This window comes from Arvicola amphibius, chromosome 2 (assembly GCF_903992535.2).
Source record: "Arvicola amphibius chromosome 2, mArvAmp1.2, whole genome shotgun sequence".
Taxonomy (NCBI): Eukaryota; Metazoa; Chordata; class Mammalia; order Rodentia; family Cricetidae; genus Arvicola; species Arvicola amphibius.
In genome coordinates, this window is record NC_052048.2 from 92,912,308 (window position 1) to 93,056,486 (window position 144,179).

The 144,179-nt window shown below is 43.5% G+C and overlaps 1 protein-coding gene across 2 annotated transcripts; it reads right to left on the reverse strand.

Annotated features, from left to right (window-relative positions):
- Nucleotides 1-3,380: 3,380 nt before the first annotated feature.
- Nucleotides 3,381-69,948, reverse strand: Vsnl1 (visinin like 1). Of its 2 annotated transcripts, XM_038320227.1 has the most exons (3): nt 69,787-69,948; nt 14,249-14,464; nt 3,381-3,578 (listed from the first exon to the last, which is right to left on the reverse strand). In XM_038320227.1, exons 1-3 carry the CDS (start codon nt 69,946-69,948, stop codon nt 3,381-3,383), a joined length of 576 nt encoding a protein of 191 aa, XP_038176155.1. The 2 variants fall into 2 exon arrangements, with proteins under 2 accessions (XP_038176155.1, XP_038176156.1); XM_038320228.1 differs by lacking the exon at nt 14,249-14,464.
- Between the last annotated feature and the right edge of the window lie 74,231 nt (nt 69,949-144,179).

The following is a 144,179-nucleotide window of genomic DNA, read 5'->3' on the forward strand; positions in this document are numbered from 1 at the left end:
GGCAGCCAAAATACCAATGCACATAAGTTAAAAAAAAAAAAAAAGATGTAGAATTCTCAGCTCCTTCAGCACCATGTTTGTCTGCATGCCACCATATTCCTAGCCTCCATGCTCTCCACCATGATAATGGACTAAACCTCTGAACTGTAAGCCACCCCAATTGTTTTCCTTTATAAGAATTGCTGTGGTCATGGTGTCTTCATAGCAATAGAAACCCTAAGAGGGTACTCAGTATGCTGCATCCAAAGAGCCTTTAAGTCATGACCCATCAGGCCTCAAGCTGATCCCAAAGTCATTATGACATGCATTTCTTACAGCATCTTGGGAGACATATTTCCCATGGGATGTGAGATGTGAGCTGTGGCCATAGGTTAGACTGGAATATCCTGTTCTGAAGATGATGACAAAATCCCTTGTGCTGTATGTTCTCCAAGATCTTCGCTTCACCTAACAGGAGATAGGATATGGCTCTCTTGGAACCAGGAACTCCAGTAGAAGTGGACAGAGAAAAAGGATCAGTTGTGCTGGAGCCGAGATCATCTTATAAGAAGTGTTTGCTGCTACCAGGCTACCTTGTAAAGAAACCCAAGCTAGCCTGTGAAGAGAAGTCTTTAGGTCCAACCATCCCTGGCCCTGAGGCCCATTTCCAACCCAGCCACAAGTGCAAGTATACCATAGACTCCAAACCAGTGCCAGCCAGCTGAACACTCAACACATGAGGTGATAAAATGCTTCTGTTTCAAGTTACTAGATATGGGGGTTGAGTTATTGTGGAGTAGTAGTAATGAAACCACCTCCGCTACCACCCACCGTTCACCTAATGTGACTCTAGTCCTTTTGTGGGTTGCCTTCCACTTGTATATCTACTATACTGTGTAGCAGACTTTATTCTTCTTCTCCCACTCAGCATTTAGAACATTTTCCATGTTGTGCATGCCGGGTCTCCTCTCCAGTGGCTACATTGGATGCCAACCTGAGATAACTTTCGTATTCTGCTTACCTGATCCTCTACTGATGAGTCGGTAGATTGACTCCACTGCCTATACTCCAAACAGCCATCACAGATGTTCTGGGGCATGTCCTCATAGGTCCTTCTGTGAGTGGTTTCTTTTTTTGGGGGGTGGGGGGGTAGGTAGGATGGGGAGGGCAATATAATCAGGAATAGCGATGCTAACCCGAAGGGCACACATGACTTTTGCTTCAGGGTCAACTGTGCCAGTCAGTCTACACTAATCACACCAAGGAGGACTAAACAAGCGAACAGGATTTAAAAGAACTAGTGGGCTTGCTGAAGGATTTAATTTCCATCAGTTACAGAACTCTTTCCCTTATTTCCCTCTATGGTGGTCCTTCTGGGTGGTCTTCTAATGTTACCTCACCACCCTTGTGGAAAGAGCTACCACCCTATCCCATCGCTCCCCCTTGCTCTAACCTTACTGTGTTTTTCTCCTGTATCTTGGTGTTTGACCTTCATGAGCATTGCATGGGCTGCCTCCAAACACACATGCATAAGAATGGTGTTGGGTGATAATAGGCAGTCAGCAAAGCTTGGTTAGGAATGGTTCACCGGAGCCTAGTTTAACTAGGTGGCACCCCCAGCTTACCCATGCTATCCTCACTAAGTGAGAGGGAACAGTAGTGGTAGGTGCAACATCTCACAGACCTCTCTGTCCATGCATCTTCTCCACCTCACCATGCACAAGGGCTTCTATTCATGCATGGAAGTGTCATCTCTGGGGGCAGAATTTAGGTACCTTGGTATCCGATGAGTAAATAAGCTTTGCTTGGTCACAGCTACTTGAAAAATGAATTGGATGGAATCATCATATCCCGGTGTCATTTAGTGGTACTAAGACAAAGGGAAGTGGTTAGGGGGAAAAGAGGCACTTGGTAAAAAGTGCTTTGAATAAAGAAAAGAGGCTGCGGTGTTTGATATAAGTAGGCGCTGGCTCTACAGAAGTTATGTCAATTAAAATAAAATTGATAGGCTTTTCTTTTTTTTTTTTTTTTTTTTTTTTTGGTTTGGTTCTGTGGCTCATGTGCAATGCAAATCTAGCAGTCCCCATCCTAGGAAACACAGTGGACTGCCCTGTGTGAAGAAGCCCAATTCCAGGCCTGCTCCGAAAATGCCAACCCAATTTAGAGTCCTAGATGAGATTTCTCCTCCCCAGGGTCAGAAGGATCAGTTATGTTCCATCGTGAAACATAAAAAAGTCGCATGCTTTCTCCTTCCGACTAACCCTGGAGGGCACCCCTCGGCCGCCCACCAACTGTGCCTCCAGAGTTGTATAGGACATAATACGCTGTTGGCGCCAAAGTCACACTGAGATAAAGTTTATTGTTACATAGTGAGCATTTGTTTTCCAGAATGAACAAATCTTCTGTTTTCTTTCAATGTTACATGCCATATTCATTGCCCTTCTTGGGGGAGGGGCTGATGAGGAGTTGGAAAGTGACTCCTCCCCCCTTTCAAATCCAAAAAACATCTGCTCAAGGGTATTCTTCATAAGCCATGGCAAGCTGACCCCTGACGATTATGAACATCAAGCTGAAAATTATAAATGAAGAATTAGGGAAATAAATCAAATGTTAGAAATTTATTTGGGACATCTATTGCCACCTTTCTGGAAGCCTTTGAAATGTCAAGCAGAAATCAATACATTCTCGTCATTGTATTTTGCTTTCAATAAATAATACCTTTGTGTCTGTAGATATATAGATAGATATACTTAATTTATCATTTAGCAGGATTTTTAAGTTTTATGCTGCATTCATCCAAAAACAGCTCTTTCCAGGTTGAGAGGATACAAATGAGGTAAGAATTAAGGCAAACCCAAAAGGCATGCAAATGTAGTACATTTATAGTCACTGATAATACAAGCTGTGTGGGGGCCAGAGAGGGAGCCAAGGGCCCCTCCTGTGGGTCTGTCCAGTATAGTTTCACAGGAGAACGGTGACACAGCTGATAATTAAGTTACATTACCATGGGGGTCTCAGTGCTACTAACATTATATAATTAAGGAGACACAAGCATTAGCAAAACATGTACAAGAAATCATAGAACTCTTTGTGGCACGCTTCTGCCCAGGCTTTGGAGGAAGATTGAATGAAATGGTGTTACACGAATCACACTGTGGCCGGTTGCCGGGTTTGTTTTATAATATATGCTCTTAAAATTCATTAGCAAATGACATTCTCATGCACACAAGTGTTTCAAACACAAGAAGCAAGTCCATTGATAGGTAGTCCAAGCAATTGTGTGTGTGTGTGTGTGCGTGTGTGCGTGTGTGTGTGTGTCTGTGTCTGTATGTGTGTGTGTGAATAGCTGCAGACCGAATGGAACATCAAGACTTCTGTGCAGTCCAAGCATTGACATCAGCTCATTTCTGAATGTCGCACTGCAGGAGTAGTACAATGGAAGGGTCGCTTTTTGCAGCTTCTTTGAATTCATCCAGTGTAATCTGGTCGTCTTTGTTCTTATCCATCTTGCTGAAGATCTTGTCCACTCGCTGTTCGGGCGTGAGGCCATCCTCATTCATTTTCATCATGATCACGGTGCCCACCATTTTGTAGATAGCCTTGGGGGAAAGAACATGGTGGGTGATATTACAGGAAACCCAGAAAGCCAGAGAGCTTTTTCTCCCTGTCTCCCGACACCTAATCAGATCCTGTTTATCCCTCCAAACTTAGTTTCCCTTTCACTTCCCATGCTGTACGTTCCCATGGTAACCCATACCTCTTTCCCCAGTGGAGTATAATACACACTTTATTGATTGTGCTAGCTAGTTTCCTGTCAACTTGACATAAGCTAGAGTTACTTGGAAAGAAGAGCATCATTTGAGGAAGTACCTCCATCAGATTGCCTGGATGTCATTTTCTTGATTAGTGATTGATGGGAAGGATCTAGCACACAGGAGGCGGTACCAAGCCTGGGCAGGTGGTTCTTGGGCAGTATAAGAAAGCCGGCTGAGTCAGCCGTGTGGAACAAGTCAGTAAACAGTGCTCCCCTGGCTTCTGGTCCGTTTATATCTCCACGTTCCTGCTCTGCTTGAGTTCCCACTCTAACTTTCCTCAATAGGGGACTATGATTTGGATGTGTAAGATGAAATAAACTCCTCCCCAGGTGATTTTGGTCATGGCGTTTTATCACAGCAATAGAAACCCTAATTAAGACAATGTCTATAGTTGCTTTGTCTTCCTCAACAGAGTACATTCCATGAAACTAGAAATCCCATGTTTTTCTCACTTCTTCAGGACTTGGCACTATATTTGTCACATAATAAGGATTCTATAAGTATTAGTTGAGTAAAATAAATCATTTTAATTTAGGGACATGGAGTGAGAAGGCAGTAGGGGGAAGAGCCAAGAAGGGTGTTGGTAAAGAATGACGCTCCAGAGAGGCTGCAGAAGGAAGTCTGGAAAATTCTCTTTCAGAGGAGATAAGGAATTTAAATTTATGCCAGTGGAATTCTTAAATGGTTTTCAATGAGAATAATATAAGCAGATATGTGTAAATCTCAAGAAAATTAGATGGAGATGATTTGGGGGTGATTATCAGGCTTTGGAGCCGAAGAAGCATATAGGTCAGTGGTAAAATGGAGAGTCATGAATTAGGAAGAGAATCGGGAAAGAAAATGACGTATCTCATTTCAGATATTCAGAGTTTTGGATGGGGATGACAGTCACACACACACACTCGGTCTGGGAATTTAGAGAAAAAAAAAAAAACCGACATGATCCCAGCTGACAAGAGGCTCACAGTTTGTTTCGGCAGGGAGAGCATTAAAACTCAGCTTGCAAAGAAGTTAGTTCCGAAAGACCTGTAGATTAGCATGAGCGAAAGAGCAGAGTGAGGAGAGTCCCCCAGGTCAGCTAATTATCCACAGTTAATTCTCGATGCGGGTGTTTCCTAGAGAGGCACAGTTTTCTCTCGTGAAAACGGCCTTAGAGAGGTAAGTGCTCGTGGCTGCAAAGACTTTTCACGACAATGTGCGTACAAATACGTATAGCCTCCAAGTGGTAAAAACACACGTGCTCTACAATTAGTAAATGAGGACAAATCTGTATGGAGGGACAGTGTGTTAGCGATGGCAAAGAATGGGCTACAGTGAGAGCTTAAACTGAGTAAATCTCGAGAAGCAGGAACGTGAACCAGCACGGCCAGACACAAGAGACCCCCGCCAGAGTCATGGGATTCCGTTTATGGGCGGCGTCAGATCCGTAGAGGCAAACAGTGGCAGTTGCCTGAGTCAACTGAGGCAGTTGGTTGACAGGAGGTACAGGGGTATGAGGGGTCTAATTAAGGAATAAAAATACTTTGGAATTACATTATAGTGAGTGCTACAGTCCTCTGTAAATTTACCCTCCCCACCCCAAACAGCATAGAATTGTACAGTTACAATGGGTAAATTTATAGCCTGCAAGGTGCAACTCAATGCAGAGGTTTTAAATGTGCCTATTAGGGAGGGCACCCTCTAGGGAGTGTGTTCTATTCTAATTTATCGAGTTATCTCAAGTCCATTTCAATACAATATTTCATCATGTTCAGTTTTGTAGCTAGATCCTCTTGATCTATGATGGAAAAAAAAGCAAAAAAAAAAAAAATCTAAGAATTTTAGGTTTTAAGAGCGACAGAAGTTCCATTACATTTGTAGACAGGGTCCAGGTTAGCCCAGTAGCCTGAGTGTGCGCAAGGAAAAGACAGAGTCTGTTTCTTGTGCCTGCAAGTTTAAAAAGAGACAAGGACCATTCGCTTGTAGCTGTGATGTCCCCCTGTCCTTTAAAAGAGAAAATCAAAAGGTTTCTCATGAGGCAAAAGACATGAAGAGAAGTGTTATATTAATAAAGTCAGGATTCTGACAATTATAAACACAAGAGACACCTCTGGGGACCTCAGCAGCAAGTCTGATATCTCAGTAATGGTATCTGAGAATATGGCACCAGAGAAAGGAAAGTCCCAATAAGTCCTACACCCTAGGTTAGTACAGATCAGAGAAGGCATGCCTGACCTCAGATTAACCCCTAACATGCCACAGGATAGCCTACAGAATCCTTCTACATCGTGTGTCCCTGGGGCGTTCCCAGCACGCATCAGCAAGTTTCCCATGAACTTCCCTGTGGACAAAGTATCTTCTAGCGTGAAGAAATAAGTAAGCGTTTAGTCTGTCTCCCTGTGTGGACCTGCCAGTCACACCCCTATCTCTCTGCTGGGTCCAGCTGTTTCCTCTGCACCTACCTCTGTCCTCCTACAGATCTGTCTCCCGTCGAATCAGCACCCACCTCACTCACTTGTCCTTCTCCTCTGGGGTCAGTGAGCTGCTCAAGGTTAGCCACTTGTTTTTTGTTCGTTTGTTTGTTTGTTTTGCCTATCAGCCTCGCTGCTGCTACCTTGCAGGGAAGCTGGCTGTGGTGGTTTGAATGGGAATGACCCCCCATAGGCTCATATTTCTGAATGTTTGGTCCCCAGTGGTCAGACTGCTTGAAAAGGATTAGGATGTGTGAAAGAGGTGTGCCGCTGGGGACTTTCTCTGAAGTTTCAAACCAGCTCCCCACCCACGCCTATGGATTTGATGTAAACTCTCAGCTACAGCTTAAGCACCATGCCTACCTGCTTACTGCCTTGCTTCCAGTCTTGACGGTCATGGATCCACCCCCTGAAACTGTAATCAAGCTCCCAATTAAATACTTCTTCTGTAAGTTGCCTTGGTAACGGCATCTCTTCATAACAGTATTAGCCCTAACTAAGACATCATTCCTTGCTAAATTGTCAGCTGCAGGCTACCTCAGCTCAATGCAAGGTGGGAAGTCAGAAGGAGAGCAAGAGGTAAAACTGACCAAGGTGAGAAAATTTAGACCAAAGTGTGAGAGGTGTGGTTGGGCTAGACCTGAGTGTGAGAGGGTGTGGTTGGGCTAGACCTGAGTGTGGAAGGGTGTGGTTGGGCTAGACCTGAGTGTGAGAGGGTGTGGTTGGGCTAGACCTGAGTGTAGGAGGGTGTGGTTGGGCTGGACCTGAGTATGAGAGAGTGTGATTGGATACACAGCCTTGAGACACATTCCAGGCAGAAGGAACACAACTGAGGCAGGATATAAAGGCAGAAACTTAAGGGATCACAGGAGGAGGAAGAAACAGCTAACCTACGGATCTGGGTCACATTTCTTTTCTTTTTTTTTTTTTCCTTAGTTTTGAATGCCTGGCCTTAATTTGCCTTGCTTTTTGCCAGCTTTTCTTTTTTTTAAATTTTTATTTATTTTTACTTATTTATTAAAAATTTCCACCTCTTCCCCTCCTCCCATTTACCTCCCATGCCCCTCCCTTTCCCTCCCTCTCCAGTCCTAAGAGAAGTCAGGGTGCCCTGCCCTGTGGGAAGTCCAAGGCCCTCCCCCCTCCATCCAGGTCTAGGAAAGTGCATCCAAACAGACTAGGCTCCCAAAAAGGCAGGACATGCAGTAGAATCAAAACCCAGTGCCATTATCATTGGCTTCTCAGCCAGCCCTCTTTGTCAGCCACATTCAGAGAGTCCGGTATGATAATATGCTCGTTCAGTCCCAGTCCAGCTGGCTTTGGTGAGCGCCCATTAGATCAATCACACTGTCTCAGTGGGTGGACGCACCCCTCACAGTCCTGACTTCCTTGCTCATGTTCTCCCTCCTTCTGCTTTTCATCTGGACCTTGGGAACTCAGTCCAGTGCTCCAATGTGGGTCTCTGTCTCTGTCTCCATCTATCACCGGATGAAGGTTCTATGGTGATATGCAAAATATTCATCAGTGTGGCTATGGGATAAGGCCAGTTCAGGCACCCTCTCCTCTGCTGCCCAAGGACCTAGCTGGGGACATCTCCTTGGACACCTGGGACAACCCTCTAGGGTTGGCAAGAGACTTGGGTCACATTTCTTATATACTGAAAGTCTAAAATGTTGACCTAATTGAGAAAAAAAAAAAAGAGTATCTCTAAAACAAAACCACACCAACACACACATACAAAGCACTGGGAATATTGTCTAAAGTTATAATTACATGCCCTTTTCACTTTTTTCTTGAGACAGGGCCTCACTAATGTGTCCCATGGTTGTCTTGAGCTCTTTTTGTATCCCAGACTTCCCATGAACTTATAATCCTCCTGCCTTAGCCTCTTGAATATGGGGGCTATAGGTAGGCACTGCCCCATGTCCTTTCTGAGAGGCTTCAAATGAATATTAAAACATCTAATGAACCATGCTCAAGTCCAAAGTATACACAACCCCTGAGTTTAACCTTGTCACCAACCTCTCTCATCTGTAAACCCGAACAATTATTTCATAAACTACCGCACCTTCCTCTTAGAAGGAAATGCTTTAAGGGAAATCACTATACCAACTCCTGTATTTACCTTTCGCTTATATGCTCATGTATTTTTCTTTTGCTTTTTTTTTTTGAAAAAATTACTTACTTGTTTTATATGTGCAGGCCGTTCACCTACATGTGTGCCCCACATGTGTTCCTGGTATCCCAGGTGCCAGAAGAGGGCATCAGATCCCCTGGGACCGGAGTGACAGTCAGTTGTGATTTGCCATATGGCTGCTGGGAATTGAACCTGGGTTCTCTGCAAGAGCAGTCAGTGCTCTTAGCAACTGAACAATCTCTCCAGTCCCCTTGTTTAATTCTCAAATTTTACTTGCATTTTCAACTTTGCTATCCTTGAATCTGATTATAAATTACACCCATTGCCATTGTATGTTGGAAGTATGTAATTTGATTACATACTTTTGATTTGACAGGGGTTACAATTTAAGAGACTGCCTTGAGTCTTAGACTTTGGGGTTTAATCTGTGCTGAGACTGTGATAAACTATGAGGACATCTGAAATTTGCTTCAACGCATTTTGCATTATGATATTGCTCCAAGCCTTTGGGGGCCAGGGAATTGAATATGGTATTTTGAATGAGAATGGCCTCCCCTAGGCTCATGTTTGAATATTTGGTTCCTAGTTGGTGGAACCATTTAGGAAGGATTAAGAGGTATGGCCTCATGGGAGGAGGTGTGTCACTGGGGGCGGGCTTTGATGTTTCCAAGCCTACCACATTCCCAGTTGCTCTCTCTGCCTGGTGCTTCCCAATCTAGATGCAAACTTTCACCTGCTGCTTCACCACCATCCCTAGCAGCTGCCATGCTCTCTGCCATGATGGTTACAGATTCTAGAACCATGAGCCTCAAGTTAAACTGTTCCTTCTATAAGTTCTCTTGGTCTTAGAGTCTCATCATTGCAATAGAAATGTAACTAAGACAGGAAGACACTAGGCCACAAGGGCAGTACCTTAATGAATGGGATCAAGGTCCTTATGAAAAAGGACCAGTCAGATACTTGTCACTTCCGTCATTTAATCACCAGTAAGAAGGCTTTGTATAGATCAGGAAATGACCCCTCACCATGTAGCAAAAGTTCTAATAGGTCTTAATAATAAAAGCCCGGAATCAGATATTGGTGAAAATGCTGAGAGATCAGAGAGACAAAGGAACAAAACCACAGTCACCTTATCTCTCAACTTCCCACCTGAAAAAAAGAGACTGAGTTCGTGTTTCTTCCCGCCTTATCACTTCCTCTTGTCTGTCTGTAGAGACCTCCAGACCTCTATGGTGGCTAGTGACTAGCTCTACCCTCTGATCTTCAGGCAAGCTTTATTTGTACAAACAAGATATCACCACATAACAGGACACAGAATCTGCCAGGGACTCAATCTCAGATGTTCAGCTTCTAGGCCTATGATGGTTATATTTCTGCTGTTCATAAACCACCGGGTCTAAGGTATTTTGTTACAGCACCCTCTCCTGTCAATCATCCCCAGCCATCATGTATAATATATTCTGAGTTTGCCTTCTACCATAAACTGGGCAGTGTTTTTAGACTTTACAATGGCAATGTAGGACTGGGGTTCTTGAGATGAGAGGACCAGGGATCCTCCAGGTGGCAGCTGAGGGATAAGGCCTCAAGCAACATAGCCCTCTTCCCTTGTCAGTAACTTGAGGAGGCAAAGTCTTAGGGGGGAGCAGAATTAGCCAAAGAAGACCAAGAGGAGGGAGATGTGCAGAGAACTCCAGAAGTCTGCTTAGGGCTCTGCTAGGCTGCACACAGAAAGTGGAATTAAAGAAGCTCCTGAACAATTGTGCTGACAGGGCTGGTGACCATCTCCTGGCCAGCCAAAGTAGAGGGAGTTTGCAGAGTACCCGGAATGTTCAGGGGCGGGGCTATTCCTTTCTTCCTTGGAGAACAAATCTTGTAAGACTCTTCTACACTATCTCTGAATCTCCCATCCAACCCTGCAGCCAAGTCACTAACAGCTTCTAGCTTTCCAGATCCCATCAGTCCTCAAAGATGTGTCCATGTTTTTGGTGGTCTTTGGCTGAAGAACACTGATAGATTTTTTTTTCTAAATTTTTTTTCTGGACCGCATATTCCTTCTCCCTTGAAAATGTCTGCACTTTCTATTCTTTTTTTAACTTTGATTCATTTCTTTTTCTTCTTTGTCTTCTTCTTCTTCTTCTTCTTCTTATTATTATTATTATTATTATTATTATTATTATTATTATTACTATTATTATTATTAATGTGCTTGTATATGTACAAGTGCACATGCATGTGTATGTTTTGAAGAAAACTTTTGGTGCCATCCCCAGGAATGCTGTTCATTCATTATCTTTGAGACAAAAATTTGAGCTCATCAATCAGGCAAGACTGACTGGCCAGCAAGCCCAGAAATCCTCCTATTTCCATCTCCACAGCACTGGGATGCTTGTGTAACACGCTGCTTGGCACGTTTATATGGATGCTGGGGATAGAACTCAGACCCTCATGCTTGACAGGCTCTGACTCTGGACTCCCCAGCCCTGTCAATCATTCTCAATCTGCCTTACCGATTGCTCTTCATGTTCTTGTCTAAACATTTTCGTGCCTCTGGGCTCAGTCTTCTGAAACCCCCTTTTCTACTTGCATTCATATCGATTATATGCCTTTTTTATTTGCATGCATGAATAAAGTCCCATCTTACTCAGGGAAGGTCCTACCCACTCAGAGTGGAAAGACCTCAGTGAATACATGACGTCATTCATAGAGACCTTAGAACAGGCTCAGGGGCTATAGGAAAACTAACTCTGAAGAAAGCTCCTCCTTGGACTACCCTAAACAAGGCTTAGAGAGACCATCTAACCCACCTGCAACTGATCCATTTTTCCAAACAGCCCTCAACACTCTGAATAAAAACAGTACCATATAGGTAATAAGATGTGATATTCATCATAGCAAAGGAGAAAAAAAAATCACACACACTCCACCCAAAACAGATGAGAAATCCACCCACAAACCCTTGTGTGAGAATGCACGGGGTCAGGCTGGAACAATGGCTCAGCTGCTAAAGGCTAGGATCACAACCCAAAAGATGAAAATGCACAGGGTTGGAAGGAGGAAAAAAGAACTAGAAAGGAAAAGAAAGAGAAATAGCCCATGTCTGAGAAAACAAAGCTGCTGCCAGCGTCCAGGGAGCTACCTGGTGTGATCCGGGGACCCTGAGTGCTAACGTGGCTCATCTGGTTCTCACAGACACACCTGACACTCTCCAGTCACATATGATTGGTTTCATAGAACACCAATGGCCATGGCAAATCATGTAAAAGACACTCTGTAGACCATGTCTGAACAAGTCCAAATCACAGAAAGTCATGCATCTAAGACGAACAACCACTGCTTCTTTAGCAACCAAAGCTTTAGCCTTAATACTCTTAATTTTTTTTAAAGATGGGATTTGTTGAGGTAGTGTGCCATGGAGGCTTCTCCCTTCTCCATTATGTGACAGTACCCAGTGCAGAGTGAGCCCTGCTTCCTCGGACCCCACCCTAGCAAAATTCCCATCCTATAAGTCCTGATGACCTCTGCGATGATTAGGATTCATTGCCAGATTGATGGGATCTAGAATCATCTACAAGACAAATCTCTGGAGTATCCATAAAGGAATTTCTAGATGAGATTAACTGAGGTACAAAGATGTACCTTAACTGTGGGCGGTGTCTTTCCATAGGATGGGGTTCTACACCAAATCAAAAGAGGAAGCAAGCTGAGCGTCAGCACCCATCTCTTTGCTTGACAACCGGACACAATATGATCAGCTGCTTTGAGCTCCAGGCTTCAGCCTTCCCTCCTATGAAAGACTGGATGTAACCTTAAACCTTGCACGAGAATAAACCTCTCCTCCTCAGCATTTAGTCACAGTTGTGAGTACAGTGGCTGTGCTGGCTGGGCTTACGTCAACTTGACTGACACAAGCTAGAGACATCTGAGAGGAGGGAGCCTCAATTGAGAAAATGCCTCCATAAGATGCAACTGTGGGCAAAACTGGAGAGCGTTTTCTGAACTAGCGATGGATGGGGGAGGGCACCACCAACTGTGGGTGGTACCATCCCTGAACTGGTGGTCCTGCAGGGCTATGAGAAAGCAGACTGAGAAAGACATCTTGAGCAAGCCAGTAAGCAGTATCCTTCCATAGCCAGCCAGTTCCTGCCCTGCTTGAGTTCCTGCCCTGCTTGGGTTCGTGGTCCTTTGAAGATGAACCACGATGTGAAACGTAAGACAAATAAACCATTCTCTCTCTGAGTTGCTTTGGTCATGGTGTTTCATCACAGCAGTGGTAACCCTACCTGGGACAGTAGCCAGTGGCCCTCCTTTCTGAATTTGCCTTGGTTAATAATAAGTGCTACTTGTGTGACAGCAGGAATGTTTTTGGTGGTCTTTGGCTAAAGGGCATTAACAAAGATTTGAGAACAAGTTCAGGGGATAACGGGATTGGTCATGAGCAGGAGAAATGCGGCCAGAGGTCAAGAAGAAGAAACTTGGAAAAACCCATTGAGAAGGAAGATCACAGGGAGCTTGGAGAGAGAGCCAGGTTGCATATGAACATGAACAAAGGACTGAAGATTGAATGGTGAGGGAGATTAAAACAAAACAAAACAAAAAACAAGGCTACATGCTTAGAAAATTTAAGCTATAGCTAGTCTCATGAATAAGTGACCATTAAATAGAGAAGTGACATACTATTTGTTAAGCATCTTGGAGGGGTCCTAGACACACTGATGATAGAGCAGAAAAAGCCAGAGGAGGACAAGGCTCCTCCTTGTATACAGGGCGAGGATTAGAAGAGCCTGAGCCCAACTTCAGGGCTGGGCAGGCTAGAGGCAGGACTCCAGCAAGGGGGCTGTAGGAGAGTGGCAGAATGGGAAAGGGTTCTTGGGTTTGGGCTGCTGTCTACTATGCTCATCTCAGCTCTGTCTTGTCCATGATCTGTAGAGTATCTCTCTCCCCGACCATAGGGGCTGGGGCAGGGATGTACCGGCACACCAAGACCTTTTAATTTAATGAACGACGCCAATGCGTCCATCAACTCTGAGTGCCTGCGGGTTCTGGGATATAGCAGTGGGTGTGTAGAGCCCTTCTCTGTCCAGGATCTGTGTTTTGTTATATCGTCGATAGGAAGGGTCACCTGGGTTGATGACCCCTTCGCGGTAGGGTTAGATTGCTCTGGGATACAGTAGGCATGCTTGAGGAGGATTACGGGAAAGAAGGCTCGCTGGGAAGTATGACATAAATGGAGTCAGGTGATGTAAGGAGGAGCCTAAGGGAAAGGTTGCATCCTCCGCCCAAAGTGGAGAGAAGAAAGAGAGACTGAGCACTATGGGACAGCCAAGTGGGCTGGTACATCCAAGAAGCAGCACCCAAGGAGAAATGGTGATGGTGGAACCAGAACAGTGGGCAGAGGAATCATGGGTTCCTGCTAACACAACTGGAAAAGCTCTCTGGATTCCATGGAATCTGGAGGGAACCCCCTACAGCTTCACTGGACTTCTGTCCCTTTCAAACTGGTCTAAGGAAGGGGTTGCCATGTTCAACAGAGCCCAGCTAGATTAGAAACTGAAGACACTAACCCTGGCAATAAATACCCTTTGCTCTCAGAAAGTCCATTTTGTTGTTGTTGTTGTTGGTTGAAGACCTTGTACTGAGTGAGTGGCCACCTAAAGCTCCAGTTTTAGGTGTCAGGAAGGGCCTGGCTCTTGTTCTGTGACTGACATCCCTTGCACTGCAGTGGGAACCATGCAGAAGAAACCAAAGCCTGGATGTAACTAGCAGGCTCCCAGAGAGTGAGAAAAATAGCTCTAGGGGCACCTGCCCAATCTGGTTCTGGGGGCGGGGTCTTCCCTACCCACACTACCTTCTGTCCCTTCTCAAAGACTCACCTCAATGATCTCCAGCATCTCCACCCGGGTGATCTTGCCGTCACCGTCCAGGTCGTACATGTTGAAAGCCCAGTTCAGTTTCTGCTCAAAGCTGCCCCGGGAGGTGATGGACAGGGCGCAGATGAACTCTCGGAAGTCGATGGTGCCGTCACCATTCTTGTCAAAGGTGCGGAAGGCGTGCTGTGCGAACTTGGAGGCATCTCCGTAAGGGAAGAACTGCAAAGAAGACACAAGGCAGGGGTCAGAAACAGAAGGACGGACGGGCGCAGAGAGGTACCCCGACATAGAGGCAGGGGTGAGGAGCGGCAGAGAGGCTCACAGCACTGTAGTGTAGCCTGGCTGCTCAGCACGGCTGGAGGCTGTGCTGACCTTCCGTCAGCAGAAGGCACTGGCACCATGACGATCAAGGGAAGGGAGGCAGACGGAGAGGCCTTCTCGCCACTTATCCTTATGCACAGGTACAGAGCGTTTCCTGTGGTGGCATGTGGCTTCCACACAGGTGAGGTCTAGTCAGGACCTTCCTTTTTTGTAGCTTCTTTCGTCACTCTCCTTCAGGGACAGGGCGGAGGCAGGCAGTAGGCCACCTAGGTGGTTCAACATAAGCTTCGAGTTCCACTAGGTTCACCACACCACAGGAGGCAGGGACCTGCAGGGACCAGTTTTCTGCCTCTTTCTCTGGTGCCAGGACACACTGTGTCACCTCCCTGGGTGAGATTCCAGCCTTTTTTTTTTTTTTCCAGGGACTTTTCCTTTGCAGAACAGACATTTAAAATCCATTAAAAATAGAACATGACCAGGGCCTATTGTGAGAGACATAAAGGGCTCTCTTCACAGAACCTGCAGGCAACAGGCTGTGTGGGTGACAGAGACTGGATGGGAGGGGGGATGTCTACAGGAGGCCAGGACCTCTAGTGTCAATTCACAGTGGTCCTGCTGCCCCCAAGACAGGGTCCTAGTCCTGTCACAAACAGCAGGCAGCTCTGAGCACTGACCACCACATGTATCTCAAGACCCCCAAAAGAAACAAAACAAACTGCTCTGTCCAAAGCCCGCATGGAAGGTGTGCTTGCTTTTCTGGATGAATTTGTCCTAGGTAGGAATCAGTGGCAGAGGACCATGGTTGCTCTCTCTTGTTCCTGCCCTAAGTTTTGCTTGAGCAGAGGGACCATATGGTCAACTAATACTCATCTCTCCTTGGAGTCATTGTTACTGGGGCTGTGGGTAAAGCTTGTCTGCTGCGTTCTCCTCCTCCCTGCCCAGCCACATCTCCCTGCACTCAGAAGCACATTGGAAAGCAGGCGAGTTCCCTCCAGGTCCCTCGAGATGGCTCAGCACGCAAAGTTACCTGAGTTTGATTGTCACTGGGGGGTGGGGAACAGAACTGACTCCCCCAAATTGTCCCGACCTCCACCTGCATGCTATGGCATCTGTGACATTCATACACACATCATACATCACACACAGCACATGTTGACCAATAATAAAATGATTCATTTTAAAACAGTAAAAAGAAAATTTGCCAAAGAAATAAAACAGGCCTTTCCATATCAGGACTCAACATGTGTGACCTAGAAAAGACATCGAATAACAGGGGCAGCGGAGGCCACTGCAGGCTGTGGCTAGTACAGCGGCTGTCAATCTGGATCATGACCCCTTTGGGAGTCGCCTGACTTATTAATAGGGGTTGTCTAAGACCACTGGAAACATCAGGTATTTACATTACATTGGTATATAACTGTAGCAAAATTGCAGTTATGATGTAGCAGCAAAGATAATTTTATGGTTGGGGGTCACCACCACAGGAGGATCTGTATTACAGGGCTGCAGCCTTAGGAAGGCTGAGAACCACTCTTCTCAGTAGATGTTACTTTTCCACACTGGTTCCCACATCTGTCATTGTGCAGCCCAAATCACTCCAGCATGCAGAGACTTAAAACAAGGGCAAATGTTTCTATTTTTTTTTTATTATCTCAGACTAAAAACTTCATAACTACTTAATTTTTTCACCAGTCCCCATCATCCCTTCCCTTTTTTGGAAACAGTATCACTCTGCAAACCTGGCTGGCCTGGTACTCACTCAAAACAGGTGCCCATCTGCTCCTACCTCTCAAGTGCTGGGTTTACGAACAGAGAACAGCATTCCTGGCCATCAACCTTATCTTGTTTCCTGTCTCCTAGATCCCCGAGCACATCCTATCATCTCTCCCAACTTCCCCTATCTCTCCCAACTTCCCCTTTTCAGTACAAAATTTCAAGGATTTCTTTGAGAGCCATTCTAGGGGCTGGGGAGGCAGAAACCAACAGCTTGAAGCCCGTGTGCTTCTGGACTATATAGTCATTGCAGGAGTCATTCGGTGTCTGCAATGGACTTTTTAACTGCTAAGAGTCAGCAGAGCCCAGGGAACCTTGGGAGGGGGCGTGGTCTGCAGGGAAGTGCTTTCTTCCTCTTGGCCTGCTCAGCAGGATTCTCTTTCTCATTCATCCCTGCCCCTCTAGCTACTGAGGGGCTGGAATGTGAGGACTGGAAGCCAGGTTTTGAATGCAGGAAGGACCAAATTCATACCTGACACATCTCAACTTGCATGTTTGCTCTTTGGGCATCATGGGCGCCAGTGGAGGATGTCCCTTTTTAGGTGGGTGTTGTTGATGTGCCCATCTACCTGTAGGTAGGGCTGGTGCATGAGATTGGACCCTGGATGAGGGCAGAGCCAATCCTTCGAAGATCCCCTTAGGTGGTTTGTCACCAGAGAGCACTGGGCACATTTCTTCTTTCCAGGCATCTTTTGGAAGTGTGATATCCCCACCTTCTATGACTCTCAGCATACTTTAAGTTAAAGGGTAGCAGACAGCTTTGTCTAAAAATAGCTGGGCACTGTAGGTCAGTATATTAAAAATTAATTTAGAACTGGAAATTCTTGAGAGAGAAATCGATCACAGATTTTGGACTATGAAAGTTACACATGCCCGGCGCAAGGTCTATTTACTGATGCTATTGTGTTTACTGGGGAAGAAGCCGGTGATTACTTGAGAGCCGTCACGTATCTGGAGTTATGATTTCCTCTGAAAACTCCTTCTGCTGTGTTCTGAGGTTTTATGATTGGAGAACATCTCTCCTTTTGATGGCCTGATCTAACCTTGGATGGGTCATCACAGAAAAATGGAGCCACGCTCTCTTTAGTTTCTTCAAGAAGGAAATCAGGGTCACGAACTCAAAACTTATTTTTCTTGAGAAGAACGGAGCCTGAGAATGCTGCCATTTCCCCTCCCCCCCCTTAGTCTTCTTGGCTTTTCTCCAGCTCCATCCATTTTGCCTCAACTCCTGTAATAAATATTGATATGGAAGTAATTTTTGTTGGCCATGAATTTTTTAATTACTATTTTAAGGTAGGGTTCCCCTGTAACCTAGGCTGGCCTTGAACACTGAATCCGTCTGTTCCCATCTCCAAAGTGCTGGAAATACAGGCATGCAACACCACACTGGCTTTAAAAATGAACATTGAGACTACACCTATGTCTGTATAAGATACTAGTTTTACCTCATATATTTAATCCTTATAATAAAACCTGCTCTTATCCATTTCATTTTAAAGTTGGGCAGTGGTGGTACACACCTTTAATCCCAGCTTTTGGGAGGCAAAGACAAGTAGATATCCATGAGTTTGAGGCCAGCCTGGTCTACAGAGCATGTCCTAGAACTGCCAGGGCTACACAGAGAAACCCTGTCTTAAACCCCCACCCCCATTTTTTTTTTAATGTGGAGCTTGTTTAAGAACTAGGCTGTAAAGTTTACAGGGATATGAATTTATATCCATCCAGCCATGCCTGCCACACCTTGTGATTCTCTTAGTCGGGAACTGGTTGAGGAAATAAACAGAAATCCAGATTTGCTGAACGGTTATGTAATTCCTAGCTTCCATCGTCCCCAAAGCCTGAAATTCTCTCCTGTGCTCATTGCCACCTGCTGGTGGCATCTATGTGCTTCTGAGAAACGCTGAAAATGCAAGCAAGGGCTATGTTAAAGACTGGTTCATTCTTTAATTAAAAAAAAAATCACGCCGGGTGTGGGGGTACACTCTTTTAATCCCAGCCCTCGGGAGGCAGAGGCAGGTGGATCTCTGTGTGTTTGAGGCCAGCCTGGTCTACAGAGTGAGTTTCAGCGCAGCCAAAGATACACAGAGAAGTCATGTCTCAAAAACAAACAAATAAAATACAAACAAAAAACAAATAAACAAACAAAAAACCTGTCAGGAGAGTGACTATGTGTCAATCTTATGTTACATGTTGGTAACACAAACAGAAAAAAAACACAGAAGGCATTAATGACAGTGGAAGGGCTTTGTGGTGGTTTGAATGCGAATGGTCCCAATAGGCTAATATATCGGAATCCTTGGTCCCTAGTTGGTGGAACTATTTTGGGGAAGGATTAGGAGGTGTGGCCTTGTTGGTAGATGTATGTCACTTGAGATTTCTAAAGCCCACACTATGTCCAGTTGCTCTCTCGGCCTGGTGCTTGTGGATCTAGATATAAGCTCTCAAATACTGCTCCAGCGCCATGCCTACCTGCCTGCTGCCATGGCCCCCACCACAATAGTCATGGACTCAGCCTCTGAAACTCGAAACCTCCCTAAACTCTTCCATAAATTGCTTTGGTCATGGTGTTGCATCTCAGTAACAGAAAAGTAACAAGACAGGACATTAATTAAACCACTTCATAAATAAGCCTAAAAACCATGTATAACAAATTGTACATAAATTCCCAGACGAGAGTAATAAACGTTATGAGGTTGAACTTTAGGAAGCTGTGCGGGCACTTCCTCCCATCTTATCACCAGGCTGCTGATGACATTTTGCTCTTCTGCATTGCCTAGAGTTTAAGTACCACCCGAGTCTCCCAAGTCCCTGCCTGAACTCCACACTCCTACCCTGAGAAGACTCAGACTCAAGAGAAGCTAAAGACCCTGTGACGAGCCTGTGCTCTTTGCGTCTCTCCCTCTGGTAGAAACAGGATCAGTTCACAGAGGAAGCTTTTCCTGAGACAGGGGGCTGTCCCTGTGTTTCTTTGCAGGGTCTATCGAGTGAGAGGATTGAGATGTCCATTTCCTCTAAGAGGTGGTGAGGCCCACCCAGCCTTTCTGTGCCTGCCAGAAGTCATGCCATCGGCCCCTCTTCCTCCAGACCACCCGGCGTGGGTACAGACGTGATCTCAGAGCATCAAGCCATCCATATGGGCTACTGTCCTTCACTGTCCCTCACTCAGCGCTCCTCTGCTCCTAGTTGCTGGTGGAATATAGCTCACCAACCCAGAAGTCACATGACACTTAAAGAGCAGATGCGTGGGGGTAGGCGGCTGAGGGTTGGGGCCGGAGGCGGGAGAACAGGGGTTCTCGTCTCAGGAGGGTTTCCCCTTTTGGCAAGATGTCCTCTTGCTTCTCTGTAATGAGAGATATCAATTCCCCTTGAATCCCTCAGTTGACCTGAAAATGGGAGGCGCTGCACAAGTTGGACCTTTAGCTAGGCCTTGTCCCAACCTACTGATGTGCGATGTGTGCTGTGTGCTATGTGCTGCGGCAGGAGGGTGTGACACCAAGGGCCCGGTGGAGAATGGGCTCTCAGCACTCTGCCGGTGGCCTGCCTCCAGTCCTCAGATCACAGAATGGGATTCTGTAAGTTAATTAGCCTAAAGGAGAAGTCTAGATGGACCCAAAGTGAGGCGGACCTCTGGGTGGTTGTGCTGTACACGGCCTTGGAGAGAGTGCATTGTTCACAGGCCATAGCTGTTATTAAGATGACCTCCCACTGTCCCTTCTGGTCTGTTTTTGTTTAGCAGTGCTGGGGTTTAAAGGGTTTAAACTCAGCTTCTTAGGTAGAAGCGGCTAAGCAGTCTGCCCCTGGGCTAATCTCAGTCTCTTTTTGTTTTGGAACATCTACACACCTAGGACCACAGGCACAGTAACTGCTTGTGCTGGCTAGTTTTGTGTCAGCTTGATGCAAGCTAAAGTCACCTGAAAGGAGGGAACCTCAATGAAAAACAAACAAACAAACCTCGATTAGATAGGGCTGTAGGCAAGCCTGTAGGCGTTTTCTTAATTAGTGATTGATGGGGGGGAAGGGTCCAGCCCATTATGGGTGGTGCCATCCCTGGGCTGGTGGTCCTGGGTTCTGTAAGAAAGCAGGCTGAGCAAGCCTGGAGGAGCAAGTACCTCTCCATGGACTCAGCATCAGCTCCCGACTTTGGGTTTCTGCCCTGTTTGAGTTCTTGCCCTGACTTCCTCGGGTGATGCATTGTGGTTGTGGAAGCATAAACCAAATCAACCCTTTCCTCCCCAAGTTGCTTTGGTCATGGTGTTTCATCACAGCAACAGTAACCCTGACTAAAATGAACCGATACCGGGATAGTGGAGTGTTGCTGTCACAGCCTTGACTGACCCTGTTGTTTTGGGGAGGACTGTGGAAGGACTTTGGAACTTTGGGCTAGAAAGGCCATTTAGTGCTGTGATCTCAGTGGGCTATTCTGTAAGAGTTTGGAAGATAAGAATGTTGAGGGCAGTGCAGAAGACAGAGGCCTGGTTTGGGAAGTCTCAAAGGGAAGTTTAAACACTATTGAGGCCATTTGTTATTTTTTTAATATTTGTTTATTTTGTTATGTAAACAATATTCTGTCTGTGTGTATGCCTGCAGGCCAGAAGAGGGCACCAGACCTCATTACAGATGGTTGTGAGCCACCATGTGGTTGCTGGGAATTGAACTCAGGGCCTTTGGAAGAGCAGGCAATGCTCTTAACCTCTGAGCCATCTCTCTAGCCCACCCCCCCCCCCCCCAATTTGTTATTTTGAATTAAGATTCTGTGGCTCTGGTTAGCTGGGGCTAAAGAATCCATTGTGATCAACAACATATCGGAACTACTAAAGTGAAACCTAAACTTTGCTGGGAGACTCAGTGCTGGTCTGCTGGAGCTGAGAAATCAGCTTGGATTAAGAAGAGACCAGCATCATTGAAGTGAAATCTTCAGGAAAGTGTTTCCTTGGGGTCGGCACACAGAAGCTGTATTCTAGACTTGGTCAAGACAGTAGTACCTCCTGCTGGTAGCTGAGCTTGATAGAGTAATAGTCATCCCAGTGGTGCTGGTTTTGAAGGCATGAAGGGGTCATGGAGAACAGCTGAGGCTTGGCACTTTGTGACAGCGTTGCAGTCCCTGAAGAGAACCCAGGAGAGGTTATGCGTGATAGTGCAGCCCGGGCACAGCAAGAGACTCCAGAAGTTGGAGATGCCAGTACCATGGGAGGATGACCAAGAACAGTAGTAGCTATGGAGTAGAGCCAACTGGAGCCTAGAAGACAAGCTGTGTGTGCTGCAGAGGGCGGAACCAGAGAAGTGACCCAACTAGTCTTTGGAGGAGTCCAAAAGATGGTGAATGAATCCCAGGTATTGGACACTGAGTTCTTTCTACTCCAATTTGTTTTGTTTTGTAACTGTGCCTGTGCCCTGGTTCTTCCCTCCTAAAGTTAAGAAAGTGTTTAATTTTGTTATTTACAGGAGCCCACAGTTGAGATGCTGTGGGACAATGGTCTTCTACCCTGTAAAGATTTGTCGCTTATATTGCTTTAATAAAATGTTAATAAAATGCTAATTGGCCAGTAGCCAGGCAGGAAGTATAGGTGGGGTGACCAAGCAGGAAGTATAGGTAGAGTAACCAGACCAGGAGAATTCCGGGAAGAGGAAAGACTCAGTCTGCAGTCATCATCCAGATGCAGAGGAAGCAAGATGAGAATGCTTCGCTGACAAAAAGTATCAAACAACTTGGCTGACACAGGCAAGAATTTGGGGTTAATGTAAGATGTAAGAGTTAATAAGAAGCCTGAGCTAATAGGCCAACCAGTTTATGATTAATGTAGACCTTTGTGTGTTTCTTTGGGACTGAATGGCCGCAGGACCAGGCAGGACAGAAACCTCTGTCAATATTGAGAGATTTTGAATGTTTAAAAGAGATTTTGATTTTTAAAGAGACTAGATACTTGGAAGGAACTGAACTTTGAATGCGTTTGAACTTTTAAAGACTGTGGTACTTTTAAAGCTTTTTTTTTCTTTTTAGCTTTTATTTATTTATTCATTGTATCTTTTACATCATGCATCTGGATTGCATTCATTTCCCTGTCCCTCTATATTAGCCTTCTGCCCTGGCCACGTCCCCCAACTCAAAAGAATAAAATTTAAGCAGTTGAGTGATTAGCATAAGATAACACCACTAAGGTATATGAGAAGGTGTGGCTGGACCTAGCACAGTCTTCATCAAAGTTCTGGTCCCTCATAGTTTCAAAATTTGCCACTGGGTGAACATGCGATCTGTGCTGGGGTGTGTTGCATTAACATTTCCTGAGGAGATGTGAACACACACACATATACATAATGCACACACACATACATGTAAGTATATGTATATATGTATGTATATACCCGAGATAGGAAACCCATAACAAACCAAAATTGGACTTGCCAAATCTATGTGTTTATCCAGCTTACTTACAAAGCAGGGGGAAAGGGTCACTCCCAGAATATGGATGACCCCTAATCAACCACACAACAGCAAAGTCTCATCCTGTTGTGGACGATGACCTCAGAGAAGCTCAGTGTGGAGTCTCACTTGCAGTCAGCTTTCTACTTCCTTTATACATCCTAATATGTTGCAGCTTAGGGATAGAGGAGAGGAATGAGTGACAGCTGGAATCCCAGCTGAGGGTCATGTGACCCATTCTCCTTCTGTGGGGTATATACAACTTCATCACCACTATTGTAGACCCAGCCATCATGTGCTAGTCTGGTTACTTCCATCACTGCCAGGCCCAGGGCATCTTTACTCCAAGATGACAACAGGATGGTCATGTTATGCCTGGAAGGGGAAATGATGTCATAACAGACTAAAGTGTACCTGTGCTAGGTTTCTGGCTGACAAGTGTCCTTAAGGTCAACCTGGTACTTGGTTTTGGCCACCAGCTTTTCAGTCCCATGAGGTCTTAACCTGGAAGTGACCCCAATGCTTTGGCTGCCCTGTTAATTCCACTCACATGGTACCTTGTTAGCTCTTGACTCCTCCTGCCCATCCATTCCCTGGTCTCCAGTCCAATCTCCCCATAACTCCAGAGGAAGCAAGGATTCTCCCAGGACTCCAACTGCTGTTGGCACAATTCTGTCCAGTTTCAAGGTCTCTGTTCCTGAGCTTTCTGTTAACCCCTCCAGGCTCTTGCTGTGCCCTCTGGCTGTAGCCCCATGGTGTGTGGAGCATTATCCTGCTGCTGCCATTGTTGGAAATGCTCCTCTTTTAGCCCTCTGTCTATCCTAGCCCTCGGCATCCATCTTTGGAAGCCCCCTCCCCTGAGAGTTGCCTCAGTCCAAACTCCACCTCCCCAGGGAGGGTCATGAAAACCTGCCAAGCGGTGACCCCTCCGCAGGGGGGTCAGGGTCACTCCCACAGGCGGTTTAGGCTGTCCCCCAGATAATGAACACGTGGTCTCCGGGTTTTGCCTGGTCTCCCCTTCTCTCTCCTCCCCTTGCCATGCTTTCCCTGTGCTATCCAGGAGTACTGCATTAAACATGGGCATCTTTTATTTGGTCTGATTTGGTCTGTTTGGAATTATTTGCATGGGCGGAGAGGCTCGTCTTAAGAAATAGTCCTAACATTGTCCACCCACCTCATGCTCGCTTTTCAGTTCTTGGGTCAGATCAACCTGCTGCATTCACATCTTTGACGACAGTTATTACAGTCGTGAAGTTGCCCACAGGACTGCTGACTTAGGTCGTCGGTGACCTGAATAGAGCAGGAAATGCCACCACTTTAATCTCTGGTGCCTGGTACTAGGCCGGGTACACAGTAGGTGTTGAATAAACATCTGCTGAATGTGTAAACAATAGCATAGCAAACCTGCTCCAACAGGTGGCGCTCCTTGCAGCCCCACCCAATGGTCAGTCCAAGGGGAGAAGTGTGTTCTGAAGGGTCCTGAAGTCAACTGTGAGGAGGGAGGCTTACCATTTGGCTGCAAGTCTCGTTGTCATTACTACTTTAGTGGATGACTCATGGATGAATCATTTCAGCTCAGCATGAACACTCTTATCACATGGATGAGAAGAGGAGAGGGAGGGAGGGAGGAAAGGAGAGAGAGAGAGAGAGAGAGAGAGAGAGAGAGAGAGAGAGAGAGAGAGAGAGAGAGAGAGAGAGAGAGAGAGAGAGAGAGAGAGAGAGAGAGGTCCCCCTAATTAGAGATGGTGAATCCAAAACCTGTTCATGTGTCCATTCAATAGATACTCATGGGAGCTCTGCCTGGGTAGAGGGAGGTTGAAGAGAGAAAATGCTGGAGGATATGAAGGAGTGCCAACGTCTGCCCTCCTGCTGAGGAAACTCAGTAGGGGTAGATGCAGTCACAGGCTGTGTCCCAAGCACCTGAGCTTTCAGGAAGGTGACTGGGGGAAACACTCACTCTTTCCCTCCTTCCCAACAGGTCACTCGGGACTCAGAGCTGCCCCATCTCCTTCCTGTCTACAACAGCACCCATGTCTCATAGTTGTGCCTCTCCAGCATTGTGACATATTCGCAAATCATGCTTATTTATGGTTCTTGCAAATGACATTGAGCTTTGAAATGAAAACCAATGCTGAATTAAGTTTCTAGAGAGGTGGAATTTGGTGCTTGGGTCAGAATACATATTTCATGGCCTAAGCAGGATGGTTGATTGGCTAGACACCCAGACATGTTCACTTCCAGGTCCTCCTCACCCCTCCCCCCCCCCCCCCCCCCCCCACAGCAGCCTTTAGAATTCTCACATTGGTAACTGCCAAAATCACCTTAACAGTAAAGAAAGTCTGGTATTTTGATCTTTACTGTTTCTTCACTTTTTCTCAGAGTAGAATCTGGTGCATTGTGTCGGTGCCATATAGGGTGTCTGTTGTACTAGGAGAGGTAAAGAATGTGTCCTGTAGAAGAAAAGATAGAGGACTGAAGTGACAGAGACTCAGGGTGTGGATGACCTCTAAGGCTTCTGTTACCATGGATGTAAAGTGAAGGCTAAATCAAAGAAGCTCCAGGACACCCTTTAGTTAGGATGTTTTATTTATTTTTCTGATTCTGAGTAAAATATAAAGTAAATAGGTAGGTAGAGAAGCATGCAGATGGACAGGTAGTGCATGTACTGGTGTGTGCCTGCAACTGCAGAACTCTAGAAACTGAGGCAGGGCGATTGAAAACTCAAGGCCAATCTGAGCTGTGAGATAGTGTCTTAAACAGACAACAGTCCCTTCTAAACAAGCCCCCAAATAAATAAATAGCACTTATTACCCCATGATCAAACTTTGAAAGTGAATATGTATCTATGTAAGTATGTATGTATCTATCTGTCTATCCATTTATCATATCTATCATCTATCTATCTGTCTATCATCTATCTGTCTATCTATCTATCATCTATCTATCATCTACCTATCTATCTATCTATCTATCTATCTATCTATCTATCTATCTATCATCTGTCTGTCTGTCTGTCTGTCTGTCTGTCTATCATCTATCCCAGTGCTCATATCTAAGTCTATGTATCCATAAATGTATATCGTATTCCTGTATTCCAAAGTAAATCTCTGTTTTTGTATCTCCCTATCTTTGTCTCTCTGTTGCTATCTTATCTCTGTATTTGTATCTCTGTCTTTCTCTGTTGTCTTATCTCTGTCTCTGTCCTTTTGGAAGTATTAGGGATCCTGAACTGTACTCTTGGTTATATGGACCAATCAATTCTCTTTCCTCCTATTCAATGCACAATTTTCTGTGTAAATTGGGTCAATGACATCTTGATTAGGGACAGGGGATTCCTCTAACTTTACTTGATGATAATCATGACCCACCGACTTGTTCTCATTTGATACCAATAGAGGAGGTCAATAATAAATCACAGCCTGGAAAGTGTCATGCATTTCCACTTAGAGCCAATCTGGTGTATTAGAAAGGAGGTTGTTTTGTTGCTCTTAAAGCTAACTGATTTTTGGAACTAAGCAGTCCGTGAGCATCCTTGATGGTGCTGGTGGAAAAGTGGCCGTCACAGGGAAAGGTGAGATGAGACTACTCGTCTGACTCTCTCTTCCATTGTTCTCAAGTGGGTGCCATGGTAGATTTCTCTTGATTATTTGTTTTCTCCCTGACCTCTCCATAACAAAGTGTTTTATTTATTCTCATTGTATCCCATACCTAACTCATTGCACAGCACCACAGGGATGCTGAGCAGACTGCCCAGCCTGCCTACCTCTCAGAACCCAACACATCAGGTCACCAACTTTGTGATCTGGGGTGGGGGGACAGAACTCTTCTACAGGATTGGTGGTAGCAAAGACAGTCCATGGTATGGAAGTTCCAGTCATAAAATTTGAATGATCGTGATAAATGAATATGTTCAGTCATGTTGCAAGAATATACATATGCCCTCTGTTTTCTCAGGGGAAGGAATCACCCTGCTCTAGCATGCTCCTCTAAAGCCTACCCACCATTGTTGCCCTGTCTTCAGTTTTCAGATTATATATATTCTATATAGTGTCATCTCTACTAGTGAGGTGTAGAATGAGGTTTGATAGCAGAAAGAGAGATCAAGAGACCCCATCGCATATAGAAGTGAAGATGGGGGACTGGAGAGACAGCTCAGTTGGTCAAGCGATGGTCGTGTAAGCATGAGGACCTGAATTTGAACTTGAGGACCTATGTAAGAAAAACAGCCAGGCTTCATGTCATGTGTTAATCTAAGGCCAGGGAAAATGAAGGCAGGTGAATCCCTGGGGCTCACTGGCTAGCTAGCTTAGACTGGTTGATGAGTTTCAGGCTACGTAAGAGAATTTGTTTCAAACATCCTACAGCTCCCCATCCAAACAAATAAACAACAACAACAACAACAAAATCAAGGTGAAAAGACCAGGGGGTGGCACTGAGGCTGACCTCTAATCTCAGTTCGTGTATACCCACAGGCACGCTTCTTATACATGCATTTCCACACAAGAACATATGTAAATGCACACACACATACATGCACACAGGCACACACGCATGCATGCACACATGCACACAGTGAAGGTAGGAAGCCACAGTAGTAGGTACAAGCTTTTGGGGACCAGGGATTAGGGATTGGATCTCACTTGTGCACTTTACTAGATGTAGGACTTTGATCCAAAGGTTTGTAATTCCTTTCAAAGTCTTAGTCTCTTCCTAAGAATGAGGAGGTGGGTTGAGGGTGAACTAGCCTGAAGGCTAGGCTGATGCAAGGATACACTGAGTCAGAATGCCTGGGATGGGTACCAGCCCTTCCATTTGTGAAGAGCTAGTGGATTGAACAGATGATGTGCTGAGTTCTTCATAGCATTTGCTTGGTGATAAGTCAGCAGATGAAAGACACTATTATTATTACTACTACTAGTACTTTATGTCTGAGGAAGCATTTACTCCATATATGTGCCAAGAATATGAAGAAGGGAGTGATGTTTCGTTCATTCATCTTTCTTTCCTTCTTTCTTTCTTTCTTTCTTTCTTTCTTTCTTTCTTTCTTTCTTTCTTTCTTTCTTTCTTTCTTTCTTTCTTTCTTCCTGTCTGTCTGTCTGTCTGTCTGTCTGTCTGTCTGTCTGTCTTCCTTCCTTCCTTCCTTCCTTCCTTCCTTCCTCTCTCTTTCCCCCTTTCCTCTCTCTTCTTTCATTCCTTCCTCTTCCTTTTCTATTTCTTTTTTTTTTTCTGGTTTTTTCAAGACAAGTTTCTCTGTATAGTCCAGGCTGTCCTGGAATTCACTCTGTAGACCAGGCTGGCCTTGAACTCACAGAGATCCACCTGCCTTTGTCTTCCAAGTGCTGGGATAAAGGCATGTACCACTACCACCCTGCTGTCTTTCTTTTCAAAGACTGAATATTGTGTGTCTCATGATAACTTCCAATTTGACATGGAGCTGATGATGACCTTGAACTGTCAATCTTTTTACCTTTAGTTCCCCAGTCCTAAGACTTTAAGTATGGGCTTGCAAGTCCTATTTGTGTGGCACTGGACACTGAACTTACCTACATCCCAGCCCTGTTTCATTCATTTTTTTAGATTTATTTATTTATTATGTATACAACATTCTGTCTTGATGTATGCCCGCACGCCAGAGGAGGGTGTCAGATCTCAGTACAGATAGATGGTTGTGAGCCACCATGTGGTTGCTGGGAATTGAACTCAGGACCTCTGGAAGAGCAGCCAGTGCTCTTAACCTCTGAGCCATCTCTCCAGCCCCCCCCCCCGTTTCATTCTTTTATGAAGAAAATATAGGAGTGAAGAACAAATAGTTATCATCCCACGGATGCCCTGATGGAGGAGGGTCTTCTATCAGTCTGTTGATTTCATTGGTTAATTAATAAAGAAAACTGCTTGGCCTGATAGGTCAGAACATAGGTGGGTGGAGTAGACAGAACAGAATGCTGGGAAGAAGGGAAGTGAGTCAGACGTGATGAAGCCCCGACCCAAGATGGACATAGGCTAGAATGTTCCCAGTAAGCCACCACCTAGTGGTGCTACACACATTAATAGGAATGGATTAATCAAGATGTGATAGTTAGCCAGTAAGGGGCTGGAGATAATGGGCCAAGCAGTGTTTAAAAGAATACAATTTGTGTGTTGTTATTGTGGGGCATAAGCTAGCCATGCGGCCAGGAGCCGGGCAGCAGGAATGCAGCCCGCTGCTCCTCACTACAGATGCCCACTATATGCTAGGTCAGTGGTTCTCAACCTGTGGGTCGTGACTCCTTTGGGGTCAGATAACCCTTTCACAGGGGTCACCTAAGATTATCTGCATACCAGGTATTTACATTACAATACATAACAGTAGCAAGATTGCTGTTATGAAGAAGCAATGAAAATAATTTTATGGTTGTGGGGGTCACTACGACATGAGGAACTGTATTGAAGGATTGCACTATTGGGTAGGTAGAGAACCACTGTACTAGGTTTTGGCTAGGTGCTACATATATGCAGAACAACATTAAGAAAAGAAGTCCAGGTCCAGATCTCACGTGGCTGGGAAGGCACACGTGGAACCGTAAACTTACTTAGTATCACAAGGAAAGGAAAGGTGAACTCCGCTGGCCAATACTAGGGCTATGGGGATTCCCTGGCAGCACACGCAGGGTTTATGCTGACTCATCTATTTCTAAATCTAGTACAGTCAAATCCAGGCAGATCCAGGTTAGCCAGATCTGGTCAGTATCAGTGGTCCAGGTGAGGCAAGGGGTGTGGCAAGAGGAAAAATTCCGAGGAGTTCAAGTTCTTGCCTTTAGGGTAGCTTGAGCCACATACTTCTCCCTACCAGTGGTCTTGAGGAGACCAGCGAGTCCAGATACTCCCAGGGGGGTCACTGGGGAACCTCCTGGCTTTCTTTTTATACGGTGCTAGCCCCAGAGGCTAGGTTTAGGAGGAAGTCAGTTTAAAATAACCAGATTTTTGAGAGGGGTTAACGGAAGGTTAGGCAGGGACAAGGACTTCTTCGGGAAAAGCTGAAAGTCAACCCATGCGGCCTTTACGGTTCATGAGCACAAACACAAGGGACTTAATAGGGTGGCTACAGCAGGACTTTGGAGATCTTGCTTCCTATCTGCTTGTCATTCATAGACAAATCCAAGAGAGAGACGTAGGTACCCCCAGGATATGTTACAGGAAGGACCTTCCTTGTGTAGCACTGTCCTCCTTGATCTTTGCCAGATCTCTTCTGGGGAATAATGCTAGAAAAATTGCATCAATTCTCAACTCAGTGGTACAGAGGTATCAAGCCAGGATTAGCTATTGGTGCCTGGGGAGACCCTGGAGTGTGTGCCAGGGGCAACATGGCAAGTCTCCTCTTATACCTCTGGACAAAGGGCAAGTGGGCACTCTGGTGGGCATGTGTATTCCAGTGCCGTATCTGGGACTTTGTCTGCTGTCAAACATCCTGCAGAGTGTGGTGATGAGAAGCAGGGCCCAGTGGACAGGAGGCAGGCTGTGCTTCTTAAACAGAAAAGGAAGTTTATTCTCTGAGCCTTAGCACCCCTGCCAACCCCTGGAATGATAAACCTGTATCATTAGGATAAATGTAAATGATCAATTTTGATATTGTATCTGACAAAAAGCACTGATTTAATTATCCTTCATAGCATCGCAAGCCAGGCATTGTTTAAGCACATTTCCAGTATTCACTTATGCATATGATCCTCTGTCCATCTTGGGATGTGAGCTAGGAGCCACCACGATGCCATTACACAGGTAAGTAGAGGCACTAAGTTATTATGTGCCTTGCCGATGGTCACATACCTAGTTAGTGCAGGATCTGAACCCAGGCAGTATAGACCAAGGGTTAGACATTCCACAATTCTCATCAAGCTAAAACGGAAACACGGATGTGAACAAGTGAGGATTCTCCTTTCTGTCATTATGGGCCATCTGCATCCATTGTAGTGAGACCTAGACAGCCAGGGGCTCAGTAGTGCTGACCGTTCTCAGATCAGTCAAAATGCTCAGACATTGCTTAGTGCCTCTGGCAAAAACCCAGGGCTATTGGCTTACTTGTTCAAGAAGAACCAGGTGTGTACGTGCACATGCTTATGTATGTTCGTATGCATGTGTGTATACATGCATGTGCATGTGCCTGTGAGTGTGCGTATTTGTGTATGTGCATACATATATGCCTGTATGTGTGTTTGTATGTGAGTGCTTGTATTATGTACTTATTGTGAATGTGTGTGCCTGTGTGTATGTGTGTGCCTATATGGATGCATTTATTGTTTGACAATGCATGTGTGCACATGTGTGTGCATAAGTATGTGTGTGTGTGTTTATAGGGTGTGTTATGTGGGCCACGCCTAGGGAAGTATTGCATCAATGTAAGGAAACAATAAAGGTCTCTGCCTGTGGTTAGAATTTGGACCCCACACTATGCCAGACACCTGTTGCAGTGAATACAGGATAAACCCTACACCATGACTGGCTCTAACTGGCCTGAGTAGAGCTGGGCTTCTTAAACTCCCCTGGACAGGTTCATCTCTTGGAGCCTTGGGAAAATGCAAACTCTCAAGGGTCAGGGTTCTTCATGTTGAAGGCATCACAGCACCTGCCGCCTCTGATCCCACTGGAGTTCTGAGGACTTCTCGGGCTCTTCAGGGTCTGAATCAGGAAACTTAGACACAATGGACAGTCAGAGAGGCACCCTGGAAGGGGCAGGTGGTGGAGGAGGCTGAGGCTGGCAGGTGCCTTACTGGGGATACAAAGCAGGCAGTGTTAGAACAGAAGCCCAGCCTCTAGCTGCCCAGCGACACAACCTGCTTGAAGAACAGGCTGGGGAGGGAGGCTGGGGGCTGGCCTAGGCCAGAGGAGTCTCCCTGCTACCAATCCTTGTTTATTGTTGGCTGTCCTGACTCCCAGCAGGGAAACTCTCCTCACAGTTCCATATTTATCTCTGAGTCTGCAGGGCAAGCAGAGAGCAGCCTCCCACAGCCTCCCAGGGCTCCCTCCAGCAGGTTCATGAATAAAGATGCCTCTCCTAGGAGAGCTCTCCAGGCCTTCCCTCAGGGGAGGGCAGGCCCTGTGGTGCTTGAGAGCAAGACGCCACTGCCACGGGAGGCAAGCCCAAGGGTGGTGAAGGGATGAGCTTGGTGTTAGCGTCAGAGTGGGGATGACACCCAAGCACCAGAATCATTTCTTCACTCAGTGCCTCAGTTTCTCTGCCTCCAAACCGGAAACTGGAACAGAGGGCCCGAGGGGCGCCCTGTCAGGTGTAGCTTCTCAGTGACTCATTCAGAACGGAAGGGAAATACTTCCTAACTTCTAAAGCGCTCTCCAGATACAAGGCGGTCTGTGACTATCTCTGGAAAAGTACAAGAGAATAAATTTTTTTTTTTAAAAAATGCATTTGATTTAACCCTTTCTATTCCAAAGCCATCGTACCAGTGTCATTCCAACACTGAATCAACATGAAAACTATTAATGAGATTTTATGGGGTCGGGGAGGGTGTCTTTGAATACTCCCTGTGCTCAATAGCCTCGCGAGACACACAGCTCTCAGCTACTGTTTAATCTTTCTTAGAGGACTAACATTCCAAGGAATGTGTCCTAGAAACACAGACTATGAAAGCATACACGAACAGGAACGTGTGCCCGCCGTGACACAGGCATTTGGGGTTTTCATGTGAAGCAGGAAGGCTGAAGCACCCTGCCCTCCATGTCGGGAGTGCCCAGAGCTCCTAGGTAGGTCAGTCAGTGAGAAGGAGGCAGTCAGGACCTCTGCTTATGTGTTGGGCTTGGTGGGATCCATGGTCCCGTCATCACCCATGGGATACCTCTGTGTATGCCTGAGTAATACCTTCCATTTCCCTAATTTATTTATTTATTTATTTATTTATTTATTTATTTATTTATTTATTTATTTATTTATTATGTTTCCTCATCCCTGGTTGCTGTGTATCAGGGTGAGTGCAGAAATGACTCTGGCTTTATGTAACTTTCCTGAGACGTTACTCCAGTAAATCCCAACTCCTGCTCCTCTGAGAGAGACACAGTAATGCTTTTTCCTGCTCTAAGACAGGACCGATTGTTTTAGAGCAACGAGTGAGCTATGGGGTGGTGTCAAACTCTGGGTGCATTTATCTGAACAGAGCTCTGTGCTTCTGAGCCTCCGTTTTGAGTGTGTGAAGAAGTCTATTCTCGAGGGTGGCTGGGAGAGTTGATGCAATAGCTTATGTAAAGCATTTGTAAGATGCCAAACACAAAGATGCTAAAAAAAGCCACCCATTCCCAGTTCTCCTGCCTTTTGCATGTGGATACTGGTTGTAAAGTCTACTTCCTAATTCGTGATGTCTCTGAAGACTAGAAGTGCTTAGCCTAGAAAAGGTCTTTCTTAAGATCACACAGTAAACAGCAGAGCTTAGATACAAGTGCCGGAAGACCAGCCGGAGAGTTCCCGATGGTGCAGACGTCTGACCCCAGTCTCTGAGATTTTGCACTGAAAACCCGAATAAGTTAGAGGGTCACTGGACAGTGACCCTGACCCTGACCCAGATCTTGACAAGCAGAATCCCATCATGGGTATTTACAGTTTTCCGTTTCTCCCACAACCTGTTATCAGGTCTGCTGTTGGCTGCCTTGTTGCCCCCGGGCTTTCTTCTGGTGAAGCGCTTTACTCAGGTGCGTCATTCCCAGCATGCCTCTGACATTTCTGGCACCGTACCAGAGCTCAGACTCTACCATCTTTGAACATTTCTCTTGAGGGCTGTCCATTCTTTTCCTGCAGTTCAAGTGCCTCCTGGGACCAGAGCCAAGTGTGTGTGTTGTGTGTGTGTATGTGTGTAGGTGTGTGTGTGGTTGTGTGTCTGATGTGTGTGTTGTGTGTGTAGGTATGTGTGTGGTTGTGTGTGTGTAGGTGTGTGTGGTGTATGACTGTGTTTGCTGTGAATGTAGGTGTGTGTCTGTGTATATGTTGCATGTGTGTGGTTGTGCGTGTGTATGGTGTGTGTGGTGTGTTGTATGGGGTTGTATGTGTCTGCCTTGTGTGTGTTCTATATATGGTATGTGTGTGTGTGGTGTGGGGTATATATGGTGTGTTGTGTTTGTGTATGTGTATGTTTGGTTGTATATGTCTGGTGTGTGTGTGTTGTGTGTGTGTTTGTGTGTGTGGTGTGTGTGGAGTTGGGCTGGATTCTGAGCTTCTTCCTACTCAGGCCTAGCTGTCAGTCAGAGCCAACCAAGCAGAAGCAGTAAGAAATTCTTGAAGTTGAGGCAGGACTCTTAGGGAGAGGGCAGGAGGCTATGCAGGTGGGAGGGCGTCTATGAGAAAAGGTGATGAATGACACTGGGTACATAGAGGGTATGAGTTGAGCTGTAGGCCATGCCTCTGAGGTAGCTGGTCTCTTCTACACAGTATTCAGACTCCTGGCTGCCAATACCCATCCTGCCCCTTTCTCTGCTCCTACCTGACGATCTTCTTACTTTGTTGACCCAGAGAACTGGCGGTATCAGTTGGTGTACACAGTGAGTCTTTGCCTTGGCTCCATTTATACCTATGACACATGACATGGTGATCTCACTGACCTGACCCATTTGCATGCATGTTTGCCTTGTGGCCTTTCTGCTGGAGGATGTATTGAAAGAGCCTCTAAATGAACACATTGGAGAGGGAGGGAACACATACCTGTTTTTCTCTCTGAGGACTGCTGGGGTAGTCTGCCTCTGCTCTGGCCAAGACCCCACACCAGATTTGTGGGATCCTGTACAAAATGAAAATGGAAGGCCTCTTTCATTCAGACATTCTGAAGAGTTTCAAGATAGGGACAGCAGAATTCTAGTCCAAATGGAAGTTGCTTTGGAGCTCCGAGTCCTGGGTGGCTGCCTCGACTCCTGGTCTCTTGCAAAGGCCTGGGAAGCCAGCATAGAGGCTTGCCTGCTTCAGGTCTGTGCCCTCAGGATGAACTAGAGTATATGCAAATTTGAACTTATTTCCTGTGAGCTCTTGGGTGCCCTCATCACTCATACCATAGAAGGAAAGCCACTCTGCTGTTCAGGTTCCACAAGGCCTCCTGAGCTTGGGCCTTGAGAACCTTCCCAGTTTCAGCATGTAACCCGTCTCAGGCCTATGCTCCAGTCCTATGCTCTTCACAATTACAAGGAGTCCTTCTGGGTTCTGCCCACCTTGATCCTGCTGGGCATCTCGCTACCGCCACTCCTTGATAGCTCCTCCTGGTCCTTCACATCTCTCCTTGATGGGAACTTCTGAGCTCCACCCCCCTACAGGCTTTTTCCTTTTAGTCTCACCCTTTGCTGTACCAGTGGTGTCCCCTCTCAGTGAGGACAGCACCCAGTGTCCCCCTCCCCCGCAGCCCTGCTGTGATGCCCTTCAGAGAATGCTCAGACCTGATTTCCTTATGTGTCATCAATGCCTTAGAGCACAGAGCCCTGAATTAACATTTCCTGAGGGATTCAATAGGTGAAGGTGGCCTTTCCCCAGCTCCAGCACACACAGTCCTTTTCTTAGTCTCACTATTAAATTAAACCAAGAGGTGTTTCTAAGGCCAGCTTCAGCGTTTCCTTCTCTCATAGCTCTTTCCGAAAGATGGATGGCTCCTGTGGGGTGTTGCTAAAGGACATGCGTGGCACATGCTTTTAAAAACACAGCTTCCTTCAGTGCAGCTAGCATTTCCCCCCGTGACTATAAAGACAAAGCACATTTATGAAAACAAAATTGGAAACACAGCAACTGAGGAACAATTATCCAAAAGCCTACCGCTCACAGAGTTCCATTGGCAATGAACATTTTCTAGATGCCTGTCCATTGATTTGATAAGTTTCAGGCCGTTTCAGGCCTCAGGGATTGAGCAGTGAATCATACCAAGAGGAAAAGAAAAAAGCCATAAACTCGTTCTAGTCATTTGTGTGTGGATGTGTGTGTCTCTGCCAGCTCAAAGAAACCTGCCTACATATGTATTTACAATTTATAATTACATCTTCTCATTTCCTGATATGTCGTTGAAGTCTTCATGTCCCTGGTTTTAAATACGTGACTTTCTTTCTAGTGTTTAATATTGCTGTGCATACGTGTTATGTAATGAACTTAATAGACTTTATCTTCATTTATTTACTTGCAGTGTAGAACCCAGGCCTCATGCATACTTGGCAAACCCACTGAGCTACACTTGCGCTCTCAAGTAAGGGTTGAAAATATCATTGTCGCCAAACCTTGGTAAACTATTTCCATTTATAAAATCGATCTAGTTACCTTCTAAGCACACATTACTGGCAAAGGAAAGAGCACACTTGACTTTTGAACCATATTGTCAGGGGAGCATCTGATGGCTAATCAAGTTGCTCCTTCATCCTGCATCATGCACAGTCCGGAGGTTAGCAATCTCCCTCACCTTGCCTTTGATCGGAGAACAACGCTGCTACTCTATGCTATAAGCGCTGCCGCATCTCTCTGACTTCTAGTAAGGTCGAATAGCATTTGTACACCCTTTGCAAAACCATAAAGAACTTCCTTTGTTTTGCTGTACAAAAGTTTAGATTTGGGTGTGTCAACTGGTGGCCCCTGGAACATATGGGACCTAGGACATTTATAAACACAGAAGCCCAACAAATACACCTGTAGACAATGTCATACCACGGTGTCAAAAAGTTGGGCTCATCTGGTTATACAGGCAAATGCATCAATGTGTTTCTAAATGACTCATGGTTTTAGTGTCACATTTTGTTGTTTGTAAGTTATCTTTTTAAGTTCATGTGTATGCCTGTGTGTCTGTGTCTGCGGATATGGATGTGACCCTTGCAGGCTAGATAGTGTGGGATTCCCTGGAGACAGAGTCACAGGGGACTGTGAGCTGCCCAGCGTAGATGCATAGAAGTAGTTCTCAAGTCCTCTGGAAGAGCAGCCCATGATCTTAGCTCCTCAGCCATCTGCTTGTCCCTGAGATTCAGCACATTGCTCTATATTTTCTTCTAGTTTCTGCTTCCCCCTCTCTCCATTAGCCTTTGGACAGTCACATTCGTCCATGCACTGAACGAGCAGACCACTGCTATGGGATTTCATAGTCAGTTTCTTCTGTCTCAAAGCATTACTTTCTCTTCTGCACTGAAACCTATGCTTGAACTGGTTGTCCTCCCTCTCACAGCCAGTCTGCTTTCCTGTCAATACTATAGGATCTTCATCTTCACAAACTTTAATTTTATTACACAGGAGATACTCCCATCCCTCTTCTTTTGATTATTACTAAAATACATTCTCTTAGAGGAACTTGAAAATAATAATTCCATGGGCAAATCAACCAAACCAAGTAAAAGCCGTGAGTATTGGACCGAGGTTGCTTTGAGCTGCTCCATTCTCCGAGGGCAAGCTAACATTTTTGTAATAGTGTTCTTCCTGTCAAAGGACAAGGAGTGTTGTTGGTTGATTTATGTCTGCCCAATTGACTCGGCTCTGGGGCATCCATAGCATTCCTCCTTCTAGTGGAGTCACAAATCTCTAGTTCTACAAAGGAGACACTGAGTCTTCAGAGGGGCTCAAGAGGACACTAGGGTCGAACCCACCGCAGTGGCGAGCCACTCCCAGCTGAGCCACGCCTGCTGGATGCAGAAGGGGGGTGTAGGAAATGAAGGATGCTAGCCTTCTTCTGCTGCACTAAAGGGCAGAACCATCTCTCAAGCCTCAGGCTGGATGGTCTGCAGTGGGACCAGGTGAGAGAAGGCCGTGGGAAGATGTGGAGATGTGGTTTGGGCTAATGCTGGTCTTCCAGAATTTCACCTCGCTCTAACCCATGCATTAAAGCCTGACATTCTTTCAGTTTGGCTGAAGTAAGGACTTATGAGATTGGGAATGGAAAAGAGCTGAGCCACAGTGACTGTGGGCACCAGATCAGGGCAGGCAGAGCAGGTAGAGGATGGGGATGCAGTGCTCATGTGAATGCGGACTGCAGAGAGGGCTGGTCTCTGAGCCCTGCGGAGACCCTGGAAGAGCATCGTATTAGCAAGGAGACTAACTTCCCCACTGCTGCCAGGATTCTGCCTGCTGGAACCCCGTGCCTGTCAGTTCTTTCCTCTAAATGGTAGATGAACAGTTAGATTTCCCCAGGTGGTAGCCAGAGGGCTGGGGACTTTAAACTTTTCTACTGCCATTTTAAATGGGGGTAGACATGCTAACACACTGCAACTTATGTATGAGCACCCAGACTACCAAGTCCTCATGGAGATCCTTTCTTCCTAGGATAGATCTACATACACACCCTCAGTCCTGCCTTATTTAATGTCACTCAGGACCCAGGCCTCCCTGAAACACAGATCTCCCCATGCTGCTCTTTGTCCTTTATAGCTAACTCCCTTGCCCTTTCTCCCCTAGAGGAAACAACATAGATAGCTAGACAGTGCTTTAGTTACATTGATGGACTTTCAACATAGGGTACCCCATCTATTGCGCGTCCTCTTCCAAGTGCTATACCCAGACTTACTAATTATTTACTTTCATATAGTTCTCCACATTTTTGTGTCTTTCATACTGGATCAAACTAGGGCATGCTGGTTAGCTGGCATGTGTTAGGCGAATCCAGAGAGGACAGAATGCAACCGCTGCCCTCAGTAACTCGCCGTTATGCTTTGGTTCACACAGGTTGGGACCCCCCCCCCCCCCCCCCTCCAGCACTTGCATTCCTCATGCAGTACTTATTATGTCCTTTCTTAGGACTAAATGTCCGTGTCAGCCTTGCTCCACTGAATGACCAAGGAGAAGAAACTATATCTCGAAACCCAGAACAGGACAGGGGATACACACTTGATTGACAGGTGGACTGAACATCAACTTGAGGCGTGTCTTCATGTCAATGTATCATGAGTGTTTGAGGTGCTCCTGTCCAGTGTCCCATTACTCACAGCGGTGATTTGGAAGCTGGTGGCACTCACTTGAGAGCTGTTGTGACACAATGTTGAAATGAATCTAGGGCTGCTGAGAAAAACAAGAAACAATGGAGTCTTGGATAAAATAGTTTCTTATTGTTCCTAAAATTCTTCCCAGGCCTGACTCTATATGGAGTCTCTGCAGCAGGCCCTGGGTAGCGGTCAGACCAAGTTGGAGGTAAGGCTGACAATGAATGTCATGATTCTTCATCCTGTGGATGAACATAGGAGGCTCGGTGGCTCTTATGGTCCTCCTAGTGAGGGCTCTAGTCAGTGACAGGGAGAGACTTCCTCTGTCCGGAAGCTTTGGCCAATGCTGACAGCTGATGAAATGCTAAGCGCATGCATTTTTAGCTGCACACAGTCACTGGCAATTGAGGTCAACCATGTGCTGAAAGAATCTGTGGAAAAATGCTAGCTCAGCTTGGATGCTCAGTCCTGCATCCAACAATCTTTTCTCTGGTCCATTGGGAGTAGTTTCTACTCTCCAGCAGGCAAGGTGGGGTGAGTGGGGATGGGTGAGTATTCCCTCTGGTGGACCAAGTGCTACTGTGCAAGAATGGCAGCCCATTACACAAAAGGAGAATGGACCTTGTACTTCCTAATTGGAAGTTGCTTAGTGGATGCTGGGTTTCTGATGGGTGAAGAGACACAATGACACGGGACAGTGGAGGGTGCTGAGGAGGTAGCTCCTCATTTTAACCATCCTTTCATGTTTCTAGGCCCTAAAGGTCCAGTTGGTGGTTTTCTGCTTTGACACGCTGGTCTGCAAGGTGGCTGATGCAGTAGTTAAGGGGTGAGGGGGTGAGGGTGTATTAGTGAGACCAGAGCTCTAAAGAAACATCCAGGATTTTGAGTACTGTCCCAGTCCAGTATAAGCCTGCTTCTCATTGGTAGAGCCCATAGGAGATGTAGCTTGCCCATAGGGGCTGATAAAACTGGAAGAAAAGTCACGGAGGAAATCCCTCCTGGCTTGTTTCATTCAGTGATATGCTCTTTGGGTTGCCCCTTTATCTGTTTCATCCCAGTGTGTGAAAGAGCTTGGTAGGAGTCATGGGAGGAGCTGGAAGCAAAGCGGGATCAGTGAGAGGTCTCACGCCCACTCCCTGCCTCCTCTTAGCAGACAGTGCTGGGGAGAGAAGACACACGCCGAATTGTGGGGTAGAGAGATCATTTTTTTTTGGAATGAGCAGGGCTCATAACCAGTAACCAAGAGTAGCTGCATGTGGGGAGTCATGTCAAGCTGCCCTCAGAGTGGTTAAGACACAAGATGGAGGAGTTCATTGTAACGTGGTTGCCACGTGGAGTTAGAAGGAAGAACAATCACTTGGACCCTCCCCACCCCCCAAGCAGGCATGTCACCCAGGTGATTTCATTTAATGCTGATACACCTGGGTGCTGTTTATTGTATTACTCTGACGCAATCTCAAAAGAGTGACATGTTCTCTTGGGTGTGTCAGTCATGGTGTGGCAACGCCATATTCCTGGCGACTCTAGGAGAATCCATTCTGTTACTTTTTTCTTACTTCTGGAGGCTTGCTGCCACTCCTTGGCTTGTGGATCTTCCCCTTCCATCTTGACAGACAGGACAGGTGGGCACAGTTCGTTCTTGACACTTGACTTTCCAAACTAGAACATAGTTGATGTCTTTACATCTACCTTTGCTTTCTAGAAACAAGTCTCCATTTACTCAAGTCCTCTTTCTGTCTTCAGTAGTGTTTTCTCCATGTAACCCCATTCTCATTTCTCAAGGAGGCTTTCGTCCTGACACTTTATTCCTTCTTAGGTATTAAAGTTTCTAGTGTTTTCTGATTATTTATAGTATATAGGAGTGTCAAGGATCTTAGACATAGATCTAGACATGTAAAATGAATCACTGCTAATCTATTTTTCTTGTTATTTCTCGTGAATTTTCTCATGAATGTTCTCTCAATTTTGAAAATGCACTTCTTAATTTCTATTATTATTGTTACTTTCCTATTATGATGCACCAGGAGAATTTTCATGACAAAATGAAAGCAATCAAAGGCCGTGAGTGTGTAGAAGGAAGAGAGGAAGCTGCTTGTTGGTTCCTGGTTGCTCAGCCCCGAAATAATCACACAGAAACTGTATTGTTTAAAACACTGCTTGGCCCTTTAGCTCTAGCTTCTTATTGGCTAGCTCTTACATATTAATTTATCTGATTTCTATTAATAAGTGTATCGCCACATGGCAGTGGCTTATCGGTAATGTTCCCAGCGTCTGTCTCAGGTGGAGGATCCATGGCTTTTCTCTGACTCCACCCTTCTTTTCCCAGCATATAGCCTAGCTTTCCCCATCTAATTCTGTTCTTCCCTGCCATAGGCTCAAAGCAGTTCTTTATTTATTAACCAATAAAAGCAACACAGAGACAGAAGGACCTCACACACCATGAGTGTCTCTTCCTTAGACTGGGTTGAATAAATGTTTAAGAAAAATGGTAGCCATGAGTTTGAAGCAGTAATCCTTCCCAAAATTATAGACTTTCCTTTGGTTATTGATTTTAAAGATGATAACTGCTTTTTATATGAATCTATTCAAATAATTGTTTATTTTAATATACTGATATAATTATATTAGAAAGTATAATTTTTCTAGTGCTAAACTGTCTTTGGATTCCTGACAAAATAGCTCACTTGTTTGTGGTGAGTGATTATTTTAATATGCATGAAACGTGGAAGAGCAGGATTCACTGACTTTTATTCCTACATGTCCGAGTGGAGACTCAGTCAGAAGGCCTGGGGAAGGCTGATTGCTTTGGGATGTCTCTGGAACTGATGTCCATGACAGGAGTAGGGAGCCGAGTAACAGGGTGCAGAAGAAGTCAGGAGGTGTTAAGGGGGTGTTAAAGGGAAAATTCACTATTCAGAAGCATTTCTTGTCATGGTGCTTTAGGGTCTTCTCAGTCCCCAGAAGAAAACAGAATCAGGAGTTTTCCTACTGTTTTCTTTACTGAACTACCTGGAGAGATTCCTGGTTAAATTAGAGGTGCTGGAATGTGTGTGTGTGTGTGTGTGTGTGTGTGTGTGTGTGTGTGTTGATACATTGATACAGCTTTAAGATGTTATCCTTCACCAGATTCTTTCTTGTCCAAAACAGTGACCAAGTGGCTCCTGACCCATCGTTACATAACACAAGTTAATTACAAGTTTCCTACTAGCTTATTCTGTTCATTAGCACTTGATTACACAACTATTCTCTTAAGGTTTTAGTACACTTAAATATGATAGGTTTGAAATTGCTCTCTTTCAAAAACAATGTACCATTTAAGTTATCCTTCTCCAGTGAGTTTAATCCAGAGGTTTCTTTCTATTCTTTCCTTGAACCTGTTAGGGGGTTCTTCTATATTATTTTTTAAAAATACAGATGGAGATTTATTATATACTGATCAAAATATATAGCTATATGTTTCATTTCTGAGACTATGAATCTATTTGTTAGTTGTCCTGGTTAGTTTTCTGTCAACTCAACACAAGCTAGGGTCATTAGAGGAAGGAATCTCAATTGAGAAAAATGCCTCTATAAGATCAGGCTGTAGGTAAGCCTGTTAGGCATTTTCTTAATTAGTGATCAATGCAGGAGTGCCCAGCCCATGGTGGGTGTTGCTATCCCTGAGCTGGTGGTCCTGGATTCTATAAGAAAGGAGACTGAACAAACCATGGAGAGCAAGCCAGTAAGCAGCACCCCTCCACGGCCTCTGCATCAGCTCCTGCCTCTGGGTTCCTGCCCTGCTTGAGTTCCTGCCTTGATTTTCTTAGATGATGAACCGTGTTCTGGAAGTACAAGTCCAATAAACCCTTTGCTTTTCTGTCATGGTGTCTCACTACAACAACAGACACCCCAGCTAAGACATGACTGAAAGACAATAGTGAGTGTGTTTATGATGGATACTTAGGACCACTTGTGTAGATCTGGCTGTGCCCTGTTCTAAGTTACTCCACACTGTACAGAAAAATTCTGTTCATTCAGGCTGTGTCCAGCTCTGGCTGATGCCATGTTTATGGAGCAATCGTTTGCTTCTTTCTGGGTGTGAACGAGGACATAGAATGGCCTTTTATCTTGTATGTGTACATAGAAAGCCGCCATCGACGGTGGCACACCGGCCGATGAGAGTCAACAGGAACACTCAGGGACGATTTGGAAGGCATGGGCCATGAACAAATCAAGACCAGTTCAGAAAAATCAGGCCTGTGATTCACTGAAGACATTAGGCTGACCAGGCATGCCCTCGATCACATAAAAGGCTGAGCACCTAATGCTGGGGCAACACCACACCCACGGACCTGTTCTGATCCAGCACGTGTGTCATGGGATTGACAGCACGGTGGGTCCTGAGCATAGCCCGCTGGACTGCCATCAGTTTGGTCTCATTTCAGCTTGTCTTAAAGTGACTCTGCCTTGAACCAGAGGACTCTGCTTGCCTCCAACAGTTGTCTGGCTGGATTTGCTACTATCTAAACATTTAGGGCAACTCTCTTTGGGTCTCTCTGGATCTGCTCTCTGTCTCTGCTTTCTTGAACTCTGCACCCTCGTTAACTGTTGTTCAGCCGTTCTCACACCCGGGTGAAGGGTACTGTGAGATCTGAGAGCTCATGCTAGCTCCTCAGGTTGGAAAATGAGAATTCGCAGCTGCCAGCAGCCACACTGGGAAGAGAGATCACGACGACTTAGAGAATGTTGCTGCCAGCACAACTGATATAACTTGCAAATCCATTATCCGATAAGCTTTGATGGGCACAAATGAACTCTCTGACGTTTCTGACCTAGTGCGTTCACACCCACCTGTTCTTTTTCCTTCATGGTCAGTCATTGCTTTAAAGCGCTGGGAGCATTTGGGGTGACACAGTTGAAGCCATTCATACATGGACACAGGCACTCCTGCCTCTACCTCCCTTAACTAGGCTCACTGGACCAATTCACTTGCCTTTTCATACTACCTAATAGAGCTTGAGAAAGGATTATGTTAAATTAACAATTGGTCCAGAAAACTTGTAGAGCACTTCTTTCCTATCAGATACTCAATGTGTAGGAAGTACTGTAGTTACTCTTACAATTGCAGGTTGTCAAGGGATCCCATTCACAGAACCTGGGTGTAAGATGCAGAATGAGGTTCTCCCCACAAAGGTGCAAATGTCTTGATCCCTGAGATCAGCAACGCTGCCACCTGACTTGTAACTGTTACAGGGACACCCAAGAGAGTAAACAAGGGAGTCAGAAGTGGGAAAATGATTTCTGAATGGTCCAGGTGGAGCCAGGATTATATCAGGGGTCATTCACTGAGTCCAGGAAGCAAAGGCACAGAGAGCTGATGCAGCGGCACTGCTAGATTTTCAGGGCAGTGAAGTCAGGAGCTGGGGGGAAAGGATGAAAGGCACAGAAATGGACCACAGCTTAGACGATGAGAATGATCACAACTCCACTGCCAGCCTTACTTTAGCTCAGGGCTCCCCAGAATTAGAATAAAATTGTGTCACCACTGGTTACAGCATCAGGAGGACAGTGACTCTCAGGCAGCACTGACCACTAAACTCCTCTGGTCACCAGATGTCACGAGAACCACTGGTCCCCCACTCTTCCGTCATCAGTATCCCCATATTCCTTGTCTGAATCAGAGTTACTCTGTGAATCTGGGAAGGTGTTGCTATGCTGGAAATATGTCGCTGTAAACCTTGCTTATATTTGCTTGGGCAAAGTGATGCTAAAAGTGTGTGTGTGTGTATGTGTGTGTATGCATGTGTATATGTAGATAAAAGTATCTGATGCAAAAAAATATGCTGCACAATGGGGGGCAATAATTCAGCCATGCTCAATTCCAGAATGTCTAACCTGCCAAGCTGAGGATAAATGGTGGTTGCCGTGGCAACAGCATCTTTGATCCTGCCTGCTACCTTCTCTGTGCTGCTCACTGCTTTGCATGCCATGCACTCACAACCCAGCATTTGGCAGCACAGCATGGCAGGGTCCTTCACGCTAAAGCATGAGAAATCTTGCTATTTAAATTCTTTCTAAATTAATTGCACGGATGGCAAAGCCCAGGAAATAATGCTTGGCAAAAGCATAGTAGACCCCCAAGGAACCATGACGGAAACTTGAGCTCAGAATCTCTTGTTGAAGTTTGTCATCTCCCTTTTATGTGGTAGACAGGGTGTGGTCAGAATGGCCTGAAAGCCTATCTTAGGTGTAGGATAAAGTTTAGGGGAAAGTCAGCTTAGACTAAGGGAAGGCAGAGATGAAGAGTGGCCAGGTTAAAAGCAATTTTTCAATATTCTTGGAAACCAGTTCTTTTCACTTTAGATCAAGCCCCAAGGGACAGCTGGTATCAAAGAAGGGCTCTGTTGTGCCAGCACCATTTGTTGAATATGCTTTCTTTTTTCCATTTGATATTTTTTGCTTCTTTGTCAAAAATCAGGTGTTCATAGGTGTGTAGATTAATATCTGGGCCTTTGATTCAGTTCCATTGGCTCTCCTGTCTGTTTTTATGCCAATACCAGGCTATTTTCAGTATTTTAGCTCTGTAGTAGAGTCTGAAGTCAGGGATTGTGATGTCTCCAGAAGTTCCTTTATTGTACAGGATTGTTTTGGTTATCCTGGATATTTTGCTTTTACATATGAAGTTGAATACTGTTATTTTGAGGTCTGTGAAGAATTTTGCTGGGCATTGCATTGAATCTGTAGATTGCTTTTGGTAAGACTGCCATTTTTACTATGTTAATTCTACTTACCCAAGAGCATGGGAGATCTTTCCAATTTCTGATATCTTCTTCAGTTTCTTTCTTCAAAGATTTAGAGTTCTTGTCATACATGTCTTTCACTTGGTTGGTTATGTTACTCTGAGATATTTAGAAGAATGAAAATAGATCCATATCTATCATCATGCACAAAACTCAAGTCCAAATGGATCAAAGACCTCAGCATGAAGCTAGCACTGAATCTCATAGAAGAGAAAGTGGGAAGTACACTTGAATGCATTGTCACAGGAGTCTACTTCCTAAATATAACCCAAGCAGCACAGACTCTGAGAGAAACAATTAATAAATGGGACCTCCTGAAACCGAAAAGCTTCTATAAAGCAAAGGACATGGACAACAAGACAAATGACAGCCTACAGAATAGAAAAAGATCTTCACCAACATTACATCAGACAGAGGGCTGATATTCAAAATATACAAAGAACTCAAGAAATTGCTCATCAAAAGAACAAATAATCCAATAAAAAATGGAGTATAGACCTAAATAGAGAACTCTCAACAGAAGAATCTAAAATGGCTGAAAAACACTTAAGGAAATGCTCAACATCTTTATCCATCAGAGAAATGCAAATCAAAACAACTCTGAGATTCCATATTATACCTGTCAGAATGACCAAGATCAAAAACACTGATGACAACTTATGCTGGAGAGGATGTGGGGTAAAGGGAACACTTCTGCACTGCTGGTGGGAGTGCAAGCTGGTACAGCCCCTTTGGATAACAGTATGGCAATTTCTCAGAAAATTAGGAAACAACCTTCCTTAAGATCCAGCAATACCACTTTTGGGTATATACCCAAAGGATGCTCATTTGTACCACAAGGACATGTGCTCAACTATGTTCACAGCAGCATTGTTTGTTATAGCCAGAACCTGGAAATAACCTAAATGCCCCTGGACTGAAGAATGGATAAGAAAAACGTGGTACATTTACACAATGGAGTACTACACAGCAGAAAAAAATAAGGACATCTTGAAATTTGCAGGCAAATGGATGGATCTAGAAAACATCATATTGAGTGAGGTAAGCCAGACTCAGAAAGACAAATACTATATGTACTCACTCATAAGTGGCTTTTAGACATAAAGGAAAGAAAACCAGCCTACAATTCATAATCCCAGAGAACCCAGACAACAATGAGGACCCTAAGAGAGACACAAATGGATCTAATCTACTTGAGAAGTAGAAAAAGACATGATCACCTGAGTAAATTGGGAGCATGGAGACCATGGAGAGGGAAGAAGGAGAGGGGAGAGGTATGGAGGGGAGCGGAGAAAAATGTAGAGCTCAATAAAACAATAAATTAAAAAAGAAGGGCCCTGCCTTTCACAGAAGCATGTGCACACTAAGGTGAATGAGTTAGAATGAGTGACACTCCAGACACCTGTCCAGTGAAGAGTTTATGCTTGTTCCACTCCCAGAGCCTTCAGGAACCATGCCTTGACTCCAAAATTCTGTCACTGGATAGCAGGGACCCTGGAGCCCTGATAACACAAAGGAGAAGGAACTCCTCAAGCCATCTATGGGCAAGTTAACTTTCCTAAGAAGGTTCAATTAGTACCCTTTCGGGAACTGTGGGAAACAGGGGAGTTGAGCCACATGCACACAAGTCCCTGCAATGCAGGGTCTACATTGCACTGTGTTGACCACGCTTTCCTGTGTAGAAACTGTGCTCACACTCCCTCCACCCATCAGCTCACATCGCTATTCACTGCCAGTCCACAACAGGGCATTTGGAAAAGGACCTCCATAGAGAGAGGACCCGGGAGGTGGCAGAGGTGACGAGGTGAGGCTACAACATGCCCCTTGCAGAGTCATGAGAGCCCAACAGGAGCTGCAGAGGTAGCTGTGGTACCACCCAGGGTCAAGAAGCCACATGACGCTTGTTAGATCTCAGTTCTGTGTGTTGTTCACAGTGCTTGTAGCCATACGTGACCACTGCAGGGAGGATTGCCAATGTTCAAGGCAGAAGTTGCAGCATTGAAGAACATTCGATGAGCCTTGGTTGATCGCAGGGAAGAAGATCCTTACATTCTTTGGCAGACAGATCACATTGCCTCTCTGCCTTTATAATTTTTCCTTACTGAAATAATCATGTTTTTGGGGATTTTACTAAAACTCATCACAAATTGTCCAGTTCTTTGCTTTTACCCATCTCCATGTACATGCCTTAGAGGAAAAAAAAAACCTAGGGGAATTTGAAGGTGTATGGGTAGGAGAAAGTTCCTGGAAAGCTTTTGATCAGTTTCCCGATGGGGGGTGGTGGTCAGGAGGCATCATCACCTTCCATTCTCTAGAAGACCCCTGTGGTGCTGTGATGCCTGCAACCACAGCAATCACATAGCCATTAGACAATCTCAGGTGTTCTGAAGTCAGGATTTGACGCTGGACCAACGCCCATCTCCAAACTTCTTTTATGTTTGGAAAAGGAACGTCCATTTAAACTATTGTCTACTGAGCTTTCCATTACTTATTGCCAAGCAGTGCAGACAGGTGCAGGGTAGGGGGATGGAGGTGACACCTTTCCCAGGAAAGGCAGTGAACCACAGGAAGGTTTTGGCATCCTTTAGCATTCATATAAAATGAAAAGTCATTTGTGCGTATTAAGAAGTATGTAAAGTTGCAGAATGAGGGGCCCCTCACTCTCACCAATGCCATATCTTGGAAGCATCGAGAAGAAAGGGGGAATGGCAAGACTTCAGAGCACATTTGACAAAAGTAAGACTGTGTGGAGATCTTACTTTGGTGACTGTGTTTCGTGATTGGCTCTCTCAACCTAATAAGAAGTCACAGATTCAGAAGGTTTGCGGGTGGTGGTGGGCAGTGGGGGTAAGGTCATATCATGGGAACTGTATTTAGGGATGATCAGGTTGCCATTTATTCACGAATCTATTAGCAGATGATGAGTTAACCAAAACTTCTCTTGGCATTGAAAACTAACAGGGGATATAGAGTTATTGGTGACTTCTTTAGTATATAGGCATGTTGCCATCTCTCTAATTCAATTCCAAACCCTTGATGATATTATTTTCATTTTACCAGGATCGAGCCTCACTCAAAATGAGAGCTACATTTGATCTGATCCAAAAGCCTGGTCAGTTTCACCCAGATGTGGGCATTTTGCATGGCTACTCAGTCATCACCATCTTTTTTTCTTTCTTCCTTTTTTTTTCTTTTTAATTCATGATGTTCCATGCAAACATCTGAATTCCCCTGGGCAAGACACACAGCAAAATGAGAGCCTCCAGCTGCTTCCTGGTGACCTGCTAAGGGGAAATATGCCCTGGCTGTGATTCTAGGGGATAAATGGTCCCTCTGGGGTTGGCCAAAGTGGAGGGCTGAGGCAGGGGGAATTGGCCTGAGTTTGAACGAAGAGAGGGGCACAGGATCAGAGATAATGGCCCATCGTGGTTATGTGGGGCTCCTTGGGCTGGCTTTCCTGCCACCTGCTAGGCCATGGCAGAAGCGCCTCCAAAGCTTTTTGACAAATGATAACTGGCAAGGCTCACATGGAGTAGTAATTATACTGTCATAGGCACTTCCTGGTGCTAAGGGCCAGGAAGATCTGCCAACAGGATTCATCTTAAATATGCAATTTGCGGAACATCGCTAAGCCAATGTTTTCCCCAACCAGGAAGCCTGACAACAGGACAGTGTGACTTCTGTCGATGCCTTGCCTAAGAGGTGCCAGGGCTGCGCTGACACAACTGCAGTGGTGGTGAGAGGTACCAACTCATCTCATGCCCTCGTCGACACTTACAGACGGGTTCTCGATGGAGTTCCACTCCTGGCCGGAACCCAGTGGGGTATGACTGCCCTAGAACACCATTCTAACCAGCTACCTCCCAAGAACCCTCCCAGCCCTCACCTCACTTCCCAACCTTGTAGGACTTCCCTCTGCAAGCAATCTGGATACATTCCTTCACAGAGTTAACTGTCTCTACCTCTTCCCCTGAATCAGGAGTGACTTCTTTTGGGGATTGTGGTGGAGAAGGCTTGAAGATTGATCTCTTCTCTTCTTCTCTTCTCTCTTCTCTTCTCTTCTCTTCTCTCTTCTCTTCTCTTCTCTTCTCTTCTCTTCTCTTCTCTTCTCTTCTCTTCTCTTCTCTTCTCTCCTCTCCTCTCCTCTCCTCTCCTCTCCTCTCTTCTCTCCTCTCCTCTCCTCTCCTCTCCTCTCTTCTCCTCTCCTCTCCCTCCCCCCCCTCCCCTCTCTCCTCCCCCTCCCCTCCCTCCTCTCCCCCCCCTCCCCCTCCTCTCCTCTCCTCATCTCCCTTCTTTTCCCCTTCCATTCCCTTCCTTCCTTTTTCCTCCTCCCCTCCATTCTTCTCTTCCCTCCTACTTTCCCTCCTCCTCCTCCCTTCCTTAATCTTCTTCCCCCATTCCTTCTTTTTGATAGGATTTCACATACTTCAAGCTGTTCTTGAATTTATGTAGGTGGAGCTTACCTGAAAAACCTTATCCTCCTTCCTCCACTTCTCAGGTGCCCCACTACATTCAGCTTTAACGTCTTAATATTCAGTTAACCCACCCATGGCTATTTAAATTGCAGAAGCTATTCATTTTTGTTGGATGAATAAATGAGTAGCCAGGAATGTGGTGGGGGGGTGTACTTGGCTTATGGGCAAGAAGGGGAACAGTGGGATGTCCAGTTGGCTGGCACCAACTGCCATCTGGAGAGGAAATCAGGAAGTTGGGGTGAGTGAAGAGTGTTTAGTGTGAAGGGGACATTGGATTGCTTATCCAAGAACGTCCTTCAAGTTTATGCAGCCCTGCCAACTGCTATAATGAGGATATAGGCCCAAAGAAGAGTGGTGCCCATCCTGGGATCAGATGGGCATCCGTTGTGGTGCTGAGACTAGAGCCCTGATGTCCAGCTCAGAGCCCACTCGGCTACCCAGGCATCTTTTGAACACCACCATCTAAATTTGGCCCTATTGACCTCATGGTTGTAACTTCCCAAGAATATCACCAGCCGTTTAAGCTGATTTATCTGTTTTCTATAGTTTCTAATTTCTACCTCTGTCTGTAATCGAGACCATCACTGTGGGGTAGAGGGTGAATTAATGAGTCCTTGCCCCATCATTCAGGTGAAGTAAACAAGGATTTGAGAGTTTATGCCACTTGCTTAAGGGCATAGAGTAAGTTGGAGCTGGGAAACCTAGTCAGAGCTTGTACCCAGCTTAGACATTCACCTGTGACCTCAAACATGACACTTTCTCTCTCCATGCTTCAGGTGCCTCTTGTGATGATGAACGTAACACTACCCAGAGTCCATAGTGAAACAAATAAAATAAATAACGTAGGAGAATAAGGACGCGGTCACGCTCGGTCACAGTAAGTGCCTCATGGGTGCTGTGTTGTTCCTGTCACTCATTTCTGCCTCCTAGGTGCTGACTGTTATTCTCCTGGCACATAGTAGAGATTCAAGGGATGTTCCCTTCCTCTTTTCTTTGCCTTTCTTTTTATTTTATTTCTTTTTATTTATTTGTGTATGTGCACACATACACGTGTGTGGGGGTGTGTGCGCACACACTTTTACACACTTGCATGCTCACAGCAGTGCACAGATGTTCAAGGAGTCCAGAAGAGGGTGTTCAGATCTCTTGGAACTTGAGCTGCAGGTGGTGGTGAAGTCACTCAGATGTGGGTACTTTTAAGAGCAGGAGTCACTCCTGCTGAGCTACGTCTTCGTCGTTCCTTGTCAGTCTGAGATCATTTTACAGTGCTCTATGAAGCAGAACTTTTAGCAGCCTTGAGAAGAGAAAGCAACTCTGGCACCCCAGGGTCAAAGCAAGCAGAGTTCAGGGCCTCCGAGCGCGGCTTCTGCCTGGCTGGGGTCCAGAGGCGGCTCCTTGGAGACACACAGTGGGATGCGACACCACATGCTTCCAGCCCCATGTCACTCACACGTCCCCATCCCACACCACCTTCTCTGTCCTCAACAGGGCTGTTATGATAAAGAGCTGACTAATGGGCAGGAAGGGGACGTCTTGCCAATGGGCTTGTTTCCATTAGATTACAGTTGTATTTTTAGAGGGCCTGAGAAAATATCTAGCATCTCGCCTTGCAAGATGATTTTGTGTGCTGGGCCTAGGACGAAACAAATTTTATGGAAAACAACAACACACAAGCAAAAAGCAGGAAAGATCTTCTTGCTGCCCAAAATCTTTTTTTTCAATGTTACCTGCTGCAGTGCATTAGGTTGGAGCTAAATACTTTTATTTTTTCTATCTGAGAAGGCTTCCCAGAACCTCGTCTAAGTAGCATCCGTTTCCACAGCATCATGAGTGCTCCTACCACACGGTGTCAACACTGACATCTGCTTTTATTTTTTCTGTGAGTATGCGTATGAGTGTGTGTGTGTGTGTGTGTGTGTGTGGGTGGGTGTGTGCGTGCGCACGTGCACATCCGCGCGGCGTGTGTTCCCATGGGTGCACATGTACACGCTTGAGCAGGAAGAGTCTAGAGGTCGACTTGGATATTATTCTTCAGGAGGTACCCCTTGTTTTTTTTAAGATGAGGTCTTTCATTGACCTGCAGCTCACCAAGTAGAGTAGGCTGGCTGGCCTGTGTATCCCAGGGCTTCTTCCATTTTTGCCTCTATAGCACTGGGATTAAAAGCTTGTGCCACTATGCCCTGCTAAAAGTTTTTTTTATTAATTCTTTAAGAATTTTCTATATGTCTACAACACTTTTTGATCATCTTCTCCTTTATTCTGTCCTATATTTTTCAGAATCCTCCTCTAAAACTTCAGAAATGTATGTCTTCTTTTTAACTACTCAGTGTTGTCTGTATGCACATGGGTGTAGGGTTATCTATTGATGAGTGGGTGATGCACTGGCTGGTTTTGTGTGTCAACTTGACATAAGCTAGAGTCATCAGAGAGGAAGGAGCCTTAATTGAGGAAATGCCTCCATGAAATTCAGAGATCCAGATGTCAGGGATTTCTCAATCACTGATCAATGGGGGAGAACCCAGCTTATTTTGGGTGGTGGCTTCCCTGGGTTGGTGGTCCTGGGTTCTATAAGAAAGCAGGCTGAGCCAGACAGTGGTGGTATGTCTGTACAATCAGTCCTTGGGAGGCAGAGACAGGTGGATCTCTGTGAGTTCAAGGCCAGCTTGGTCTACAGAGCAACTTCCAGGACAAGCTTCAAAGCTACAGAGAAACCCTGTCTTGAAAAACCATTAAAAAGAAGAAGAAAGAAAGCAGACTAAGCAGGTCATGGGTTGCAAGCCCGTAAGCAGCACTCCTCCAAGGCTCTGTTTGAGTTTATGTCCTAACTTTCTTCAGTGATGATCAACAATGTGGAAGTGTAAACCAAACAAACCCTTCCCTTCCCAACTTGCTTTTTGGCCAGGGTTTATTGTCGCTAACTGATAGTGCTGATAGTGCTCAGCTTTCTTCTGTGGATTCTAGGGGTTGAACATAGGTCCTCATGCTTGAGTGCCAAGCACTTTAACAATTGAGCTGTCTTCTCTGTTCTTGGTTTCTTTCAAATTAAATAATCTCCTGAGGGAAAGGGTCATAACTGCTGACTACTTTCAGAATTCCCCAGTTTTTAAATTTGGGGCTTTCCTTGAGCAGATGCTCAACAATGTTTAATGACTGAATGGAGACAAAAGTGGTTGAATGGATGGATGCAAATGGATACAAACACCCAACCGTTACTTTGTATCAGTAGGCATGTTGTATCAATGGTTACTTTGTATCAGTAGGTCTGTTGTATCAATGGTTACTTTGTATCAGTAGGCCTGTTGCATCAATGGTTACTTTGTATCAGTAGTTACTTTGTATCAGTGGTTCTGGTGAAATCAATGGTTACGTTGTATTGGTAGTTACTTTGTATCAGTAGGCCTGTTGCATCAATGGTTACTTTGTATCAGTGGTTCTGGTGAAATCAACGGTTACTTTGTATTGGTAGTTACTTTGTATCAGTAGGCCTGTTGCATCAATGGTTACTTTGTATCAGTAGTTAGTTACTTCGTATCAGTACATCTTACTACTGGCCAGAGTACATGTCCAAGCACCTGTGTCTCAGCACCTATCACCCATAGATTGTCATTTGCTTCTTACCCCATGCTTCATTTGCCCAACGCTATTTCACGCCTCTGTATATGTGATTTTTCAAGTCATACAGATCCGCAAATTCCCTCGATGCCAAATTGAGTAAAGACCGTTCTAGGAAGTACACCACGTAGGATTCCCAAAGAGGGATTGAGGTTAGGAACAGGTGACAGGGAAAAGCACAGGTGACAGGACATCATCCGAGTCGAACCAGAGAACAATAGTTTCTCATATTTGTAGAGTAGACTGCACTTCCTGCAGCATAGTGAGTAGATGGTAAGTGGGAGCATTTTGGCTGTGTGTTAATATGCACGTCTTTCCTATCAGTCCCCAGCAAAGCCAAAGAAGATAGGTCCTGCCTGAGCAACAGAGCAAGGCACACACAGAGAGTCTATTCCTGTCTATCAGAACCTCTAACCCACCTGCCATGGAACTCAAACAACCTAATAGCTTCCTTCTCTTACCGTTTCAATTGTTTTCCTTCTTCCTATTCACGTTGCGACACCAGTAAGGCACGGCGGTCCCGTGACTCAGAGCAAGCTGGAGTGTGTGTATGTGTGGGAGTGGAAGAGTGGGGAAGAGGAGCCAGAGACTCCAACATCTAGACACCAGAGCTTCCCGACCAGTTTAGATTTCTCCATGAGAGAAAAAACAAATCCCTAGTTATGTCAAAGCCACGGGAATCTCTTCTGGTGCTAAGTTAGGCACTCACAGAAAGGAACCAAATTTATATGTATGTAAATGTATATATATGTGTGTAACGCATACCTATAAAATCATTTGCATGCTGTTGGCAAAGTTATTTGCCCCTTTTCCATAAACTCAATTGCGATTTGGTCCTTCCTAGGCATCACTAACCCATTTGATAATAAACATAGGTCAATATGTATTCATAATATAGACTAATAGGGAATGTATAACATCTTTGATGTCTCAAAAATAACTGATGAGAGTGGGGCTTGGGAAGATGGTCCTGCCTGCCTTCTACACCATTACAGACCTGCTAACCATAGTCTTGTTAGAGAGAGACTTTGTCAATTTGTCTTTGAGGACTTCTGTATTGAGAAGATGGATATGGGTATCCAATGACATCTCCTTTTAAATGTCACTACTATGTCCTTATCTCGGAAGCTGAACAGACAATAACGCCAATGCACTTCACCCCCAGGACATGACTTAACTCTTCCCAGTTGGTCTGGTCTTATGTAATCTCTCCCAAAGCCAGCTAAAGTTTCATCCAGCCAGTTGCCCTGGCAACCCAGCTGTGTCATCTTGAAAGATGTCTCCGGGCACTGGCTTCTGAATCTGCCAGAGACTTGACTCGGGCTGAGTCGCGAAAGCCACAACATATTAACTACAACACGATGTCATCATTGATTGCGCTCCTGATAGACATGTCACACTGTTGAAAAGAACATGGATAAAAATAAGCCCTGCCCTGACTTTGTGGTGGAATTTACTCAGAAGGCAGGCAAAGCTATTTTGAGAGGCCGTCTACGTCTTTGCCTTTCTTCTACAATAAAAATCCTTTTGGTGTTTTGCATTTTTTTCCCCGGAACATCTCATTACCAACTCAAATATAAGCAGTCTAATTTTCATCAGTCATCCCTTTCATACTGAGGGTCTTTCGTTTTACATTACATCCTTTCATTTCCATCTTGGGAAAATAGTATTTAAGGAAGTTTCTTGGTGTGAAATTGTCTAATGTATTCATAAGAAACTTAGCTAGCCACTTGCCCAAGAGGAAGGGACATTATGTTTTCCTGTCTTCTTGCATTGCATTCTATTTATTTAAGCATTCTGTATGGAGAGGACTACTCTGAGCCTCTGTAGTTTACTGCTTGGAGCCATACACTTTGAGATGTTTTCTTTCCTTTTGTTTTGTCTCTGAACTGAATTTCAGTTAAGTCACAAGCAGTCATTTGCTCATTCATCAACTCATCCTCTCAGCTAATTAACTTTCTTATCAGACACTAGAGAATCAGAGATGAGTAAGATGTGAGCTCTGCCCTCCTGGGTAATTGGACAGGGAAAGAGCCATATCAGCAAGCGATTCATGCTACCGGAAATGTCTGTCTAGCAGAGATCTAGTGACAGGTCTAAGCAATGCTAGAATCTTTACATGGAAGGGAGATGCACAAGGGAAGAAACAAAGGATCAAGTCCTTCTCACCTTCCACCACTGGCCCCATCCTCTCTCCAACCACGCTGAACTTCTCTCTCTGAACTTTCAGTATTGTCTTCATTCACATCTACAGTTCTTAGGAGGTGTATTCCTTTCCATAACCCTGGAACAAAGTAGGAGACGGAAAACTCCTCTCACGTGGCCACAGTTATTCTTTGCAGAAGCTGGGCAGGGATTTCTAATTCTGTTTAACAAACTGAACACCTAGAATCCCAGGAGCCTAGTAACTCTCTGACTCCATGGCTTGTTAGCAGCAGGCACTTGCCCAGGCACCGGGTCTCCTTGGCTCCCACACCACTCTCATGTGCATTTAGTTGGGTGCTTCCTCTTTCAAGGAGTATCAGACCCTGTTAATGTATTCTCCTGGGGGAGGAGGGTTGGGCATCCCAGTCGATGTGACATCGTCCATCAGAGTAGCTCAGAGACAGAGGGATTTCATCTCTATTGGCCCGAAACTGCAACTACTAAACAGATTTCATGACAACTGCGCCAGTGTAGCATCCTGTCTCAGTCCCCTGCTGCTTCCACAGGAGCAGTGGTAGCTGGACCAGACTAGGTGGGGCACTGTGGGAGGCTGCTGTACATGTCCTGAAAGCCAAGAGAGCCTCCCAATATTGGAAAAGGGACAGGTTTCTCACTTGACATGGAAACTTGAGGCTGAACGGAGAGAAAGAGACATGCAATGAGGACAGGGTCTTCTTGTCGTGATCTTGTATGTCCCAGCCACAAGAGAAGGGGGATTGGCATTACCAAACATATGAATGATAGATAGGTACTTGTAAGGTGGACACTGTACTAGTCAATTTTGTTGTTGCTATGAGAACTTCAGAGGAAATGGCTTTAATCTGGACCACATTTTGAGGAGATATTGTTCATAATGGAGATGAATGGCTGCATGGGGTTAGAAAGTCTAAGACTGGCTCTTGGTGTCTAAACAGGAAACAAAGAGACTAATGTGTCTTAAGGACTCCACAGATTCGCTAAATAGTGCCACCAGCAGGGACTAAATGTCTGAACACATGAGCCCGTGGGGGTATATTTCACAGTCAATGGATAACAGATGTGAGGAACTCTTTGGAGCTGTGGGATCTGAAAATGAAGGAAGTGAAAGACCTGTCCAAGCACTTCCTGTTCCTCATGGGCAGCATCTGGGTTGATACAGGGGGCCTCTGTCCAGGACTGCTCTCTTTGTGCCCCTTTGTGATATGGGGAAGGGGGTCCATGATGACTCTCCCGTGTTGAGTTCAGAAACACACATACAAGGTACAGTCAAGTACTCGATGAAAACCTTAGGCATGTTTGCCACAAACCTTTCACTAAAGGGCACAAGAGATCCTGATGATTCCCCTTGTGGCACTAGAAGCATGGGAAAGAGAAAAAGTAACTTCTCATGCCTTGTACTTTTTTTTTTTTTTTTTTTTGTGGTTCTAAAAGAACACCCTGATAGACCACCAGTAGCGGCCCCCCTCTTCATGCACATTCTGGCAAGGGTTGCGTGGCAACCATCTAGTGATTCATCTGGAGGCTGTGAGTACAACATTTAGGATTTAGTCATTTTCTGGGATCAATACCTCTACGATCTGGATCGGCTCATATCTCCCACCCTAACGTTTACCTGAGACCTCTTTGGTTAGCTGATATTTCAGCCAACCATTAAACACCATCTTGTTCTCTTTCTCATTAGCCCCATGTCCTCATGCTTGACATGGGCTTATGTTCCCAAGGACTTCTGTTAAAACCCTGAACTTCCTGGTGACGGCAGTAGGTGGTGGTTAGGTCACAGGAAAGGTTTTTATGAATAGGATTTGTATTGCTACGCAAAATGCCCTAGAGAGGGGCTGGGGGAGGACTCGGTGGGTCATGTGTCACATAAGTGTTTGAGTTTGGATCTGCAGAACCTACACGAAGCTGCAAGTGGTACCATGTATCTATAATCCTGGCCCCTAATGTGAGATGGGAGATGGATACAAGAAATTCCCCAGAAGTTTGTGGACCCAACTAATCTGGTCTATGTCATGGTGAGCAATAGGAAACAGCATCTCAAATATGGTGAAGGGCAAGGACAGATAGGACTGAAGTCGCCCTCTGACCTCCACATATGTGTTGTGGCATGTGCATGGCCTCACCCCCCCCTCTCTCTCTCTCTCACACACACACACACACACACACATATACACACACAAGAGTACATTGGTTCCTTCCACTTTGTGGAGAGGGAAGCACCATTTATGAGTCAGAAAATCCTCAGCCTCTCAATTTTCCAGCCTCAAGAACTATGAAAAGTAAACTTTTATTGTTCATAGGCTACCCAGTTAGTGGTGTTCTGTCATCTCAGTTCCCCAGGACTAAGACTCTGCCCTTGTGCATTTTGTAGGTTATACCTTCCTGGGAGGGATGAAGCAACAGATTCTACTTAGATTTCAACGTCTAATCAAATTGGTCAAACTTTTATCTAGAAACTTTTTTACACCAGACGATTGGTATTGACTTGTGTAGATATATTTTCTATCTCCATTTTTATCTAGGCTCGGAAGCTTAGAGGATTTGGAATGCTGGACTCAGTGTTTTTCCTGTCCCCACGTTCTTCAGGAGTTATCAGATTGCTGTTGCTGTCACTGGGATTGTTTTCTGAAGACGAATGGCACTGACGCATCTCCGTGTTACTGACCTTAAGAGGATTTTCCCCTAAGTTAGAGCCAATGAGGTTCTTGGAAAATTTAGGCTTATTTTTACAACCGACTTCTCCCCGTCTGTCCCCATTGATAAAAGGCCCGAGTCTGAGTTGTGCACCTCCAGGGCAGGGTCCAAGTCATAGTAACGTCAACACGGTCAAAAGATGACTGCCACAAATTCCGCAGTGACCCTCAGAGAAAAACGAGAGGAAAGGTCAAAGACCAAAAACCATTCAAGTAGAATGGAAGAGAAAATGAGGAGAGAGAGAATCATCAGTGAGATCAAGGGCTTTCTCTCTCAGGAGCTCAATGGACAAGTCACAAGGGTGGGTATGGGTTCTCATGTGGGTGAATCCACTGAAGCAAAGACCTGCGGGGTCTCTCATGCCCACGGGTACCAAGAGCATAACCCAATACCATAACTTGAAAATGTCAGAAAATCTAGAAAAGCAAAGCTGCCTTACACCGAGAGATTGATATATGAGTTTGCATGCTCAAATACAACCCCCTAAGAGAAACAGGCTATTTCTCTTTCTCGGTCTATTTCCAACTAAAAACAAGCTGCCCTTGGCCAGTGGATGGCAGGTAACTAAACAGAGAGCAGCTCTGTCTGGCTGCACACTTTTCCTGTCTGATATGTTCTGTGGTGTATTAACTGGTGTTGTGATCTGCCCCAGATACCCCTGTTCCATTCCACATGCATCTCGCCTCCTATCTGCAAAAAAAAAAAAAAAAAAAAAGGGGGTGGACTAGGGGGACTTGCAGGGGCTCTTTCCAACCTTATGCTGAAGACAGAGAAGTTGAGGTATTGTGTAAAAGCATTCCTTTAGGATGTGCTGGTGGGAGGCCTATCGATGGCCTTCTAAATACACCAACCTTATCGTGGGAAAGCCAAGTCCCAAGGTGGGAAAGCCATCGAAAGTGATTTCACACCCCAGACACAGGAGAAGGTTATCACTCGGACCTCTCTGGGGGCAAAAGCCATCTCTAACTCAAGCCACACTGGCAGCTCATTGCTCTCTGAATTTCACTGTGACCAAATGTGACTGGGACTTCACCACTCTCCTTGTTTCCCTAGACTCTCTCCTTATTGTCTTTTCTTTTGAGATTGAAGACCCCAGTTCTTGTTTTCCACATTAATTCATGTTGAAGTGCACCTCAGTCCTGTTGGCAAACATTCCACATGTAAATGAATCCCAAGCCTCTCACCAAGATTTCCAGCATCGTGGCCAGCCCAGTCGAGATGACATTATGTCTTATGTAACAGCTGTTTCCCTAAGGGATTAAAATGCATCTCTGTAGAGGTCTGCCCAATAATTCTTTAAATGAGCCCTATTCTCAGTTACCTCTGACTGACAAGCAGAATCTCACTCCTTGAAGATTTTTCATCCCCCTAATTCTCTTTGAGCCCACAATTCTATTTTCCAAATTATTTTGAGAGACTATGGTTGAGAGTGGAAAGTTGGATCAGTTGGACACAGGAAAGTGTCTGTTGGGCAAGCATGAGGATCTGGGTTCGAATCCTCAGCACATACATAAAAGCTAGACATGGCAGTGTACGTTGGTAACTCCAACGCTGGTAGAGGTGGAGACAGGGGGACCCCTGGAGTTGATTTTCCAGTTAGCCTAGCTGAAGTGATAAACTTCAGGGCTGGCAGGGGTGGAGACAGGGGGACCCCTAGAGCTGATTTTCCAGTTAGCCTAGCTGAGTGATAAACTCCAGTTTCAGTGAGAGACCCTGTCTCTACAAAATAAGGTGGAGCGTGTCAGAGGAAGAGATCTGACATTGACTTTTAGCATCCACATGAATGTGTGTGACCACACACACACACACACACACACACACACACACACACACCTCCCATACATGAGACAATAGTCACCTTTTACATCTTTCAATAAAATGTCTTCTGGAGAAACAAGGTCTTGATGTTTCCCCACTTGTACCAGCTCAGAGATAAGGCTCAAGGAAACAGCTCAATCTTTGTCTTGGATGAATCGAAGACAGTTTGTTTGCTCACACACGTGAGCACATGCATGCATGCGCGCACACACACAGTAAACAAAATGCAGATTAGAAATCACACTTTCTCTTTCTGTGAGGGTGTGTATGAGTGTGTGTATGGCATATGTGTGTGCAGAGCACAAGGAGACTAAAAGAGAATAATAAATGTATCCTGCTTTATGACTCTCTGTTTTATTCCCTTGGGACAGAGACTCTCATTGACCCTGGAATTAGGCTTGTGGACAACAAGCCATAGGGAGGATCCTTATGTCTTTGCTCCCCCTGTCTCTGTTCTGGGGTTACAGGCACATGTACAATTGTAACTGGCTTTTAAACACAGGGTTTGGAGATTTGAATTGAAGTCTTCAAGCTTTCTCACAAGTGCTCTCTCTTGCTGAGCCATGTCCCCGGTCCAGAAACTTCTATTCTTGTTTGTATACTATTGAAGTTAATTTGAAGGTCTAGTTTAGAAAAGGTTTTTTTTCTTTTCTGTCTTAGTGATTGTTAATAGTCAGTAACTAGTGTCAAGGGACCTAGAATGTTCTGTCAGTCAATGGCTAGAAGCATCTTTTGGAGCTCTTGGCATTTCTTAGGGCTACTCAAATTTGTGTAAATCCAGTGAACGCTATGCTGAGAGAGACACATACACTGTTCTTTCGTGGTAATTGAATTCCTGAAGTCTACTGAAGGAGAGCCCTTGGTTAATATCTAGATATGTTCTCCATATCTTACCCATGCATTTTCTCCTCTGTAAGTACTCGGCAGGTAGCAGCCCTGAGGAATATGCCCACGTCTCTGTCAGCAGAGCGGTCAGCCCAAGTGACCAGTGCTGACATTTAAGAGCTATGAACACAGATCAACTTTTAGGCTTGTATGGATGCTGTGACACTTGTCCAAAAATGAAGGCACTTGTTCAAAGTTATGCAGCAGCTAGACAGGACCAGTTTTATAAAACAAAGCTTTCTACCTACAATCCTACAGCTATTATATATTATGTTCAACTTTCAGAAAGAATGCCTTGAGTTTCAAATGGTTGACTTTAAAAACATAAGAGCAAAAATGGAAAGAATTCTGTATATGTTAACTAGAATTTGCTATTTTATTAAATACATTTGTTACCAAATTTTCAGCTACTCTGAATTTAGTAATTTTATTTATTAATTATATACATATATGTGGATGTAGTATGTGGATGGGTAGTGTATGTATAGGGGTGGGTGGGTGTGTCTTTTCCTAAAGGGGTGCATACTTGGAGGCCAGGGAAGGCGGTTAGTTGTCCTGCTTTATCAATCTCCACCTTATTCCCTTGAGACAGGGTCTTTTGCTGAATCTGGATCCCGGCGACAGCCAGAAAGCTCTGCAATGCTAGGGCCTCAGGCACATGTCCGCATGTACCCTGGTTTTAATGTGGTTTTGTGGTTTTAGTATCAGCCCTCTCATACTTGTACAACACCTGCTTACACCCACTGAAGCATCTTCCCAGGTCCTGTAACGTTTACTTTTTTTTTCATATATGACACCGGGTAATTCTGCCAATAGATTTTTCAGAAGACTCATTTTCCAACACTTTTAGCCCAGAGGGTTGTCCAAACTTTTGACACTGGAAATTGACATCATCATCTGCAAACAGACGTAATGAGCCGAATTCCTGCATAGCTATCTCAGGATGCATATAGCCCATAGGCTATAGGTTGGATATGCCTGGCCTAGATAAGTTTTGCTGAACCCCACTGGTATATTTTGCTACAAATTAAGATGGTTTTACAAAGTGAAAATAAGCCAACTTTCCAGCTCTTCCAGGCTTGGGGCTTCCTGTAGACAATGTATACCGACACAGTATTTATGCCACAGAAAATGCAGAGGAAACAGTCTGTGAACGAGTGAATGAGCCAGGCAGTGAAACTGCTCACAGACGGAGGCGCCGGCAGGACGTTTTCTAACACCGGATTACGGAAGCTTTCAGGAAATGACCACTCGAGGGGGAACGGAATGTTTTGGCAGGAACTCTTCCGTTATTTGTGAATAATTTTTAAAATTCAATCTGTAGAATCAGTGATGGTCAGATTGGACTCCAGGCACTGCTATCCTTTGCCTCACCAACATCTAGCGCTCTCTTGAGATGAAAACTTGGTACAGTGAGCTAAGCTGGGGCTCAGGACACTTGGGCTGGAGCCTAACCAAATGACATCTAGCTCTTTAGTTGTCTCTGGGACATGACAAGCCATAGAAAATGAGCAGGTGAGTCTCCTTTCTTAGGGGAGGGGGTATAAAAATCAGAATACTGAGTGCTTAGTGGGTGACAGGTTTAAAAAAATGTCCCGTGGCCTCTGTCTGAGATGGCTTAGAGAGGTAAAGGTGTTTGCCATGGAAACCCAAGACGAGTTTGATCCCATGGATCCACATAAAAGTATGAAGAAATGACTCCATACATGAACATCACACACACACACACACACACACACACATATACACAGACATGTACACACACACACACATGCACACACACACACTAAAAATGCCTTAAAGGCCAATTCCCCATTCCCTTCAGCGTCTGGCATCTGGGAAAGGCTTTGTTCTTGAGAGGATACAGTGCTCAGTGTGTGAGAATCCATGATAGAAACAGAGAGGGCACAGTCTTAGGCTGTGTCCTGAGAGCCGGCTACCCAGTTCTGGACTGCATGGTGGATATTACTGACTAAAGCTTGGTTTTCTGTAGAACCTTCATAGAGTCTGTATATCTTCCCGTACTGCCATCACACTTACATGAAATAAAACCCACTTCAGGCTTGGTTCTCTGAGAATAAAGGAGTGGATAATTCATGATGCAAACATAGCTTATGATGGGCTGTAAATCAATTTCATTTCCTTTCTCTTTGGGACTCCACCAAGTGAGGTGACGAGATAAGACTTATTATTTTCACCTACAAATAAGGAAACAGACCCGGAGAGGGAGAGGATTGGCAAATGTAGCCCAACTAAGATTGAGCTGCACATCTGTTAGTCTCTAAATGCCAAGAATATTTTAGCTAACCCTGTGACAACTTGTGTAACTCACCCCGAGACAACCAAAACAACTCCCAAGGATAATAATATTGAAAGTCAATTTCAAATGAGTATTAACGTTTATTTAGGGCTCTTTGCAGGACTCTGCTGCTACGGCCTTCATGGCTTTGGGATTGACCTGACTGGGGAGATGGGCAATTGAAGAAATGACACATACATATACCAGAAAGCTGGAGTCACATGGGCCATGTGCTCTGATGGACATGCAACAGCAGCGGCGTAGACACTTGGAACATTTACTTATTATATACAGCTGAAGGAGGAGGCTGGTTGGATAATCTTAGTAGTGAGTCTCTGCAGGGGAGCACTCTCAGGCTACAATTGTCCAGGAAGGGGAGTACTTTCAGGCTACAATTGTCCAGGAAGGGGAGCACTCTCAGGCTACAATCATCCAGGAAGGGGAGCACTATCAGGCTACAATCATCCAGGAAGGGAGCACTCTCAGGCTATAATCATTCAGGAACAGGAACACTCTCAGGCTACAATCATCCAGGATGGGGAGAACTCTCAGGCTAAAATCATCCATGCTTGGGAGCACTCTCAGGCTACAATCATCCAGGATGGGGAACACTCTCAGGCTACAATCTTTTAGGAAGAAGAGCACTCTCAGGCTACAATCTTTCAGAAAGGGGAGCACTCTCAGGCTACAATCTTTCAGGAAGGGGAAGCTGTCATTGATACTCTCAGTGCACACTATCAATATCTACATTCAGACCAGCGTAAGGCCTTGCCATTCCCATAGCTGAGTCAGTAGGGTCCTTGCCATGGTTGCTGATGCCAACAACACACACTCAAGACTTCATCCACTCCCCATACTCAGCTAGGTTTGTCCTTGGTTTTGATATCACAGTGGCAAAGCAAGCTGGGAATAAGAAATAGCCTTAATCCATCCAGGAAGAAGACCCCTGGAGAGGGGGCTTCCTCCCTCGGAGGTAGGGCTGCTTGTTCATCTCCAGAGTTTGCTTATTTTTGAAAATGGCAGTGGCTTCTCTGAACATGGATTAAAATGGCAAGCCTTCTTAATTTTGTGATCTTGGCTTGGCAATCCAAATGATTGCTGGAAAGCGAAAGTTCTATGGGCAGAAAATCAGGTGCTTGATTCTTGTTGACAAAATACAGTTCCTGTCAGCCTAGCTGCTGCAGTGCTGGGGCCGGGAGGAGAACACAGCATCTGCCATGACATCTGTGACCAGAGACAGGCAGGGAGCCAGGCATTCCTGACAGGGTGTCCATCAGCCAGGGAAGGCTCAGGGTTTATGTGTGTCGATGGCAAAGGAGCCTGGACTCTGCAGATTTTCTAGGGCCACCAACATGAAGCACCAGATACTGGATGGATTAAATTCAAGAGATATGCTATGGTATAGGATTCTGGAGGCTGCAAGTCCGACACAAGGCTTTGACAGGGTTGCTTCCTTCTGAGGTCTCTCTGACTTCTAGATGCTCTTCCCCTGGTCTTCTCTTCATATGTCCTGTGTCCAGACATTTCTTATTTCTATAAGGATACAATTCACAGTGGGTGTGGGGTCTACTCTATTTACTTGGCTTTAAGATAATCAGCTCATTAAGGACCCTATACTTAGACACAGCCACATTCATATACATGAGGGGATAAGGTGACAAGGACCAGTTTATAGGGGATACAGAGTAGCAGAGAAGAGGTCCTGAGTTTGGAAAAACAAAACAAAACAAAACAAGACAAAATAATAACCTATTACCCTAGTAATATTTTGTCTTCTAAGGTCAAGAGCAAAGTATCCATCCCACCTGTACTGCATTAGTTACCTTCTTGTGTTAATCTTCTACTTTGAAATTAACTTCTCTGCTGCCCACTCTCGTCCCATCACCCGGCATGAATGCCAATCTTTCTGGGACTGTGGTTGTCTGTGCCTTCTGTCTTAGCTCGGGAGATCCTTCTGGGCAGGAAGGACTGTCCTGAAGTTGTTCAGGGATATCGTCACCACAAGGCTTCCCAAGAAGGAGTTATGTAGCCAGCAGCAAGCTCTCCTGAAGCTTCTCTGTGGGAAGCTCCCTGCTCTTCACTGGGTTTATGAGAATTGAAATGTCGTGATTACGGTCTACCTTTCTAATGACTAAGTGTAGTGCTTGTAGGTACCATATCTAGATAGGTGCCACAATCTTACAAAGCTCACTCCAGCAGAGGAATGGGGTGGGTGGCTTGGGATAGATGGTCAATGCAGAGCACAGCAACACATACACACATGCAAAAATGCAAATTACCACATCAAGATAGTGAGGCTCCCTCATGCGCAACTCTGTTCATTTGTGTATATACGTGTATAGTGTGTATGGTATGTATGTGTTCATGCATAGTGCATACATATGAGTGTGTGCGCGTGTGTCGGCCAACAGTCAAGATCAGGTGTCTTCTTCAGTCTCAGTTGCTCTTCTCGTTATTCTTTGAGGCACTGTTTCTCACCGAACCTGAAGCTTGCAGGTCTGGCTATGCTGGTGGCCAATGAGCTCCAGGGAGTCGCCTCTGTCTGCTTCCCACAGCACGGAGCATCCCCAGTCTTTAACATCTATGCAGCCTTTGCCTTTTGTGATGCTGTGAAGTTTGACTTACTCTTCTAAACCTCTGCTCTCACACTGTTAAGGGCCTACTTAATGAAGTTCCTTTGGGTTTGGAACGCAAAGGCGTCTGCTGTGATGGGGAGGACTAGGGTGGTGGCACCTGGCTTGGCAGGTGAGTGCTCCCCATTATTTCATTCCTATCTCGGTCATCACTGCAGTTGGTTCTAGAGAAACCGAGAGGATGTCTGAACCAATAAATGGCCAAGGCAGCAATAGAGGCTGCACAGAGACAAGAGGCTGCAGTGGGCTTTGTCCCATCAGTGACTGAAGTCCCTGCTAGAGGCTCTAGACAGTTATTCTCCATCAGTGGGCTCCAGGGGTCTCTCCTCCTAACCACAGAGAAGAACTGCTGGAGAGACCCATTCCCCAGAATGCTGAGTCCTGATTTGCTGAACACGGGCACCCTTTAAAGTACTTAAAGGGAATTATTTCTCATCAAGTGGCTCCAGGCCTCCTCGATAGCCCTCAGCTTTCCCCTTCTGACCCATCAGAGCTGCTTCCCTTTTTTTCCCACGGGCATGGCATATGCCTTCTGTAATTCTCCCTTGATCTCGGTCTGTCCTCGGATGACTTGGAGAGGACTTTGTCTGTTTTCTGCCTGACACAAGAGCAGAGGCCATGTTCAAGTCTCATCATTAAGGGACTGAAATCAAAGACTGCCTAGAATATCCACCAAGCTCAAAAAGTCTTGAAACATTTTCTTGAAGCAAAACCACTGGGGTATGATTTGGGACGAGGATGGGAGGGGGGGTTGGCAGGCGATCTAGGTCCACAGATGTCTGTGTGTCATAATAACACACAGGTATGTGTGATTTTGCACAGCTGAGCTTGAGGCAGAGGCTTCTGCAGTGTATGAATGACACAGCTCATTTCCTACTCCTTCAAAGAGAAAAACCCCTTGATTTTAGACAAGTAATGGGGAATACAGCACCCCGAGTTCTCTTAATCATGACTTCAGTGACATGAAGGTGACTTTGACATGGCTCATTTGTCTCTGCTTTCCTTGATCAGAAGAATGGAAAACTTCTAAGCACAGGCTGACTCTAGAGGAGGAAATGGTGGGATATGAGACCAGTTGTGGAGGGGAGTCACCTGGTGATCTAGGAAGCACATCTCTTCTACTCTGCTCAGAATTAATGTATAGCAAACAAATAATAGGCGTGTCTCCCAGAATTCCTACACAAAATGCTAATGATTAGTTACTTAGATTTTTTTACAAGTGCCATAGAAATCTTAAATTTGTATGTATATATATACATACAATGTATGCATTTTATATGTAATGTATGCACTCATATACACACACTCACATATATATATATATACAGACATATACATATGCATGTGTATTTATGTCCTGGTTTTTATTGTCAGCTTGACACAAACAAGAGTAACCTGGGAGAGGGAGTCTTAACGGAGGAATTGCTCCAGTCAGATTGGCCTGTGGCACTATCTGTGGGGACTTGTATTGACTGTTGATTGGTATAGGAGTTCTGTAGTGATGTGCTGCGAGCTGGGCTGCATTCCTGCCGTCTGTAGTGTGGAGCTGCAGGCAGGCTTGCTTTTCGACCCACCGGCTCCCAACTGCCTGACTAGCTTATGCCCCGAAATAACAACACACAGATTGTATTCTTTTAAATACTGCCTGGCCCATTATTTTCTGCCTCTTACTCACATCTTGACTAACCCATATCTAATAATCTGTGTAACACCATGAATGGTGTCTTACCGGGAAAGATTCAGCATGTCTGACCTGATGGCTGGCTTCATCGCGTCTGGCATCTCTCTGAGGAGAGGCACGGCGGTCTGACTAACTTAGGAGAGGCGTGGCATCTGACTGAGCCATCTACCTCACTTCCTTCTTCCTGTTCTGTCTACTCCATTCACCTAAGGGCTGGCCAAGGCAGTTTCTTTATTAAAACAGAAGACCCTCCCACATCGTAGGAGAGCCCATTTCACTGTGGATGGTCCCACTCCTGACCAGTATAGTTCTAGGTTCTATAAGAAAGTTGGTTGAGCATGAGCCAGAAGGAGCAAGCCTGTAGCAGTGTTCAACCATGGCTTCTGCTTCAGTTCCTGCCCTGGCTTCCCTCAATGATACACAGTGACTTGTGAGTGCAAGCCAAATAAACTCTTTAGTCGGAGTGTTTATCATCAAAATGGAAAGAGTAACCATGACTCTGTGCACATGTGTGTGTGCATGTGTGTGTGTGTGTGTGTAGGCCACAGCACATGTGTGGAGGTAAGAGGATAGCTTATGGGACTAACTTCTCTTTCCAGTATTCTGCCATGTGGTGTCGGGGGATCAAACTCAGGTAGTTGAGCTTGGTGGCAAGCGCCTTCAATTGCTGAGGCACCTCATTGACCTCCCATTGTGATCTTATACCACGTACATTGCATAATGTATATTTCTTTCTACATGCACTTGAGGATATATTTGATATATCCTTGGGGCTTTTACATGAACAGAACTGATCAGCCATCAATTGGGGTGCCCGTCAATCATCTGATGATTAGTTTAGTTAGCTAGCTTGTAAGCTTTTAATTCAATACGCAACCACAACCCACCATCGTGAAACACAGCTGAGATTTTAACACAATCTGGACCCCGCCACACAGCCATCTCCCCACCTCTTCCCTTGCTTCTTCCTCTCTTCATTCCTTTCTTTTCCTTTCCCCCTTCACCTCACGTCACTTTACCTGTAGCCTTACAAAGCTCATCTTAATTTTATTCCTGTCTAATTTAGAGTCTCCCTTCTGTACTTGTGTTTTAGCATTGCTGAAGTTCAACCATCTCAATGGTAAGTGTGTTCCAGTTCATTTTCCATGTTCCCATGGAAGGGCATTTGGGGGTGCTTCCCAGTCTCATCATTGTGCACAGAGCAGCGATGAGCATGCCCCTTCTCGAACGCATGTAAGTGTGGAAGTGCTGGATCAGAGGCTACGGGAAATGTTCAGCCCCAGAGATAAAGGCGCTCCCCCAAAGCTCTCTGCACAAACCTCCCACACACGGATAAGCACCTGGATAGTTCACATAGCTCGCATTGACATTTGTTATAATAAAATAATAAAAAGCAGCATTTTCTACTTGGTATTTCAGGCAGAAAAGGTTAAAGCAAAAAAAAAAAAAATGCCTCTCTTCCGCCAGTGTAACATTATGTAAGTGTCTGCCCACAAGATGGAACGCCCTAGATTATGCCAGAACCACTGAAATTCACAAACTCAGGCAAACCAAAACAGAAATTGTACTTTGATAATCGTCAATATCCATGCAAAGATTAGCTTCTAAACAGTATAAAGTATTGAGTCCGTGGGTAGACAGTGATCATGATTCAATCTATGTAACACCTTCTTCTAAATGAGCTGTGTTGGGATTTTGAATCCTTACCTGCAGATAGGAGAAGCTTCTTTTGGTGAAAAGTTGCTCACAGGTACGCTCTCTTTTACAGAGGAAAAAATATGTGCACATCTATATATCTATCTATACATGTATGACCATCAGCAGACAACATCTTGGAGCTTTTTATGGCTTTTTTAGTGCTATCACCATCTAAAACCACATGCCGTATTTTAACAACTATGTTTTTCTTGTTCAGAAATTGCTTCACTTATCTGTAGAAACACGCACGCACGCACACACACACACACACACACACACACCCCTCTGCGTCCAAACGGTGTTTTAAAGGTTAGAATGGAAAAAGCCACCGGAGTCGAAGGTAGCCGGCTGGATCTCATTTGGCATGAGAAGCCGTGGGAATCGCGTACCTTCACGTACAGCTGCTGGAACTCCTCCAGATTCAGCCTCCCGCTCGGACAGTCCTTGAGGAACCCCTTGTACCACTGCTTTAGCTCATGCTCGTTGAACTCGGTGCTCTTCACCAGGTCCTCCATGACTTCGGGGGCCAGTTTGCTGTTCTGTTTCCCCATTGTGCCTGCAGAAAACCACAAACCACATTAATGTAGTCAGCAGGGCGGCCAAAACTCAACGCCTGCCTGTCTCACCACAGACTCCGTGAGTCTGCATCCTTCCACTTCGTATTGAGAACAGACGGGAACAGGAAAACCCCTTTGGACGAGCCTGAGGTCTGTGCAGCCCGTCCTCCCTGTCTGTCATCATGTCACCCGTCACAAGGCATTGACTCTCACATGGAAAGCAGACAACCACTGTACTTGATGTTCATGTCAGGCATGTGGAAGCTCGGTGTCTCCTCCTGTGAGCTACAGTTCACGAGCACTCGGTACCTAGGCATCTAGTTTTACATGTAGCTTGCAGGAGTATTGGGAGAAATGTTATAACCAAAAGTTTAGAAATTGATTGGGAAAACTTGATCATCTATCATGATGTCACGGTTGGTCTTGTCCCCAAATCCCGGGCTTCTTTTCTTTTTTTAATTGAATAAAAACAGCCCGTTTTGATTAGCCACAATAGTTCTCTCTCTTTTCATCTCTAGACATTCTCTACAAAACTCCCTTCTATGTTGACTTTTTCTAAAGATTAGTGAGTGAATTTTTATCAGCTAAATTTCATCCTGTCAGTTTTAATCATTCCAAGTTAAAATGCCAGTGCATGAAGTCATGTCTCCTATGTGAACTGTAAGCTTGCATGGTCGAGAGCAGAACATGAAGCAGGAGGGCAGGTCACGTTCAGAATCTCCAGATTGTCACCTTGATCTGTAGTTAACTATGTGTGTTAGACATAGAAACATTAATTATCATCCTCCTTCAATTTCTTCATACAATAAATTGGCAGATGTCACATTTTCCAGCTTTAGTGTGCTGGCCAACTAAGAATTAAATAGGCCAAGATGAAAAAGAATAACTTGAAATTAAAATACTTGCATTTTTGCAAGATAGTTAATATTTAAAAATCCTTTTAATGCTGTTTAATTATAATAAAGTAATAACTGTGCCCAATAAGCCTCAGAGTGACTGGAAAAAATTCATGTTCATCTGAGGATACATCAGAGAGAAGAGTCCCAGAAGATGTTTAAGGTCCAGCTAGCAGGGTAAGCTAGGTTTTAAAGAACATACTCAGATGAACCAGTTATTCCATGCACTTTAAGCAAGTCTATACTTGCAACAACCTTGAGGGGAAAAACGTGAGCTCATACTTTGCTGTTATAATTATTTAAATCTTTTCCTAAAGCAGATCCTGCACCCTTCATCAGTAACCTGCCCCAACATTGAACGGGTGTCTTTCACTGTGATGAAACCAAGTCACGCTCCCTACTTCCAGGAAAGCGTCTACCTTGGCATCATCCCAGAGGCATGGAGCCGCTCTGAGGGTACTTTAGGATGGCCCAGTTATTTTCCAAACTCCTCTGTTTGATAAAGGGGGCTCCAAGACCAGCACCTCTGCCCCTTCTCAAGGAGCCTGTCTACTTACCTTTGCTGTGATTTTCACTTCAAAGTCTTTTATTAGCAAGTCTCTTAATTATAAGTTACTGTGGCATTCCACAGCTGGATGTAACTGAAGTGGGTACTCAGGTATGAGATTTAATTAATCTGGGCAAGAAAACTGCAATTCATTGTTAGCCTCAGAATCAAAAGATGGGGCCGCCAAAACATCCAGGCTGTCACTTGGTTCTTTCAGGAGAGAGGTTCAGCCTTTGTTATTGGTTAGAATCTCACCTGACAATAACAACTACTGAACATCTAATGCTGGCTTGGAGAAGGCCCTCGATTAGTGGTTCTCAACCTGTGAGTCACGGTCCACTTGGGGATCAAACTACTCATTAACAGGGGTCTCTAAGATCATCAGAAAACACAGATATTTACATTATGATTCATAGCAGTAGCAAAAATACAGTTATGAAGTAGCAACAAAAATAATTTTATGGTGGGGGGAGTAACTACAACATGAGGAACTGCATCAAAAAGTCACAGCATTTGGGAGGTTGAGAACCACGGTTCAGGATGGAGCCCTTCACATACTTCAACAGGGACCAGGACATCTTCCTGACACTCAGAAGGCTGTGGTAACTCCTACAAGATCACACAACCAAAAAATGCAGAGCTGGGGTTTGAAACGGGGTTTATAAGACCAGGCAGCCTTAGCAGAGATGCGCAAGGGGATGGAAGTGTCTCCAAATGGAAGAAGATGAGCAAAAGTAGGAGGCTCAGAGAAACCAGAATCAGATTGAAGAAGAGAAAAAAAAAAAAGAGATGAATCATGTGCTGGACTGACTGACTTGTTAAAGATTTAACCCAAATCACACTTGGTAGAGATGTCTTAATTAATCAGGAGAAACAGTTAAAAGTTAGGAGAAACCACACCCCAAATACCTGTAGAAATTCAGCTGCGTTATCAGTTTAAGAGGAAGTGGCTTCTCCGTGGATCACTTGCAATGCCTTAAGCTGTTCTCACTGGCTGGAAGAAGATGAATGTCTCCCTTCCATACAAGGGGCATTGTCAGGGCTGTGAGTCATAATTCTGGAGAACTAAGTGCATAACTTCATGCTTTCTGGTTACAGTCACGGTCCATGCCATTGCTCAGGTGTGCCCAGAGTGGGCAGATCATGTTTACTGTCCTGTTATGGCCTGCTCCAGGGACTGTGCCACCGTTTCCTGCCCCACCAGCTCAGGCCTCACCAGGCTCTCCACCTTCTTCACTCCCCAGGTTCTATCCCGCATAAGTTATCAAGGACATAGCTGCATAAGTTAAGTTTTGAGCCACCAGCCCTACCACTGGATCTGCCCCCTCAAACTTCAACACTGCTCCCTTGTCCCCAGGACACAGCCCCATCTCCAGAACATGGCCCACGCTTGGCTGCTTGCTAAGTAGCCTCACTGTCTTCCGGTCTGCATATGGCAACAATGAGTTGTTACAGGTTTCAGAGTGTGCATGTTGCGCAGACTTCCAAGTTCCCTAGAACGATGTCCTCTTTTGTTGTCTCAGACAATTCCTTCCTTTTCCTTTAAGTAACCTCAGCTCACACAGCACCTCTTCTCTGAGACTTTCATGGTGGAGTGATCCTCCATTCTATGTCTGTCCCTTCTCTTGGTAAAACTTCGATGAATATTATTTTGTTACTGGATTTCCTTCCTTCTTTTTTTCTTTCTTTCTTCTTTCTGTCTGTCTTTCTTTCCTTTATTTTGAGAGTGATGGAGGGAGAAGGAGAGAGAGAGAGAGAGAGAGAGAGGGAGATGAGGGATGGCTGTCTTTGCATCGTTGGCAATTCCTATTAGGTGTTCTATAAACACATTTTGAGTGAATGAGCAGTAAGGCAGACTCACATATTTGATACAATTTTTTTCCCAGAGAAATCAGTCTCATTATCTCGATATGAAGAGAGTTGATGGACTCACAAGTCTGAGATACAAGCCCACAGGTGGCAGAAATGTTTTGCTTAACTATGTGGAAAACAGTCTGCCCTGCTAAAAATGGGTTTCCTGTCTGTTCTCTTCCATTGCTTCTGAATACCTTAATGGCAGAGGTATACGTAGAGGCTGATGGAAAGATGGTGTGTGGCTGGGGTTTTAAATGAATGGGTATGCATGGCTTGATGCGTCCAGCTCCCAGACCTTTCATTCTGGGCTACAGAGGTGTGAGCCAAGTAGTCTTTCTTATTACAGAGCCAGAAAGGGAAAAAATGACGAGACTTATAGTATTCTCCAGCAGAGTTCCCATGACGTACAGTGAGGGGAGGAATGTTCCCTCTGTCTCCAACTTACTCTGTGATCTTGGGAGAACTCGGTTTCTCCACTTTAAAAGAGAACAAGATGGGCTCCACCATCGTCTGATTGGCTGCACACAGTTTTCGAACTATGAAAGCATGAGTCACAGACTTCAGACTGGCTTGTGTCAGCGCACGTCCGCTCTGTATTTTTACCTGAGAATCTGTCAGCACTTGAGCATTTTTGTTACCCAAGAAGGGAGGGGACAGAAACTGTGCTTTATTTTTAAGCTGGTGTTCTGGGCAAGAAGGGAAAAGCCAGCCCTCACCCACGACCGAATGAACTCCTTGATGCCCAAGATGCGGAAGAGAAGCTCAGGACCAAGTGAAAAAGGATCAGGTTGAGGTCCTCTGCGGGCACAAGATCTCAGAGAGGATGGAGCCCTTGGAACAGAAAGCCCAGATCACTTCATGGCAAATAGTACTCTGACAGATGGGGAACTTGTATAGTATCTTAGTGTACAAGAGGCTTTTGTGTAACAGCCTTCACCCCTGTAACAATGCTGTCAGAAGGCAATCATCATAATTCCCTTTTTATTACTAGTGCTTTGCAGGGCAGAGAGAGTAAGCAACTCGCCCTAGTCCCATTAGCAAGGAAAGGTTTGGTAAGGCCTGACCATAGACCTCTCATAACCCTTAGCTCATAGATACAGGCCACCATCTTCTCCCGCCTGGAGGCTGCAACTGTGGTGAGCCTGTCATAATGTTTGTTTATTTCCTATCCACATCCTGCCTTGTCCAGAGTAGAATGAACAGAATAGGTCATTGGGGGAGAACTGGGGACAGCCAGGACACTCTTGTAGGAAAGGAAGTCTTTTTCCCACACCTGCGAGCACCTATGAATATCTTTTCTCAATAGCCCCAGTGTGTGTGTGTATGTGTGTGTTTTTTGCGGCTTCCCTGTACATCTCAGCCCCCCAACCCTGAGTTCTAATAGGCGTACAGAGCCTCGCAAGCAGCCCCTCCCAGGCAATCTGGCTATTGGCCTGCTTGAATCTAAGTTTCATTTGTAGCCCGGGTGGCTGAGATGGAGCAGTCAAGTCACATGTGCAGACACACAGCAGCATAAGTTCAGTGGGAAACAAGCTTGGACACCAGCCCAGCCCAGCAGAAGAAAGGACTTTGGGGCACAGGTTTCAAACCTCTGGAATGCATGCAACACTCACTAGGGTGGAAGATGGCTTGGCTGGGAGCCAGACTGATTCTAGTGTCGAATTACCAGGTCAGCCTCTGACAAATTAGCTCTTAGCTCCAGCTCTTGGCTTCTTGTCTGTACAGAGATAACTGGAAGGAGCTGGCCTTGTTCATGCATCAGTTGCTGGCTGGCATTGCCTTTTGTTCTTGCCACCTGCCTAAACCTTGCTGATCCTGCAAGGTTCTGTTCATTCCTGCCTTATTCTGCGTGTGGTTTTCAGCCCTCCCACTCTTGTATTTAACATCAGTTTCCTGCCTATGATGTTGAGAGGCATTATAAACAGGGGCAGACGGAGATCCCAGGGCAACTCAGTGTGACAGGAATTGCTAAGCAAATTCTGGGGGAAAGGGTCTGCCTTGGATATGGTGAATATAAATGAACAGCAGTTCCAGCCTTGAAGGGCTCACAAGACATTCATTCATCTTAAATACAAAGAACGATGAAATGATGTTCAGAGCAGAAACCTAGTGCCGGGAGACAGACAAGGAGATAAAATCCCATAAGTCTGTCAACTTTATCTGTGACTAATTCCCAGGTAGGAACTCCTCTAAACCTGCTGGAACACATGAATCACCCTGGCTACCTTGGTGGGACCCTTTCTCTTTAGAGGGAAGGCTGCAACTTGCAAGCCAGATGAGAACAATGGTTAGTGAACTGTGGGGTACCAGCGCATGCCGTGAAGGGGTGAGAGTTCCCAGGCAGCATACAGGTGACCCAAGTTTCCTCTGAACCCCCACTCTCCCTCCTGGTATCTCTGATATAGCTTCTTGATTCTTGTACTGGGGACTAGCACGGAGAATTCAGAAACCATAAACTTCAGAAAGCCCGGAGCCTGGGAGAGCCACTTTCAGACACTTCTAGTCCAAGCCTTCTGGGTTTAGGGCTAGAGGATTTGACCCTCAGGAAAGTGACAGATTCTCTTAGATCACAGAGGCAGCTGCTGACTGAACTGTGGTGAGAAGCCTGGGATACTGAGCCAGCTGGTGTCCCACCCCTGACCCTTTCAGTATCTTGTCCCTAAGCCAAAGGCTCAAAGGCTATAGTAGCCAAGCATGTTTATCTCTGTATAACATACAAAGAGGTTCAAATGTACTCCCTACCCACATCGCCATTCCCCCAGAGTCCTGTGAACAAATGCTTCTGGGTTACTGGGATCTAGAACCTGTTAACCTTGAAAACTCAGAATCATAGCTGCCCAGAACATTGAAGAGTGGTTTCCTTTTGACTATAGACAATTACTTGAAATCTAGAGAATTTCTACTCCATTTTTTTCCTTGCTCCAAGAGCCAAGTACTCGCAAGGCCCCAGCAGTATGTCTCAGGGGACAGCCAGGGTGCTGATGGCAGGCTGGCATTTCAGCGCTGTCTTCAGGGGAGAGAAGTCCTTTCTCTTAGTATTCTCTGATGCCACTGCCGCCTTCAACCTGAACCTTGTGGGATTATGGCTGAGGTTCTGGCCCACGAGCTTGAAATAGGCGTCAGGGCTCAGGCTCCATCCTCAGGGATTCAAGATAAAAAGCAAAAGTACATGATTTGATCTATAATAAATGAGAAAAACATCATTTGACGGCAGTGGCAGTGGTGCTGTTAGGGCAAGGGACAAGAGGAAAGCGTAATGAACACAAGAAGGTGAAAGCCCCAGGGATCAATCATAGAGCTGCTTTGTTTTCTAGCTGGAGACCTGGGGAGGTCAGGGCACGTAGGCCAGAGAACACAGGGAGCTAGTCACAGAGCCCAGCAGTGCCCTCAGCAAGGAGCTTATTTGTACACTGCTGCTGTGGCCATGCCTATGATCCTGGGGCCTTGAGGTGGACTGCAGGCCCCTACAGAACTGGACAGAGTCTGCGCAAGAGCTCAGGGCATGAAGAGAAGCCCTTCGGACTAGGACTGCCTTACCCACTCTCTACCAGCTTCCTGTCTGAGCTGTCCTTGTATAGGATACAGGCTGAGAACCTGAAGGGGCTCTAGGACTTTGGAAGGACGGCCTACCCCTGACTTCAGGCTGGGAGCTCCCAGTAGGCTTCCTGGATTTCCCAAGAGTACTCATGAGGTCTCTTCAAAGAACCCCGATTACAGACCAGCCACTACTGTGTCATCTTCCAATGTTCTTAAGACATGGTGAACATTTCTTAATGATCTGAGAAGTGTAACTCAGAGAAAAACCACACGTGGTACCTCAGTGTTTGTCCATAACCTTGGAAACGTTTCCTCTTCATTTTTGCCACTTATTTTGTTGGTTTCTCTTCCTTTCTACCAGGACTCAACATCTCCCTCATCATCAGTTGGATTGAGCAGGAGCGGGGCAGGAAGAATGTGCTATATTCAGGTGTGGGCTAGAATCAAACTTGTGATATATATATATATATATATATATATATATATGTGTGTGTGTGTGTGTGTGTGTGTGTGTGTGTGTGTGTGTGTATTTTGAAGACTTACTTCAGTCAGTGGGGCCTGGGAACCCTTTTATCTCAAATGGAAATGATGGTATTTTTTTCATGAGGCCATTACGGGGTAAATGAGACAGGATGTTCAGCATTTTCCAATAGCATCTTCCAAGAAGCAGGTATTTAGCCATAATACCTGTTATCAACCCCAGCACAGTCCCAGCACCCAGGCTTGTCTAGAATATGGAGACTTGGATGCTTTGAGGAAGAGAAGAGACATCCAGGAATCACTCTAGATGGCCTCTCTTGGTTCACATTGCAAAGAAGTACTCAAATCTCGGGGAAGGGGGATTCAAAGATGCTCTGTTGACTCTGCATCATGGTTGGAATACAAAATATTCCCCATAGGCTAATGCATTTGAACATGTACTCTCCTGCGGGTGGTGTTATTTTGTGAGGTGGTGGAATCTTAAGAACTACGGTCTAGTTAGCAGAAACGGGTGTTGAAGGTGTTATGGTTCTGGCCTGAACTGCTTTCTGATTGGCTCAAATAGAACAAGTCACTCCACAGACTCCTGCCATCATGCCTTCCTTACCATGATGGATGAGTCACACTCTCTGAGTTGTGAGCCAGAATATAACCTTCCTCCCTTAACTTGCTTATGACAGGCTTTCTGTCACAGTGACAGTTTTGGTTAGCTTTAATTACCATCTTGTCACAACCTAAAATCACCCGGAAAGAAATCTCCACAAGGAGTTTTCTAGATCAGGGTGGCCTGTGGGGATGTGTGCATGTGTGCATGCATGTATGTGCGTGTGTGTGTGTTGTTTTGATTGTTAAGTGATGTGGGAAGACCCAGCCTATTGTGGGTGGCACCATTCCCTAGGCTTCTGAACAGTATGAGAGGGGAAAACTAGCTGAGAGCAATCAAGTAAGGAAGAATATACGTGTTTATTCTCAACCTGCTCTTGACTTTGGGTGTGAGACTTTACGTGCTGCCTTGACTTCCCTAAAATAATGACCTGCAACCTGGAATTTCAAGTCAAACAAACCTTATTCTCCCTAAGTTGCTTTTTATTAGGGTGTTTCTAACAATAGAAAAGAAACCAAGGCAATGATATAGATGGAAATCATGCATCCTGCTTCCTTCAAATAAAAAGTGTTTTATATATGACTGGGCAGAGCAATGTCATGTGAGGATCCAACAGCCCAGGTGAAGCATCAACTGTGAAGGAGTGAAGGAGATTTCCATCCAGACTTTGGCTCAGCCACTGAACAGACGTGTGAGTTGATTAATAGCGGTGACCTTTTTTTCTGGAACTGATTCAAGCAGTCACCCACTTTTCGGCAACCTGCACCTTCTTTTCAGTTCCCTGTGCATCTAACCATTCTGTGTGTTTCTGAGGCCCGGCTTCTGTGAAAGGAAGTGGGCCTTCGTTGGCATCATCAGAGCCTCGCTTGGTTCTGTGAGGTAACAGAGGACACGGGATTCATTAACAAACCCAGCCTTCTGCCCAACAGATTGTGTTCTGGGCTGTGCTGCCAAGACCCAGTGGGAAGGGACCATGGCCCTTATCTCAGAGCATCAGGGAGCTGCTGAGAGGGGTGTAGACCAGCAGACTGTCCCTTGACACCAGCACATTCTTGTCATGGTGCTGGGAAGTTGCTATTCTCATTGCTCTCCGAATGAGCCTTGGTCCTATGGGAGGGGCCAGTGACACGTTCACATGACTTGATAGTAGCTTCATCTCAACCCCCCTCATATTTCAAATCTCAAGCCACGGTAAATCCCCTTTTGGGAGATGTTTGGACTCACCGTGCTTTTGAGATGTTGTCTCTACAGCAGTCCTAAACGTGTGCATTAAACCATGTAGCCAGTCATTTATTTTAGTTTTCTATTACATTTGTTAGTGTGCCTGTGCGTGCATGCGTGCGTGCGTGTGTGTGTGTGTGTGTGTGTGTGTGTGTGTGTGTACTCTCAAGGAAGTTGGGTCTTTATTTCCATTATGTGGGTTCTTGGGATCAAACTTAGGCTATCCAGCTTGGTGACAAGCTCCTCTACCTCTGAGCCATCTGGCTATGAAACATTGCCTTCTGTACGTTAGATTGCCCTTGAATTTCTGGGTGATCCTTGTGCCTCTAGTTCCTAAGTGCTGGCATTAGAGGTGTAAGTCAGCATGTCTGGTTGTCTGGATCTTAAATACAGATAATTTTCAAATTCTCATATAAATAAGGATTTTTGTAAGTAACATGTCATACTGGGAAGAAATGGGATGTTGAAATCAATCGATCTTTCTTTCTCTTTCTTTCTTTCTTTCTTTCTTTCTTTCTTTCTTTCTTTCTTTCTTTCTTTCTTTCTCTCTTTTTCATTTCTTCATTTATTTTTGAGACAGGGTGTTAGGTAGGCCAGACTGGCATTGAACCTGCTAGGTAACTGAGGATAACCTTGAACTACTTGCGTCCTCATGCATCTGTCTCCTAAGTCCCAGGATTTCAAGCACGTGACACCGTGTCTCGTGTATCACAGAGCTGAGGATGGAACCCAGGCTGGTGAGAGTACATCACAGCCATACGATCGACAGTCACATACGTTGTGTCTGATGTCCCCCAAAGAAGGATCAAAGGAGAGAAGACATCACAATAACCCAACAAGCTGGGAAAGCACTTGACATGGCAGCAGGTGTGGTGTCACCTTGCTTTACTTTCTATCCACACTTGCATAGCTTGCACACACAGGGAGTTCGGACACTCTCTAATTTACATGAAAATCTTAACAGTGGTTGTGACTGTGGACCATGCAAATGCTGGTATTTCACTCTCTCCTGTTTCTCTTTGGGTGCATTTAACACTGGTATTCAGAAAAGAAAAATACATAACTCCTATTTCACCAAACGAAGAGAAATTTGGGCAATCTTGAGGTGAGAGCCACTCCACTGCTCTTCCTCGGCCCTTGCCATTTTTAAACAATTCACGACATTGCTTCAGGTTTCACCGGCAGCCACAGACCTTCAGCTCTGACAGCCTCGGTTAGCTGAGTGAAATGAATGTGTACACGGACATGCAGGAGAACCCAAGCAAACTCCTCAACCGCCCGGATAAGTTGTAATACAGAGAAACCATGCTGGAGTCAGGGTCTACCTGACTAGGTCAGGGACTGCCAGGTTAGTCACCTCTCTGAAGCTTTGCTTTGTCATCTCTGACCAATGATGCTATCAGACTGGTGAATTAGCACCAGGTTTAAAGCTTTACATGTTGGCAAGAAATAAGCGAGGCAAGAAAGAGATGGCAAATGCCATAGTAAAGACCGAAGTACCACCGGATTCTGTTCATAGCAATTGGAATTCTAAGAGAAAATTCAAAGGCGGGGACAGACTACATCTTGGTGTCAAAGGCTAGGCCTAGGGTTGCCTGTTTCGGTACTGCAAAACATCTGTTTGCTGGACAAATGGAAGAACCAAGGCAGCCCTGGAAACTACTCAGGGGCAGCATCATCTGCTCTTGTTCCAGGGAACTAGGAATGACGATTTGTCTGAAAGTAAAGGCCAGCCTTTGGGGAACCCCACTGAACTTTGTTCTTGGACCTTCCGTGATTTGACAGCTTTGTGGGGCTCATCTTCCTCTGAAGCCTCAGGGCCAAGTTTTAGTCTCTCGGTTTGCTTCTGTGCTGTCGTTTGCAACAGTGACTGAAACCTACCATGGGAGGAAAGGGCTGACGATTTGCTCGCTCACAATCCCATGTTACAGTCTATCATGAAGGGAAGCCAGGGCAGGGAATTCAAGAAGAAACAGGAGGCAGAAACTGAAGGAGAGACCGTGAAGGGGTGCTGCTTTTGCTCCCTATGGCTTGCTCCGCCTGCTTTCTTATAGAACCCAGGACCCCCTGTCCAGCTGTGGACTGGGTCCTCTTACATCAAACATTAATAAAGAGAATTACCCCACAGACTTCTCCACAAGCCAGTCTGGTAGAGGCCTTGCCCCACTTGAGGTTCCTTCTTCCCAGATGACACTAGCTTATGTCAAATTGCCAAAACCCTCGCCAGCACATAGTTCTAACCTCGCCAGTTTGTTTGTTTGAGCACCTTTTACAAAAGCCCGAGTCTTCCGGGTCCTCATGTACACAGTCCTATAAAAAAAAATAAAGTGCTGCCTTTCCTAATGAGCTAGGTCATTGTAAGAAACCATCTGTGGATGCCGTTTATAAACGGGACAACTGTTCCTAGCTCCTAACTTGGTATATTTGCCATGAAATGTGAGCTGTAAAGAAAGCTATGGACATTTTTAGGCAGGGACAAAGAAAGGGAGTGAGTTTCAGATCCCTAGCATGATGGAGTAGGCTATCTCTTGCTGAGCAGCTAATAGAGGGTTCAGTAAAGGAAACTAAAGGATGGGATGCCACATGGTAGGAGCGACATCCCCAAGGGCCCCCTCTTAGAGCCTCAGGAGATGGAAACACAGGCATATCCCCAAGGCTGTTAGAGAGTTGCTGATCCTCTTTAATGTGTAGCCAGCTCGGAATCAGGCTCACCTTGTCCTTGATGGGTCTTTGTGAAGTACCTAGCAAGGCTGGGTTAAAGCACTACATTATGGCACATCAAAAATATTTTGGCTGAAAAGAGATAATGCCAAGGCTAAGAGGGCTAAAATTAGACCTTCCGGTTGTGTTTGATTTGGCAGTCTTGTGTGCAGGCTGCTAATATGGCACCCTCCCTCCCAGCCTTGGGCCTTCTGAGAGCACAGGTAACAGGTGTTGAAGGGGTGCTGTTTCCTTTGGTACCCTGTGGGGATGACAAATGCTTCTGGGCATGTCACTGTCAGTTGGAGCAGAATGCTGAGAAATACGTAGTTTGGGTTTTTTTTTGTTTTTGTTTTTGTTTTTTGGGTTTTTTTGAGACAGGGTTTCTCTGTAGCTTTGGAGCCTGTTCTAGAACTAGTTCTTGTAGACCAGGCTGGCCTTGAAGTTTTTTTTTTTTTTTTTTTTACAAAGGTAGTTTACAAATTAAGATAAACGTTATGTCGTTTTGTCTCGTTAATCTAATGTCCTTCCATGCTGAAACCACAAGGGAGCCTCCAGACAACCACAGAGTGTATTTGAGCTTAGCAGGTGTTTATCTGAGAGTGTGGGGTTTCGCCTGTGTAACCTCTGCAGAATCCAGGGGCTTGGTGATCCCTGCCTTGTATTGTACTGTGGAGTGGTGTGTTTTTTCACAGAGGAGCCAGGCCTCACATCACGTGGAGAAGGCATGATTGTTAGCTTGGGCTTCAGGGAAAGTTACCAAGTCTTTCTCGTCATATTCACTCAGCAGGAAGTTGTCCATATGAATATATATATATATATATATATATATATACATACACACACACACACACACATATGAATAACCACCCTGAACTGCAGAATGAAGCGGTAAATCAGTATGCCTGATGCGTTAGCAGTAATGAAAGCAGTTTATAATGCTGACTTCTAACAGTGTGGTCATGGATTGTTTGTCAACAACATGTGTATGTGGTTTAAGTATATTTGCATGCTTCTGTAAACACATATGTGTGGGCAGGTATCCTGGATAGTTTTATGTCAAGTTGAGACAAGCTAGAATCATTTGAGAGAAGGGAACCCCAAATAAAATGCCTCCATAAGATGATATTATAGGTAGGCCTGTAGAGTAGAGCATTTTCTTAATTAGTGATTGATAAGGGAAGGCCCATCCCATAGTGGGTGGTGCCATCTCTGGGCTGGGGGTCCTGGGTTCTATAAGAAAACAGGCTGAACAAACCATGGGGAATAATCCAGTAAGCAGCACCCTTCCATGGCCTCTGCATCAGCTCCTGCCTCCAGGTTCCTGCCCTGTTTGAGTTCCTGTCCTGATTTCCTTCAATGATGAACAGAGATATGGACGAGTAAGCCAAATAAACCCTTTCCTCCCAGCTTGATTTGGCATGGTGTTCTAACACAGCTATAGAAATTCTAACTAAGACAGTAGGTATATAGGTATATGTGTATATGCATGTAGTGGCCAGAGGATGAAGTTGATTGTCTTATTGTTGGAGAAAATCTCTCTCACTTAACCTGGAGTTCACCACTGCGGCTAGGCTGGCTGGCCTGTGGGCCCCAAGGATCCTTCTGTTTCTGCTGCTTCAGCTCTGCGACTACAGATAGATGAACCATGCTTTGCTTTTTATGCGGATGCTGGAGATGCTCATGCTTGTCTGCCAAGCACGCTATCTATTGAACTGCCTCTTTGGTCCATCCCCTTCCAATAGTTTGATGACATAGTTGACATAAATTTGGGGGGGTGGGAGTGAGGAAGCTTACTTACCCTAGGTTACACAGCAAGAAAACAGAAGGTCTGAAATCTGAGCCTGACAGGTAACAGCAGACAGGGTTAGATACGTTGCCTATTTAAGGAGGCAGGAAACAATACATTCTAGAATAGAAGCTACAATTTTAGTGTAATAGCTCATAGCGCTTCCCAGCTAGGTGCTGTTCTTTCTATGGACCTGTTTCTCCATATGAAGAGGATTCAAAGGCACCCAGAGACTCAGACGCTTATCTCCCTTTGCCTGATTCCAGTCTTTAATAGATGGGGAATGGGTTTGGATACTAAACATAAAAGCAACAATTCAAAGGGCAAGGAGCGTTCAGCTTACAGAAGCAAAGACTCTGCAGAGGGAATATGAGCTCCCCTCGACTAAATGCGGGACTTACTGGCACAAAAATAGCCGTATAGATCAGCATAACAGGATGGAGAGTCTAGAAATAGATGCAGCTATGCATAATTACTTAATATAAGATCAAGGAAGCTTTTCAGAACGGGGGGTGGGAAGGAAACACATTTTGTAAGTGACCTCATCATCCCTTGAGAGCAAATTTGATGAAAAAAGTAAGTGAACCACACTATATGTTCTATATTTAAAAATCATTAACATTTGTCATAAAAATGCTACAAGTTATAGAATTAAATTTTAATACGAAGTCAAGAGAAACTATTAGAAATTGAAAACAAGAATATATCCACAACTTTGTGTTTATACATTTGTATATAAATCATATGCAAATTATTAAGGAAACCACCAAAATCAGGAAAAACAAGTGACTGAATGCAAACGGGTAAATCAGAAGAGTAAAGGCAAATAGTAAACAATCTGTGAGAAGTGTGTTTGAGTTGTTTCTTAAGGTGGGGATGGTTTTCTCAATGGAAATGCAATGGTGGCACCTCCCACCTGCCAAGGCTGAGCCCAATAGACATACGAACATAAAACTTATAAGTTTCATAAGTCTAAAAAGAGAAGAGGGTGTGGGATGTAAGTAGCAGTGTAGAGAAATATATGTGATATAAACATTTTTTAAGGACCAAAGAAGCTTAAAAAAATGGGCAATCTGGGTGAAATGAACGGGCAGAAGGTAAAAGTAAAAGATGAAATACGAACAACAAAATTTTCTGCTACAGATAAAAAGTATGGTTAAATTATATGTTCTTTGAGCCCCCTAGAAAATGCTAGAAACCATAAAACATCAAGTTCTTTTGATCCCATGTGCATGTGTGTGTGCGTAGAGAGAGTGCTGAATATGCATGTATATGTATGCGCATCTGTGTAGATATGTCTGCTTTGTGTGTGTATATGGAGGCTGGAGGTTGACTCTGGCTGTCTTCCTGTATCACACCCTTCCTTGTTTCTTGAGATGGGGTCTCTCACTGAACCTAGAGCTTCATACTTTGCCTAGGCAGCCACCAGTTTCTGCCCACCTCACCATTTGTACACCGGGCTATAGGCATGTGATGAGTAAGCACTTTACCTATGGGACCATTACTCCAGGCCCTAGAGAAGGTTATTTTAAAGAAATAACCCAGGGAGAAAAAGTTATAGACAGGGCTCTGTTTATCTCAACTTCATCTCATAACAGTAAGAATGCTAGAACTATAACTGCTCCCCATTAGGGAAATGGGCGGTAAATTGTAGAATGTTATCTCCATGGAATAAAAATATGAATGCAATGTTGAAACACAGCAAATTGCTTATGATACGCTAAGTGGAAGAAGATAAATACAAGCTTAAAGTGCTCTGTAATTACCACGTTTACTACAAAGCAAAGTCAATTGTTTTCTTCTTTTTTTTTTTTCTTGGTGGGTAAAAAGTGTGAAGTATGTGCAGAAACCATGCAATGTAGGAGAAGAGAGAATGAGAATAAAGTGTTTATTTCTGGTGCAAGCCAATGATTCAACAAGGGAGAGAGCCATAATAGGCAAGGCAATTAATTGTGAGCTTCGAGAGTGACAGATGCATTCTCATAGCACAGAGGGCTCTGTGCTAACAGAAGAGTGTTACATAGTGTAAAGCCTCCTATAGGCTACCTTATTATCTTATATTTGAACAACAGAACCTGAAAGGGTCTCTGTAAAATATAATGAATGCTCCCTGTTAGGCAACTGAGAAGCTTAGCCTGTAGAAAGAATAAGCAAAATTTCAAATTAGAAACAGACTGCACATAGAACTCAACCATGTGTTTTCTTTCCAAGTTTCAGGTACTTTCCATAAGTTTCTAGAATGCCTATAGTGACTGGACCTTCAGAGGACCCAGATGGAGGTGGTCCCATTTAGTGATTGTTTCCTCATGGTTTCAGGACTGTGAGTTCTTTTTTCCCGCTCTCAGTCTGGGAGGTGACTACTCCTCAGAGTATCGTTTATTCCTTTCGTTGACTAAATCGAGCTGTTTTGCATTTAACCCTTCCTTTCAAGGGGGAGGAGGAGGGGAGGAGATGGAAATTTTTAATAAAAAAAATGAGGAAAAAAAAGGTTACGGCTTCATTGAGTGAAATAGTAGAGTATTAAAAACCTTCTTTCCTACATCCAGCACAAAGATCAGCTGTTGCAACAGGAGAAACAAATGGCTTCAAGGAAAGTAATCAGACGAGGATACACGGACACTCCTCTGGGACTGGTAACAGACAAGAGATCCCAGGAAGTACATCTCCTTGTTCTGCCTAGTGAGTACTTTTAGGGAAAGACAGTTGCATATGATATAATCATACTTTGGACAGCAATGAGGGTCCTATTTGATTATAATGGAGTTGATAATTTCTAATGATATTTGGGTGCATGGCTTGAAACTTCCAAAGAGACAATAAAGAAGTTAAATTTAAAAAAAAGAATTTTCCCAATGATCTAGTGACAGTCATCTAATGATACAATGTAGCTCAAAACACCATGCACAAATCAGGAGTGAGGGGTGCATGCTTGCAGTCCTGGCAACTTGGGAGGTAGATAAAGGAGGATTAGGAGTTCAAAGCCATCTTTTGCTACAATGAAGTTTGAGGCCAGCTTGACTACATGAAATCCTGTCTCAGAAAACCAAAAGAATAAAACCACTTTCACTAAGTGGTCATGCTGTCCAGTTGTCTTCTAAATAGTATACTTATTCTTGTAGATTTGGGAGCTCTTGGCCTTGGACAGAGAAGTTTCTGCAGCCGGTAGCAGTCAATGGAGAGATGCGTGACTGCTCAGAGTCTGAGAATAAGAGACTGACTGCTCAGCCCCAAAGGGGACATCTGTATTAACCTCACCATCACTAAGGATCAGGGGACAGCACTGAAGACAACAGAAGAATGTAAGAGCCCAGGGATATAGAGAATAGAGTGTGATCTGTTGTCTGGATACGACATAGCTATTTCACTCATAAAAGTCACAGCATCTATGGCTACCTGTCAAGATCACACTAGCCACAATTCTAGCATAGATGGGATAGATGATCTCCAGGCCCTAGCTTTATTGAGGAGCTATTGGCAGTTGTTAGGGGCTGGGAGAGGAAACATCATTTTTCTTCAAGGCTATGGCCAATGCTATTGTTTTTTGTTGTTGTTTTTTGTTTTTGTTTTGTCTTTCAGTGGATTCGCAGCTTCACCCCACTCTCCTCCCCAAAAACATATGGGCAGTACTTACTGGACTGAGTGAACACAAAAAATAAAAAAATAGGCATGAAGTTTGGAGGGAGTATGTTGGAAACAGGTAAAAGATCAGTAAGATGGGAGAAAATAATGGTTTGAAAATGAGCCAAATACATCAAATTCTTGCATGACATCGTGGAATGATGACCATGACAATAATGAATGTGTTATATTAAGATGCTACAGCCTCATCTAGCTCATATTTACTGTGTTTCTTAATTGTACCAAGAGGTCAAGTCGAGCATCGACCTGTATCATGTCTGATTGTGTAACTGCACTCCAGGATCCTTGCCCAGTGATGAAACTGCCTAAGGCTGCATTTCTCAGGTTATATCCCTGTCGATAAATGACGGGTGATTATGCTCATAAAATTCTGTGGTCTATATTTGATTGCTCTTTTGGAAAGACTAAAGTTAATGTGTCCAAACAATTTTCAGGTAGAAAATCAGTTTAAATTTGATCAAGGGAAATGAAGACAAAAATAAAATGGGGGGATTCATGTAAGAAAGTGCAGTTTTAAGCATGGGGTGTCAGTCCTTTCTAAAACCCTGGTTTAGGAAGCTGTGCTTCATGGGCGAACATGGTGGTGTCCTCTATCCCTTTGATTCTCCATCATTTCAGACACTATCTTTTGTGACCAACCCTAATTGGTCTTCTTTCCTCCTCAGATTTGGTTTTGACCTTGCTATTATGGAGACCTTTCTAGAATGAGCATCCAACCATTTCGGGCATTTGAGGGCTCCCTTGTGAGATTCACAGGAGCTGCTATGACGTCCATGTATTTTCTTCCAACCTCATCCCGTGGCTGGGAGGACTGAAAGTTATAGGTTTTCTACAGTTATTCATAGGGCAGAGGGAAATTTTATTAACTGAACTTTGCTGACTTTCCACTAAACTCTATTAATCTTATATCTTTCATTTACATCTTTTTTTATCTGTTTTTATTATCTATCTATCTATCATCTATCTATCTATCTATCTATCTATCTATCTATCTATCTATCTATCTATCATCTATCTATCCATCATCTCTCATCTTTCTTTCTTTCTTCCTTTCTTCCTTCCTTCCTTCCTTCCTTCCTTCCTTCCTTCCTTTCTTTCTTTCTGTTTATTTATCTATATATCTATCTACCTATCATCTATCTCGTCCGTCCGTCTGTCCGTCCGTCCACCTACCTATCTATCTATCTATCTATCTATCTATCTATCTATCTATCTATCTATCTATCTATCCATGATTTACCCATTGTCTATTGACCAAGCAAAGGAATAGTACAGGACTGTCTAACACCCTGTGGAGATGGAATATGTGACAGGACGAATTTCAAAAGTCTAAGTCACATAGAACTACCAGGTGCATGAGGAATAGGAGGAAGAAAAAATAGATAAGTCAAACCCGAGTGGGCAGCTTCATTGCTGTTCGTGTTAAGCTGTTTGTTAAGATGGCATGCTTGCCTTTGAGAACTACGTCCAGACCCCAGCAGTTCAAAGCAGAATATTAGGATTCCTTAACTGATAGGAAATCTAAAGAGCCTGCTGTAGGTTAGTGCTTTCCTTTCCCACATGAGAAAACAGGCTAGAAAGGAAGCAAGTGCTTTCTAAGCATTCAGAAAACGTGTGACGAATCTTGATACCCAACCCCAGGATCAGGTCACATGTAACTGCTTTTGAGCCCATCAAGTAAACAAGTAGGCACAGAAGAGGTGAGCTTACTTATTTTGCAAATCATTTCAGGCAAGGAGGGTGTAGGGGGCAGGATACAGTATGCCTTAGAAACAGGGGAGAGACACGAGTTTGTGACTTTACTTAGGAAATCAGGAGCCACTCATCCCTTGTGTCCTAATTAGAAATGAATTCATCCTGTGTCTCTATCCCTTTGACTCTCCGTCATTTCAGATGCTACCTTTTGTGACCACTCCTAATTAGTCTTCTTTCCTCCTCAGACCTTGCTACTATGGAGACCTTTCTAGAATGAGCATCCAACCATTTCGGGCACTTGAGGGCTCCCTTGTGGGATTCACAGGAGCTGCTATGACACCCATGTATTTTCTTCCAACGTTTCTTACTACCCCGGAGTCCTGCTCCCAGACTCATGGAGTCATATGACCACACTATCTTGGCATTTTGAAGATTATATTAATATTTGATTAGGCCTCTAATAGGCACTTGTTGAATAGACAAATAGATAAAAAATAAGGGCAAAGACATTCTTTTTTTAATATGCAGCTTATTTTCTTATTTCCTTTTATTGAATATACATTTTTTCTTCCTATAATATATCCTGATTATGGTTTCCCCTTCTTCTACTCCTCCCAGTTTCTCCCCATCCCCTTCCTATCTGGATCTACCCTTTTCTGTTTCTTATTAGAAAATAAACAGGCTTCTCAGGGATAATATAATACATAATATATGATATGATATAATAAAACAAAACCCAACACAGAAGAGGACAAAACAAACAAACAGAAGAAAAGGCAGAAGAAACAGATATAGATGCAGAAACCCAGTTGTTCGCACACACAGGAATCCCTTAAAAACACCAAACTGGAAGCTGTAATATATATGTAAACGACCCACTGGGTAAAAAGAGAGAGAAGAATGAAACAAAATAAAAAATCCCTGGCATGACATTATGAGACAAGGAACTAAAGATGCCATTGAGTTCTTTTTCTGTTTCTATCTACTGCTATGCATGTGGATACCCTTAAGAGTGGTTTGCTTCCCCAGTGAGACTCCCTTGGAGTCATTTGCAAGTGGTTATCAATTGAAGACTGCTTCCTTTAGGGATGGGAGCATGGGTCTATTTCTCATTTCAACTCCAGGATCCCATCTGGTACAGAACTGAGCAAGCCTGTGCATGCTGCCTCAATCTCTGTGAATTCATATGTGCGTTGGGTCTGTTGTGTTTAGAATGCCTTGCTTCCTTGGTGCTCTCCATCCCCTCTGGCTCTTAGACTCTTTCTGCCTCTTCTACAGGGTTCCCTGAACATTGAGGGGAAGGGTTTCATTGTGACCAACTGAGTTTAGGACTCAGTGTTCCATGGTCTCTCTCTTTCTGCATAATTTCTACCGGTGAGTCTCTATTTGATCCTATCTGCTGCAGGAGGAAGCTTCTCTGATGATGGCTGAGCAAGGCCCAGATCTGCTTCCCTGGCTGGAGCTGACATTTCTTAATTTTATAGATACCTCACTAGTTTATCTTCTCCACCTCTACTTACCCCAAGGATGAGGATTCTGTCTATCTTGTTTAGTACTGGATGTGCAGTATTTAACAGTTGAATAGCTACGTGGATGGGTAAGATGAATGGGTAAGATGGGTAAATAGGGATTTGCATTTGTTACAGCCAGGCAGAGAAGCCAGTCAAACAAATCTGTGGGAATTCACAAAGCTTCACACAAGAAATATCTTTGTGATGGATGAACAGGGGCTATCAGGCAGAGCACAGCTACAATGTGGTACTTCGTGCCATGTTCAGACATGCTCAGAGAGAAAGAAAACACAATCGAAGATCTTCAGGTGGGCGGGATAAACTAACGGAAAGGGTTCGTCAGAGGTGGAGTAGCATTCAGTTCCACTATCTGTGTGTCATCAGTTAAGCTATGGAATGTTTCTTAGCTTTCACCTCCTCCCACCCAAAGGAGCTGTGAAGATGAAACATGTAGTAAGGTGGATGAATACTGAATAATGAATGGCCTAGAGCAAGCACCCTCTCTTCTCTAGAGTATCTTCTCTTCTCTATTCCTCAGGGTACGTTCTTTTATTTACTGCAAGTATCCTGGGCTGTTCCAACAACTAGATAAATGCCTGAGCCCTTCCACTGAATGCTCTCCACAGACTCTAAGCTCTTACGCACATGTCTCATCTCTCCTGTAGCATGTGCCAGGAGCAAGCTGGCTCGAGCTCAGACTAAAATGGGAATTGGTTATGGAGTGAGAGGAACCAATTTGCTACTTACTCTCTGTCTTAGTTAGGGTTTCTATTGCTGTAGCAAAACACCATAACCAAAAACCAAGTTGGGGAAGAAAGGATTTACTTGGCTTACACTTCCATATTGCAGTTCATCATCGAAGGAAGTCAGGACAGGAACTCAAACTGGGTGGGATCCTGGAGGCTGGCGCTGATGTAGAGGCCACGGAAGGGTGTTGCCCACTAGCTTGCTCCTCATGGCTTGTTTAGCCTACTTTCTTATAAAACCCAGGGCCACCAGCCCAGGATGGCACCACTCACAGTGGGCTGGGAAGTCTCCCATTAAGAAAATGCCATGCATGCTTGTCTACAGCCATATCTTATGGAGGCATTTTCTCAACTGGAGTTCCTTGCTCTCAGATGACTCTAGTTTGAGTGTCAAGTTGACCTAAGACTAGACAGCACTCCTGTGATGGCTTTTATCTAATTTATTTGCCATCTAAAGTTTTTACTCATTTGCCATCTATATCTAAATAATCTGGCTACTTACTACATTTCCATAGTTGACATCTTATATAACTGATTACCCCCCAAAGCATATTTTGAGCGTGAAAGAATTAATATCATGTACGCCAGCATAACAGGAATTTCTCAGGACTATGCTAAGAAAATCTGTGCGTATTCATCCCTTGCCTCACCCTATCCCCAAGGGATAGTCATACTTATCCCTTGATGACTATGCCTTCGCCACGCTGACCTTGTGGCAGTCTCTGGCATAGAAAATCATTCTCACATGGGGACCTTAGCTTTTTCTGTCAGCACATGTGGGTGGCTTCTCACTGTTCAGGACTGTGCTCGTATATCACTTCTTAGGTCTCTCTGACCACTTAAATTTGTCCTCTCACACTTGGAAGTACCATTGAATTATGCGTATATTCTTTTCTTGTGTTTTTTTGAGACAGGGGTTCTCTGTGTAGCCCTGGCTGTCCTGGTACTCACTCTGTAGACTAGGCAGGCCTCAAATTCAGAGATCTGCCTGCTTCTGCCTCTTGAATGCTGGCATTATAGGCATGCACCACCACTGCCTGGCTTCTATTATTTAGAGTGTGCAAAACTATCTCAGCTGACCTAATATTTTTGTTAATTTATGTGACCATCTTCACTTTGCTTTTGCTAGAATGTAGACTCTGGGAGGTTGAGGCCCTGGACTGTTTTGTTCACCTCTATTTATATCTCGATGAATTATTGCTACCAAATAGATTAACTGAATGACTTACCTTTCCACAATTTAAACATATGCGCTCCTTATCTTGATAGCAACCTTGGATACTTGCTGTGGAATGCTCTCATTTCACATATCAAAACAAAGAGGTTATCTCAAACTGGTTGACAGAAAGACCAATTTCAAGTTCTCCTAGACACTTTGCTTGCTCATGACTCCAAAGGGGCATGCATTTGATTCTCAGTGACTATCACATTCAAGGAGAACTCAACTAAACTGTCATAAATAAGAGTAGACGCTAACATGGTGTTTAGATAATTATTATTTATTATCTTCAGACTAGAGAAAATACTGGCTCAGATAACCAAACCAAGTGGTTATTTTGACCCAATCCATTGCTAAAACAAAGGTTCTTGGTGCTCTGGATATTTTTAGATTATGAATCAATTCTTTCTCAATTATATCAGAGTGGTTTGGGATAGAATTTTTAATCATCCAATTTTGAATAATGGAAAAATCACTGGCTCATTTTGAGCAAATTAGTTTTACCATTTTGGACAATTAATTAGTCTTTCCAAGACTTAGTTTTTATCATCCACGAAGCTGTGATAATACTGCCTCAAAGGAATTTTGTAAAATTAGAGGTAACATAAGTAACAAACCAACCATAGTGGTTGCTACAGGAGATGCTCATGACCTTTTATGTCTCATCTCACTAGACTGCATAGCTGTGTGTTCCGTTTGCATCTGTAAGATAGCTCTAAGTGTCTATATAGTAATAGGTACTCATTCTCATAAAAATCCTGATGCCAGACACAGTCAATTCGTGGTATAATGATTTTCCCATTAAAAAAATGCAACTAGTCTATTAAGTTTCTGCATTTAAAAACACAGGAATAAAACAATAAAAAAACTGAGGGTTTCAAGAGAATGTGGCATAATGGGTGCCTATAAGGAAAATATATTCAATTAAATCGTGTTTAATATCTGATTGTCCAGAGAAATAAAATTAGGTTTTTACCTCACAACAATCACAAAACACATATGAACACTCAAACAATACGCACCAATTGTACATATAAAAAACTGATACAAATTAAAAACCTTATTCCTAAGACAAAAGCAAGCGTGGATGAGGAGAAATAGATGCAAAGGCAAAGAAAATGTTTCTGCAATGATTTGAACCCAAGGGGTTGTTTTCAGACTATGTTACGTATTACAAATAGTGGATGAGAAATTGCAAAGTGTCCTAATGAGAAAAAACGTAAATGAGCAAAACAAACAAACAAAAATGACAAAGCACATAAGAGTGTATATAATATATATGTTATACACACATATATACATATGTATGTACATATATATATATCCATTTGGGAAACTTTAATCATGTGGACATCAAGTGTTCACAAAGATGCAGAAAAATATTTTATACTGTTGTATCTTTTCTTTTTGATAGAACAGTTTGGTAATAGGACTGTTCCCAGCTCTCAGTAGTGTGGTTTGCCAAGTTTTTACCGCCATAATGGCAAGAAAGTGAAACACAAGCCATACAACTGAAATTTGAAATCTGAGCTTTTTCTGGGCTAGCAAAATAGTCCAGATACTGTCTGGAGAGTCCAGTCAGAGGTGGAGGGCCACAGTTCCCACCAGGACCTATGATCACAGGGATAAAGAATTTCCTTGCAGTTGACTGTGCTACTACAGGTTGTGGATAGAAATGATATTCTTATTTATTATAAAGCAGGTTTCATATAAGTTGACTTTGTCCCACCATACAGGCTCATACAAGCATTCTGAGTACGGATGGTGGGTGAGATGATGTTAGGCTAGGGATATGAAATTCCATTTTGACTTACGATATTTTCATCTTTTGGTATAATTATTGGGATTTAACCCCATCATAAACTGAGGAGCTCCTGTATCTGTCTCAGGAGGAGATACCCATAGGACATGCTCTAGTAATGCCACATCATCATAAATACCTCACATATACACCACGGGATTATGTAAGCAAGACGCATACTGACTCTGAAGAGGAACAACAGAGCCTTAGGAGTTAACATGAACAACTAACGTTATGAGAATAAAATGATGCATCTAAAATTACATTGAGAGAAGCAAGTTGGAGAACGATACCTTTTAATGACCTAATCACTTTAATATAAAAGAAATGTCAGGAGAAATTGCTCAGTGGTTAAGAGCACTTGTTGCTCTTGCAGAGAGGCTGTCTTGGATTTCCAACACCCACAGGGTGGATCACAAGCCTTCTTAGCTCCAATTTCAGGGATCTAGCACCCTTTTCTGATCTCCTTGGGGCTCAAGACACACGTGTCCTACACTTACATACACGTAGGCAAAACACTCACACACATGGAATAAAATGAATAGATATAAAAACAAAAGAATCAAATGATACTATATAGATACACACAAACCAAGTCCAAAGAAATAAGATTGTTTCGTCATGAGGGCTAATGGGTAGGGTGGAGAGGAAGATGAAAACAACCCCTAAGTACGAGATGGCACTAACACCTCCATCTCTGGTGAGCAGGTCAATGCATATATGTTAGTTGTTTTGCAACTGAAGTGTAAGTATTTTTGTCACATTTTGTCATGTATAGGTCTCTAAAATCCAGACTGACTTTTCTGGGTGCTTCCCAGAGTTGAAATTCATCAATCAAATGGCCATCTTTCATTTTGGATAATAGCATTTCCTTTTACCTCTTGCTGTAGAAAGCAACTATTCATTCTACAGTAGTAGATTACTAAAGAAGCACCATGCCCTATACCTAAGGATTATACTAACTTAAAACGTGTTAATTTTAAATTCAGAAGATGTTCCCATCCATATATTCTATTAGGAATTCTCAGGTCATTTTATTCATTTTATTTTATGTCTTTGTGTGTATTGCATGCACGTGTACATCTTAATATGTGTGCATATATACACATCAGTACATGTGCTTGTGGAGGCCAAAGGTCAACACTGAATGCATTCCTCAGTTGGGCTCTACTTAACAAGAGCTCTTAAGAGACCTGGAACTCACTGATTGGCTAGATTGGCTGGCCCACAACCATCAGGAATTCTCCTGTCTTCACTTCTCCTGCACTGGGATTTCAGCAATAGGGTTGCACATTCGGGTGATGGGGATCTGAACTTGGGTCCTGACCCATGTGCCATTTTACTAATCGGTCTCCCTGCTGCTTTTCTGAATTAGCATACAGAGTAATAGATTTCACTGCTGCATTTCATAAACACATTTTATTACTTTGTTCTTACCGACCATCCCTGCTTACTTCCCATCCCTGCGCTTCCCTACTACTCTTGCAGGTCCTTTCCTCCTCATTTCATTCCTGTGATACTTAAATTTGATACAGCAAATCCTGATGGAAATTCAGATGAAATTTTCATATTGTTAGAGATGCTTCCGTGATATCACAATTGCATCTACAGTTAGTATTCTCCAGCTAGTCTCTGTACATTCTGATAATTGCTTACCTGCCTTAGTTCAACAGACTACGGGAGCACTGCGTGACAGGGATTCTTGGCTTCACTGATGCTTATGCTATGTGGACATTCTGATGATATTATTTTTTTTGATGGCTTAAGAAAATAACCGAGTCAGACTTAAGAAACGTGAGTGTCTTGAAACTCTGTGACAGAAGTAAGCAAGTTGGGGAATGAGCACCTCTTTCAGCCTCCTAGTTTCCTGCCTTTGACCTGAATACATAAAATGAGCACGTGATCATCTGGAGTTGTTGTTCTTACAAAGTCCTACCCATAAGTGATGGAATGATTTCTTAGAGGGCGCTCTGTACAATCTCACAGGATGGCGTGATACAGATCTTCTTACTGGCAAATATTCAGTCATTCTATTGACAAAGGGCTAACAAATCTCTGGCCAGTTATCTAGTCACTGCTTTTTTGTGTGCCTTGTAACTTTGAAAATGCCTTTTAGATGGAAAAGACTGAGGGAAGACACACAAAGGAGGTTGCTCGGCCACACAGGAAAACTTTAGATTAGCAATTAGAAATTTGGGCTAGAGTGAAGCAGAAGAAAACCTTGCTCCCCTCTTCTGTTGTTATTGAAAATTTCTTTTCTTTTGTTCTGTTTTGTTTTGAGACAGTGTCTCTTATAGTTCAGGTTGGCCTTGAACTCGCTGTGCAGGTAAGGATGATTTTGAACTCTGGAGCCCCCTGTCTCCACCTCCCAAGTTCTGGATTATACGCATTTGCCACTAGAAAATTAATTTTGTCTTTTTAAATTTTATTTTACATTAACTAATACATTTTCTAAACCTGAGATTCTTTCTGAATTAAGCAGACTCGGTAAATGAAAGTGACCCAGGAAAATACACTATATTTATTTATTTACTGGCAGTGCTAAGGATCAGACTCAAAGTCCTCTGCTAAGGAGTTACATCTCTAGCACTTCCTATTTTGACAGGTTGGTTCTGTGTAGCTCAGGTCGACCTTTGACCTTGAATCATGGCCCTCCTGTCTCAGCCTCCTAAGTGCTGGGATTGCAGGTATTGTTTCGCTCAGCACAAGATATTTGTAACAAGGAATATACATTTTATCTATGACATCACTATGGGTTTTATTTTTTGTTTTTGAGATAGTCTTGCTCGGTAGCCCAGGCTGGCTTAGGGAGATTCTCCAGTCTCAGTCCTCTGAGGACGTGAATTACAGGAGTGAGCCACCATGAACAGCTTTATCACTAATGGACAAGTAAAAAATTAGGTGCTTGGACTAGAAGCCAGACGGGAATAGGTCAAATAACTATAATAAATTTGGAAATTAGGATTATAATATTTATTCTTTCCACTTTTATGTTTTTTTCCACACTCTTTTTTATTCTCTTAGAACGAAACTGCTGCTTCTTAAGATTGTAAACTCTGACCGCAAACAGGCAATTCTCAAGCGTTCAGCAACTGGCTATTTCCTTCAGCTTTTAAGAGCTGTCTTGGCTGCCCTAGTCTTAAGGGTGATTGATTGATTGACCAATAATCTCTACTCCCACCATTCTGCATGCTGTATTGAGTGTTGCTAGGCATAGCTTAATACTCCATTTCTAGGAACTGGCGAAACAGCTCAGGCTCTTTCTCTGTTGCTGGATGACCAAGCACACTGGAAGTTTGCTCACTGGCTTCTTTTGTTAGGACCTCCCAGCGGCTCTCAGCCTGTGGGTCGCAACCCCTTCACTGGGGTTGCGTATCAGATATGCAGCATCTCATATATTTACACTGTGAATCATGATCGTGGCGAAATTACAGTTAGGAAGTAGCAATGGAAGTGATTTTATGGCTGGGGGTCATACCAACATGAGGAACTGAATCAAAGAGTGGCAACATTAGGAAGGCTGAGAATCACCCGCATTAGAAGGAGAAAACAGTGCCAGCCTGCTGGATTTTGCTCTAGGTTTCGCATCACACAACACAAGGCTGTGATGCTTCAACTATCCTTGGCTAGGAAGCAGTTAGTCCTCTTTCCCCTTCATGTCACCTTCCTGATTGTCCCCTTCCCCAAACATTGGGCATATCATTCATTAATATGTTTTATTTCTTCTTTCATGAAAATGGCTCTATCAATATTTCATGTCCAGGGGAAGCAGCGGTAAGTGGTTTTTTACACTGAGATGTCCTTAAATTTGATCAAGGTTGGGTTCCTGACCTGTATGGCCCATCACAGACCAACTGATGGGACTGGGGAGATTAGAGAGTGGGAAGGACTCTCCAAAGAGAGATAAAAATAGATGTGCTCTTTTAAGAATTTGGAACGCACATCAGATGAAATGGAATCATTCATCAACGGTGGATACAAGGGCTCAGTTGGTCAGATGATATAGTAGCCTGCATGAAGCCCCATGTTCAGTCTTCCACACCACACAAATCACACAATGGCATTGGGAGGCTAAAGATAGAAAGATCAGAAGTTCAAGGTCATCCTCACTTACATAATGAACTCGATGCCAACTTCACAAGAGTAAGCCCTTTAAAAAGTAAGTGGATGCGGGGCCCCGTTCTCGAGAGGAAGTTGAAATGGAACGCTCAGATAAAGACCCTTCTTGGACCAAACAAGCAAAACATACCCAGAATTGTATTTGGTTCCAGTGGCTTTGCCAGTCCTCTGTGTAGAACAAGGCCAAAAGGCAGATAAAACCACATGAATGCCATGCACTCACCTGCTTGCTGTGACAGAAGTTGGCTCTAAACCTAAGGCTAAACTTACATAGGAGAGGAAGAAAGAACACTTGCTTATATAAGTTTATTATTTGTCTAAAGGCCATCACCAGAGAGCAAACATTCATGGCTTTGGTTTGTTAGGAATGGTGCACTCTTAATGTTAACACTGTTCTTGTTTCAAACAAAAGTGTTTCCAGACATCTGAAAAATAGAATTTGGTTTTTGGGTTGTTGAGGTGAAGTTTGAGAGAAATCTATTGAATTATTGTCAAGGATTTGTGAATATGTGAAAACACTAGGCCTTGGAAAATAGAATAGTATAGCTCTCATATGGCATAGCTTTTCAAACACATATAAATAACATTGCTATTATTAAATGTGTTTTTTTTTTCTGAGACAAAGTCTCACTCTGTAGTTCAGGTTAACTTTGAATTCATATTATTTTCCTGCCTCAGCTTTCTGAGTTGTTGGAATTACAGGTGCAACCACCATGCCTGGTTGGGAACGAAGCTCAGCAGAATTGAACAGCGATTGGGTAGGCTGGGGTATCACTACCCTGATGGCTGGGTGATAAAGTTCTGCGGAGCCACATCGTGTGTTCTGCAGACAACCATGTAGGATGGTGGATGGGGACCACATTCTGGATTAGCTCCTGGGGTGTACTTTGAGAAGTCACGGGGTGGGCAGGTACCTAACAAGGGCTCAATCTGAAGTCACACCATCACCATGCCCCTGAACACAACCTTCTTCTTTCTTTTTGCTCCTCACAAATACTCCAACACCGACCTCCTAAACAGCTCTGAAACCTGCACAAGGCCAAGCTGCCGTCACCTGCAACCTGAACAGTATCAATTAGCCTTTTCCAATACTATTGATCTTACCATTAAAGCCATCGTTACTACTGTCTCTAAAGCTAAGGCACCAGGTTCTACCTGTGTGCCAATATTTATATTAAAGATAATAATACTGTCGTATAAGGATCATTGTTTGAACTTCATAGCTAAAATGACTCATAAAACTCAGGGCATTTTGCAGCAAAGCTTGATTCGAATCTAGGTTTGATGATGGCGTTCATGTGTCGTTATGTGGCACCGTGCTCATTGTATTGGATCAAGGAGGTATCTATAGTTTTAAAACTTTGTGTAGGAGCACATGGGTCTGAAGGATTTTTCCTACTGCTCGTGTGCATGACTTGCTTCGGCTCCTTCTTTGGATAATGGCATCCCAGCTCTCTTTGCTTGTTGGGAAGCTAATGCCTGGTCTTGACATCTCTAAAAATGGAAAATCATTCTGTCTCTAACCCTCATGCTAGAGTTAGATCTCTCTCTCTCTCTCTCTCTCTCTCTCTCTCTGCGTGTGTGTGTGTGTCTGTGTGTTTATACTTGCATTCTTTGCTCCTCTATCACGCTGTATTTCTTACAGAAAGTTATAGAAATGCTTGACTGTATTTAACATTCCAGAGGGCCACATCAAATGAAAAAGAGGAGGGGCCTATTAGGAGGTAATGCCCCTCACAAAGGTGCTTGTAGTTTCTTATGTGGCAGCCATTCTGGAGGGTCCCTTGGAGATGGACCAACATCAAAGGCTCTGCAGTCCTCTGCCACTGGGGCCTCCTGGGCAAGGAATTAAGTGGGAGATGTTAAATCCTGCAAAGGAGACTCAGAGTCCTTAGAGAGAAATGAGAGACTGCAGCAGCAATCCTCCTCCTAAGGCCCTGAGACTGTAAACAAGCCTTAGAGAATCCCAGGTGGGTGGAGTTGGAAACCCAGCTCCCAGCGGATTTCCCAGGAATCTGGAATCTCTTACTTCAGCTGCCCATAAATAGGTGTCCCTGCTGTATTTTCTTATAACATCACATATTTTCTTCAGTGGCACTTAAATCTTATTTGTAATTGGATGCCTTGTTTGGTTATTTTATACCATTTATTAGATGCTTTCTATGAAGGATAGTCTCACGTAGATGATGAAAGCTCAATAAACATTGAAGGAACCGAACAGAGAGCTAGCTCTTCATCCAAAAGCTACGTGGTGAATATGAGGATAAAAGCAATGGGAAGTGAATTGAAAGAGAGCCGATCTGATTTGAATTTAGAGCTATCATTTGTAAGCTTCAGGACCTTAGGCAAATTGCTTGGTTCCTATTGCAGTTTCTTTGCTTAGAGAAGGCACAGCAGATATTTCATGGGATTGCTGTGGAGCATGAGTGATGTAATCTGTGCTTAACGCACTTGCTGGGGTGGCTGCAGAAAGACAACACATGTAAAGGATGTTTACCGACTTGGCATGCTTCATGACACCATCACTACAGAGTTTTCTTCCTTTGAGGCATTACCTGTGGGTGTTTTGAAATGCTGAACACTCGGAAAGCATTTATGAGAGGCACAAAGATCCTGGATGACAAACACAGCGAGCACATACTTCTCTCTCTCTCTCTCTCTCTCTCTCTCTCTCTCTCTCTCTCTCTCTCTCTCTCTCTCTCTCTCTCTCTCTCTCTTTCTCTCTCTCTCTCTTTCTTTCTGTTTTTCGAGACAGGGTTAACATTCCTAGATGTTCTGGAACTAGTTCTTGTAGACCAGGCTGGCCTCGAACTCACAGGGATTCACCTGCCTCTGCCTCCCGAGTGCTGGGATTAAAGGCGTGCGCCACCACAGCCTGGCGGTGAGCACATACTTCTTTTTTTCCTGAAATATCTTCTGTGTATGGTCAGGAATTCCCACCATCCTATTCTCCCTCTTAGACAAGGGTTTGTAAGCATCTGACATCCTACAATTCATTCATTGTGTATTGATTAAGCATCTATAGTAGGTTAGGCACTGACTAAGGCCCCGAGTGAGCATACTCCTGAATTAAATAAATGTTAAGTCTCAGAACTTTGTTCAAATATATCAGTCCTAGAAGGACCTAGGTGACTTGTTTATCCACACATCACTGTAAACAATCATAATTATAGGTCTATGGTGGGTTCACCACATGCAAAACCTCATTTGATATCTACAGGTATGTTAAAGGATAGACTTAATCTCTTATTATTTTACAGGCAAGGAAGCAGATGCTAAGCAACCAAGGGATGGCGACAGTGGAGTTTGAACTTCAGTCTTTGTCATTCACAGTCAGAATTTGTTTTCTCCTGTGAAGTCTGGAAGTCAACCACTTCTAATGATCTAATTGATTTCTAAAGTGGTAAACTGACATTTTATAATTTGATTTCTTTTATTATATCACACCTATAAATGGTTATTTATTTGATAAACAAGATACTATAATAACTGATGCAAAAATAGGAGATCATAAAAGCTGGATTCTTACTGGTTCGGCCTCCCCACCCTACATAACTGTGGATGGGGTAAGAATATATTTAAAAATACCTGATATGAAGTTCTCAAAATTAATGAAAATTCTGTGAAGCAAAAAGATGATCTGAAACTACAATTGAAAGCTGGTTATGTTGACAAAAACCTATAATTCTAACACTGCGGACTGTTGCCAGGGGTTTCTGTCCCACCAGGTCCCGCAGCAGTTCCGTCCCAAAGAAACGTACAGAGATCTACTACATCAGTTATTAACTGGTTGGCCTATTAGCTCAGGCTTCTTATTAACTCTTATATCTTACATCTTAACCCATAATTCTTGTCTGTGTTAGTCATGTGGCTTGGATTCTTTTATCAGGGAGGCATTCTTATTTTGCTTCTTCTGTGTCTGGGTTATGCCTAAAGACTGAGCTTTCCTCTTCCCAGAATTCTCCTGTTCTCATTGCCCCGCCTCTATTTCCTGTCTGATCGCCCTGCCTATACTCCTGCCTGGCTACTGGCCAATCAACATTTTATTAAAATACAACTGACAAATCTTTACAAAGTACAAGACCATTGTCCCACAGCAGGGGACGTTGAGACACAATTGTGCAATGGAGGCCAACTAAGGCAGTAGAATAGGATCCAGTCTCAAATAAATAAATGGATGTATTAATAAGTAAATAAAACAACTAAAATATTAAAATGGAAACTCTGTCAGTGCCCAGAAGTTGTTCTTTAGAGTAGTAAATTCATTGACCTGGAGCTACTTAAAAGCCAAGATATGTTGTTTATTTGTTTGTTTACTTATTTAAATATAGGCTCTTGCTATGTAACACTGGAGCTCTCAGACTAGCATAGAAGGTCCTGCTAATCAGAGATTGTAGTCTAGCATAGCCTGGCAGCTTTCTCTAAGCTCAGCAACATGGAAGACTCCCTCCCCACAGCAAAAGCTTCTGCTCTCTACCCAGTTTTATCTGAAGGATGTCTCTAGACCCACGATGCCTGACTTATCTCAAGGGGGACCCTTGACACAGTTTCTTACAAACTCTTTTCTCTCGAATTACCACGTGGTAATTAGGCAAATGCTCTAGTTATTTTGATAGGACCCTACTGCCACGTACTAAGCCATGTGATAGGAGCATGCCACTTAATGCAAATTAGAGTTTATCCTCAGGTTCTCCAATTGTGTATGTATGTTCCTTATACTCTGGAATAAAGTTGAGCTGATTCACTGAAGTCTGCCTCCTGGAGGGCTGCTTCTATTAGTGTTTGTCATTTACAATGTGTTCTGCTGCCCCTTCTGCCTCTTTTCCCTCTTGGACTGATGACTGACAGGCAGAGAGGGAAAGAGGACCCCCACAACACTAAAATTCTCTGTGTATCCCAGGCTAGCCTAGAACTCATGGCAGTCCTCCTGCCTCAGCCTTTCCAATTTGGGGATTACAGGCATGTGCTACTATCCCTGGTTGATGTATGTTTTCAAATGGAAAAAAAAAAAACTAGACATGTATTCTGTTCGGTTAGAATAACGCCACTTTAATGCTAATTTAATTTCAGGCCTACTTAATGTTCCTTGAATGTAAACATTCTTTACTTTAGTTATTTTTAAGAAAGGGTTTCATGTCGCCAAGGCTGGCCTTGAACTAGTTATCCGTCTATCCCTATCTCCCAAGTTAATGGTCATGTGGTATCAAGTCAGACTCATTGATTTATCCTGAGTATATATATTTGTATGTCTGGGGCTCAATTCAATTCCTGGAATACAGTAAAAGCACAATATTGTTGTGGGATAATCCTTCTGTGTGCTGTGAATATGTGTTGCTCTTATTGGTTGATAAGAAAAACTGATTTGACCCATAGATAGGCAGAATAAGGCTGGGCAGAAAAGCCAAATGGAGATACAGGGAGAAGAAAGGGGCAGAGTTGTGGATAAATGAGCCAGCTACCCAGAAGCAAGATGCCAGCAGTAAAGCCACAGCCATGTGACAGTGCATAGATTAATAGAAATGAGCTAATTTAAATACAAGAGCTGGTTAGTAATAAGCCTTAACTGTAGGTCAAACAGTCTGTAATTAATACTAAACCTCTAAGTTTATTTATATATTTAGAAGTGGCTGCAGGACAGGGTGGGACAGGGAAACTTTCATTTACACAAGGCATTTGCTGTATGAATGTGAAAAGTTCCCATCCGGAAAGAATCTCTCAGAACTACCAAATCTGGACTGGGGCTGGCCTTCTTTGGGGGTCACCAAGTGCCAGCCCAATGTTGGAATTAATAAAGCACTCTTGTTATTGCATACGTGGCTGTTGGTCTTCTTTGGGGGCTTCTCTCAGACCCTAACAGAAACATGACAGATATTTATCTAAGTTAAACCATAAAAGAGAGGAATCTGTCTTAAATTTTATGGGTGTTTTCCCTGAGGACTATTTATAGATACAAATCTCTGAGGGAGCCAAAGACGAAAGAAAGCAAGCCTGGGTCTGCTCTGTACCTCAAAGGCTGCTCATGGAGCTCCACCCTCATCAGAGGGCTTTCTCCTTGGTGTAGACGGTAATCATCACAGAGCCCCACGACTGGGAAAAGCGCACTGAACAAGAGACTTTTGGAGTGCCTTACTCTAAAAGAGCTGTCTTTATTACATTCTTCTCAAGCCTCAGGAATTGACACGGAAGAGGGAGTGGGAAGATTGTAAGAGACTTCAAGGAAACAGTGTTTTCCAGACCCAACATATCAGACAATGCACAAACTCAGAGACTGAACATGCATAAGACTTGCGCATGGCATAAGTCAGATAAGATTTCAGCATGGAGGAAGAAAAGAGAACACAAAGTCCTGCTCCTAGCCAAGAAGCTATTGGAAAGCTATAGCTGCTAGGAGAGGAAAAGTCCATTTTCTTCAAACAAGCGGCACTATTCTATCAACTGTGCTCATGCAGGCCTCAGAAGTAGTTGGCCAACACAGACTGGTTGGACCCCACGGCTGTTTTGTTTTGGTGTATCTATTGTTGTTATTGTTTTTGTTTGTCACGCTTTGTTTTTTGAGAGAGAAAGGACACAAAGCTGGGCAGATAGTGGGGGAGAAGCTGGGAGAAGTTGTGGAAGGAAAAAGAATATAATCAACATATATTGCACAAAATTCTCAAAGAATAAGTAAGCATGTTTTAAAAATTGCAAATACCCAATGCTAGTTTTACTAAAAACAATTAATAATGTAATAACCATTATTAAGAAGTAATGAAAGATTAGGATTCTGCATATAATGCTTATTATTTCTGTCTTAACAAGAGTCTTGTGAGATAAGTTACATTAAACAAATGTGAAGACTGGTGTTCAGAAAGATGAAATTATTTTGCACAAGGCCACATATAAATTAAATGACAGAGCCAACTTAAACTTGATTTTAATATATACTTATATTTTCTTCCCCAATGTACTGTTATCTAATCATTAAGATTTCCTTACTCAGAACTGCTATCTTATACCTTATTAAACTGAACTATTGAGGAATGAGTGGCTTTGCCCAAACTTGTAAAATAAAAAGCCAGCTCAAGCGTGAATCGGATTGGCTCTTGTTGTTTGAATGAGACGTATTCCCATAGGCTTGGGCCTTTGAACTCTTGGGCCCCCGTTGGTGGTACTGTTTGGAGAGGTTACAGGGAGTGCAGCCTTGGTGCAGGCTCTGAGAGTTTAAGGCCTGGTCCCACTTTCAGTTCACTCTCTGCTTTGTGCTTGGGTTAAAGATGTGACCCCTCTGCTTCCTGCTCCTGCTGCCTGCATATCTCCTCCTTGCTGCTATGGACTATGGACTCCACCTCTGTAGCCGTCAGAGGAAATAAACCCTCTCTTCTTTAGCTTGCCTTTGGTAACAGTACTGTATTACAACAACACAAAAGTAGCTAATTCAGCTCTGTTAGTTTATTTTCCATTCATCTCTCAGACCTAATTGGAGCTTCTGGCCACAATATATAACAGCAAAGCTCATTTTAAATATTTAATTGGCACGAAGGTAAATATTTTAATATTGCAATCTTTCTGAATTTGAGATCATCTTAAAGTCACAGGCTTCCTCTTTGTGTGAGAAACGTTGCAGAGCTTGAAACACGTTGGTGGGGAAGACTGGAAGCCGTTGGTCATTAGCCACTTTGGCACAACTGTGGTCCAGAGACAAACACAGAATGCTCTCCAAGGATCAGTAGCCAAAGCACTCCAAGAAGTTTCTTCAAGCTTCTTGGACTACCTTTACAGTTTTTCTCCTTTTCCTCTTCAGAAGGAAATCAAAATTCAATGAGGACCTTTTACATGCCAGAGATTCTTCTAAGTACTTCCAAATACATGGCAGTAGTCCTTGCTATGAATTTCAGGGTGTAATTTTTTTTATTCCAAAGTGTTTGGAGCTTGTTTAGAGTGACCAGGCATACAGCAGAACTCTCCCATCTATACTGTATTTCTCTGTGTGGAGAAGCAATTCTGCTTTGGATAAAATTGGCTGCTGATTGTTCCCTACCTGGGATGTGGAGGTTTTATTTAAATTCTTATTCAAATAAACAATATGGGTACTTATGAGATTTGTATAAGTCACTCTCTTCATTTCTGTTTTTTTTTTCTTGTGACAATATACGTCATGAAAACACTTGATGAAGGTCCAGGCAGTGCATCATGGCAGGGAAGGCATGGCAGTAGAAATGCAAGGGGGCTGGTCACATTGTGTCACAGCTGGGAAACGGAGAGAAGAATGATGATGCTCGTCAAGATTTCTTGCCCCTGTTGTGTTGAGTGTGGGACCCAGTTTCCCAGGATGCTGCTGTCTATATTCATGGGGGAGAAGAGTTCTCTTCTTAGGTTAATCTTTCTGGAGCACCTTCACAGACATGGCCAGAGGCATGTCTCCTAGATGACTCTATACAGGGTCAACTTGACAATGAAGATTCATCACCATGAGATTCAAGCAGTAAATGGATATTTGGAGATATTAGGCATTTTTTTGGTATTGATAGTGTTGTTGATATGTTTTAAAGAGACCACAAAGATATACATTTAAACAGTCATATATGAAATGATAGCATGTCTTAATGTATTGAAATTAATCCACTGGAGGGGGTGGTTAGTGCTAGAAGATAAACCAAGTGTCTTTGTCAATAGCCCTTAGAGCCAGTTGATAGGCACATGGCAACTGCTGATATCCTCTCTACTATGTATACTTTCCACATAATTAGAATACAGATATCCGGGTAGTGTGGTTGGGGGCTGACAGGGGCCTTGGGTTTGAATAGGACTTCCCACTGAGTAGCTTTGTGTGTTTGGGCATGCACAGTTTCCTCTCTGAGACCCACTTTCTTAGCTATGGAATGACTCACCTTAAGTGATCACCTAGTATACCTGTGATGTGAAATTAAGGAGGCCATGCACAGAAATCCCCAGCACGGTTCCTTGGATGTGCTAAGCTCTTTACAGAATGGATGACTGTTATTATTATGGCCCAGGAAAAGGCTCCAACAGTCACATGAATCCAGTCGTGGCTCACAGGCAAGATGAACGGCAGAAACCTTCTATGCATGCTGGCTTCTAACAATGCCTCTTTGGAAGAGAGTCAATTTTCCCAGTTTCCCCTATGTTCTGGGTGACCTCAGTCCATGTCTCTTTCCTAATGATTCCCCCCTCCCAGTTCACACTAAAGCTTGTCTACTATTCACACAGCAATTCTGGTCATGTCCTCTCACTTTAAGAATCATATCATTTTGTCTTATTCCTCAAAGCCAAAATCAGTTTCCTGAATGGGTTTGCTACATAGTTGTATTCTCCCATTATTGTTTCAAACATACCCCTATCATATTTCCCTTTCCTAACCTGGTGTAGTATCTTGGACTAGTCTATATTTATAGTAAAATGTTTTATTACAATCATTTTTCATGTATGTGTTGGCATGGGGTGCAGTTCCTGGGGTTTGAACCTAGGTTGCCAGGCTAGGTACCGAATGCCCTTATCCACTAGCCTTTGCCGTGGCTTCTGATCTATATATTTTCAGGTTACTTTTGGGTGTCAGAAAAATGATTGTTTTAGAAATTAAAAGCCTTAGCATCCTGGGACTGGAGAGATGGCTCAGCAGTTAAGAGCACTGGCTGTTCTTCCAGAGGTCCTGAGTTCAATTCCCAGCAACCACATGGTGTTTCACAACTATCTATAACAAGATCTTGCACCCTCTTCTGGTGAGCAGGGACACGTGCAGTCCAAACACTGTACACATAATAAACAAATCTTTAAAAAAATAAAAAAAAGCCTTAGTATCCTTTACACATAAATTTGTGCTTTGTATCCAGTTTGGTTTCTTTTTCTTTCTTTTTTTTCCAGCACAATCTTATTTGTTTTTGGTTTTCTGAGTCAGGGTCTCATTCTGTGGTCTCAGGTGGCCTGGGACTCACTGTGTGGATGAGGCTCGTCTTCACCAGAGTCTTCATGGCTCTGACTCCTGACTGCTGACTTTGCAGGCATGCACACCCACGTCCTGCCTCTCAGCCCATTGTGATGTAGTCATGGTGAGGAAATAGTAATGGGTCTTGCTTTCTTCTCTCATCTGCTCTGGACAGGTGGCGAGGGAAGAGGATGGCACAGGAAATAGGCAGATATTATGAGTAGGGTCACAGCATCCTGGACGTCAGTGTCCTGTGAGTCAGATCCAGGCTATTTCTCACTCTTCTGAGATGTGTGAGGGATGACACACACCTCAGTGATGGGCAACGCACAATCAACTTCCTAATTACTCCTACTCTACTGGTCTCTAGTGACATGTCACCTAAATGAGCCAGGTGTTGTCAGCCGTACTTTCTTTTCTCTGGTATTCTCCAATTTTGCAGGAGATCTGCTGTGAATACAGTGATTATAATACATCCCCAGAGCTGCCAAGAGGGGTCAGAGATATTTTCTCTTAGGAAGCCTAGATTTGGGTTCCTAAGAGAAGATCAGAATTTGGTTATCGGTGTTGTAGGTATGTGATATTTATCATCCTACCTTCAGGCCTGCAGTTGTGGGAAGGAACAGAAGGGCAGAAGGATAGATTTTAGCAGACAGAGACTTTCTGTAAAATTTCCCCAAGATCAGTATCTTGATTTTTGAGTTACCTTCTTAGAAACTGAGGTTACCTAAAACTCTAAAGCTAAGTAATAATAAGGATAATAATAATAATAATAATAATAATAATAATAATACTCTCCTTCCCCTCACATACAATGTGTGGCGTGTGTTCACAAATGCTTGACTCTCCTCCTAACTGCTAATTAAACAGACAAGGTCAAAGTTTCACTGAAGGATATAATAACTCAGAGAAGAGAAGTTACTTCTCCAAGGTTGAACCCCACAATGCCAAGAGTATAGCTCTGACATCTGAAACACATATCTAATTAGTCCCATAATTAGTCTTGACCTCCATGCAACCCTCACCCCAGAGTTCACCTTCTGGTCTCCTTAAAGCAGGTTTCCTGACTGAGCTCTCCAGAAACAAAAGAAAGGGCTAATAAGCACATTCTCGCACAAGGTCCCTTTGATGACAGCCTTAGAAGTAGAGTTAACTCAAGCTTAACTAGACCCTGTAGCCTTGACCACAGGACCAAATATAGTCATTACTAGTGTGAAAATTCGAACTGTAGGTGAAGATGCCATACAACAGAAAATTTTCCCTCCAAGAATGTTTCCACAGAAGTCTTTGAGGAAAACTGAGTTTTGGAAAAGTTTCTTCAAGGAATAAGGTCTACCATGTCCTTGCTACCAACTTTCCATCACCCCTTCCAACTATGCCAGACTGGGAAGTCTATGTAGATGCTGTCTTAGTGCCAGCTCCACGAGCTCTTGTTGGTTATGAAGCAATGGTTCTACTGTGGCCTTTAAGATTGATTGGCTTTTTTATGTGTGTAAGTGCTGGCCGAGAATGTATGTATGTGTCCCACATCTATGCCTAGTGCCCATTGGGGTCAGAAGAGGCCATCAGATCCCTTGGAAATGGAGTTGCTATAGACAGTTTTGTGCCACCATGTGAACTAAACCTGAGCATTCTGCAGGGGCAGTAAGTTGTCTTCACAACTGAGACATCTCTACAAACCCCTTCTCTAAAACATTTTGCTTAAAAATTTAGTAAAACATCTATGACAGTGTCCTGAAGAGACTGAGAATGTATCATGTATGTATGTATATGTTGTATGTATGTATGTATGTGTGTGTGTATTTTTTCCTTCACTTCTGTTTGAGGACTACCCTTTGCTCATGACCTATTTACATTAGAACATTCCTCTAAAGCCCACAGCAGCTGAAGGGTTTTGGAGTCTAACCCTGATGTCCATATATTCGGCAATGCAGACTTATGGGCTCCATTTCTGCCATTTTCTAGGCATTTTCTAGACATTCCCTTGATGGGCAAGGCATACGTGAATGACAGTGGCAGAGCTGGCACAAATGAAGGATGGTGCTTCCTGGAATGTGTTACATGTGTGAGAGGACCCTTAGAAGAAGAGAATGTGAAGGAAAGAGAAGACAAAGTTGAAAGGGTGACTGGGTTTGGGTAGATGTCCCCTGACACTGTGACACACACCATCGAGCCACTGGAGTGGGAGGGGACTGGCCATCAGTTGAACGTCAGCTACCTGATGCTTTGGATTCTTTAGTTGGAAATATATCTTAAGTCAATGACGGAAAACTTTCTAAAATAGATGCAGAAATACAACTCGAAGCTAGGGCATCAATTTGGTTAGCATGGCTTTCCTAAGGTTGCGTTTGCAACTCTACCTGGCATACATGTGTATTAACTATAATTCCACCTCAGGCCTGGTTCACTGGGACAAACCTACTTGAAAAACTGCAGCAGAACTCATCTATGCTGGACTGGGAGAAACAATGAGCGCAGCTTGAGAAGGCGGGCAGGAGGGAGAGGGATGGGCAGAGGAAAAGGAGGAGGTCTGTGTGGGAGGGATTGCTTACTCTGTGCCAAACTATTTCAGTTGCTACATGTGCATGTATGGTGGCCCTCAGTACTCCTACTAAGAAAATCAGCACCAAAGATTGGAACCAAAAGTCCTGCTCCATTCTGGGGTTCACCTGGGACTCATCTTTTTATGTATGGAAGCCTCAAAATGTAGGCCCAACATTTGTCAACTTCAAAGGGAGAAAAAGATGTTTATACCTGAAGACTAGAAAGGTATTCAAGTCCCCCAGTAAATGGAGGAAGAGTGAAGAAGGGGAAAACAGCTCTTAAAACAGTACAATCATGGTGTAATGGTGTGCGTGCGTGCCTGTGTGTGTGTGTGTGTGTGTAGAAAAAATGCAAACAAGTTTTTGGTTTAATAGGAAAGAGCTGCTGGAATTTTTTTTAAACTGCAAATCCCTGGGAGAAAAGAATGAAAGAGATTCTAAAAGACTCCGCCCACAGACACAGGCAGGAAGATTAGTCACGGGGTGAGCTGGAGTAGTAGGGGAGCTAGGAGGAGGGTGTGTTTTGGAAGGTTGTGAAGGATAGTAGCTTCGAAGTATAACATTTTCCCATGAACGAGGCAGGGCTCTTGAGCTGTTTTTACTAAATTCGGCGCTCAGCTATAGGGTGGAAATGGAAGACAAGAGCCATATTATTTGCCTACCAAATATTAACCCATAGGTAAGCTTACATGTGTTCAGTTAGAAAACAAACTTGAAGCTGCCTTTGCGGTTCTCAGTTATATGTAGATATCACATGGAGGAGTGATGGAGACAATAAAGAAGGTGCATCCAAAGAAGGAATGAGAGAAACTAGGGGTCTGAGATCTCTATGCAGGCATTTATTTCTTCCCGGCCTTCTTCTTCTATGCATCAAAACCGCCTCTGCATTTATCTATTTCTTTTCAATACAAGAAGTCCTATAACCCACGTAGCCTTGAGTTGCTCAGTCTCTTGCTTCTACCTCCCCTATTTCACTTGACTTACTGTATTGTATCCATGTTCTCTATTAGGCATAATTTCTTGAGGGTTGTCACAATATCTTATTTTAGGTTGTTCTACAGTAACTAAATGATACGACAACTCAGTGACCCAAACAGTAGTGATTCTTGGTAAAAAGGATGACAGCAAGGATATCTGTCATTTATTGCATATTTTCAGTAATGAGGGTTTATTTTCCATACATACCTTTTTTTTTTTATTCAAGAGGACTGTAAATTACTACAAAAACGAGTGTGAGGGATGAACTAATTTATAGAAGGTCATACAACCAATAAAATACTGAGCTGCAGGATTTTATCTGATTTAACTTGGCTTGAAAATTTTCATTTCCCCCCCCAATACTGAGGATTGAACCCGGGATCTTATGCTCTATCTGAACCCCCTTCTTTATTTTATTTTGAGGCAAAGTCTTATTAAGTTGCTTAGGCTGGCTCTGATTGCACTCTGTAGCCATACCAGGTGTGTATGTGTGTGTATTTATGTATTTGAATGTGTTGATGTATGTGTGATGATACATGTATCTTCATGTGCATCTCTGTGAGCCTGTGTGTGTATTTATGTATTTGATTGCCCTGATTTATATGTGCTTATACATGTATCTACATGTGTGTCTCTGTGATCCTGTATGTGTGTATGTGTGTGTACTTACCTATTTGAGTGTGTCGATGTATGTGTACTGATGATACATGGACCTACACGTGTGTCTCTGTGATCCTGTATGTGTGTGTATTTATGTATTTGAGTGTGTTGATGTATGTGTGCTGATACATGGATCTACATGTGTCCCTATGATTGAACTATATTTATGTGCCTGAGTGTGCAGATGTTGTGTGCTAATACATGGATCTACATGTGTGTCTCTGTGATCATGTGTGTGAGTGTGTGTGCATGCATGTGTATAATTTAGAGGTTGATGTTAATATCTTTCTCTGTCTTATTTTTTTTTTCCAGTTCACTGAACTTAGAGGTCACCAGTGCAGCTGGTCCAACTAGCTAGCAAGCAAGCTCCAGGGATCTCCTGTCATCGCGCCCAGCTTTTCACACGGATGCTTGGAATGGAGTCCAGGTCCTCATGCTTATGCAGCAAGCCCCTTCCCGAGACACCTCCGGACCCTGAACTTGCAGCTTTCCTTCCTTATTTCCTCAAGTTGTTGAGAACGCACTCCTGGGCTACCATGACCACCTGAACATTCTTGATTATGTTTCCTGTCATTTTGGTTAAGCTCAGTGAAATCTTCGTGGTGAGTTTCTTCAACACGACCTAAACCAACAGAGGATCGAAAGGATGCTTTCCATCTCGCTTGGAGAAATGAAAACTTTTACGATCATTTAAAGGAAAACTAACAATTTTGTATCTGTAAATTAAATTTCTTTCACATTTTAACTTTGTTTTAGGACTTACTGTGTGAACAAGAAAACATAACATCAAACACTTCATGTAAAAATTATAAGAGCATTCGAATTTCAGAGTGAATATTGTTAAGAATTTTCATGACCTCATAAAACCCAATCCAAGAATTTCGATGAGCAAGAGTTCCTACTGGAGATGCGAACAACACCAGATGACACTTGCAATAATGTAATGGCACTTATATGCCACCGCTATTGATAACGCTTGATGAGTCTCCAGTGGGACGGTTGACTTATAATTTAAATACTGGCTCTCAAGAAATTAGAGAATTTAATTTCAAATTTGCGAATGCAACAAAGGAACACAACCAGTGCAAAATACAAACCAGCTGGGCAGCCTGCGATTCAGAGGCTGCTGTGTAGGAAACCAACAATCGCAGCAATCATTCTAAAGTGCAAACATTACGTTCTTCTTATTCACCGTAATGAAAGTTTACCTATGCTTTGAAATACAGTCAACGTGGTAACAATTTGCCAAAAAAACCTATTTATACACGGCTTGTCAACAGTTTTAGGTCTTTTCGGGCCTCAGAGATAGTAAGTAAACACAAAGATAGAAAAGAAGAATATATTTCTAGTTTCTATTTTTAGAAAGGTACTTATATGAGGAAGAATAGAGAAATAAGATTCTGTTTATGGGTCTATAATAATTGACAATAATTCAACTGATCTGTTAGTACTGTATTTAATGGACAATATTTAAAAATGAAATATTTTTAATTAAAAGAGACCAAATTTCTTTTTAAAAAGAAGAATTATTGTATTATCTGTCTTGAGAGATCGAGAGCTACTTGGTGCATGAGAGTACTCCAGGTCTTAATTGTAATTTGTACAAAAGGATATAAAATGTTCACCCAGGCGTTATTCAACAAGCCATTGGAAAGAATGGCGAGGGTTATATTTTTTTTTATCAAAAGTAAACAACTGGTGGTCATCAGTGTAAGGTCATCACTGTGCCAAGGCAATGGAGACATCCAGAAAAGGAAAACTTACCCGGCTTGGCTTGTATGCATGAAGCAGCTAATGTAGCGTCCGTGTAATGTGTCCACAGGCACCTTAATAGTAAAGCATCAGATCTCCTTGAGGATTTTTCAGGAATTTGCTGTTTCATTTTTGTTTCATTCCTAATGCATCACCAAGATCCTTTGCTCAGTAAAGTTCTCAATGAGTTGGGCCAGGAGCAGCTCAAATTAGTTTGATTCACTTAGGAAAGCCATCATTAGAAGCAAACCATAAATGGGAAATGCAATGTTATGGTCACTTCACAACGGGATCACATTAACACAATTCCATAGCTCCAAAGACCATGATCTAAATCAATATAGTGCTTAGCTGTCATAGTCTAGGTTTATATTATTTGACTTATCAATATCAGTTCTTATAGATAGACAATCTAATTCACCTTTCTACTTATTAATAAATAAATAAGCAGTTTTATTTTCCTATATTTTATTATTATCCCTTAGGAACTTGTTTGTTTTCTAATGAGAGACAGAAAGGGGATGGATCCAGATGGGAAGAGAGGAGGAGAGGAATTAGGAAGGGTAAAGGGAGGAGAAATTGTAATCAGGATATATTGTGTGAGAAAAAATCAAATAGAAGGAAATAGAAATAAAAGAGTCTGCTAAAAATGACATTCTTGTCTTTCAGGTTGTGAGCCTAGCCTTTAACAGCCGAGCGATGGTTCTAGTCCAGCATCCTACGTTTAAAAGAACTGACGTAATGCTTTTATATATTTACTAAAAGTAAATTGTAAAACATTCTTTAGTATATAGCATTTGATTTTAGTAAGAAGATACTAGATTTTTTGAGTATGTATGTGTGTGTGTGATGTCTGTGCCTGTGTGTGTGTCTGTGCCTGTGTGTGTGTGTGCGCGCGCGTGCGCTTGGACGTTGAGTTGACCCTGGATGTCTTCCTCTGTTGCTCTCCATCTTGCTCTTTGAGACAAGATCATTCACTGATGCCAGAGTTCACTGACTATGCTAGTTGGCCCGTCGGCTCCAGAGATCTGCCTGTTTCTGCCCTCATCAGTGCTAGAGTTGCAGATGTGTGCCACTGACCTTGGCTTTTATGTGGGTTCTAGGGACCCAACTGGAGTCTGATGCTTCTTCAGCAGGCATTCGACTAAGTCATTTCCTCAGTTTCCCAAAATATATTTAAAACAAAGTTAATTGTGCATATGGTCATCACAGAAATGATTTACTTGCTATAGCTGAATGTTACATGCAAATATGTAGCAGATAAGTATTAGTTTCTGCTAAGGAATATATGTAGATACTATGAAAATACCAAAGACCATGATTTCATACAGTCCATAAAGCCTTCAGGCTATAATTTTCCTTAAATACTGTCTACATTATTTATGTTGAAGGAAGATGACTATATGGGAGACAGAAATGGCAATCATTCTTCATTGTTACACATTTTTTGTCTTTCAGGAGAATTAATGTTTATATCTATTACATATAACTGAGATGGTATTTATTTCAACCTTAGATTTGTTGAATGTATTCCTTTCTTTGTAGGTATGTATGTGTATGTGTGACTGTATATGTCTATGCTCATGTGTGGAAGTCATAAATCAAGCTTAATCCACCTATCCACCTTGGTTTTCCCTTTAGTTGTTGTTGTTAATTTTGTTTTGTTTCTAGGCAGTCTCTCACTAGGACCTGGAGCTCCCTGATTAGGCCAGGATGGCTAGTCATTGAGTCCTAAGGATTGGCTTGTTTCTGCCACCCTAGTGCTGGGATTTAAAGCATGTACTGCTATAGGCAGCTTCTCATCTGGGTCCTGAGGATTGAATGCAGGTCCCCAAGTTTGCACGCAAGCACTTCAACAACTGAACCGTCTTCTAAGTCCCCACAAACCCTATTCCTTCTATAAAAGTAACTGCTTTACGTTCCTAGATAATCACATATTTGAGGTGCACAGAAACCACTCAGTACAATGAAGAGGACCTTTTGAAGTGACATTAACATACCAGGTTTAGCAATAAGAAGTCACATTTGCTACTGATGTCGATGCTGTGTGCCATCCCGCGGAACTCCTCTGGGGGTCCTTCTGAAATGTCCAGGATACGTATCTGTATGCAACTCAACTAAACACAACCTTCCCGACCGTGCTATTCTATACACAGAAGGTCCTGTACAGAAAGGCCATTGACATTCCCAGGCATGTTTCTCAATTACGAAACATACTTCATATATAGTCAGCCAAAGCAAGACCCTTAGCAGCCGCCATCCTCTGGACCTCCACAAAGGCTACCTGGTATTCAGAACAGCCTGGGACAGAATTCCAACATAACATCTAATTAATCAAGAAGATTTTTAAAAAATGAACAAACATATCCAAGACTAGAGATCATCCCTTTTTAGAAAACATTTACCAGCAAGGGAGGGAATGACATCACACTGTTAATATGCTTAGAACCCTTGCTACCTCAGACCTCAGGTTATCAACATCTAAGGCTGCTTAGCTCCTTTTGTGAATGGAAAAGAACCATCAACAAGGCCTTCCTTTGGCCTGCCTCCACCTGTCAGAATCCTACCCCCACGCTTCATCCTTTGGGGGCTAGGAAAAGCTGGCATTACCTCCTGGGGACATTTGTGCTGGTTGTAGCTGTCTTCCCTAGTGTCTGGGAGATTATATTTTTGGAGAAAGAACAGGAGGGCCAAGATTATCTTTAAAAGGCATGGAACTGTGTGTAGGCACTCTGGAAATTTTTTTTATGGATGAAAAGGAGAAAATGGGAAAATGGGGGAGAAACGGAGAAAGCAAGGGATAAGGAAAGGAAGAGAAGAAGGGGCGAGGGGAGAAGCAATGAAGTGGCCATAAATGTGTTTTGGGGCTCTAGTTCAGCTCCTGAGTGAAGAAAGCCACCCAAGAGGAAGGAAGAAAGTACCATCCGAAAAAAGCTATGTGCGTGCTTGAAGAGCTCCAAAGGGTTAAGCAACCCCTCTACCCTCCTCTCTAAACTCGCTTCAGGTTAAACCCACCAAGCTTTCTCCTAACAGCATTCCCCCCATCCCTCCCCAGGTGACTTCCCCTAGAGGGTTTCCATAGAGCCTGGAGATGCGGATCTGTGATTTGGCTTCTGCCTTCCAGGAGCCAGGGAGTTGGCAGAGTCCATTGTGTGTTTACCCTGCAGTTTCTTTGCTCCACTCCATCTCTATCCCCGCAGCTGCGGCAGTTTGGGAAGAGGCTAGACTGGCAGAGGGGTGGGGAATGGCACCTGCAGTAGCTCTGAAGTCTGGAGTCCCTGAGGATTCTGGGAGCTGAGCCAGGAGAAATGCATCCACCCCAGGCAGGTCTCACCCTTGCGTCTGTTTGCTGATGCTTCCCCCAAATTCTAAAGGTCTTAAATAAATTGACCGAGATGCACAGGGCACGAGAGAGAGCAGGCTAAGCAATAAAATTTTTGAAAAAAGGCAACTCAGTGAGGTGGGTTTATTAGGAGTGAGGGGCAATGGGAAGGATGCTAAGGAGAGAGTCTAAAAGCCCCCCCCCCCCTTACTCTGCAAAACCACCTCGCACCTTCTGAGAATCCCAGGTATATATATCCAAAAACTGCAGCTGTGTAGCTGAAGACGCTGTACACTGCAGAGGCAAAGAGAATATTTACACACAGCATGACTTTTTAATTGTCCCATAGACTGGAAGTTAATTGGCTTTATCTAGTTGCTTGGCCTCATCTGTAAAACCAGAGGTTTGAAATAGACTCTGTATAAAGGATTCTGCCTGATTTGAGCTTCTATACCTGTCAACCTGGGAGCCAGGGATTCTGAGACCCAACATCAATGATCTTTAATATGTGACTCCCCATTTCCTCTGCCACCTATTTATCAATACAGAGCAACGCATGCACAGGGTCATCGAACTGACGCCAACTCTCAACCGATGGCAAGGAGTATGGCACAGATGTGACAGTGATTGGTCTTTCTGCCCTGGAGTAAGGAAGAGAAGTCCTGTGATGTCTACTTTGGATTTCCAAGGAGAGTCTATTCTAGAATTTTCTATCCCAGATTTTATGCATCGAAGTAAATTACATATTCCCTTGAGGGGTTGAAAAATAGCTGGACTGATCAAATCATCAAAAGATGTCTAACATGATCCTCCCTTGCTATTCAGGGAAATTTTATTTCGTCTTTCACCCCAGAGAACGGATGGACTTTTCTGTGGGAATCCAGTACACACCAGCCCCTCTTCTCTTGTCTGCCTCATACCACTCTGCCAACCCGCTTCAATGCAGCATTTTCTGGGGGTTATTTAGCTCTCATGTCTTGGCGAGAGTGCCCTAGCTAGTAAGGTTTACAATGGTGCAGACCCCACCCCCATGCCACACACGAATGGAGACAGTTTAAATGACAATAAGGTAAAATGAGTTTGCACAAGTTTCATTTTAAATTTGCCTCAGCCTAAAATTCCTTTAAATTAAGAAGAAAATACGGAGAAATAAAACTCCCCGACTTCTCATGTCTTCATGTGGGAAGCGGCACAGGGACAAGGTATACTTTGTGTTTTCCACACCCACCAGCAATCTCATCTCATTTTAGTCTCCAAAATATGGTCAGGAGGGCAACTCTGGAAAAATGGATTCCCACTCTGGCACCTCACTGGGTACCAATCCGTGCCGAGATGAGCGCTCTCCCTCTCCCCGCCTGTAAAATGCGTCCCCAGCCTCTCTACCCCCTCCCCATACACATTCTAGCACCCTGGAGGGTATTCTTTGGTAATCTGTTTTTCCCAAACAGGGTTTGACCTTGTGAAGACCGTTCTTCCACTTTTCTGGGCTAGGAACAACCCAATTTAAGTCAAAACACAGAACGACCTTTTCTCCTTTAAGACAACATTACCAAATGCAAGGTGCCAGGGGGTGCAGTTCTCAGCCCTGCATTCCGGAAGGCGAATGCCGCATGCAGAGTTAGGGTTTGCGAGTCTCCAACCAGACACTCTTGACTCTGCTTTAAAAAATCAAAGATGCTGTAGAACAGCTTTCCTTTTCTTAACAATTCATCATCGCGAAGAAGAAAAGAAAATAGCATTTCCTAAGTACTAAGCAACATACTTGTGCGCCTAACGCCTTGGATTTTAAACACTAGCATCCTGCATAGCAACCAACGTTGATGCTCACACTAGCCTCAGTCCACTCAGTTTTACTTAACAAACACCTTTTGTGCTCCTCCACGGTGGAAAAAAAAATGGTGCACCAATCCCACGTATGACAGGTTGGTACTTAACTGCAACCGCTCAATAGTTTGATCAGCAACTGGGAAACTTCACAGTCGTTTAATAAGCTACTTAATTCTGACTAAGGAAACCCACCTATTTGTAGTCCTCTACTAAAAAAAGCACCCAGTCTCACCTGTCTTAAATCTAGCCTACGTCCCCCGAACACGCCGCATATAAACACTCCTTCCCCCACCGCGTTATCCCAAAAGGTCCCCCATGAACCAGCAGCACATTCAACTGCTAACGCTAACCAAGGTAATTGTCACCATGCATTTAGAACGCATCTATGCAAAGCAAAATATGTGACAATAGCCAAAGCATCTCCTGACAATTGGCTGCGCTACACATGCAAAATAAAATGCAACGAAGATTGTATTTTCCACTTACAGTTTATAGCGCTGTGCACCGTCCCTTAACGAAAATGATAAAACTCAACAGTTCTTTCAAAAAATATATATATATTTAATTCGGGCTAACGGCTAAGCCGTCTCTGTGAGTGTTTCTCTCTCGCTCCTTTTCTAGGAGCTCCGGGCTGCTTAAATCCCTCTTGGATCGCGCCTTGCAAAGCCAGCGGTCGCTGCAACACGCTCGGGTGAATCTCTGCTGCAGATTGGGAATCCCATAGAAAAACCTAGGGTCCCTGGAGCTGCGTGCGCAAGCGCGCAAGCCTCCACCTCGCTGATCCTCGCCCCGCCCCCTCCCTCCTCCCGCCGCTCCACAGCCCAGCCTGGAGAGTTGTGACCAAAAGCCGCTTGGCGATGGCGCATGCTCACATGCAGGGTTTGGAGTTTCTGCGGTTGAATTCTAAGGCTCCGGATTTTAGCAGATACTTGAAAGGAGACTGGGAAAAGGAGCCCAGTTAACTCCAACCCCTGCACCGGGACAGGCACGAGGCAGGGCTGAAGGTATTCATTCACCACGCCCTGAGACTTGACTTGAAAGCTACATCGGAGGAGACAAGAACACGCGGGCATGTTTTTCCCGCCGCTCTCAGTTTTAGTCCGGCCCTTGACCATCTCCAGTCAGGCGGTAAGGTGAAGAAAAGAGCAGGAATCCCAAAAGAACAATTCCAGCTAGACCCTAAGCCCCTGTCCTTGCACCACTGAGAGAATGGATGCGATTTGCATTTTGTCCTGGGGACATTTCCCCAGAGGGTTGGATGCTAAGAGAAGGGGAGCCGAGTGCCTGGTGGCTGGGCCTTGTAGGAGCAATGTGTCATATATATACATACATACATGCATACATACATACATACATACATACATATGTATATATGTATATATCGCATTTATTTACATACTTTATTTCATTTTTTAAAAAAAGAAAACACTTTTTTTCCATTTTACATACCAATCCCAGTTCTCACTCCCTCTCCTCCTCCCATTCCCTTCACCGTCTCTCCATTCCGCCTCCGCATCCACTCCTCAGAGAGGGCAAGGCACATTGATTTGAGAAAGGTCCAAGGCCCTCCCTATGATATCTAGGCTGAGCAAGGTATCCATCCAAAGAGAATAAATTCCCCAAAAGCCAGTACAAGCAGTAGGGATAAATCCTGGTGCCACTGCCAGTGGCCCCTCCCAGTCTTCCCCAGCCATACAACTGTCACCCACATTCAGAGACCCTCGGATCAATGTGTCTTAAAGAGAGCTGGGCTCAAGTCTTCTGAACCCTGGTGACTATCAGAGAATGCCGAGAAATGCCATCCGTATACACAAAATACACATGTATTGAATATTCTTTGCATTTGGGCAAGGGTTAGGTGGAGGGAAAGTAGCCAATAATCCTTCAGATCCATGGTGAAGGTTCAGGTTTTCTCCTTCCTCATCCATAAGGTCCTCCTTGGATGACTTAACGTTTGCCAGCTCTGACCCGCTGCCCATTGGCCTGCCAAAGCCTAGAAAACTTGGCAAAGAGCAGCGCCCCGTAAATGCTGGTGGCTTCCCTACCTGGAAAGCAAGGAAGAATTCTCAAATGCTCACAACTGATGACTTTTTCCATTTACTCTTTCACTCACACTTCTCTGAAGTATCCACTAGTGGGCACTGCCCTGTGCTCCCGGGGTTGATTGTGCTTACAAAAAAAAAATTCTCTGGAGTTTCATTTAGGTGGGAACTACATTTTCAATGGAAAGAAGTCCTGGGAGCCTGATGGAAATCAGTGTTCTTTAAGAGGAGTTCTACATTTTACCCAGGGTCTTTAGACACTTAGGTGCGTTCAAGGAAACTGCAAATACCTAGAGCGCCCCTGGTGGCTAACCGACTCTAAACTGGTTGCCAGAAGGCAGCAGGCTCCGAATTGGGAGACCGACTTGAAACGCATTTGAAGCAACTAAAGCAAGCAGAGCGGAGAGAATTTGGCCAGTGATGGATCATGCTGGGTGAGGGTCTCAGGCCGCAACACCAAGCAGGTTCAAAGCTAACCTCACCGGTCTAGAGCTCCCGAATGCCCTTTCCGTACCAGACTCCCCAGAAAGGCTCTACAGGAAGACAGTGCACCTTCGGGACTCCCAGGACAGTGCTATTGGTTCTCCCTCCCAGGTGCGGGTGACCCCAGAAACCTGGAACCCGGAGTCGCGTGGGCCAGTCGCTCTGCGGCAGCCGAGCTCTAAGACGATCTGGCGGGCGCCCTCCCCGCGCTCCCAGGACGCAGTGCGCACTGTGCAGCAAGGCATCCCCGCGAGCTGGGAGGGCCCTTTCAGTTTTTCCAGATGAACCAGGGCCTTAACAGGTCCGGATAAGTTGCTTTTGTTAGCCTGAGAGATAGCCTCTGAGGGTATTTAAAATAATACCCCATCTTTTGTCGGTTTTCCCCACTGAGGTTGTCTGGTGTCTCCATGGAGAACAGCCAGTGCACTGCAGTGTGCCTTAACCGAAGGGGTCACGATGCTAGTTTTCTGCTTCAACCCTATCAACCTTCTTATTGAGGCCCCGAGGACCCACTGGTGACAATATTCGGTTTTAGATAACTTACTTTGTTCTCGTGTTTAGGGGGAAAATTCACACGTGTACTTTCAACGGAGCTGTTCCCTCGGTAGATTCGGTTTCAGTAGCTTGTTCCAAGAAGGCAGGCAGTTGGTCTTTTCAGAAACATTGCCATTTATTCCACAACGTTGTGTGGTGTCAAGGTATGATATCTTAATTTAGTCTTTGCTTGAGACGGTATATCCACTTAGACTTTTAATACGTTGTGTTGTTTAAAAAAATTTTTTTTTATTGAGTTATGGTTAGAAAACCAGTAGGAAAAAATGTCCCCTCTTGGGGATTGTAGAGAGTTTGAGATAGGAATGCCCAGGCATCCTACAACGTGAGGGAGTCCGCAGTTGCGCTCCTCCCTCACGCAAACACAGGTGTGCCTAGTGACCATGAGCCAAAACAGAGATAGGCAGGGTAGAGAAGTTATGTGCATTGGGATAGGATATCGGACTGAATGTAGCACCAGGTTGACTGAGGAATGCTATTTACATAAGATCATTCCTTAATATCGGAAAACGAATTGGCAGCTTTTGCATGTTGAGCATTTGGGATGAGTGCTTGTTTTGTTTTTCTACGTAGACCAGGGAGGCCTGGAACAGGCTATGGAGCCCATGGGTGGCCTTGAACTTACAGCGGTCCTGCTGCTTAAGCCACTCAAATACCAAGATTGCAGGATGGACTACCACAGATTGACAAATAACATTCTTTACAGATGATTCTAGAACTTGCTTCTGTCTCATTTCTTTCTAGATTAGAATAGACAAACACAACAAAAACCAAGAATAGCTTGTAGGTATACACAACACTATTGAATATTCCCACCAGCTTTAAGGGCTGCACGAGGTTGCTAGTGAATGTGTGCAGCGCCAGCAGGAGAAACAATCAAAGGTTGTGGGCCTGTGACCCCATGGTGATAGTGTTTATTTGAAATGCTTGTATAGAAAATATGCAAGCTAACAGAAATGGAACTTAAGACATGAAAGTATTCTGAAAACTGGAAGAAAAACTAAGTGAAAGGCATAGCAAGGAAATGAAAAGGGATAGAGATGTAATTTAATATAATCAGTGGGTAAAACTTGATCTACACTGATAAAGAATAGTTAATTTTTTTTTGATTTCACATATATAATGTTTTTATCCTGAAATTTAATTTTTATAGATGAGATAATTCTTCTTATCTTGATGTTTTAATTCCATGTATTCATGTATTAAAAAAAACAAATAAATCAACAAAATCCCATTTCTGCATCAGGTAGGAAGTTTATCCTCTAATAACACTGTACTGTAGTTTTTCTAATACACTGTATGTGTTTTGTACTTCATGGGGTTTTGTAAAGTGTATGGGGAAATGCAAAAACATGGAATCCCATGCAGTTAGAAGGAGGTCCTGAGCCTCCTCCACATGAAATGTTACACTTTGTAAAGATTAATATGTGTGTCACACGCATGTACAGATGCCTAGGGAATACATGTGATCCCCTGCAGCTGAAGTGACAGAGGATTGTGCACTGGTAGACACTGTTGCTAGGCATCAAACTCTGGTCCTCTAGAAGAGCAGCCTTTGCTCTCCACTACTGAGCCATCTCTCTAGCCCTGAAATTCTCATCTTAAGGAAGATCCTGTTGCTCCTCTCCCAGTCCACCCTTGATTAGGTTCCACAAGCCATAGCCATATCTAAACTGTTTGAAATATAACCCCAGGGCATGGAAAACAGTCTCCTTGGACTTTTGACACTCACAAAGCCTATCTTTAAAGCCATGTGGAAGGCTCATCGTCCAGCCTGAATGCTGGGCATTTCTTAGAACCTCAGAAATGGGTATGGCAAGCCAGGTGGGAAGGGAGAACAAGCGTGTAGTCACATGAACAAGCACATGAGCAAGTGTGCCTGGAGGAGCAAGGGAGGCTGCATAGTGAGAGCCTCAAAAGGTTAAAAAAGAAGCAAGAATTATCTGTATTCCATTACCTCTTCTTCATTTGAGTCTGACCTTTATATTCTCAGCAGCGTTCTTTAGCCACAGATGATTTTGTCATTCCTAAGGAGGGTGTATTTAAGAAAAGAAAGAAGGACCACTGGTGTTCTTATAACCAGGTATTTCTCTTACTGTCCAGCTTCTTCTTTATAGCTGCCTACAAAGCATCTCCATAGGAATTTCTTACAGATTCCTCCAACATCTCTAAATAATTCTGTCTCTCATTCATCTTCATTGACCTGCTCTTTTTTTCCTGTTCCTAAGGACTTTGATGTTGCCTTAAACCAAGCCAGCCCTTTAAGTCAGCACGCCTATGCCTTTCTTTATCAAAGCATTACTTCAGTCCCATGAATCCATCTGACCCAAGTCCATCCTTCGCATCACTGGGCTCTCTCATCATTCAGCCTCTCGTCATTGTCTTAGGTTGGTTTTCCCCATTCCTTTTTGTTATGTGGTTGTATGTATGCATGTTTGTGGGTGTGTGCATATCCACCTGTGTGCAAGCATATAGTCAGAAGTCTGCTTTGGGCATCTTTCTTAGTCAGTATTGACCTCATTTATTTATTTCACCTTATTTTATTTTGATTTGGGATTGCTCACTGAAATAGGGGTTCACTAAATGGCTGGTGAGCATCCGGGACCTTTCTGTTTCCAGTCCCTCAGCTCTGAGAGTACAGCAGGTGGATCCCTGCACTTGGCTATTTTGATGTGGGTGCTGGGAAAACAAACTCATGCATTTGGGCCCAGAGAGCTTTTTATTCTCACAATTATTGCAAACACAAAAACCTCATTATTCTTAACTAAAACCAATAGGTAGTCAGTCTCTCCTTTTAAACAAATCAAAGCAAATAAATAAAACAAACCAAAAAGAAAAAAAAACTTTCTTAGCACAGGATACAAGAGCATTTTCTGGAGTCCTCTGACCCATAGAAACCCCCTCTTGCTGTGTTTTCTTGGCTCCCTGTACCCGGTTACACTGTGGCATATGTAGGTTTCTAAGCTCATGATAATATCCCACCCCTATCTTATTTTTCAGGAACTCTTTCTTCTGGGAAACTCTTTTACTTCAAGTGACCTTTAAGAGGCCTATTAATCCTTCAAGTTCCACTGAGATAGCATCTCTTAACAGAAAAATCTTTCTCCTCATAGCACATAGCAGATACTTCATGAGGCTACTTTGAAGGTCACCCAAGTATATATAGAAAATACAAATTGTACAGTTTCCATTAAGGATAGGCTACTATGTAATGACATCCCATTTTGTAACTATTAAGGAAAAGCTGAGGTTGTTCACTTTTCACTTCAGAAAGGAAAGTGAATGTGTTACAGTGTTATAAAACTGTTCCTCAAACTTTATTTAAAATCTCCATCTCTGATGTGAAGAAACTTTATAGCCATTGCATGAGTGTCTTGGTTCAATTACTCTTATTTGACTTGAGTATGGCTCATGTGGAGAATCCACACTCAAAATATTTAAAAAGCATTCATTGAGAAAGTCATTTATATTTTTTATTATTGTTTTGTGGACATCAGGAATAAGTTACAAGTGTTACCATTGTAAGACTCTTACTGACACCAAACACTTTTGTAAGACCCAGAAAAGTCAAACTGGGATTGAGCTGGAAGGTTGATTCCAACTGTCTAGTACTCACAGTGCAGGGAGATGCTGGTCGAGTTGCCGGGAGAGAAAAGCCATCCATGGCCTTAAACAGCTGTGGACTCTGTGTGCTCCAATACTAACCTGCCAGGCAAAATGGGCCTACTGGTGTGATAGTGTCATGGCTGGTATATGGGTGCAACCAACCACTTCTTGCTTGTATGTGAGGTCTACTCTGCAGTAGGGAACTCATGCTTAGTACTGTATGGCAGGTTAAAAACACATGGTTGGAAGGGTTCCAGGACTTAGGAGAGAATCTGTTTACAGTTGTTTTGCTAAATAGACATGTTGACAAGATGCCTTCTCAGTACTGATGTTTATAGTTACAGATAGTGCTGCTCTCGGCCTTAGTTAAAGAAGCTTGTGCCGTGGGTAGTAGATAATGCAGAATTAATAAGTGGGCACTTGCTAGTAAGAAATAACTGTTGAGCACTCACACTAGTGGAAGAATGTATATCTCCCTCCCCAAGGCCCAAGGAGCATCATGAGTGAAAGGAGAGGAAGAATGTAAGGGCCCGAGAGCCGGGCGGTGGTGGCGCACGCCTTTAATCCCAGCACTCGGGAGGCAGAGGCAGGCGGATCTCTGTGAGTTCGAGGCCAGCCTGGTCTACAAGAGCTAGTTCCAGGACAGGCTCTAAAAAAGCTACAGAGAAACCCTGTCTCGAAAAACCAAAAAAAAAAAAAAAAAAAAAAAAAAAAAAAAAAAAAAAAAAAGGGCCCGAGATTGTGGAGGGGTGATGTGTAATGACGGATTCTGGAAATGACATGGATAACACAATCATAAACACACAGACGCTATAGTTACATGCATGAGACCTGTACAAGATGGGGCCTGTCAACATTTCATCATGGATGGAAAAAGAATTCAAGAGGTTCCATTCTTCCTTGGGGAGCTATTGACTAATGGGTAGCTGCCAGGAATGAAAGTCATTTTCCTCCATGGTGTAACCAATTGTGAGTTTCTCAAATTCTGATAACTATTTCCCACTCTCCCACCCTGGTCATAAACTCAGTGAGTAACAATTTAAAAAGAAGACCCAGAAGTAGGAGGGAAAATTGTTAGAAATAATAAGGGGTTAAACAGGAGAAGGAGGGGAAAGAGAGAATAACAGGGGTGAATATGTCTAAAATACATTGCATGTGTGTATTCAATTGTCAAAAACATATTGTATACATGTATAAAATTGCCACAAATAAAAACTTAAAAATAGAGAAGTTCTCCCTAATCCCTCAACTTGATGTTTTTCTTTTTTTAATAACCCACTGAGTCCAGTTTGTGCTGCCGATGTTCTCACAGGGGTAGAATCATCCACTGGAACATGGTTGACCTACCAGAGTCCATACCTTTGAAGAGCACAGTGTCTTCCTCCCCAGGAGCCATAACTGTAATGATTCAGCCACACACCATGGCTGACACTTTTAGGTTCCAGGGCTACACATGTGCGGACAAGCCCCCAGGCAGAAGTGCCTAATGGTCCTGGGAGTCTTAAAGGACCCTGTGTGACCCATGCGCAGGACGGTTGCATCATCCGCACATGACACAGCTGCATGAGCCCTTGCACACATGCGTGAGCTCTATCATCTGCATATGACGCAGCCACGTCATCCCCCTGTTTGCATGTGATAGGCAGCCCTTAAAAGCCGGTCGCGCCATCTTCAGATGTCTCTTCACACCGACCTCAGCAAGCCTGTAAACTCTCCCGTAATAAACCCGTAAGTGGGTTTGTTGAGTGTTCCACGTTTCCTTCTCACTCGCACCAGGTAATTTCAGTAACTACCAATAGCTCCTCAGTTGAGCCCCTTCCTGCTCCATAAAAAATGCTGACTGTTTAGATACTGTTCACGTCTGATGTGGGAACCTGCAGTTGCTGTGAGTTCATGAGAGGAAAGGAGGTGAATATAATCCAAATACATTATATGAAATTATCAAGGAATGAATACAAATATTATGTCAATTTTTTAAACAGTGAAAAAGGTACAGGACTTACCCCCTCCATGTTAGCACGTCTATTGAGATTGCCATTGTTCAGATCTCGTTCATGCAGGCACTACATTCTAAAGTGTCATAAAATAGAATGTCATAAGCCACCTTTTGATATGACTTCTACCACAGTCCAGTCATGGTGGGTTCATATATTTCAGAGTAAGGACATGAAGTTTAGAAGTGTTAGTGAATTCTGAGTTCTGAGTGTGCCCATGTTTACTTTTCATACACTCTTATACCCCAATACAAAAGGGGTGGATGGAGAATATAAGAGACTGCTTTAACATGACATTAGGATAATCAGAATACTTCCTTGCTTTATTACTTGAGACATCAAGCCATTATTTTCTGAGTAAAGCATTTGATGCTTGGGGCAGTGAACACACCCTTGACCAAGTATCCTGTAGACAGCCCCTCCTTATGCCAAACCTCCTATTTTAAAAGAAGGAGCAAAGGAATATTCTTAAATTCTCTGACCTTTGGTCAGGGTGGAGTGTATCTACCTCTATGTGCCATTTTAATGTCCCAAACACCAAGACACCACACCCTTGGTCAGGATATCTTGTTTTGTAGCCACACTTGTTGTCATCAACTTCGAAAGAGCAAAAGTAAGCTCAAACTCTCTGACCTTCAGTCAGTGCGGAATAGGCTTAAAATCTGTGTGTGTCCTGACAATAAAATAGATAAAAAAATTTAAAGGGACAAGAGAAAATCTTGTGCTTTATAACTTTTTACATGACTTCACAATCTTCTATTTGACTTCCAAACAGATATAAGTATCTTCATTTTTACGATTTCAAAAAAGGACCATACACTAACACTTTTCTAAAGGTTATACACATATAATGTTATTGAAGTAAGCACAACTGAGTAATCTAATCATAGTTTTCATTTACTTTTCTGAGGCTGCAGAATTTTCCTCTAGTGTCTCACTTTCCCAGATCCAAGTTCTTGTTTGGAATCACAAGAATATACAGTACTATGGTGTCAAATATTTGTTTAAACTGTAAAGATGTGTCTTTGTGGAGATGCCTTCTGATTAGTTTAATGAAGAGCTGACGACCAATAACTAGGCAGGAAGCAGTTAGGTGGGACTTCTGGAAACAGAGAGGATTCTGGGGAAAAGAAAGGATGAGACACCAGTAGATATATAGAGAGGAAACAGGAGGTGCAAGATGCCAAAGAGGTAACACCATGTGATAGAAAGCAAATTAATGTAAGTAGATTAATAAGTTATAAGGGATAGTTTGGAACTAAGATATAGACTGCTTTCATAGTTAATAAGGAGTCTCCATTTCATTCTTTGGGAACTGGCTGGTGGAAGAGAAGATTTGTTACAGGAGTATATTAAAATTTAGGAAGAGGGTGAATTATTATTACCTACAGTCTCAAAAGACAAAATAAAATTTATTTGGTTCAAATTGCTTCTTTGGTTAGGTTATAAGAATATACTAAAACCATATAGACAAAAAATGTTGAATATGTCATGAAGGATTTGTCACCAAACCCCATGGAAAATTTGAACTGTAAATATACATAACTTATTGAAGAGTTTTTAAGAATTTATACATGTTGCTTCAGAACTCCAAAGTATGTATGAATATTGTTTTATTCAAGTTGCTTAAAATACAGAAAGAAGGAAAATATTTCGCTGGTAAATTCTTCAAAGTACAACTTCTGAAGAAGTCTATCACACCATTTACACTGTCATTTCAGCCTCTTTTGCTATATTTTACATTTTACTGAAACAAGATTAAAATAAAATCAGCAAAATATTATCATTAAGACTAGGACAGATTTATATGGTGTGGTAGTTTGAATGAGAATGGCCTCCACAGGCTCATATATTTGAATGCTTCTTCCCCAGTTGGTGGAACTGTTAGGAAAGGACTAGGACAAGAGGTGTGCTCTTGTTGGAGGAGGTGTGTCATTGGGGATGGATTTTGAGGTTTCATAAATATATACCATTCCTAGTTAGTCCTCACTTTTACCTCCTCTTTGTGGGTCAGATGTAATCTTTCAGCTACTGCTCCAGTGCCATATTTGTCTGCCTGCTGCCATGCCCCTTACCATGATGATCATGGGCTCACTATTTGAAACTATAAATTTCTACTAAACTCTTCTATAAGTTACTGCCTTGGTCATGGTGTCTCTTTATAGCAACAGAAGCATCACTAATTTATCTATCCTACAGGAATGAAATTCTGTGTATTGTAGACAGAAGTTTCTGTCCCACCCAGTCCCACAGTCATTCAGTCCCAAATAAACACACAGAGGCTTATATTAATCATCAACTGTTTGACCTATTGCTCAGGCTTATCACTAACTACCTCTGACAACTTAAATTAGCACACAGTTCTTATCTGTGTTTAACCATGTGGCTGGTACCTTTTCTCAGTAAGGCATTCTCATCTTGCTTCTTCTGTGCCTGGCTGTTGACTGACTCTTTGCCTTTCCTCTTCCCAGAATTCTTTTAGTCTGGTCGGCCACCTATCCTTTCTGCCTGGCTACTGGCCAATCAGTGTTTTATTAAACTAATATGAGTGACAAATCTTTACAGTGTAGAAGAGCATTATCCCACAGCAGTGTATGATTTTTATGAGAAGGCAAAATTGCGTTTCCATGTTCCATTTTTTGTTTTGGTTTTAGTTCTTTTTCAACCACCAGCACAATAAAATGGGCCTAATTGGAGGTGAAGGGAATTGTTAAAGAAAAATTTTTACATCAGATTATGGACTTATCCAAGAAAAGTTGCAAAGTACACGAATAAAGTATCGAGATGCTGCCAGGGTAGGGTCCATAGAATTTGATGCTTAGTTACATGCAAAAGAAAATTAGAGTTAAGCACCATTATCCAAACTATGATATTGATTTTAGAAAACCAAAGAAGCACATTTTTAAATAAAAAGGGAGACTGGGAGATGGCCCAGTAGGTAAATAAGTTTGTCAGGCAAGAGTGAGGAACTGAGTTCAAATCCTAGAGCTTACACAGAGTTCAGATTTCTACTGTTAGATCGTTTTCCAGACCCCTACTGGGAGCCAGATAGAGTCTCTAGAAGCTCCTGCACCAGCTCCCCTGGCATATGCAGTGGGAAAACATCCAGGACACCCGAGGTCACCCTTTGCCTTTGACATGCATGGCCACATTTACACATAAAAATTCAAGAGCAAACACACATCATAATTAAATAAAAGAACAGGGGAAGGCACTCCAGTTCTGGGTGTGTGTTTCTCATCTAAAGGCAGTGTCACATCCACGTGGAGAAGCCAATGGATATCAAGCAGATAAGGGACTTTGGTGAGAGGTGTGTGCTGGGAATGCAGAACTGGTGGTTATCCTCTGGCAGGTAAAGAACTGAGACCATGAAAATGGATATTGGTGGAAGAGGAGTGTATGGGGGAGGGGAGGAAAGAGCGAGACTTATGGGATGATCTAAATTTGGTAAAAAAGGAATTTGGTTGTATAAATTGCAATCATATTAGCACAGATTCACCAATTCACTGATTGTGGATTGGGTTAAAGAATAAGATAAGGTAAGAGATTAATTATAGTACTTTTTTTTGAGACAGGGTTTCTTTGTGTAGTTTTGGAGCCTGGCCTGGCACTTGCTCTGTAGACCAGGCTGGCCCTGAACTCACAGAGATATGCCTGCTTCTGCCTCCTAAGTGTTGATATTAAGGGTGTGTGCCACTCGGTTAAATTGTAGGAATTCTTGAACATATTGCATGTTCTTGCTATACACAAAAAGTATTTATTCATTTATTTATTTATTCATTTATTTATTTTGGTTTTTCAAGACAGGGTTTCTCTGTAGCTTTGGAGCCTATCCTGGAACTAGCTCTTGTAGACCAGGCTGGTCTCGAACTCACAGAGATCCGCCTGCCTCTGCCTCCCGAGTGCTGGGATTAAAGGCGTGCGCCACCACCGCCCGGCTGCTGGCCTATTTTTGAAAACTTTATATTTATTTATTTGTTTGCTTGTTTCTTGTGTAGTGTATGGATTTGTTCATTTGTTGTGTGCCCTGGCACCTAAAGGTACATTTGCACACATGTGTAGGTATGTGGAGAGGCCAGAGGTTCACGTTGAATGGCTTCCTCCATGACTCTCCTTTTTAATGTTTTAGACAGTCTCTCACTGAAACTGGAGGTCACTGAGTGGCTAGGTGAACTGGCCATGGGTCTTCTGGGATCTGTCTGTTTCCACCTTCCAACCTGGTGCTGGCATTGCTGAACAGTCACTGTCATGCCTGCCTTTTTACATGGGGTGCCAGGGCTTTGAACTCAGGTTGTCATGTTTGTGGGGCAATCTCTTTCCCAACCAATCCATTCCCTCAGCCCCTTGCTGGTGTATTTTATTCAGTAGTATAATGAGTGGAAAGGTACTGAAGATGAATCGCCTCAGATCTGTGATAAACTTTTCCCTCAGAGGAAGACTGTACTCTCTGGTGGGTATGATGATACCGTCTGTGGGGTGAACTGATTGTGGAATAAGAACACATTATGATAATCAGTGACCTCACCAAATCGTAGGTCTAAATCAGAGAAGACCCCAACCTTTTGATGAGGCTGAGGAGGGCAAGAGTCTTCCAGGAAATCACCCTGGACTCACTCAGAGTATTTCCACAGAAAAAAGAACATCCAGCTGAATTCCCTTTACATTTGTATCCCATATGAGGAAGTTCATGATGGATTAGCAGGTATTTCCACAGAGAAATTTGTAGTATACCATATTGTGAAACTTCTATAGCCGATACTCCAGCTCATTTCATTCTTCAAGGCTCTGGTTACATCTCATGTCTTCCTTGTCTCTCCTAGAACACAGAGGACTTACAATGTAGTATGGAGAACTGGTGGGCTGCTTCCCACCACCTGGCTAGCTTAACCCCAGAAATAACCACACGGAAATTGTATTAATTAAATTGCTGCCTGGCCCATTATCTCTAGCCTCTTATTGGCTAATTCTCTCATCTTGAATAACCCATTTCTATTAATGTGTATCGCCACTTGATTGTGACTTACTGGCATGAGTCTAACCAGCATCCATCTTGGGCAGAAGAATCATGGTGTCTGCCACACTTTCTTTCTTCCCAGCATCCTGTTCTGTCTACTCCGCCCACTCAAGGGCTGCCCTATCAAAAGGCCAAGACAGTCTCTTTATTCAACCAATGAAAGCAACACATAGAAAGAAGACCCTCCTACACCATACAATATAGAGTAGTCAATGAAATTAATCAGTACATAGAATTCTTTTTGAATTTAAATTTAACTTTATTATGAAACTGAAGCTGTGAGGTAGAGATCTTCCCTGGATCATTTAAATTGCTAAGGCAGGTTCACGGTCGACTTCAGCAATTATTTGACTAAGCCATCTTTTCTTTTTCTTTTCCTTTCTTTTTTTCCCCTTAGCTCTCATTCTCAGTGAGTTATTTTTATGTTTTTATTATCTAGGTGAAGTCATCAATTGGGAATTCTGGCTTCTTTTTTCAGGATACTTGGGGTTGAGCTCAAGCCTTCACGCCTGCCAGGCGAGCATTCGACACTGAGCCACATAGCTGGCCAATTCTTGCAGTTTAGAATACTGCTCTGTACCTGCAGAGATGGCTCAGGGGTTAAAGAGCATTTGCTATTCTTCCAGAGGGTGGCACCCAACTGTCTGTAACTCTAACAGAGGGGATGTGATGCCCTCTTCTGGCCCCTGGAGGTTCTCATCCACACAGTCACTGATACACACAGACACTCACACCTATACATATACACATAAATAAAAATAAATATTAAAAATACTATCATTATGATTAAGAATGATTGTTTTAAAACTGGTATACATAATGTTGGCATATAATTTTACTACCAAAATGTTAAAAACAATTGTCCTTATGCTGACTTTAAAGAGAAAAAATTAGGACAATTTTATTTATTTTAGTTTTTTTATTGTTTAACGAACTATATTTGCATATATTTGTTCATAAAATTTATAAAGGTTATTCCTTTATGGATTACACTGTGATATCATAATAAACATCTGTTGGAAAATCTGACATCTTCTATTATGTGACTATATTTCTTATTAGGAAACACGGATATATTTAGGGTTACTTAAGCAGAACATGAGTTAGTATTTGAGGTAATTTCTATGTAATTAGATTGGCTGAAGAAAAAGGAACTTGGGATTTGACAGAGGGAATGTCTAGGCTTACTTGATTGGACAACAGATTTTACAGTTGGCAATAAGCATAGACATCGTCTTTTGGCAACCAGTGCAGTCATTTGAAAGTCAAGAAATATGCTTACATCCTTCTTTACGTAGTTGTGTATATACACATACCTGTCTGTGTACGCCTGTATGAAAATGCATGTGTGCTTGTATTAGGCTTCATCTTGCTTCTCTGTTTCTGATTTTAGCTTTCTAAAGTCTTTGTAAAAGTTTAAATAGTCTTCCATTTTATTCTTCCTGTGAACTCATCCCCCATTCTTGTGCTTTAGGAGTGTTTACATACGGGTCATAGTGTTTTACATACTGTTGAACTAAAAGCTCCTTGCCGCACACTGCTTTTCATACTTTAAGATAAAAATAACAAATCTCATACTATTTGAATCCTACTTATTTCACATATTACCCATTAGATGCATGTTTGAGCCAATCACTAAATAATATTGTCTTTCCTATGGAAGGCCTTGTGCTCAGTGCTCGAAGCCCAAAGGCAAAGACATTTCCTGTGGTAAACCTTAATGAACCTGATGTATAAGAAGGGATAGAGTGCACGCAACTGAACCCTGTAGAGTGTTCTGATATTTGAAAAGCTATATGGGGATACGGATGAATAGTTGATTGTTTTAGAGACACAGTAAGCTTAGGGAATGGAATGGATGAAGGAATGAAAATATCTGGTAAACTCAGGTTTTGGGTACCCATCCGTACTAAAGACTGCTAAGTCTTCCAACTAGTTTCTCCTTTTCTTCAGTGCCTGCATGTCCCTTCACTACCGAGCTTACCTTCTGACTGACATAGGCTGTATGTACTGTCTCCTCCCATACCATAAGTCCTGGAAGAAAGGACATCTCTTAATTGAGTCTCTCACACCTAAAACCATGCCCCAGGATGTTTTCTGAACAGAAAAACTAAACAAAACTCAGGCATGGTTGGGGGTGTGAAGGACCTTGGTGTTGCAAAGTGTGAGAGAAGGGAGGGCAGAGGAGAGTGGCTGGAGGTAAGGTTAGCAGACAGCTGTCAAATTGTGAGCAACCTCATTGCCCTTTTATAGGAATAGCTTCCACCGGAAGGCATTCTTTTGTATAGTGTGTGTGTGTGTGTGTGTGTGTGTGTGTGAAGAATGCCAGGTATCCTCCTTAATAATTCTCATTCATTCCTTCAGAGACAAAGTCTCTTAGGGTTCACTGAATCCCTGCCCACCTAGAAAGCCCCAAGCATCCTTTGGTCTTCATCTCCCCAACATTTGGTGTCACTGGCAGTGTGTGCTACCACATCTTGCTTTTTGTGTCCTTGCTGGAGATTCAAACTCAGTTTCTCATGCTTGTGCAGCAAGCTTATTGACACTAGGACCATCTCTCCAGCTTCAGCCCCAGTTACAGTCTCTCTATCTCCTCCTTCTGTCCCCTTCTCTCTCTCCCGAATATATTTAGATACATATGTATTTATATGTTGCACTGTTTACTTCCACATCATACACACTTCTTGCACAAATTAACCATCCAACAAATCAAAGGAGAGTTAAATCAGAACATCCAATCAGATGAGAGTGTCATGCAATGGTTATTAATTGATAGACATGGCCTCGCTGTGCCCCAGATGAAAGAATTGGAAATGTTATTTTGCCCCATTGACTTCCTCCATCTGAACCTATTTCCATCCCCAAATCACGAAACTATAAGCAAACCAAAAACATGCAAATGCTTTTTTTTTTAGTATGTAGGCCCTCCACTTAAAAATAAGTATCAAATGAGGTCTGGGGAGATGGCTCAGTGCGGTTCTACTCAGTCGCTTCCACCTGCAGGGATCCTTTGGCATGGAAAGGCTTAATAAGGACAAGTGAGACATCTCAATAGGTAAAGATGCTTCCTCCTAATTGTGACAACCCAAGTCCCGTACCCAGATTCTATGTGTTGGAATAGAGAACCTACTCCTGCAAGTTGTCCTCTGTCACATGTATGTGGTAGTGCATGCACACTCATAGCCATATATAATAGGTAAACACATGTAAAACAGAAAGGGTTAATCATTTCTTTGCATCCCCAAAATGTGGACTGGAGAATCAAGCTTAGGTTGAGTCCACATCCTACTCATGTAACTCTATACTGAATCAAAACCTTCCCTATTGTTTTCATGTTATGTATATTCTATACTTAATGTGAATATGTATATTTCCATAAAAATACAAAATGAGTGATAGTTATATGACTTTTATTTGTCTTTAGAAATGTTATGTAACCAAGCAACATAAAGTGATGAATCTCAGCAAAAAATAACTAAAAAAAAAGCTGTGCAAAAAGAGAAAGCATAAATTTGAATGGTTAAAAAAGTGACAGACAAGCTGAGGTCTCAAACATTTGGAAAGTTTTTTTCTAAAAGATTAACAAAATGAGGTCACAATTATTTTCTTTTCTTTTGGCTTTTCGAGACAAGGCTTCTCTGTGTAACAACCCCGGTTGTCCTGGAATTCAATTTGAAGTCTTCAAAATCATAGGCTGGCTTCAAAATCACAGAGATCCTTTTGCCTCTGCCTCCTGAGTGCTGGAATTATAGGCATGAGACACCATTGCCCGGCTTTATTCTCTGAAAGAGAAGTTACTTATGACTACAAGAATTCTAACAAAATGCAAACTCTTACTTTTATTTCATTGACTGATATATTTTCTCTTTTTTCATTAATATTTTGTTAAAATATAATGATATTATTTCCCTCCATTCCCTACCTTTCCTCCAACTCCATCCATCCCCCAACCCCATTCCCTCTCAAACTCCTGGCTGCCTCTTCTTTATTATTGTTACACACACACACACACACACACACACACACACACACACACACACACACACGTATAAATATATAGCTACAACCTGCTGAGTTTGTTCAGTGCTGGTTATACATAATTTTAAAGCCGATCACTTGGTGTTGAGTAAGTAATTAGGAAAGTCCTCAGTGGAGGAAAACCACATTTCCTTTTCTCACTGTCCCTTAGTTGCCTGTGGTTGGACAAAGAATCTTTTAATTGATGCTGAAATTTATTAGACTATCAGATGGATGTTAGAAACAGCTGAACATTCTCAATTGAGCTTTGGGCTCAGGGAAGGTTATTTATAACTAGCTAAGTATACAGGTACACAAACTAGGTAAGATTTAGAGATGGAAAAGATGGGCAAAAGATAGATCCGTGGGTGTGTAAAGATGCAAGATAGTGGTAGGATTTGGAATCTTTGTGTAAAAGCAAATGAAACCCATCAATTTAGGCTAGTAATCCACCTTCTGCCCAATATTGAAATGCGGCCTTATATATTCAAGGAATGTTAAGACATGCAGTTTGGCAAAAAACAAACAAACAAACAAAAACCCCAAATAACATTGAAGAATGGCCCATTTTGGCTGCCAGCTTGAGCTAATTTGGAATCAACTAGAAGGCAGGCTGGTGGCACTTCTTTGAGGAGCTTTGTTGATAGGATTGTTTGAAGTGAGCAGACCTACCCTAAACGTGGGCAGTACATACAAGAAGTAAATCTTTGCTTACTTTGCTTTCCGTTATGCTTGAAGGCAAGGGCACTGGCCCTGCTGCTGCCGCTACTGCATTCTTTGGCAATATTAGAACGAGCTTCTTCAGTTTCTAACATGAACATGAAACCTAGCAGATCTCCAAGAATTTTTCATGCCTTTAGCACCAGCTTGGAATTGCTTAAACATCCAGCCTTGTGATTTAAGTAACCACTCAACTCTTGGCTTCTCCTGTTAATCAGTCATTGTTGGACAACCTGAAGCACATCCTGCAGGCCATTCTAATAGACATCTTTTAGCACATATTTATTCTATGGGGGTTTGTTCCTTTAGAGACCCCTGCATAGTATATAAGTAGACACGGAAGGTAAAAATCGTTTTGGTGTTTGCCTTAGTTGGTGTTCTCTTGCAGTGAAGAGACAGTACGACCATGGCAACTCTTCTGAAGAAAAGGATTTAATTGGTGCTTGCTTACAGTTTCAGAGGTTTAGTACATTGTCCTTATTTATGGTGGGGGGCCTGGCAGCATGTAGACATCTGTGGTGCTGGAGAAGGAGCTGAGAGTTCTACATCCCAGATTTGCAAACAGCAGAGAGAGAGAGAGAACAACTAGGTCTGACTTTGGCTTCTGAAACACCAAAGCCCACCACAGTGACACACTTCCTCAGACAAAGCCACACTTCCTCCATCAAAGCCACACCTACTCCAACAAGGCCACACCTCCTAATCCCTTTCAAGTAGTGCCACTCCCCATGACTTAAGCATTCAAATCTATGGGCCTATGGGGACCATTCTTATTCAACCATTACTGAATTTGTTTTAGTCAAAATTCTATTGCTGTGATTAAATATTAGGACCAAAAGCAACTTGGGGAAGAAAGGCATGTAAGTTACAGACCATCATCAGAGGAAACTAAGGCAGGAACCTGGAGACAGGAACTGAAGCAGTCACCAAGGAGGAACTCTGTTTACTGGTTTGATCCTCCTGGCTGCCTCAGTTTATTTTCTTAAACAACCCAGGTCCATCGCCCACAGTGGTCTGAGCCCTTCTACTAATCATCAAGAAACTGGCCTTCTACACAACAGTCTGATGGAGGCGTTCCTCAGATGGGAATCCCTCTTCCCACATATGTCTAGTTTTGTATCAAGTTGACATAAACCATGTAAGAAGGACAGAGCTAAACTATAGATAAACTCTATAGATGACACTGAAGTTCTAAAGGAAAGAAATAACAAAACGATTCACATTTTATTAAGAAAATGCTTGCAGCAGTGTTAATCAATGGGAGAGAGACGAGTAAATGAAGGACAGCTCACTGTAGGGGCTTATAAAGGATAATGAGGGATTCGAAACAAAGATAAATATTATGAATGAATCAGGGTCACATTTTGTGTAGAGTCAAGTTGTTGGGTGACAGGAAATGCCAGTATAAGGCAGAAGAGTAACAGTAAGTAAGAGTTTCTAGTTTGAGAGGGGATAGCTAATAAAGACTCCTGGAAGTGGAAAAGAAGGGAATGGATTCTGCTTTAAATCATCTGCAGGTACATTGTTTCATTTTCAATGATATGTAATGCACCACTATTGCTCTGTGAAAAGAAATGTCACTCTATGAAGATACATACAGCGTTAGACCTCACCCATTCCCCACCTAGTGCTTTTTACCCACTGTCGAAAGAGTGCCAATGATATAGGTCATCTGCCCGGGAACTGAGTACAGAGATAATGTGGAGATTCTTTCCTCTAACTTTTGAGCAGGAGCCCCCTTTAAGGATGCTAGGTAGGGATGTACCCAGTGGAGAAAGAGAAGGGCATTTAGAACATGCATGGGCTAGCGTGGTAACAAGAAAATAAGCATTCTACACCAAGTGGTCAAACACACACACACACACACACACACACACACACACACACAGAGAGAGAGAGAGAGAGAGAGAGAGAGACAGAGAGAGAGAGAGAGAGAGAGAGAGAGAGAGAGAGAGAGTGAGCATGGAGTAGAAGAAGATAACATAACAGTCTTCATTGTAGATGTGACAAGTCACACTGAGGACATTAACACTAAACGCTGACATCCCAAATATGCAGTGAACTCTCGACAGTTCTGTCAGGCACCCGGTGGCAAAGCTCCATTTTGGGGTTTATCTCATGAACTCAATCATGATTTCACTTGTTCAGTTCAGATCTGAACTGCAATAAGACACCGGGCTGAAAGGAAGCAGTTTACTGTTATTAAAAGACACAAGTGCTTTCAAAGGACAGGCAGGTAAAATGATAGAGAGGCGAGACACTTGAGATGAGCTTTAAAACAAGCCTCAGCCGGGCGGTGGTGGCGCACGCCTTTAATCCCAGCACTCGGGAGGCAGAGGCAGGCGGATCTCTGTGAGTTCGAGACCAGCCTGGTCTACAAGAGCTAGTTCCAGGACATGCTCCAAAGCCACAGAGAAACCCTGTCTCGAAAAACCAAAAAAAAAAAAAAATAAAAAAAAAATAAAACAAGCCTCAGCTATGAATTGAAGATACAGCCTTCTGTACTTCTTGCATTCTGTTTCCTTTTGAACAGCGTTTAAACTTCAAGACAGAATATGAATAGTAAGTAACTTCAATGGGCATAATTTATGACAGTGGTCATTCGTGTAATTTTAGGTAGCAAATGCAACAAAACACATCTATTTTGGACTTGATTGCTGTCTATTTCTGCAGGAGTAGGTCATATACATGCAAACATTTGTGTATCTATATATATAGAGAGAGGTGGGGAAAAAGCATTCCACATTTCTAAACACTTAATAATGACTCGGATGTAGTTCTAAAACAATTAATGGAATTAAGTCTTATCACATTTATATTTTGATTTCTGGTTTTTAAAATGTAGTTGTTAAACAATGGTGTAATGGAGGGGTTAGAAAAGAGTGTGCTTTTATAAGATCTAGCAAGATGAAGGAAAAATATAAAACATCAAGCTCAACTTAGAAATCACAAAAGTCTGGCATTTACAGGTTAAAAAAAATCTTGTTCCTAGTAGCATAGTTGTGTGCCTGTTCTACCCATGTTAGCTGTGCAAACAAACCCTATCAGTTAATTACAAGCTTAGAATGCACTGCAGTAGACTGGAGTTCAGATTCCCGGAAATCTGGAACAAGAAGGCAGTGTAAGACATACAGATTATTGTAGAATGAAGGGGCGGGGCTGCGTCCCGCCACCCGGCCGCAGGCTAGCTTTACACCCGAAATAATTACACGGAAACTGTATTCTTTTAAACACTGCCTGGCCCATTATCTGTAGCCTCTTATTGGTTAATTCTCACATCTTCCTTTAACCCATGTTTAGTAATCCGTGTAGCACCACGAGGTGTGGCTTACCAGGAGAGATCTTAACCTGCGTCCATCTCAGAGAGGAGAATCATGGTGACTCACTATGGCGACTGTCTGAAGCATCTCCCCAACCCTGCTACCCAGCATTCTGTTCTGTCTACTCCGCCTACCTAATTTTCTGTTCTCTTAAAGGGCCAAGGCAGTTTTCTTTATTAATTAACCAATGAAAGTAACATAGACAGATAACTCTCCTCCATCAGAGTATGTCATTTTCTCTGGGAAATGGAAGTGTACTTCCCATTTTCTCTTCTATGAGGTTCAGTATGACTGGCTTTATGCTGAGGTCTTTGATCCATATGGACTTGAGTTTTGTTCATGGTGATAGATATGGATCTATTTTCATTCTCTTGCATGTTGATATCCAGTTATGTTGGCACCATTTGTTAAATATGCTTTTTTCCATTTTAAATTTTTTGCTTCTTTGTCAAAAATCAGGTATCTGTAGATGTGTGATTAATATCTGGGTCTTTGATTCAGTTCCATTGGTCCTCCTGTTTGTTTTTGTGTCAATACCAGGCTGTTTTCAGTATTGTAGCTCTGTAGTAGAGTTTGAAGTCAGGGATTGTGATGCCTTCAGAACTTCCTTTATTGTACAAGATAGTTTTGGTTATCCTGGGTTTTTTGCTTTTTCATATAAAGTTGAGTATTGGTCTTTCAAGATCTGTGAAGAATTTTGCTTGGATTTTGCTGGGCATTGCATTGAATTTGTAGATTGGCATTTTTACTGTTAATTCTGCCTACTCAAGAACATGGTAGTAGATTTTTCCACTTTCAGGTGTCTTCTTCAATTTCTTTCTTCAAAGATTTAAAATTCTTGTCATATGGGTCTTCTACTTGTTTGGTTAGAGTTACTCTGAGATACTTTATGTTATTTGTAGCTATTGTGAAGTGTGATGTTTTTCTAATTTCTTTCTCAGCCCATTTAACATCTGTGTACAGGAGGGCTACTGATTTTTTTGAGTTAATCTTGTATTCTGCTACATTACTGAAAGTGTTTATGAGTTGTAGAAGTTCTTTGGTAGAATTTTTGGGGTCGCTTATGTAAACTATCATATCATCAGCAAATAGTGGGAGTTTGACTTCTTTTTTTCCAATTTGTATCCCCTTAATCTCCTCTTGCTGTCTTATTGCTCTAGCTAGGATCTCAAGTACTATATTGAATAGATATGGAAAGAGTGGATAACCTAGTCTTATGCCTGATTTCAGTGGAATATCTGGGAGTTTCTCTCCATTTAGTTTGATGTTGGCTGTTGGCTTGTTGTATATTGCCTTTATTATGTTTAGGTATATTCCTTGTATCCTTGCTTTCTCCAAGACCTTTATCATGAAGGGATCAGCATCTAATGAGATGATCATGTGGTTTTGATTTTTCAGTTTGTTTATTTGGTGGATTACATTGACACATTTTCATATGTTGAATCATCCCTGCATCTCTGGGATGAAGCTGACTTGGTCATGGTGGATGATGTTTCTAATGTGTTCTTGGAATCAATTTGCCAGTATTTTCTTTTTTTTTCTTTTTTTCCAGTTTATTTATTTTTTATTAAAAATTGCCATCTCCTCCCCTCCTTTCCCCCCTTCCCTCCCCTCCCCTCCACCCACACCCCCACTCCCTCCCTCTTGAGGCCAAACAGCCATCAGGGTTCTCTACACTATGTTGAGTCCAAGGTCCTCCCAACTCCCCCCAGGTCCAGGAAGGTGAGCAACCAAACTGACAAGGCTCACACAGAGCCCATCCATGTCATAGAGACCATGCCCATCGCCATTGTCCTTGGCTCCTCGGTCAGCCTCCACCATCAGCCACCCTCAGAGAGTCCGATTTGGTCGCATGTTCCATCAGTCCCATTCCAAGTGGACTTGGTGGTCTCCCATTAGTTCTGTACTGCCGTCTCAGTGAGTGAACTCATCCCTCATGGTTCTGACTTTCTTTCTCATGATCTCTCTCCTTCCGCTCCTCATCAGAACTTTGGGAGCTCAGTCCGGTGCTCCAATGTGGGGCTCTGTCTCTATCTCCATCCATCGCCAGGTGAAGGTTAAGGCTCACAGTGAGCCCGTCCATGCTGTAGAGTTCACATTCATTGCCGTTGTCCTTGGTTTCTCAGTCCTCCTCCACCGTCAGCCACATTCAGAGAGCCCGGTTTGGTCCCCTGTTCCATCAGTTCCATTCCAACTGGACTTGGTGGTCTCCCGTTAGATCTGTCCCACCGTCTCAATGGGTAAACGCACTCCTCACGGTCCTGACTTCCTTGCTCATGATCTCCCTCCTTTTGCTCCTCATCGGGACCTTGGGATCTCAGTCCGGTGCTCCTATGTGGGGCTCTGTCATTTTCTCTATCCAATGCCAGGTGAAGGTTCTATGGTGATATGCAAGATATTCATGAGTATGGCAATAGGATCTGGACATTTCTGGCACCCTCTCCTCAGGTGCCCAAGGACCTAGCTGGCGGCGTCTTCCTGGACACCTGGGAACCCCTCTAGAGTCAAGCCTCTGCCAATCCTAGAATGGCTCCCTTAAGTAAGATATATAATTCCTTGTTCCCATATCCACCCTTCCTATATCCCAACCATCCTATTCCCCCAAGCTCTTCCCATCCTCCACTTCACACTTTTCTCGCCCCATCCCCCCTTCCCCCATCCCACCCCACTCCTATGTTCCCAGTTTTTGTCCGGCAATCTTGTCTACTTCCAGTATCCAGGAGGATAACTATATGTTTTTCTTTGGGTTCACCTTCTTATATAGCTTCTCTAGGATTTTTACGAATTATAGGCTCGATGTCCTTTATTTATGGCTAGAACCCAATTATGAGTGAGTACATCCCATGTTCATCTTTTTGGGCCTGGGTTACCTCACTCAGGATGGTGTTTTCTATTTCCCTCCATTTGCATGCAAAATTCAAGATGTCATTGTTTTTTTACCGCTGAGTAGTATTCTAGCATGTATATATTCCACACTTTCTTCAACCATTCTTCCACTGAAGGGCATCTAGGTTGTTTCCAGGTTCTGGCTATTACAAATAATGCTGCTATAAACATAGTTGAACAGATGCTTTTGTAATATGATTGGGCATCTTTTAGGTAAATTCCCAAGAGTGGG

What these genes read in the sequence shown, in the direction of transcription:
- Vsnl1 (XM_038320227.1), bottom strand. Translation starts at nt 69,948, where the DNA reads ATGGGGAAACAGAACAGCAAACTGGCCCCCGAAGTCATGGAGGACCTG. An exon ending in TCCAGCAGCTGTACGTGAAG is followed by an intron (nt 14,465 to 69,786) that starts GTACGCGATTCC and finishes TCTTCTTTGCAG; the next exon opens with TTCTTCCCTTACGGAGATGC. An exon ending in AGATGCTGGAGATCATTGAG is followed by an intron (nt 3,579 to 14,248) that starts GTGAGTCTTTGA and finishes CTTTCCCCCAAG; the next exon opens with GCTATCTACAAAATGGTGGG.